Genomic DNA, 144,179 nt, shown 5'->3' with positions numbered 1-144,179 from the left:
TTTTATAGATGTGTCGAATATCGACGAGATTTCACTTAATGCGCTCATCTTCTTCACTCTATCCTTAAGGTCTCGGTTATGCACGTTCCGTATTTCGGGGTAGCTCTCCATGGCTTCAATAAAATGTTCTGTATCCTGCTTCATCCATTCCCGTTTCTCCAGCATTTCTGAAATTTGTTTGCATATAATACGTAAGATGGTTGCATAAAATTAAGTTACCACATTAAGTAAAATGTTAAATATGGGTGTTATGCAGATGACATACTTACTATAACTTGCGCTACCTACTTGCAGGAAATAGAATTAAATCCTAAAAGCTGCAAGTTACTTGCAGAAATTTCTTGTGTGGTGTTCACACTGGAAGCGGAAAACGTGCAGCAAGTCACTTCATCAATATATTGCTACTGTCGCAAGTCGACTTGGCGATATGTTTACACTCGCAAATCGCGCGGCAAATTCCTCCGCGCAAGTAAATTGCTGCAATAACTTGCTAGTTTAAACCGAGCATTAGTATGGAGATCACTGATCAGAGGCATATATCGATAGTTGACAACTTGACAATATGACGTGACGTTCAAGAAAAGCGAAAGCATTTATTACTAGCTGTTATTTATGCTATAAGCTGTGAATGTCGTCACAAGTGCCACGCTAGTATTTATTTTCTAGATTCCGTAGTAAGTTTGGCATAATTTAAAGTGTGAACTGTTCTTGCGATTGGTCGTATCTGTTGTGTACCAGGATATAAATCCAATTACGGCAAAACATACGATACCTCAACATTTAAGTTTCCCAAAGAAACACCATTGAGGAACAAGTGAAGTGAATGATAAAACTGGTATGCGTTAAGCATTTTGAGCCTAAGTTTGTGGTTAAGGAAGACATTTTTCCTGTGGAAAATAGTGAACCAATACGAGTGCCACGAAAAATACCAAAACTAACAAATGATGCAGTTCCACCTATCTTTCCGAACCAACTTTCTTATCACACAGTACCAGTTCCTAAGGAAAGGAAGACTCCTGAAGATCGTGGTGAACAGCTGCTGGAACATGATGAATGTGGTTTCAGTAAGTGGTGCGAAAATGACAATATACCTGACTTTCAGCATTTTAAAAGCGAAGTGCAGAAAAGGAATGTTTGTCCATTTATAATTTTAGTAACGGATGATTACGTATCTTTCATTAAATTAAAGGGTAATGTCCAAGAATGATTGCCTATTGAAGTTGGAGCGCTCCAAACGATACATATCGAAGTTGCGATAGTAAATCGATTATGGAGGTCACTGTTGTTGTTCTGGTCTTCAGTCCCGAGACTGGTTTGATGCAGCTCTCCATGCTACTCTATCCTGTGCAAGCTTCTTCATCTCCCAGTACCTACTGCAACCTACATCCTTCTGAATCTGCTTAGTGTATTCATCTCTTGGTCTCCCTCTACGATTTTTACCAAACGATACATATTGGAGTTGCGATAGTAAATCGATTATGGAGGTCCCTGTTGTTGTTCTGGTCTTCAGTCCCGAGACTGGTTTGATGCAGCTCTCCATGCTACTCTATCCTGTGCAAGCTTCTTCATCTCCCAGTACCTACTGCAACCTACATCCTTCTGAATGTGCTTAGTGTATTCATCTCTTGGTCTCCCTCTACGATTTTTACCCTCCACACTGCCCTCCAATACTAAATTGGTGATCCCTTGATGCCTCAGAACATGCCCTACCAACCGATCCCTTCTTCTAGTTAAGTTGTGTCTCAAACTCCTCTTCTCCCCAATTCTGTTCAGTACCTCCTCATTAGTTATGTGATCCACCCATCTAATCTTCAGCATTCTTCTGTAGCACCACAATTCTAAAACTTCTATTCTCTTCTTCTCCAAACTATTTATCGTCCACGTTTCACTTCCATAAATGGCTACACTCCATACACTGACACTTAAATCTATATTTGATGTTAACAAATTCCTCTTTTTCAGAAACGCTTTCCTTGCCATTGCCAGTCTACATTTTCTATCCTCTCTACTTCGACCATCATCAGTTATTTTGCTACCCAAATAGCAAAACACCTTTACTACTTTAAGTGTCTCATATCCTAATCTAATTCCATCAGCATCACCTGACATAATTCGACTACATTCCATTATCCTCGTTTTGCTTTTGTTCATGTTCATCTTATTTCCTCATTTCAAGACACTGTCCATTCCATTCAACTGCTCTTCCAAGTTCTTTGCTGTCTCTGACAGAATTACAATGTCATCGGCGAACCTCAAAATTTTTATATCTTCTCCATGGATTTTAATACCTACTCCATATTTTTCCTTTGTTTCCTTTACTGCTTGCTCAGTATACAGACTGAATAACATTGGGGCGAGGCTACAACCCTGTCTCACTCCCTTCCCAACCACTGCTTCTCTTTCATGCCCCTCGACTCTTATAACTGCCATCTGGTTTCCGTACAAATTGCAAATAGCCTCTCGCTCCCTGTATTTTACCCCTGCCACCTTTAGAATTTGAAAGAGAGTATTCCAGTCAACATTGTCAAAAGCTTTCTCTAAGTCTACAAATGCTAGAAATGTTGGTTTGCCTTTCCTTAATCTATTTTCTACGGTAAGTCGTAGGACTCGAACACTTGTCAAACAAAAAATAGGAACTCATGAAGACATTGCAGCAAAAATAACAAAACACGAAGTGGCCAAACTGAGCAGCAAATAAATCCAACAGCTACTCAATATCAAACCACTTCTAGCATATTATGTAATGACAGTGACTAGAATTAACTGCATTTTGTTTAATACAATTTTGAGCTTTAGTTAAACGCTTCATTTATTATTGTTATGTAGCTTCTATTTTGCAAATTATTATTAGTGTCCAAATATGCCATTTAAGTGTGTTGTGTAGTAGTTGCTTGGATTTGATTTTGAATTGCATCTCCCGATTTTACTTCGTCATAGTACTTATTACGTAATTTGTGGCTTTAGTGACAACTTTTTATTTAAGTTTGAATATAGAAAAATACATAACAATACGACATTTCTTAAGCAGTTTTAGAATCTACTTTCCATTTATGAAGTTTGTAAATAATTCGTATTAGGGTACTGCTGAAATACTTGGACTAAGACTGCCGCCATCTTGGTTTCTGTGTTGTGGTCTGATGTATTGTATGTGGTCTTGGCTCAATACCAGCTCTCTGATTAAAACCATAGACACATAGTCAACACCTAGAGTATAAAAGTCTGTGGAGTGAGCATTTGGATACGCAGTACGAGAATGCTGTAAGCAACATCTGCAGCAGCTGAAGTTAATGTGATTTTGGATCTGCGGATTATACCCTGAATAATGGTCAGTGTATTTTGAATGTTGTTACTTCGCTGTTAGAGACAGATCAGCCTCAGAAGTACCGTAAGACTTTGCATATGAGTTTTACGGCCATCTTAAAAGATGTTGACCAGTTGTACAATCCCGGTTAGCAGCCGGATAAGCTCTATACTCTGAATAGCGCAAGAAACGCATTGTACGAACCCGGAATAACTCCTAACCAGAGAATAAAGTCGAGATAACTTAACCAGTGATTTCTGGCCAGTTAGCGAGCTTAAACGGGGAATAATGTTTCCAGATGGCAGGGATAGTGACAGATGCAGCCAGCAATAACGAGATTTTGGCTGAATTGTTCATAAGACTGAGGAAGGAAAAGAAAGAGTGACGACGCCATTCCGAATTTATATGCAGATTTTGCTTATAAAAGGACGTTGTACTTCGTCCTATAAGTCTTGCACATGAGAAACTGGAGCACATGACGGACAGGTGAGATTATTTCTCTGTTTTCATAAATAATAGTGCTTATTTGTAACAATATGTATTCGATTTCAGTACCTCGTGAATTCCATCATGTATTTCCGTAAATCAGGCACATTAAAATGACAGTTGGTACAAAAATAGTCTTGTTTATCTGGTGTGTGTTCAACTGCTGTAGTGGCAAAAATGCCTATTTCGTTCTGTTTAACAGACAGAGCCGTAACAGGCTTAACCAAATCGAAAAAACGCACACCAGTTATGCGACAATTTGCATTAACAGCTTTTTCTGTTTTAGACAAAACATCGATTTTTCCTGTTGAAGAACGTGTTGACAAAACAATAGTGTCCCAATATCATCAATGGCAGAAAATATTGTTTCACTCTCTTTTCTATCGGGAATGCTTCTTTTTTAAAACACCACAGCAGTGTCAAAACAACTTTCCACCCTTTATTGAAAACATTAGGATTAGGCCTACAGGACCTTTAATACTTCACAGCAAGAAGAATGTTTCCACCTATCATTATTCACTGAAGCCAGTGAACTATTTGTTCTTACTTAGGGTAAGTTTAACACAGAAAGATTAAGAGGAAAGTAAGATTTTTTTAAAGTGATGCTTCCCCAGCTGCAGAACGTAGCTGCTATTTCTCTGTTATTAGTATTATCCACATAAGCTGACATGTATTTATCATAAAATAATAGCTGTATTTGTGTGCTATAGAAACAGAACACAAATCTAGTTATCTCATAGTTGCAGCATGTGGAAGAAGTGCCTGGAATGCTATGTTTTTAAATTTTCTTGAATATCTAGCTATTTTCAGTGTTCTCCGTTATTTCAAACTGTAACTAGTTGAATGTAACTTACATTGAAATATCTTATATTGTACTTGTGTGAAGTACCATTTTTCTGAAATTGATGGCCTGTTGTAGTTGTTTAATGTAACATAAAGTTTGATAGCGCACTAATGCCCCTTTCTTGTGTGTATTCAATATACGTTTAACGCAGTAAAATTAATAAGAAAGTAGTTTTTTTAAAGAAATCTGTAGCAGCTAGCTATTGTATTTCTCATGGTATTATCTACAAAACCACATACGTATTTATTATAAAGTAATTATCTCTGTGTGACAAGAACATAGGTACTTTTCATTCAGTTAACAGGAAGTGTTAGTTATTGGATCTACATAACCTTAGCGGTGGAAGGAGTGGCTACAAATTATGTTTTTAAATTTCTCTTCAGTTGTCTCATATCATTCTTTTCTTTCTTTCAGAAATGACTGCGTTCTACCAATGAACGAGCTACTACAGATGCTCAGATATTTTGCCCCTGGTGATTTTTTTCTGTCCATTGGAGAATTTACTGGTGTTGACAAAGGGACAGCCAGCATGATTACTCAAATGATGTGTATGGCACTTGACAACATGCACAAGAGACAGTTTTTTAATTATTTCAGTTCTCAGATGTAATTAAAAGAAAAGAAATAAATATGCATTGATAAATATATTTTTATTCTGAAATCATGTGTATTAATTCTTAATTTCTGATCCTGAGGTTGAGCTTTATGATCCTTTTTTAACCAATACGATTCTTTTCCCTTCTCTGGTTGTTGTCAAGGTACTTGCCAAGGTACCTGTCAGGTATTGTGCAGGCATTCAGCCAAAAGGCCACCTCACACCAGACTTTTTGGGGATGAGGTGTAACGGTGAAGGCCAGGGGCAGTCAGACGGTCGCATGATGCCCTCTATGATCACGTTATCAAACTCAGCCTCAGCTGCCTTCAAATGGTCCAGCACCAGTGGCCATGGTCGGCAGGAGATTGGTGGCCCCTCGGTTGCCTTGATATAGTGCACAGTGTTGTCCTGACATCCTTCAGTACACCCAGTGGCTTTGTTAACGCTGGAAAGTCCTTAAGTATCATGGCGTACTCATCGTCAGTGGCGGTAATCAGAGAGGCAGATTGGGTGGATGACTCTGGAAACCCGCAGCCGTCAGCCCAGTGGTCTGGTCTACAAGGCAGGCGTTGATAATATCTGGCAAAAGGTTATAGTACGCCATGAAATCCGGTTCTATTATTGGCTCTGTCACATCCACCACCATAAAATTCCAAAGGAACACGGAGCAGAGGCCAAAATTCAGCTCTGTTCTGTGCAAGCTGTATGTTACAATAGGTGAGTTATTCGCGACCACCAGGCAGAACAATGTACGTGGTCGGCGCTGGTGTAGTGTCGTACATAGGAAAATACATAAGTTGCAACCAGTATCAATCAAGTACTTAGAGCAGGCGTGTCGATCGCTAATGAATAGGAGCTGTGATGCAGGCCAGAAATCGGACGAAGCGCCTACCTTCAATTGCCGCTGACATTTGGAAATGCACACGGTTTGGTGCAGTGCTGCGTACATTCGCCAAAATGCTGGTGGTACCAGCACACATCCTACGGTGCGTCAGATGACGGCGCAGGTGAGCAGGACACGGCTCTGCTGCAGGAGCGTCTCATGTATCTTGGCCAGCCGTAGTCTCCACCAACGCTACAGCGCACTACCAGCTGGCTAGTCTGTTGCATCAGTTGATCGACCTTCGCCGCTAATGCATCATACTCAGCTCGCGCTACTGTGGTGGCTGTACTCATGCACTGTGTGGCTGATACTGTGATAGACTTGGGTGAGACGGCGTCCAGCACCTTGTCGGTTAATTCTGCCATGCCGTCTAAAGAACTCCCTGACTGCGTCACGATAATCATCTTGATAGATGGAATAAGTGACTGCTCCAGACTGTACGCAGCAGATGATCTGGTATGGTACCAGCGTCAATTTTACTTCTAAGATGCCGCAGATACTGTGATGGTCTTTGGTCTCCAACATCTTCTTGAGTTACTACCTAACTGATGCACTCTTCTTGTGACACAGATACATAACAGATCAGTTCCGTCTTCAACCTTTCATATGCATTCCTTTCAGGTGGCGTGACAGTGATATCTTGTACTTCTGCCGTATATTGCTGCTCCAGTTGGCTTACCACCAATGCAAATTTAGATGTGTTTGCGGTAAGGCCTTTTAATTTATCGGCTTTTAAGGTCTGGTTTGTGAATACAGCCAACAGACATAATAGATAATGATAATAGTATGTGATCAGAGTATAAATTTCTAGTGGTGCTTAATACACACTTTGGGCGCTTGACAATGGCTTTTTCTGTAAGGTCCATTCACTGTAAGTTTGACCATGAGTGACTCTTCTGAAAGTATTTATTTATGGGACTTTGTACGTTGAATAATTCCAAAGGATTGGCTCATGCTGGACCATTCATAAGATTTGTTACGCAGATCCTTTAGCCATGCCAAGACGCCATTTAATTGGAATAATAGCTTGCAAGATAAATGAAATGAATGATTAAATAATAACACTGTATTAACAAAATATTACAGTATATTTAATTACATAGAGACTTAAAATAATTCTGTTGCTGTGTGAACTATGAGTACAGTCAGTCAGATTGCGACTCAATAAAATATTAATAATTGCGGTGTGCCAAATAATTACAGGCAGCGCTGGCAGATATGCATCCATTCTGGAACGAAACAAGAAAAAAAAGGTGCCGTCTTCTGAGATAGACAACTTAGCTTTGTAATTATTCTAATGTTTCAGCGGTTTCACGCCACAATCGATACAACTGCTTATACTAGTTAGTATCTTAAGTAATTCTTTATTTATATTCTTAACTTATATCTACGTTTTTGGAATATATCAATGCCCATCCTGCAAATGTGCCTTTAAATTGCCCCCTGTACTGCGAGGCGAAAGGGCGCACCTGCAGGCGAGCAATTCACCATAAAGCACATTCAGTACATTATTTACATACATATTCAAATACACTTCATGGCATACAATATTTGAATGAGGCGCGTGAATGTTGGTATTGCAGCTGCTATGCATGTGCAGTCGTGTATATTTCAGTATGAGAGTAAACTCTTAGAGTGCTAGTTGAACTTGTGACACAGTCATCACAGTTTATATACAGTACGTATGTGCATGTGCGCAAGACGTCACTGTGACACGACACTCCACGAAGTCTTTACAAAAAATATACACTCTAAAACAGGTATAATAACCTCAAAACTACTACATATGTTGAAGCAAAATACATTTTATTTTTGGTCATTGTCTCTCATGAACAGTATTGCATTTAAAATGTCTTTTTTTGTTTCAGATTAGCTTTCTTTGCATTATGTGTCGTCGTTTGCAGTTCATATTCATAACACATACAAAATAACGCAAAGGTAAGCATTGTTTTGGTAGTTTGCATAATGTAAATGTTATTGCATATCAGCGTCACTGTTCACGGATTTGGCAGCCGATATGTGGGAATCAGTGATGGTGGGAACATTCACTCTTGTATTGTTTATTTTCACTGATAACACTGTTTTTCCTAAGTCATGCATCACGTGATAGAAGACCAGTGGATTTCCATTCCACAACGTATGTTCCATGAAGACATGGATGCAAGACTTCGGATGGCAAAAAGCTGGCATCGATCCTCAATTTGTCCAGTGAGAGGGTCCATCGTATTCCGAGAACATTACATTCCCTGAAGACCCATCTAAAATTCCTCCACCCGTGGAATTGTCTTCAATGCTTTTGTGCATTGGGACAGTAGGTCCAGTGGTTTACCAGTGAGTAGGCACCAATACTTGCATGCCTACCTTGAATTCGCGCTTTCCCTACTAGAGTAGTATCTGTTTCTTGCATTAGCATGCTGTGTCAGTGTTGTTAGTTCTTCTCTTACTTTGCAACAGCTGCTGAGATAAAAGCTTTGGCAATGGACGGCTCCATTCATTTGATTCTTTGTTGTCAAACATAAGCTCGTTAGGTGTATAGGTTGTGTCATATACAATAAGGTTGTTGTGAACTTTTTCAAATAGTGACAAGTAACTCACCCAATTAGAATGCTGTATATATGTACTCGCGAAACTGTTCAGTTCTCTGAAACTTCATTTAGTAGGATTAGATTGTGACCCAAACTTCGAGATAAAGATGCTCTTAATGATATTGTCCTTTAAGAATTACCGTCATTTGTGGCCTGAGTTGTATGTGGCGTTGTCAGATAAAATTGCCTTGGGTTTTCCCACACGAGGCATGTAGTCACGTGAGAATCGTCTGATGATTGCGTTAGCAGTTGCCGGTTTTATGGCATACAGTGTAACTTGTTTACAAAATATGTCATAAAATACTAAAATGTATTTCACACCAACACTACTTGTTGGATGTTGATCACCTATGTCCATACTTACAGTTTCCAGAGGTTTGCTGGGTAATATGGAATGTAGACCTGCCTTGAAAGATTTAGATTTCTGACAAGTTACACATGTTTTAAGTGCATTGTGAAACTTTCATCTCATATTAGCGAAATAACAATACGTGCTAAGTTTTGCATGGCACTCCTTTGTTCCATAATGTCCCCAAACTAAGTGTGTTTTCCAGATTAAGTTGTGTTCAGAGTCCTTGGGAATACATACACATCAGTTAGAGCCATGAGGATGACGACAATAAAATAACATATCATTACAAATCAGACAACAGCTAGACAGTGGATGGTCATGTAGATCTATGACTATAGTGCTTACCATGTTCCAGTGCGGATCAGATTTTTGTAAAGCCGCCATATTTCTACATAAATAAATGTAATATTGATAATATTGTTTATCGTGGATTAGGAGTATTCTGTTATCGTTCACATTATCAAGATCAGTGTTAAAATCATTCATTCCTTGTGGATGATGAGACAAAGCATCAGTAATGATGTTGTCTTTACCTTTAATGTATACAATCTCAAATGAAAAATGCTTCAGAGATAAAGCCCAGGGTGATAACGTAGGATGAACTAACTTACTTGTTAATGAAAGTGTCTTCCACTGCAACATCTGTTTAAGTTCTTGCCACACTGCATATCATTGAGATAGTGGTACATTATAGATTTTGTGATAGAAAATTTGGTGAGGCTTGACTTCAGTTTTATAAACATATGCCTTAATGACACCTGGTCGTGTAGTAAAGACCTGTATATACTTAGGTGGTATTTGATAAAGCTCATTACGTTCATTATCAGTTATAGCAGTGGTTTCACTTAACTTATGACTAATCAGTATTTTCAGATCATCATATTCTGCATCAGGGGCGAGTGTCTGTGTGTTTGTTTCGTCGTGCTCTTGCAAAAATTGAATTTTGTTCCCGGTACAATACTTGTCATGTTTGAGAGTCCTGGTATCCAAGTCAATCTTGATTTCACTGCCCTTACGTCTAAGGAAACATTTACGTTTCGAAAAGTCAATAATACTGTCCTTCTCACATAACATATCTAAACCTATAATACAATTAGTAACTAGATTCTGGACCACGAGGAATGACCATTGTACTGTCCTGTTACCTATTTTAAGGGTCACAGAAACCTGTTTCGTAGCTCTACTGGACTGATTACGTTCTGTAGCCAAAATCTTACACTTTTGAACAGGACACACTGGTACAAGTTCAAATTCAATCACTTTATTATAGAAATTATGCGACAGAACCGTCACAGCCGCTCCTGTGTCCAAAACAACACTGGTTAGAATACCTTCTATTATACCAGTAGTTGTAGCTAAAACTGTTTCATCGCTAGATGAATGACATTGTGTATTTTCCAGAAATAGTTCATCAGATAAGCTCTTATTATGATTGTAGGGTATAAATAACAGTGGATGCTGCTTAAAACTATTTGCTACATAATCATTGTTTCGTTCATCAGTGGGCATTTTAAACAGTGATTTGATACTGAAGTCGCTCTCCAAACCTTCTTCAGCCATGACCTGGGTCACAGGTCGTCGTCGTCGTCGTAATTGATGCAGGTGTTGATACAGATGAAGGTGGAGTGAGAGGTGGAGATGGAGTTTCACTTGACACTTCTATTAAGTCTACATTAGGGTATTGTGTATTCCACTCTCCAGTCTGTTGTGGCTTTTGTGGTTGAGCACCTTGACTTACCTGCTGATTGGTGGGTAAAGTCCAATTTTGATTTTGTACAGGATGTGGTGATATTTGCCATGGACTTGTGTTGATGCTGTATTAGGTGGTGGATCAGTATTTTGGTACGTATTGCTGTAGTTATTGTTCCAGTTTAGCTGTTGGTTTTGTACAGGCTGATAGTGGCTGTGGTGGCGTGGGAATAGGGGAAGTAAGTGAGACTCATCAGTGGTTTTGTAGGATTTGTGGTAGAGATAGGGAGATACAAGAACAGGAGGGGAAATTGCCGCCCTTCAGGCTGAGTTAGACAAGGTGAGGGGAGATCTTGACAGGTTAAGGAGAGAGAAGGGTAAAGAGAGGTGGGAAGTGGCAACAGGAGGAACATGACTAGAACTTTGTCTGACAGCTTCGTGGTGAATGTGGAAAATAGATTTGACCTGTTGCTTCAGTTAGAAACTGGTGAGCCTCAAGCAGTTGGAGGTGTAGACAGGGCACAACAAACTTTTAGCAGCAAATTGAAAAGTAAGAAAGTAGGTAAATCAGTAAACAGAAAGAAAGTGTTGTTGTTAGGTAGTTCTCATGGAAGAGGTGTTGGCCAGCTTTTGCAGGATGAACTAGGATCAAAATACCAGGTCACCAATTTTTTTAAACTTTGTGCTGGTCTGGAGCAGGTGACAGAGGATTTAGGATCACTTTGCAAAGATTTCACTAAGGAAGACACCTTGGTTATAGTGGGTTGGGCAGGTAATAGTATTGACAGAGATCCTGGGTAGAGTATAGAGTGTGGCCTGGCAAAGATTGCATCAGCATCGATGCATACTAGTGTTGAGTTTGTATCTGTTCTTGGGCGGCATAGCAGACCCCATTTGAATTCTTCTGTCAAGAGAGTTAATTTGGAGTTGCAACGGTTGCTTATGTTGGGTGCAGGGTCACACATTGGTGTGGTTCCTGTTGATTCTCTCAATAGGTGGGATTATACTAGACATGGCCTTCACCTCAACAGGAAGGGGAAGGGTAAACTGGCTGGGAAAATAACAGGAAAGTTAAAGGGGGGAGGCACTGTAATGAGTGATAAAATACCAGTGGTTATACTGAGAAATAAAATTAATGAATTAATTATCTGCATAGATGAATTAGAGTCTTCAAACCCAGCTGACATAATCTGCCTCTCTGAACATCATGTGACCACTGGTATAGAACTTCCAAGTGTTACAGGGTTTAGGTTAGCATCTCACTTTTGTAGATCAGAAATGGAGAAAGGAGGAGTTGCCACATTCATCAGGAACTGTCATAAATTTAAGAACATAGACATTCATAAATTTTGCCTAGAACAGCATATGGAAGCATGTGCAACAGAAGTAGAATTTCACAAAAAATCCTTCATAACCACCTTGAAGCTGTACTGGCCCATTTAACAACCAAAAACAAAGAAATAGTGATTGCTGGTGATTTCGATGTAGATTTCCTTAAAGACTCTCCCAATAAGAACTTATTTGAGTTAGTAACACTATCATTCAGCTTAATTCCCACAGTAAAGTTCCCCGCTAGGGTAGCCAATTGCTCACAAACAGCCATTGATAATATCTTTATAGAAAAGTCCAATGAACAAAATTATATTACAAAACCGATAGTCAATGGCCTCTCAGATCATGATATGCAGTTCCTGCTGTTAAATCTTAACACTGAACAGGATATAAAACCTATTAAATCTGAGCTCAAGGGGGTAATAAATAAGCCAAAAATTGATTATTTTAGGACACTCCTCAGAGACATTCACTGGACTGATGTTTGCAGTGATCATGGCATGAATGAAAAATATAACACTTTTGCTAATAAAGTGCTTACCTTATTCAAACACTGTTTTCCCCAAAAACATACCAAGGTTAGAGCAAAGTCTACAAAGAAGCCATGGATTACTCAAGGAATGGGGGTATCTTGTAAAACAAAAAGGAAACTGTATCTGTCAATAAATGAAACAGTTCTGATGCTGATACTATAGCACATTACAAGAAATACTGCAAAATATTAAAGACTGTAATACTGACATCAGAGCAAATATATTACATGGAAAAGATAGCCATATCAGATAACAAAATAAAGACAATATTGGATATAGTGAAGGAGGAGACCGGTAGAACCAGACATGAAGAGGGACAAATAGCATTAATAGTAATGATACATTGGTTACAGATGTGTATAGTGTTGCAGAGCTTCTTAACAAACATTTCATAACTGTTACTGAAAAGATGAAGTTGTCAGGTTCGGTAGATGCTGCTATGGAATACCTCAGACCAGACATTTCAAGTAACTTCCATAATATGAATTTGACCCTCACCACCCCAGCAGAAATAATATCCATCATAAAATCTTTAAAATCAAAAACATCTAGTGGGTATGATGAAATATCAACAAAGCTAATTGAAGAATGTGATTATATGAGTTAAGTAACATATTATGCTATCTGTGTAACCAGTCGTTTATCAGCCGAATATTTCCTGAATGGTTAAAATATGCTGAAGTTAAGCCACTGTTTAAGAAGGGAGATAAAGAAATAGCATGAAATTTCCATCCAATTTCACTTTTGCCAGCATTCTCAAAAATTTTAAAAAAGTAATGTGCAATTGGGTTTATAACCATCTTATCTCAAATAATATACTGTCAAAATCACAATTCGGATTTCTAAAGGGTTTTGATATTGAGAAGGCTATCTACACTTACAGTGAAAATGTGCTTAATTCATTAGATAAAAAATTGCAGGCAACTGGTATATTTTGTGATCTGTCAAAGGCATTTGACTGTGTAAATCACAATATTCTTTTAAGTAAATTAGAATAGTATGGTGTAACAGGAAATACTGCAAAATTGTTCAAATCTTATATCTCTGGTGGGAAACAAAGGGTGCCATTTTGTATCAAGCTATCAGGGATCATCCAACTGGGAACTAATTACATGTGGGTTCCCACAAGGTTCCATTTAAGGACCCTTACTTTTTCTTGTGTATATCAATGACCTTTCATCAGTAACATTACCAGATGCCAAGTTCGTTTTGTTTGCCGATGATACAAACATTGCAATAAATAGTAAATCAAGTGTAGTCTTAGAAAGATCAGCTAATAAAATATTTGTGGACATTAATAACTGGTTCCTAGCCAATTCCTTGTCACTAAACTTTGAAAGAAAAAAAACACATGACATGCAGTTCAGAACTTGTAAGGGGTGTCCCACGAGTATATGCCTAACATATGATGACAAGAAGATAGAAGAAGTCGACAGTGTGAAATTCTTGAGATTACAGCTTGATAATAAATTCAACTGGGAAAAGCACACCACAGAACTGCTGAAGGGTCTTAACAAATCTCTATTTGCAATGCGAATTGTGTCAGACATAGGGGATATAAAAATGAAAAATCTGGCATACTATGCTTACTTCTATTCCATAATGTCATATGTGATTATTTTTTGGGGTAATTCATCAAGCCAAGCTAAAGTTTTCTGGGCACAAAAACGTACAGTAAGCATTATATGTGGTGTGAACTCAAGAACAACCTGCAAAAGCCTCGTTAGGGTACTAGGGATACTAACTACTGCTTCCCAATATATTTATTCTTGAATGAAATTTGTCATTAAAAATATATCACTTTTTCAAACCAATAGCTCAATTCGTGGAATCGGTACTAGAAATAAAAATAATCTTCACAAGGATTTCAAGTCACTTAGTCTTGTACAAAAAGGTGTGCATTATTCAGGAACACACATTTTCAATAACTTGCCAGCAGCTATAAAAAGCTTAACAACCAATGAAATTCAATCTAAGAGAAGCCTAAAGGATTACTTGGTGGCCAACTCTGTCTACTCCAATGATGAATTTCTCAGTAGAACCAACTGATTTGTGTGTGTATATATATAAGTAATAAGTACAATATAACTTCTCTACAATTTCAGTGCAGTAATGTGTTCATTGTAAATAAGTATTATAGTAGTTGTATTACATGTTTATTCAGTGCTTAAGTATTTGTAAAATGATTGTTTCATATAGTGTTCATTAAAAAATGACGATCATTCCACTTGGGACCTGTGGAGTGGTACATTAGCTTATTTGTTTGAGTTGCAAATATTTGTCATGTATTGTTGTTCTTCTGACATGTTCTACATCCTGGAGGACCTCCTCACTACGGATCAATTGGAATGAAAGTAAATCTAATCTAATAATTGTGTCTGTTTTTGTTCCAGTTCTTGTTGTTTCCGTTTCTGCTATTTCAAATATCGGTGCTGCAGCGGCTCTTGTGTTGGTTGCCACCTGTTTTGTATGATATGTTTTGATTATTTTTTCAAATTGCTGGGGTGTGTCTGCTGATTTTGGAATGTGTGTTGGTTTGCAGTAGGAATCTGTTGATTCTGCCACACTAAGTAACCAACAGCGGCCGGAGCTCCAGGATTAAGTTGGCTAGCCTTCTTGCTGGTGTTACATACGTACAGGCAGGCCAGATCATGCCGGGGTCACCCACTAAAATACAGACCTCACGATTCTAGTGAAGTGCAAAGATCTAGTCGAGGTCAGTGAGCTCCTTGTTGCTAGTGTAACTAAACACATACGAAAGGAACACACGCTAGAGAAATAGAGATAAAAAAGCATAGAATAATTAACAAACAAGATAACAAAAACAATGAATAAATAATCCGCGCTTCACGCGAATAAACCCAGCGCCTCTAGCGGCGGGCACGGAATTACTGATGTATGTGCGAAAATTTGACACTTGCACACTAAAACATACACATACGTGCGCTCGCGCGCTAGCGGTAGGCGGCTCCAGGTCGCTACACATTTATATAAGCAGAAGAGACAGTCTAGAAACTTTGGCTTATAACCCATACACATTTTAGTACACCATATGTTACAGAAAATTTTTGATGAATGACAAAGGTGTCAGGGAGAATGTTCTGTAGAAAGTTTACATTAATTTCAGTTGTACTGACTATTCAAGTTCGAAACAAAATCTGTGTTGCTTGGGGGAGAAAACATCACCCCACACTGCGTTTGCTCATATGTTTATATTTAACGATCAGCCTTGTCTTTCTCAATATCATCTTGCACTGTTTATATATAGAACCAAATTTTGAAAAAAGTCTGTTAAAGTAACATAGAAGACCATCCCTAGTCACATTTTTCTTAGATTGTTTCCCATATTCTAAATAAAATGCATCGTTAAATGGGGCAAAATGTGGTTAAACATGGGCATATGTAAACATGAGGCTACACTACAGGACAGTCTGTCACCAAAAAATGTTATTTATTTTTGTTGTCTTCATCAGTTCAACAAATTATTACCTTCCCACCTAATATAGACCTTTGGTTATTGTGATATAACTGAATGTCTACGTTAGACTGAAATGCGATAATGTGTTGAACAGGTGAAGCCAACAATCAGTCTGTCACTGAAACCAAGAGGGGGTGCAGTATCATACTTTAGCCACTTAGCCATATGATTAATTGTCTGAATGTGGATGGAAAGATTCAGTGGCAGATTAATTTTACACTTCCCACATTTTACTGTATTTACAAAAATTATCTGAAGTTATGAATTAAAATATGTAACTACCTGCTGTAGGAAATTACATATCTGTAATCCATATTTTTTAACACAAATTCATACTTCATTTGAATATTTAGCAGAAATCTGACAGAAAATAAAGTAGGACCAAACCTCTGTTTTCAATAACACTTTTTTCTGAAACTAAAAAAATCATTAAAAGTGATTCTGCAACTGTAAACGTACACGCAATGGCTATGGCAACCTATCTATTTTAGAATGCAACCTCCTATTAACAACATAGTTTTCAATCACAACAAAATGACACAACATGACCTTGTGGGTCAGAAACTTTGGGAATGTTGCAAACTATAGTGCTCTCCTCTGTCATGACCAAGTTCACAAAATTCTGTATCATATGGGATAAGATATATGACAAGAAAAATATATATTGAATGGAAGAATGTATACAAAACAAGTAAACATCTGGTTGTACACAAAAAAGGACTACATATAATTTTTGTCCACAAACCACTTTTTAAGAATTACTGTCATTGTCCTTTAAACAGGAAAAGTGTCAAAAAAGTTTGTCTTATTTGTTTTCCTCTCTCCTCTGCAGATTTAGCTTTACAAAAGTAATGGATACTGTAAATGAAATATAAATTCAGTATTTCTTTTACCAATAACACATAATTCACTTCTGTTGCAGTGAAAATGTAGTCATTACCACAAAATAGTACAACCGCTAAAATAACAACACTACCACTTGTAACTTAAGTAATATGTTTTTATTTTTCATTTTGCAATAAATTTAAGATGTTTCAGAAAACTTTTTCGGCTATTTTACACGTCACAACAGCCCTGGAAGGTTGGAATAAGCCACCTTTGTCTTCCATTTTAATTACTCTACTCTTTTCTGAATTTGAATATAATGAGGATAAACATTCTACACAATTTACTTTTTAAATATCTGCCTCACCATACTTTCTGCAGTGTATTCAACAACATTTTCACTATAGAATGATAGTGTGCTATAACCTCCATGACAGTTATCAACTGTGTATCGACTTTGTTATCTAATCCTGATACATGGACCTCACTAACATCCAATACAGTGATGTAGATGCCTCCCAGTTTCCATTCACACATTTGCGATAGGCATAGCTTTAAACTGAATTGCATTTGGATTGTTTCTGTTACACCCCTGCTTTAAATGAAAGTAGAAAACAATTTTAAGCGGCCTGGCTTAACCTGTGTGTCAAAAGGTATCAGAGAGGCATCTTGTGTCAAAACATATGTTTCACTGAGTCCTTTAAGACCCTTTAAATCAGTTGTAAGTCCAGAAATTGCCACAATCGATGAACTCTGCAATAATGTATCATTTGAAAACATGAGGTTTTGCGAGTATCCAATGCACTCCTCTATCATATTCACTGTTTCTGTCCTATTACTCCTAGTAATTGGAGCCTTCCTTCATTTTCCTAGGAGGTGACAGGAACTGAGCAAATCAAAACATAAGTCAATATGTTTTATAAATTTTGCTGTGCTTTCGCAATCCTCAAAACCCTTAACACCAATATCTTTGCAACATGACATCTTATTTGCTACTTTCATTTTTTTTGTTGAATCTGCAGGATGTAGTATATTTATTAGCAGTGTGTAAATCTTCCTCCTCTTAAAGCTCTACTAACCATTTTAGGAAATTCCATTCTATACTATTAACCCCCCTCCAGAAGTGAAACTACCATTAACAAGAACTTGTTTTTCAGTTATTAAATTTCTCGTTAATTTATCAATCACGAGAGCAACATTAATAGCATAATAAATTTTTGTATTTTCATCTGATGGGTAAATAAACCAACACTGTTGATTTGGGCCATTAAATGAAACACCCAACATCTATAGCATACTTCTGTTGCTTGCGTCCCACCAGATACCACAGCTGCAATATTGATACCAGTTTCCTGTAGATTTCTTAAGTACTGTTGTACCAAGTTTACTTTAACAACTGCAGAAATTCCATTAATTTAACAATACCCGATTTAGTGCAATAACCATGAAAACAAGCGGCTCCATTCCTAAATCAAAGTTGTCACTGTCTATATACCCATGACCTAAATCAACATAGCCATACATGTCAGTGCTATCCCATATTAAATCATTTTTTGTGCACATTTCATCTTAACTAGTTCACTAAGTATTGGCTCTGAATTGTTCATCTCATATCCTAGTTCATTAAAACTTTCACTTGTAACCCCCAAATCCCCACCCACTGTTCTTGTCCAATATCGAAGTGTCCTTGGATGAGGAAGCTTAAAAAACGTTTGTAGGTAAGGATGTGCTGAATAACAATGTACATCAATGCAGACTTCCTGACAGAGGATATTGACTGGCATGGCTCTTTGCAGAAGATGTCGCAGTTCTTTCACAACCCCTGTAAAAGAGCTTAGTATTGCAGAGTGTCCAGATTCAGAGAGCCTCTTCTCAAGTCGTTCCATTACAGACTGATATTTGGATGCTCTTTTGCCTTTCAGCTGCATGGCTGGAACTGTTGTACTTCGTTTTCACATACTTCAGTTTCTCCATGACATCATATTTGCGTTTCATTTTGCGAGGACTGGGCAGACAGTCAGTATGGTCAAGTGTACTTTATTCAGCATTGCCTACAAAGGAAGGAAATAGAAAATAATTACATTTTAAATGAAAATGTGGTAGCAAAAACTAGTAAAGAAACATGCAAGTAAATTTTCATTTCATGATAATAATTATGATCAACAAATACTACAAACTTTAGGCCCTCATTTATGATTTATTTTTTACCAAATTTTAAAGTGTCTTGTAAAAACCTATCATAAATGTCTCACAATTAAGCAAGTGACCAAAGAAGGATGCTTTTCCATCAAACCATGTTTCACTACATATCCACAGCGCAAAAAACAGAGTTGATGGTTTCTATAATTTACGGTACTCTAACCAACAGTGGATTAATACTTCAGAACAAGGCATGTACAATCACTCAAAACCAAGCAATTTCAAGCACACTACCACAAAACAAAAATGATTACGAATGAGATAAACACTGACACACAATTTTCAAATAGAAGTAATAGAGCAATATTTAAATTGACGAAACGAGTGAAAGTCTGGTGTTAACACTTTGATCCATACCAATATGTGGTCAATACATTCCACCACAAAAATGTGGCAAAAATTTGTAAACACTTACAAATACAAAGATACTTACTTACAAGATACAAGTGATGCTGACAATGCTTTCGATGTATTCACACTGGTGTGAGTTACCTGAAAACACATTTCGTTTGACAATTTTTCTGTTGGTGGCCCTCTCTGTTCTTTACATTTTTGAAAATGATTAGGAAAATCGAAAACACAAGGCAAACCGTTATTATACAGTCGCCTTTTGCCATTCACTTCATACATTAATTTGGCTTAAAAGAGTGACAAACAAATGCCAGTGTCTGCTGTCTCTCTTCTCATTGCAATAACCCATTTCTTCATCAGCAGCTTGTTTTTCAGTGGAAATCTAAGGTTAAAATAAATTCACATAAAGTTTAACATATAAAAGTTATTTCTGTGCTGATGTAGTGTTATAATGTACAAAACCATTAACATAATATTTTTAAGAAGTACTCACTTGAAGTAAGTAACATTCATAATTTTATTGTTTCTGTGCATGCAGTTATACGCTTCAGAAACGATAGGCATGATTTCGAAAAGAAATTCTGTAATTGCTTATCTTACAAGTTCGCACATTTACTACTATGCTTTAATGGCGGCTAATAGTACAGCATAGCACCACAGTCTAACATGTTAGAGAGTGCTAAATAACGTGCCACATATTCCCTCTTTGACTATACATATCTACGAAAAGTAAGTGGCCCCTCCCTTTCACTTACTTCTTTTTCATTCGTAGCAATGGCAATACTGCACCATAGATGTTACTAAAACCCAACCGTGCAGAAACGCATATGAAACAAGACAAATACATGTAATATTCAACATTCACTATTACCACAAATTGTAGACAGGCAGCGTCCTCCCACAAAGTCACTTGGCTAGACCAGTTTGATGTTAAGAATATCATGCATAGTGAGCTACATTCACTTCATAGATACACGTACTATATGATCAACACTTGCTAACGAATTTAAACCCCATTTCCACAGGCAACAAAAAGTTGCATATGCATTCCTCCACCATGTGTGTCACCCATATATATATATATATATATATATTGTAAAAACCTATCATAAATGTCTCACAATTAAGCAAGTGACCAAATATATATATATATATATATATATATATATATATATATATATATATTGATATTGTAGTGGGTGGGTGCCAGGAGGTGCCGTACTAAAACTCGGTGGGAGCATTCCCAAATGATTTATTTCTTTCAACTACAGTGCCCTGTTCACCTCGGTCCATGCCACAGGCGCAATGCTGGCTCAGTGGCCTTCTTTCCTGTTGAATCAGCGCTTCTCCACTGGGAGCCGCCGAGCGGCCTGCTGCTTCCTTTCTCGCTGGTGTAGCTGAGATTGCAGTGACCACAAGCGCCCACGATATTTCGTCCGAATCTGCAGCCCTCGCCTCGGGATGCCTACGGTGTGCGTTGGAAGCCAGGACAACTGCCCGAGGTAGCAAGCCGTGGAATAGCCCTTAGCTAACTGGATGGCTACGGACCCCGCATTGGCCTCAAGGGCTCGAACCAACGACCCGCTGTGGACTGGAATGCTGGCACCCCATCTGCTTCTGTAAGTAGCTGGTGGTGTGACACGCCCCTCCGTCCAGGAGAGCTGCCACACTTGACTGAATCCCCTTAGAAAACAGCACCTATCTATACTCGGCTGTGCACCCCTATTTTGCTAACGCACTGCTTCGCGTCACGTACGCATAACACTTAGGTTGGCCAGCGGCCCCCACCTGCCTGTGACTTGCATCATGAAAACTGCTGTGTATGCCCTCTCCAGCTGGTATGCATAACTCACTACCATCCGGCCCGCACCTGGCTGTAACTTGTGCTCAGAATATCGCACAAAACTAACTTTCCCTACCCTAAACGGCGGTGCCGCCACGATATATGTACTGTGACAACAGAGGAATATTTCAGTCCCTTCAACAAACCTGGACCAGAGCCATTCGTAAAAGACACATACAATCATATATATATATATATATATATATATATATATATATATATATATATATATATATATATATAATTTCCTAATTATATTGATACATACATTATAGGGTTTCAAATGAAAAATGAGCTATATATACCAAATTTTAAAGTTACGGTCATGTATACCATCACGCCCTATTTTTTTCTGTTACATAAACTAGTATTATTTCGAAAAGAACTGTGAACTTTCTGTTTCCAGCGATTATACGTCTGATACATTGTATATGTTGGTGACAGTGCAGGTTTGTAGTGTCTGTAAATGATTATCTTTGCTAGTATTTACTTTTGTTTCGCTGAAGCAGTTTCTTCACGTGTTACTGAATGTTTGTTGCCAAAGTGCTGCATATATTAGTGGACATACATATCCTTTAGTGTGCAATAAATACGAACTATGACACACATCAAGAAATTAAAAAAAAAAATTCTGTGATAAGCAGTTCACAAACAAAGCAAGCCACACTGTTGAAAGAAGCCTATGTGTCAGTTCTTCAGGGAAAAAAATCTCCTATATGGCACACCTCCTGGAGAATCAAATTTTTGTGTTAACAATGGTGGTGTTTGTAGTGGATTTATTGTTGTTGATGTGGGCACCTTATCTTATTTGGTAAAAGAAGTGGCGAAATGTAAACAATGCGATTGTGTAGGCTGTCTGGAAATAACTGAACAACGAAATAGCAGGTACGGTTTAGCGTCAAAATTAGTTGTTCTGTGTAGATCTTCCAATAAATCTAGTTCGAAAATTACTTCGAACTTTCGGCATAATTCATATGATGTGAATATGAATTTAGTGTATACAGTGCGTGCAATAGGAAAAGGAACAAGGCTGCTCAAACATTTTGTGGTTTGATGGACGTTCCTCCTTCCCCCAGCAGGTTAAGCAAGTACATAAAAATACTTTTAGGTGCTTTGACGTTTGTGTCTAAAGCATCTATGAAACTTGCAGTAGAAGAAAAGAAACTGTAAATATTAGTGGAACCAGGGACATTGATGTTGCACTTGATGGGACATGGAAATGTCGAGGACATCGTTTCTTGAATGATGTTGTAAGTGCTACTTCTCTGGAGAATGGAAAAGTTGTTAACCCATTAAGTCCCAAATTAATTTTTTTTAAATTGAATTTTTTATTCCTTAATTATAATGTAGATAGTGTATGAACCACAATAAGTACAAAAATAGCCAAAGAATATTTATACATGCTGAGATAATGGCTGTACTCAAAATAGGACACTGGGATCTAACAATATCGTATAGCATACTAAACTGTATTCTAGACTCAACTATTTATTTCTTTTGAAATGGTACAATCCATTTCACACACAGTGTTACACGTCATTTAACACAATATGTTTCTGGTTTCCCATTGCATTTAGCTCTTACACATCTTCTTTGCATGCTTCTTTTGTCAATCATATGACCAACTCCATCAAACCTGATGTCTGGTATCACTCTCAACTGACTTGATGGGTATTCCATTGGACGTCCAATATTCGGTCTTCCAGTGTCTAATTTTAGGTATGTAACTGTAGCAGCACGTCTGAAATCCAGTAAATCCTGTGCATTTTTTCCATGTACTAGTCTGTAGAAGAGTCAGGCATTTACGAGCGCCATTTCCAGCAAACATGCAATAGGACCCTGTACCATTTCTTCCCTCTAATTACCGTCGCATATTTTCCAACTAACCAGTCACGGTGGTCAGCACCTCCCATGTACGCGTTATAGAACTTCAAAACGGCAGGTTGTTGCACTTGTGTCTTCTTACTTGCTTGTCTACTGTACCGCGTAGCTGCTCCCAAAGGTTCAACTTGGTCAAAATTTGTATGAATTGTAACGCATCTGTTGTCGTGCCATCGAACAAATAACACTTCACCATTCCTGTTGAACTGGTAGTCATATTTTCCTCGAACTGTCTTTTTCAGTTCGTTGCTGCTCAGTAGTGGACAGTCACCAACTCGATCCTCTCTGACAGTCCCAAATTTGTCAGATGAATCAGAAGATCTCTACTAGTGAATAAATTGTCAAAGTACACACAATGATTCTCGGGTTTTTCAATGCAGTCCAACATGTTTAGGACTACTCTTGATCCCAATAGTAGATAATCCCTTGCAGTATCTTCTGAATCCTTTCCACGGTATAAATCAAATTTGAAACAGTAGCCCCTTGCTCCACAAAGAGACCACAACTTATAGCCAAACCTAATAGACTTGCCTCAGATAAACTGTCCATCTGTAACTGCATTATTTACTAATGGGTAACATATTCATAAATATACTTACATAATACACTGTAAGTTTCAAAGTAAATTTCATATCCTGTAATTTATATATATAAGAGGGGTCGTTACTTACCTCAGCAACAAAATCTGGTAAAATTACATTCTAAAAAGAAAATACATCAGCAGTAGCAGAGTTTCATATTGGAATGTGCAGCAACACAAATAAATGAAATGATAACACCAAGTCCCAGTGTCCTATTTCGAGTACTCCAAATTTTATAACAATGGATATAACTCTAGTTGAGCTAACAATGCAAGTAGTTTAAAGACACATTGTTGACTATAAATAATCGCAAAACGATCTTTGCCACATATTTCAAATATTACTGAATTGTCGATAAAGTAAATACCTGTAATAACGAAAAGTGTGCCTTAGTATTCAATAATCAATTAATGGTAGGATTTATTGCTTTTAATTTCCTCTTAGCATACATTTGTTATAAAAAGCGTCAAAAAATGACGTAGAACAGTAATAGATGCAAATTAATAATTTATTGTGTATTTATAAATAAATATGTGCTCTGTCCTCAAAATAGGACACTGGTACTTAATGGGTTAATGTTGAGTGATTATCTAAGTACTGCCACACCTGCCATGGTAACACTGATGGACATATTGAACATTAGTGTTCTAAGAATTATGATGGTTACATTGGAGCTATGGAGCTCTAAAAATATTTCAGAGATTGGTGTCCATTTATAACGTTAGATATACAAAGTACCTAGTCAGTGGGGACTCTAAATCTTTCAGTAAAATTAATGAGTTCAATGTTTATGACGATACCTTGGTAATGTAGCGGCACTACCATTTGGGATAGGAAAAGTCAAAAAAATGCCTCTGAGCACTATGAGACTTAACTTCTGAGGTCATCAGTCCCCTAGAACATAGAACTACTTAAACCTAACTAACCTAAGGACATCACACACATCCATGCCCCAGGCAGGAGTCGAACCTGCGACCGTAGCGGTCGCGCGGTTCCTGACTGTAGTGACTAGAACCGCTCGGCCATTCCGGCCGGCTAGGAAAAGTCAGTTTTGGTGCAATATTTCTGAGCGTTCAAGTTATAGCCAGGCGTGGGACTGTTTACAATGAGGTACACTCACCAGCATTTTCGAAATAAAACAGAGGCCACAAGGGTGTAGAACTGCTGGAAAAAGTACACACAGCGGTTTGCATGGCGCAAGTCACAGGGAGAAGGGACCCACTGGCCAACCTAAGTGTTATGAATACGTGACGTGGAGTGGCGCGTTTAGCAAAACAGAGGCACAGAGCTGAATATAAATAGTTTCCGGTTCACTAACGAAGCATTCAAGTGTGGCAGCTCTCCCGGACGGCAGGGTGTGTCACACCACCGGCTACACACAGCAGCAGCAGATGGGGCACCAGCATTGCAGTCCATGGCGGGTCGCTGGTTCGACCCTCTGGGGCCGACACAGGGTCTGTAGCCTGCTCGCGGCGGGCCACTCCATGGCTCGCTACCACGGGCAGTCGTCTTGGCTCCCAACACACGCCGGAGGCATCACGAGGCGAGGGGCGCAGATTCGAACGTCGCCCGCGATCTGAACCACGACGGCGAAGAAGCGTGCAGTGGGCCGCCTGCGGCTGCTGGCGAGTGGCGCTGAGGCGGCAGGGGCGAAGACCGCTGAGTCGACTATTGGCGCATCCTGACGTCGCGGCCGTACAAGGCCGACACACAGCAGTGCATGCACGGGTTACTGAGGCAGCCATACCGCGTCAAGCCATTTCGTGGACAGTGAAGTGGTGTCCTCAACATTGTGGGACCCGGTGACGCACACTGAGGGCAACGCGTAGCTGGAAACAATAAATCACTTGGAAATTTTGGACGAGTCTTAATATGGTGCCTTCTACCCGCTGCATTTGGCGTTGCTGTTACATTTGGTGTCAGAAGTTATATCTACATTTGGAGTCAGAATAGCGGGCGTCGTCTGTACAGTACGACGTTTGAGCTCCTTCACTGCCTGCATTACAGTCACAAGATGTGGTGAGTTTTGACTAGTTTTCTTTTGAGTGATCGACGTTTTCTTTCTTTTTTGTGTTTTTGTGTATGGCTTATGGCAGGCCATTGCGCATGTTTTGTGTGGGCATAGTATTTTTTGTTGTCAGAGCAAGTGTTAGTGTATTTGTGGCAGTAAGTCTTTTTTTTCGTGGCATTTAGTTACTTTTATATTGGTTTGAGCATGATGTTACTGAGTATGATGATAATGAGTCGGGTTATTTTTGTACTTAACTGTTTTCTTTCGGGATTAACGAGAACGAAAGCAACAGAATGGCAGAAAAAATGGTTCAAATGGCTCTGAGCACTATGGGACTTAACAGCTGTGGTCATCAGTCCCCTAGAACTTAGAACTACTTAAACCTAACTAACCTAAGGACATCACACACATCCATACCCGAGGCAGGATTCGAACCTGCGACCGTAGCAGTCGGGCGGTTCCGGACTGCGCACCTAGAACCGCGAGACCACCGCGGCCGGCCAGAATGGCAGAGTCAGGAATGCGAGGTGTGTAGGAACCAGAAGTGGTATGGATTTTGTTGGAAAAGGTAGCACAATTGATAGCAGACAATACGCAGTTGAGAAGTGAATTAACATCTAGAAGTGAGTGGGAAACCGCATCAGATCAGTCGTTTTTGCCTAGGGTGCTGCAGCAGCAGATTGATCCAGCTGCTGCAAGTTTGATTATTCCGTTTTCTGGCAAAGCATCTGAAGATGTGCGTTCGTTTGTGGAGGACTTGGAAACTTCAGCTGTGAGGAATGGTAGGTCGGATGAACTGTTGTTACATGTAGCCAAGATTAGATTAACGGGTGAAGCAAAGACATATGTAAGGTGTTCTGAGGCCTTTAGGAAGGCAGGACAGTTTAAGCAGTTGAAGGAGGGGCTTTTACAAAGCTACTAGAAACAGAATAGCGCTTGACACTCTACGGAGAGGTTGAGTACAACGACGAAAAGACAGGCTGAGATGGTAGAGAAATTTGCGGACAGAATAAGAGAAATTAACGAGTACACTTACGAGTTGGGCTAGAGCGATGAAGCGAATGGTGTTCTGCTGCAGGAAGCCGAGCAAAGGGCACTTGATGTATTATTGAGGGGGTTACCGGCGCATAAATCGCGGAAAGTGCGTGAAGGGACTCCGAAAGATTTGTATTCAGCCATTCAGCTGCCAATCCAACGTGAGGAAATAGACGTGGTAACGGGGGTACGTGATAAAAAAAAGTGTTTACAGCAGGTGTAAATGTTATAAGTGTGGTCGTATGGGACACGTGCAGGGGCAATGTACCGAGGAGTAGATGGTGTGGAAATCTGCAGCCTGGAGGATGGAGAAGTGGAGTTAGTAGAGGTGGATAATCGTTAAAAGGCAGAGGGAGTCCAAGACCCACCTAAGGGAGCTCCCGTCTAATTTTAATGCTGCAAATATGTATGTAGAGGTGAAATGTTCAGAGGTAGGATCCATAGGATCTAAAAAGTTTAAGATTTTGTTGGACACAGGGGCGCAAGTGTCAGTAGCTACTAAGAGTTTAATGGGACGAAGGAAGTTAGACCCACCACGTTATAGGTTGCTTGGACTGGGATAAGGAGGACACACCTATGGTGTCAGTGACAGTTCACTTTCACATAGGGAAACCCCGATTTGATGCATGCATGGAGGTAGTACCATGGGTAAGAGAGGGCTACGACGTGATCCTAGGAGTAGATTTCTTGCATCAACATCATGCCAAAATTGACCTTGGACAACGAACTGTAGAACTTGGTGGAATTTTATTTCAGCTAGGGGAAACTGTTGTCGATGCAAAGCTGTCGCGAAGGGCGTTCAACGTAATGAACAAACCAGTTGAACCGCGCACATTAGCATTAATGCTTAATTCAGATGAGTGTGTGTCTAGTGGCACCGGGAAGACGCTTTGGGTAAGTGAGGAGTCGAATCTGCCTCTGGGTACAGTATGTGTTATTGAGACATTGGAGGATAATGAATTTTTGGATCAATTAGGTTGTTTTGTGAAACTTAGTATTGTACGCCTACAGGAGGGAAACGACGGGCGAGTAGTTCCCGTGAACGTGGATAATTTTAGCGCTGCAAAAGCGAATTTGAGAAAAGGAGTTTTAGTACCAAATTTGGATGTGCCAGATAACGAAGGCTGGTGTTCGCGGGGTAGGCAAAGCGATCAACCACTAACTGCCGATAGAACTGCATTCCATGGCAAAATTAAGCATTTGAAAGGAGGAGAAAGAGAGCATATAGAAGAATTATTGTGGGAACTTAAGGATTTGGTTTTTCCGCAAGGACCGTTGCCAGCAACTCCATTAGTTCAACATAGGATACCAACAGGAATGAAGCACCTGTTTACCGTAAACCATACAGAATGCCGAGGTATTTTCAGCCGATTGTGGAGGATTTCATTGATCAGCAGCTTGCGGACGGTATTTTAGACCATAGTAATAGTTGCTGGGGAGCGGGCATTGTCGTTGTGCCTAAAAAATCTATGGATGGAACTAAGAAATACAGGTTCTGTTGTGACTACCGATACCGTAATAATAAGACAGTAATGGACGCATACCCCATTCCAAACATATCGGAGACTTTGGATCACTTAGGACAGTACCAGTACTTTTCTACGGTGGGTTTGACAAGTGGTTATCATCAGTTAGAGATGGCGCCAGAGGATCGTCCAAAAACTGCTTTCTCTACCTTGGGAGGCCATTACCAATACATCAGAATGCCATTCGGTTTGAAAAACGATCCGGCAACGTTTCAGAGGTTGCCAGGCAGTGTGTTGAGGGGTTTGAAACCACGGCAGTGTCTTGTCTATTTGGATGACATTATAATGTTTTCAAGTAGTATTGAGCAGCATAGACAGCGGTTAAGGGAAGTCTTTATGAAGTTAAGAGCAGCTCGTTTAACGTTGAGCCTGGGGAAGTGTCATTTTGCATTGGAAGAAGTGAAATATTTAGGTCATATCATCAGTAAGGGCGGAGTGCGAACAGAGCTGAGGTTGGTACAGGCTGTAAGGGATTTTCGGGAGCCGAAAACAGTTAAGGAAGTGAAATAATTCGTTGGAATTTGCAATTTGTATCGAAAGTTCGTGAAGAGTTTTGCAGATTTAGCACAGCCACTGACGCGATTGTTACAGAAGGGTGTGAAATTTGAGTGGGCGGGAGAGTGTCAGAAAGCATTTGACAAACTGAAAGAAATGTTAACATCACGTCCGGTTCTTGTGTTTCCAGATTTTGAAAAGGAGTTTATACTAACATGCAATGCATCGAATCAAGCATTAGGATGTGTTCTTAGTCAGGAAACTGATGGGAGAGAACATCCTGTAGCATATGCATCTAGGCAGTTGAATGCAGCAGAGAGGAATTACTCAACAACAGAGAAGGTGCTTAGCGTAATCTATGGAATCACATATTTTACACGTTATTTATATGGGAGAAGATTTCGGGTAGTGACAGATCATGCTGCGTTGAAGTATTGTTGGGGTTGAAGGATCCGTCCACTAGGCTCGCTAGATGGGCTGTGAGGATCAGTGAATTCGACTACGAGGTGGTGCACAGCCACAATTTAATATGTACGACAATCTTCTGTGCAGGGAAATGAAGTTAAGACCAAGGGTAATAGTGCCAGCGAAGTTGAGGGATGAGGTTCTAAAGGAAGTTCATGATCACGTGTTATCTGGTCATGGAGGGTGTTGAGCGACGAATAGGAGAGTGATGGATAGGTATTGGTGGAGAGGTAGGAAAGTGGATGTGGATCAGTATGTCAAGAATTGTATACCATGTGCGCAGAGAGCAGATTTGAGTCGGGAGCAGATAACAGCTACAACGATTGCCAGAAGTGACATGTCCATTTTCTTTGTTGGGGATTGATGTCTTAGGACATTTCAGGCGAACACCGTAGGGGAACAGGTTCATTCTGGCAATAATAGACCATTTTTCGAGGTATGTGGAGATGGTGGCTATGCCAAATCAACAGGCAGCAATGGTCGCGCAAGCGTTTGTAAACAATTAGATTTTGAATTTCGTAGACTTTCCCAGCGTAATAACTTCTGATATTCTTCACGTATTTGCAGCCGGATCATATCGTCGTCCTGACACAATATTTCGGCGGACCAGCTGGCCGCCATCTTCAGGTGAGTTAATGCAGTGCACTAGCATTAACTCACCTGAAGATGGCGGCTGGTCCGCCGAAATATTGTGTCAGGACGACGACATGATCTGGCTGCAAACCCATGAAGAATATAAACTAGATTTTGAAGTTTGTTGTACCAGAGGCAATAATTACTGATCAAAGGACCAAGTTCATGTCGGATTTAATGAAGGAACTGTGTAAATTCTTGAGTGTAAAGAAGTTGAGGACAAGCACGTTGCATCCACAGGCCAACAGAAGGACAGAACGGGTACACAGAACAGTCGGGAAGTTGCTGAGTTTTTATATGGATTCTCATCACCATCAGTGGGACGAGTATTTGAAGCATATTGTATGCACATATAATGCAAAAATCCATACAAATACCGGTTTGTCTCCATATGAGGTAGTGTACGGGCGAAAACTGCCGTAAACATTTGATTTAGTGAAGCTACAAAAAAGGAAGCACCGGTGAATATGTACGTCAGTTCGCGAGAACAGTTCGGGATGTTTGGAAACGGGTACAAAATGCGAATACAAAGGCTTTGCAAAGGCAGGAAGACGCAGTGAATCAGAAAGGAAGTTTACCACAGAATAGAGTGGGGCAATGGGTAGTGCTGTCCAGCCCCTATACGCAAAAAAGGTAAACGAACAAGTCCCTCACGAGGTATCAAGGGCCATACCAAGCTTCAGCTGCCAACTAGAACAACGATAGTACACATTGGGTGGTTGCGGCCATTTAAGGGTTGTCCGGATGTGATTCCAGGCATGTTACAGGAAGGGAAGAGGAAGAAAGAGAGAGTGGAGAGACGTGTTAAGCGCAGGGAAAACCAGGCAGATAGAGTACAGCATGATGTATCATATGCCTTGCGATCCAGAGAGTAGTAGAGTATTTGTAGTTTTTTGTGTGTTTTCTTGTTATGCGTCATTGGGTTTGCGTAGATTAACTAAGCATTGTGTTTTCGTATATGTATTTTCGAGTATAGCCTGCTGCGGACAGAAGTCGTTTGGAAGAGGGAGGAAGGATGATGGTGATCACTGTCCTCAGGACACTGAAAAGGGGAGGGTTGAGCAAGTTGGTAGAAGTAAGAAACTGAGGAGGTATTGCTGATCTCGGCAGTTAACAGCCGGTACGCCGAGATGACAAGGGAGGAATTACAGAGCTGCCATAGAGGAAATGTAATGGTTATGTCCAGCCAGGATGCTAAGAACCAATCCCGACACGTGCATGGTGCAGTTATTTTTAGCAAGGGGGAAAAGAATAGACTGTCCAAGGGACATCGTGGAGCCAAAATTGAGCTTGCAACAGGTCGGGATGCATTGACTCTTCTCCAACTACGAGAATTTGGTATTAGTAGCAAGAACACGTGCACGGTGAAGTTATTTTTAGCTAGGGGGAAAGGACTAGACTGTCCAAGGGACATCAAGGAGCTAAAATTGAGCTTGCAACGGGTCGGTATGCATTGGATCTTCTCCAACTATGAGAATTTGGTAGTAATAGCAAGTTGTTTCGAGCGGGCAGTATTTGCAGAAGCGAAACGTATAGAGCTTGAGGAGAGCGGAATTTTAATCAATGGAATGCGTGTAACATAATAGGACCAACCTTCCACCTGCCAGCGTCAATTTCAGGAGTCACGCAATTGAATGTTACGCAGCCACAGCTGTACTGGCCAGAAGCCACTGTAGAGTTTTTGCCAAGGCAGTATCTGACCTTGTTAAATCAAACTCTGGAGTCAGGTCTGTTGAGATCCATAAACCAGTTCATTTTAGAGCAAGAGGGGTGCACATCAGCCAAACAGCTTGTGCAACATGTCGATTAGTATAGGGAAAGGCAGCGGCAAATAATAATCATTTTGAGCACCTCTGTGCTAAGTGTCTTCATAGCCTTAACTTTATTACATGTTGTTTTCATTCTGATCAGGTGGAGAGCCAATTCCAAGAGGGAACCAATGGTAGTCCAATTCCCAATGGATCGGATACCAAGGGTGTGAGACGAATAGGTATGGAGTTGATCGAGCAGTGGTCGTCCAGTAAGGAATTTTTACGTTTTGTTTCATGTCATGTGTTTTAAGGGGCACTAGACCACGTTTAAGTTTTCTAAAAGTAAGGAAATATATCGTAGGTGCCGACCCAAACAAGTTAAGAGTTAGTTAAAGGTCGACCCTAGGACCGGTTCTTTCCAAAGGGGAGAGTAATATAGTGGCACTACTGTTTGGGATAGGAAAAGTCAGTTTTGGTGCAATATTTCTGAGCACGCAAGTTACAGTGAGTTACGCTCACCAGCAGTTGCGAAGTAAAATAGAGGCCACAGGGGCGTAGAACCGCCGTAAAAAGTACACACAGTGGTTTGCATGGCACAAGTCACAGGCAGGAGGGGCCCACTGGCCAACCCAAGTGTTATGAGTATGTGACGCGCAGCTGTGCGTTTAGCAGAACAGAGGTGCACAGCCACGTATAAATAGGTTCTGGTTCACTAACAAAGCATTCAAGTGTGGCAGCTCCCCCAGACAGCAGGGTGTGTCACACCACCGGCTACACACAGCAACAAATGGGATGCCAGCATTCACTGGTCACTGGTTCGACCGTCTGAGGCCGATGGAGGGTCTATAGCCTGCCAATGGCGGGCCACTCCACGGCTCGCTACCACAGGCAGTCGTTTTGGCTCCCAACACACGCTGGAGGCGTAGATGTAGATGTAGATGTAGATGTAGATGAGGCGGCAGGGGCGAAGATCGCTGAGTCGATTGTCGGCGCATCCTGATGTCGCGGCCATACAAGGCTGACACACAGCAGTGTGTGCACGGGTCGCTGAGGCAGCCATTCCGCACCAAGCCGTTTCGTGGACAGCGAATTGGTGTCCTCAACATTACGGGACCTGGTGATGCAGGCCGAGGCGATCACGGCACTGTAGTTGGAAACAATAAATCACTTGGAAAGCTTGGACGAGCCTTAATACGGTGCCTTCTACCTCTTCCCACTGCATTTGGTGTTGCTGTTAAATTCGGTGTCAGAAGTTGAATCTGCAGTAACAAAACTGGAGTATTGTGGACATGTGCAAAAGAGAATGGGTGCTAGATTGAGGAAGTTATGAAGAGAAATGAAAGGGAAGTTGCTATCTGATGGAAAATCTCTGTCCGGCCGAGGCAGATTGACAGAAACTGAAATATACCTTCCTGGGAGTTATTATGGACTAGCCATTAGACGAACTGCACCTCTGAATGATGTTACAGCAATGAGAAAAGCTGTATGGGCCACCTACTTTCATAAGTTGTCCACAGATGACCACCCTGTTCACAGACTTTGCCCTAAAGGAGCAGATTCTTGGTGTGGTTGCGAAAAAGCAACAGGAAGTGGTCAAATATAACATCATAAGCATTCTCTTCCTGAGCCTGTTATGAATGAAATAAAATCAATTTTTAGAGACCTGAGTTACCCTGATTTGCTGAGTAAATGTCTTCATGGGGGCACTCAGAATACAAATGAAAGTTTTAACCATTGCATATGGGAAAGATTACCCAAGAATGTTTTTGTAGGACTTAATACATTAGAAGTTGGTGTACTAGATGCAGTGATATGTTTCAATGATAGGAAGGTTGGAAGTGCTGAGAAATTTAGGCATAAAATGTGGCTCTAATACTGAAGGTCAATTGCTTCTGTGTGACAGACGAGTTCATGAAGCTGAAAGAATCACTCTTCAAGTTGCCAAAGAAGCAAGAAGTGCTAAAAGGAATGGCAAGAGGAAGCTCGAAGGTGAAGAAATGCTGCATGTTGAGGGATATGCTTCAGGAATGTTCTGAGGCACAGAGTAATTGGACTTGTATCTTCATTTGCAATTTCCCACAAGTTGTACTTTACAGAATTCTGGCACAAATATTTCCTAAAGTTTGTAAAGCATAGCTTTAATTTTTTTCTGTAACTTGCAATAGTCCATCCTTATGTAGTAGACGTAAGCTTTATTGCAGAATCAACTACGTTATAGAGGAAATAACATTTTTACTAGAAAAAAAATTATAAAAATGTAAGATGTGATATTTTTATCCTTGGAATACACACAATAGGTGGAATTAAATAGGTCTAGCACCTCAGCCACCATGTCATGCATATCTGGTAAAAATTTGATCTACTTCAAATGTATAACATTGGATTCAATGGCACTTCAATTTGAGGAACCATTTTGGAAAAATGCATAAATTTCTTTGCAATTTTTAATAACCCTAAACAGGTTCAAAAATATTCAAAATATTTCTAATTTGTTCAGAACGTGTGCTGCATTACCTGATATCATGAAAAAATCTATAAAACATATACCTTATAAACAGTGCCTGAAAGAAATAGGTGTTGATTTTTACATAATATTGAGCCGATAAAGTTCCCTGTATCCTTAAGCTGGATTCACACACGCAGTTAAAGTGTCTCACAACTAGTGGCATACCGCAGTTGCAACACAGCTGCATGTTTGAACTCCTGGTTTTCAGTGACGCAACTTTGGACACACAAGTTTTCTCATGCCACTAAAGGTTCAACTAGGTTGTAGTTTGTTACGCCACTTTTGTTCAACCAGTGTTCGCTTGTGGATGTATTTCGAAACATGGGCATTCTGCTGCAGTTGTCTGGGGGTAATTGCTTCTGTGCTCCATTTGATTACAGCATGTTTTCATTTTATTACTGAATAAAGTGAAGACAGTGGTGGGCAGGTACACTTTCGCAGCTTCTGGAAGTACAAGAACAACGACCTGTAGCAGTGTGTGTGTGTGTGTGTGTGTGTGTGTGTGTGTGTGTGTGTGTGTGGGTGGGTGGGTGGGTGGATGGACCTGGATGAAATACGAGTATTTGAAAACCAATGGTGTAGGCCTAGCCCATAATCCTTAAAGATTTTTGGAAGAAAAAAATAAACTTAATATGTAACCAAAAATGCGAATCATGATTTATGACATCAAGTACTATATTAATTGTAGATTATATTATATGTGGAAAATAGCCCCGAAGTGTGATGTTAAACTACAAATTAGTTATTAGGAATGCACATAGTAGAAAAACAGTAAGACTCTTAGAAGAGTGGTGCATCTGCAGATGATGTTTACATGCCAGCAGCTGGTTAGTTTGCCATAGCAGACAGCATTTTCGTCTTTGAGTGTTGTTTATTTTATAGATATGTTTGTGGTCCCTGATTTATCTCTGCATGAAATATATTTTCAGGTATAAGATGTAGGCTTTGTCTTCCTTGTATTGAACTCTTGTCACAGCTCTAATGCCATAACCTGTACTGTAATGAAAAAAAAACCACCCATATGTTTTTAGTTGACGCCATGTTGAAAGCTGTGAAACTACTATAATTTGTGGCATTCTATGTGAACGGTAGTTCATGGTACCACTAGAGAGAGCTACATTCTGTGGCGTCACATTAGTTATGTCATATGAACCCGTCTGTACCAAAGGCAATAGAAACAATTAGGTAGGTTGTTCTGGGAGGTAGCGCTGCTATTGACTAATGTGTATGATGTCAGCAGGAATACTGCTCTACTGCACTCCACGAGAGTTTAAAGGCCTCCTGTAACTGACAAACATTTTGTCAAACCTAACTATGCTTGCCAAATATTTGAATGTGTGTGGTGCTGTTTGACATACTTGTCAAGTATCGAGCATGTTTGTGAGAAATTTTGATTGACGGAAAGTTTGACAGAATGGTGGATGTTGTTTGTGTCAATGATTCATTGCATATGTTTTGTGAAGAACTGTTTTGTTTTACAGTTTGTCTCACTGTATCCTGAGTTCCCACAACAGTGAAAGCAACATTCAAGGATAAAGCAGTAGAGGTAGGTATCACATCTTTACCAGCCATATATTTCGGAGGAAGAGGTTATGAACAAAACCACTCTTTTAACATACACTCCTGGAAATGGAAAAAAGAACACATTGACACCGGTGTGTCAGACCCACCATACTTGCTCCGGACACTGCGAGAGGGCTGTACAAGCAATGATCACACGCACGGCACAGCGGACACACCAGGAACCGCGGTGTTGGCCGTCGAATGGCGCTAGCTGCGCAGCATTTGTGCACCGCCGCCGTCAGTGTCAGCCAGTTTGCCGTGGCATACGGAGCTCCATCGCAGTCTTTAACACTGGTAGCATGCCGCGACAGTGTGGACGTGAACCGTATGTGCAGTTGACGGACTTTGAGCGAGGGCGTATAGTGGGCATGCGGGAGGCCGGGTGGACGTACCGCCGAATTGCTCAACACGTGGAGCGTGAGGTCTCCACAGTACATCGATGTTGTCGCCAGTGGTCGGTGGAAGGTGCACGTGCCCGTCGACCTGAGACCGGACCGCAGCGACGCACGGATGCACGCCAAGACCGTAGGATCCTACGCAGTGCCGTAGGGGACCGCACCGCCACTTCCCAGCAAATTAGGGACACTGTTGCTCCTGGGGTATCGGCGAGGACCATTCGCAACCATCTCCATGAAGCTGGGCTACGGTCCCGCACACCGTTAGGCCGTCTTCCGCTCACGCCCCAACATCGTGCAGCCCGCCTCCAGTGGTGTCGCGACAGGCGTGAATAGAGGGACAAATGGAGACGTGTCGTCTTCAGCGATGAGAGTCGCTTCTGCCTTGGTGCCAATGATGGTCGTATGCGTGTTTGGCACCGTGCAGGTGAGCGCCACAATCAGGACTGCATACAACCGAGGCACACAGGGCCAACACCCGGCATCATGGTGTGGGGAGCGATCTCCTACACTGGCCGTACACCACTGATGATCGTCGAGGGGACACTGAATAGTGCACGGTACATCCAAACCGTCATCGAACCCATCGTTCTACCATTCCTAGACCGGCAAGGGAACTTGCTGTTCCAACAGGACAATGCACGTCCGCATGTATCCCGTGCCACCCAACGTGCTCTAGAAGGTGTAAGTCAACTACCCTGGCCAGCAAGATCTCCGGATCTGTCCCCCATTGAGCATGTTTGGGACTGGATGAAGCGTCGTCTCACGCGGTCTGCACGTCCAGCACGAACGGTGGTCCAACTGTGGCGCCAGGTGGAAATGGCATGGCAAGCCGTTCCACAGGACTACATCCAGCATCTCTACGATCGTCTCCATGGGAGAATAGCAGCCTGCATTGCTGCGAAAGGTGGATATACACTGTACTAGTGGCGACATTGTGCATGCTCTGTTGCCTGTGCCTATGTGCCTGTGGTTCTGTCAGTGTGATCATGTGATGTATCTGACCCCAGGAATGTGTCAATAAAGTTTCCCCTTCCTGGGACAATGAATTCACGGTGTTCTTATTTCAATTTCCAGGAGTGTACATACAAATGAGAGTGCAATGGACTAAAATAAAACGTAATTTAGATTCTTCCATGGACGATGTGGGCTATATGTTACTACGTTGTGGTATTTTAATGAACTGTCATTAGAAGAGCAAATAGAAGAGAATAACTTTTTGCATACATGTGTCTTCCTGTCCAATTTGAGGGCGACGTAAATTTAAACATGTTGTTGAATGTTTCACTGAGCATCAGCAGTAACTTCATGTAATCATCTTATTCTGAGTGTAACATTTCCATTAACAGGTTGTCATGTGCATATTTATCTCTCATTTTAAACCATTCCCTGGACCACAGTCTTGTTTTCTTCTTCTTTAAACAGAGTGCCAGAGGCATTATTAGAAACGCTTTATCAGTTGTGTCTAGGGACAGCAAATCTTGGTGCCGATTGGGTGAGCCAATCAATTGCACTCAGCTGGCCTTGTGTTGCAGGTCATAGCACTGCCCGGTGGCAGACAGCAAAGGCTTACATTGACCTTTAGGATAAGGAACTGATTCATTCTGCGTGAAATTTAGAGTTTTTGATTAGTATAGTTTTTTATCTTGGGTAAGTTGAAACTTCCTGATCGGTTAAATCCAAGTGCTGGACTGAGATTCAAACTCAAGGCCTTTGTCTTAAGTCGGCAAGTGCTCTACTGACTGAACTACCAAGTGTTACTCATGACACATCCTCAAATTTTTACTTCCGCCAGCATCACGTTTAAGGAGGGATCATGAGTCACGCTTGGGTATCTCAGTTGGCAGGGCACTTGCCAGAGAAAGGCAAAGCTCCCAAGTTTGAGTCTCGGTTCAGAATACAGTTTTAATTCACCAGGAAGTTTCATATCAACGCATTCACCGTTGTAGAGTGAAAATTTCGTTCTGGAAATATCCTACAGACTTCAGTTAAGCCATGTCTGCTCATCGTTTCTTCCAGGAGTGCTAGTCTTGCAAGTTTCACAGGAGAGCGCCTATGAAGTTTGTAGTGTAGAATACGAGTAATTGGCGGAAGTATAGCTCGGAGAATGGGCTGTGAGTCATGTTTGAGTCGCTCAGTCAGTAGAGAACTTGCTCATGAAAGTCTAAGGTCCCAAGTTCGAGTCTCAGTCCACTACACAGTTTCATATCATCGCACACTCCACTGGAGAAAGAAAATTTCATTTGTGTAAATTGTCACAGTGTGCAGAAGTGCCTAAGCTGCTTATACAGTTTTTACAACCTATAGTTTAATGTACCAAAAACCCTCGAAAATATATCCCACATCTAAAAACATACTTAAGTTTATATTCTTCCCAAACTACAAATAATTTTTCACGAGAAAAGTATTTCAGTTCTCATTATCTTAATTGACTAACTTTATATGTTTCTGACTATAGAGTACTGCACAGATAGACTGATCTGAAACCCAAGTTTATCGCTGATGTCTGCAAAAACATTATAGACACTGGTTTCTTTTATTAACCTGGAGCTAAATAATGGAGCTTTACATACTTCTCTCAAGCAGTTCATATCCCGTTACAGCAGTTTATGAGCAGATATATATTTTTATCCAACATCCCTTTCAGTGTATTGAATTTGCCAATAACGCAAAGAGTATTGTAATTATATCTCATAATTCTGAAGATGTAGAAGTATCTATTAATGTACTGGACTGGAACAGAGATTCAGTAGCAGCTGTCAGGTTTTTTTATATAAGCTAGTTAATAAATGTATTATGAGAGCAAGCACTACACAGTACCAATGTTTATGTACTTTTTACAAGTGTCTGAAAGATTTTTAAAATCGGACAAAGTGTTCCTATAGTCCGATTGCCAGTGACAATGAGTGAGAAAAGAAAAGCAAATTGTCAAAGCAATTTTTTTACATTTATAAGGAACAGTAGTGGACCTAAGATTGAATCTTGGGGAACACCATATGTGATTTCTCCCAAGTCAAAATTATGCCCCTGGACTATATTGTTTGAATTACTAAGTACACTTTCTGCATTCTTTTGGTTAGGTATGAAATTATCCACTGGTTGGCTATACTAGCAACTCCATAAAACATCAATTTATTGTAATATTCACTTACATAAATTGACATATGGCTTCCCCAAGGTTCAATATTAGATCTACTATTGTTCATCATATATGTAAGTGATCTTCCATCTAGTATACAACAAGCAGAATTAGTTTAATCAATCGATCCATACGTACAGAAACAGAAGAAATGGTAAACCAAGTTCTAAAAAGTATCATTGACTGGTTTTCTGTGAATGGTCTCACCCACAATTTTAAAAAGATACAACATATTGAATTCTGCACATGTAGAGGTAATATGCTAATGATAAGTGTAACATGAGGTGATGAAATAATAAGTAGGATGGAAACTTTAGAATTCTTAGCAGTCATATTGATGAGATTTTAAATGGGTAAAAATACGTTTTGGAACTCCTAAAACAACTTGGTTCAGCCACATTTGTGCATACAATCATTGCAAATCTTGGGGATGGACAAATCAGTAAGTTGACCTATTTTGCATTCTGTAACGCCATAAGTAGGATTCGTTATGACTAGGAAGGTAGAGCAGAGAATGTGTTACTGTGAAGAGTTTGCGATAGGGTTACTCTTATCAGAATCGAGAGCAAACCAACACCAACAACGATAGCTCAGGTATTTATGCCGACATCGCAAGCTGAAGATAAAGAGATAGAGAAGGTGTATAAGGATATTGAAAGGGTAATACAGTATATAAAGGGATATGAAAATCTAATGGTCATGGGAGACTGGAATGCAGTTGTAAGGGAAGGAGTTGAAGAAAAGGTTACAGGAGAATATGGGCTTGGGACAAGGAACGAGAGAAGAAGAAGACTAATTGAATTCTGTAACAAGTTTCAGCTAGTAATAGCGAAAACTCTGTTCAAGAATCACAAGAGTAGGAGGTATACTTGGGAAAGATTTGAGTTAGATTATATCATGGTCAGACAGAGATTCTGAAATCAGATACCGGATTGTAAAGCATACCCAAGGAGCATACGAAGACTCAGATCACAATACAGTAGTGATGAAGAGTAGGTTGAAGTTTAAGACATTAGTCAGGAAGAATTAATACACAAAGAAGTGGTATACGGAAGTACTAAGGAATGATGAGATACGGTTAAAGTTCTCTAAGGCTATAGATACAGCAATAAGGAATAGCTCAGTAGGCAGTACAGTTGAAGATGAATGGACATCTCTAAAAAGGACCATCACAGAAGTTGGGAAGGAAAACATAGGTACAAAGAAGGTAACTGCAAAGAAACCATGGGTAACATAATAAACACTTCAACTGATCAATGAAAGGAGGAAGTACAAAAATGTTCCTGGAAACTCAATAATGGAGAAATACAAGTCGCTGTGCAGCATTTGATATGACCAGAAAAATCTGTGCTCATACGCAAGGTGTGTTTTATTGGTATTTTTATGTATGACCCGACAGGTATGCACTGCGTAACCCTGTAATGTTCTTCAAATTTGTATATACTTTCGGTTGATTTTATATATCACCAGACTGATGTGCTGTGTATAAACCTGCAGATCCCATGAAATATCTATGTATGATCATATTGCCGGCCGCAGTGGCCGAGTGGTTCTAGGCGCTACAGTCTGGAACCGCGCGACCGCTACGGTCGCAGGTTCGAATCCTGCCTCGGGCATGGATGTGTGTGACGTCCTTAGGTTAGTTAGGTTTAAGTAGTTCTAAGTTCTAGGGGACTGATGACCTCAGAAGTGAAGCCCCATAGTGCTCAGAGCCATTTTTTATGATCATATCTTATTAAGTATAGGACCACACAGATGTAGATTTTTGTAATTCTGCAGTTCTCATGAAATTCGCATTTGCTTTTCGATATGTCCTATATGTGACCACGCAGATGTGCAATTGTGTAGGTCTGCATTTTTCATAAGTTTTGTATATGTTTACGTGATACAGTGATCTCTAGAGTTATGTACAAGCCTTAATGACGTAATGTTACCACACACACAGAGCCTGTTATGACGTGAGCTGTGACATTCATTGGCGCCTCTTCTGCTATCGCCATCTCACGATGCAGCCTGTAGTGTAAGAACAGAGCCAGAGTTGCGATAGTACCTAGCTTGCGTTTGTATGTGATGGAGACACTTAAAATTTGTAATGTCATCTCTCTTGGACGTCTATGTGCTACTTATGACAATTTTGTAAGGCCTGCAAGTTACAGGCAACGATTAATATCATTATTGTTTGCGTTGATGTTGTAACCTGTATGTGTCCTAAGGTATGTAACTAAATTTACATGTATGCATATTATATAAGTGGAATCCAAGCCCACTTTTATAGTGTTTTCTGCCCTCCCTAGATCTGATGATGGCGACTTTATTTTCGCCGAAACCGGTAATCATGGAATAAAAAGAATTCCTGCGATCTTGGCTATCAGTTTATTGTTTTACAAGCATCTATATCACTCCCACTTGAGCACAATGTGCTCCCTACAAAACATATGCATTTGTCATTTCTTGCAATGTAGAAAGACCATTTTCTGTGTTAAACAATTTCCCAGCAGATAAACACATGAGCCTAAATAAAGAGAATTTGGATTATTATGAATTTATCATATAGCTTTTAGTGTGGGAGTCTCCAGAGAGATGCTGGCTCATGTTTGATGCGGAGCTCTTTCCATATAAGCAGAAAGGCTGCATCTCTAAGGGAATTGAATCCTGTGAGGAAAGAAGGAGGAGGAGATTAGTGTTTAATGTCGTGTCGGCAGTGGCGTCACTAGAGACGGAGCACAAGCTCGGAGTAGGGAAGGATGGGGAAGGAAACAGCCATGCCCTTTCAAAGGAACCATCCCAGCATTTTGCCTGAAATTATTCAGGGAAATCATGGAAAACCTAAATCAGGATGGCCGGATGCGGGTTTTTACCATTGTCCTCCCGAATGTGAGTCCCATGTGCTAACCACTGCGCCACCTTGCTTGGTTGTCAGGAAAGAAAGGAATGAAGGAATGGGCTGTGGTCGATAATAAAAACTATTCCCGGCATTTGCCTACACTGAAATAGGAAAGAGCCCAGTGAAAATCATTTTCAAGGTTGTCGGTGGTCGGATTCCAAACATCTCACCTCCTGAATACACGGATTCGTCTCATCTCAGCTCAGCATCCCAATGCGCACGGCTACCCTGTACAGGGGAGAATTTAGAAGAACTGGTTGTTGTACAATGTTCTAAAACAAAGTAAAATACATCACTACCAAAGTCGGAAATCTGATATTCCATGTTTTTCCTTTAATGGTGCACGTTTGGTCATTTGATTGTGTACGACTGCATGCACGTTTTACATTTTACTTGTGCATGGAATTCCTGGCTTAGTTATTGTAATATTATGAGGGCATAACTAAATTTTAGACGAAAGTGTGGGGGTTGGGGGGAGGCTACTGCCTTTTGTGTTCTGCGCCAAGTCATTTTGTCACTGTTGTGACAAAATTTGAGCTGTTGGCCTTGTTAATCGATTTGCCCGAACGAGAGTTGGTGTCTGTTGTTATTAGGGGAATGCGCGGCGGGTAAGTCGAACTTTGTCTTCCGTAATCAGCCTTCAACTTGGGAATAGCTCTGTACCGCGGTTGTAGCGAAATCGGCGTTGCCGCTTGGGAACGATGTATGTCATCAAGTTAAGGGGCAGGCCACTGGTGCTGGCAAGGGAAATTCTGAAGTGTCGATATCTGCTGGATCCGTAAAAACGAAACCTTGCCGTTGTTTCGGATGCGCTAGCACGACTCAATTGGTGCGCTCTTGCGTTCGCCCTTGCGCACCCAGAGCCGATAAATGACGCAGGGCTGGGCAGCGACCTCGGGATCAAGCCTTTAGACCCTGGCGTACCCATGTTGTCGCTCCCTCATCACCGCCCTTGCCTTATGTTTGGTCTCGAGTAGGTGACGAACCGATTTGTGCTCTTTTGGATTCTGGTAGCTCCTTTTCATTATTGAACTTCGAGTGGTTTTTGGAATTTGGTCATCTTACGAAAGTTCGGTCGGCCCCTTCTCTGGTGCAGAGATGTTTGGTGGCCAATGGCCAGGTGTTGCCTCTGCATGGTTGGGTCCGAGGGATTTTTCCTAGTCCTTGTTGTTAGCCTTGGTCAAGGAGCTGCCCGTAGATCTAATTTTAGGGTGTGATTTCATCAACAAGACGGGCTTAATCTTGGATTATTCTCGCTCCTGTGGAGAAGTTTGGTTTCTGTGAGTGCGCTAAACGTATCGTGCATCAAAAAACAGACGCATTGGCTGTTGCAGCTATGGCTAATGAGTTTGATCTTACCCATCTCTCACCACATCAGGCTTCTCAATTACAGGGTTTGTTACAGAGTTTTCCTGAGCTTCTTAGTGAGAACTTGGGCGTTACTAATGTTCTTAATTACCAAATCCGTCTATCCGACGATATTCCTGTCAGGCAGTCCCCATATCGCCTCTCACCCCCTAAGGTGAAGATACTGAAGGCGAAAATATCACAAATGCTGCAATAAGGAGTTACTTGGCCTCCTACATCTGCTCATTCTTCCCCAATATTCCTTCTTCCTAAGGATCAGGGGCGCGATTTCAGACCTATGGTTGACTACCGGCGCTTGAACGCTACGGTTGGCCTGGAATCTGTGCCTCTGCCTGATCTCAATAACTCTTTTACCTGGTTTGCCGGTGCTAATTGGTTTACTGTTCTTGATTTGAATCAAGCCTATTATCAGATTCCAGTAGCTGAAGAATGTAAACATGTTACCACAATTTGTACTGATTGGAATTTGTTTGAGTTTAACAGAGTTCCCTTTGGTTTGACAACCGGTGCAGCTGTTCTTACTCGTTTAATGGATAATATCCTTGGGACTTGAAATTAGTGTGTGTGTGTGTGTATAATTATATGGACGACTTAGTCATCTATAGCCTATCGTTTCAGGACCATTTGGATCATATCCAGCAAGTTCTTTTGAGGTTACAGGCAGCTGGGCTCACTGTTAAACCTAGTAAGATCACATTAGCCAGGCAGCAGGTGTCCTTATCAGGTCACCTAGTGTCAGGTCAGAGTATTCGCACTGAGCAAGAGTGAACTAAGACCTTACAGGCTTTGCCTCTGCCTACTGATAACTGTGGAATTGCTAGGTTCATAGGCATGGCGAACTACACTCCTGGAAATGGAAAAAAGAACACATTGACACCGGTGCGTCAGACCCACAATACTTGCTCCGGACACTGCGAGAAGGCTGTACAAGCAATGATCACACGCACGGCACAGCGGACACACCAGGAACCGCGGTGTTGGCCGTCGAATGGCGCTAGCTGCGCAGTATTTGTGCACCGCCGCCGTCAGTGTCAGCCAGTTTGCCGTGGCATACGGAGCTCCATCTCAGTCTTTAACACTAGTAGCATGCCGCGACAGCGTGGACGTGAACCGTATGTGCAGTTGACGGACTTTGAGCGAGGGCGTATAGTGGGCATGCGGGAGGCCGGGTGGACGTACCGCCGAATTGCTCAACACGTGGGGCGTGAGGTCTCCACAGTACATCGATGTTGTCGCCAGTGGTCGGTGGAAGGTGCACGTGCCCGTCGACCTGGGACCGGACCGCAGCGATGCACGGATGCACGCCAAGACCATAGGATCCTACGCAGTGCCGTAGGGGACCGCACCGCCATTTCCCAGCAAATTAGGGACGCTGTTGCTCCTGGGGTATCGGCGAGGACCATTCGCAACCGTCTCCATGAAGCTGGGCTACGGTCCCGCACACCGTTAGGCCGTCTTCCGTTCACGCCCCAACATCGTGCAGCCCGCCTCCAGTGGTGTCGCGACAGGCGTGAATGGAGGGACGAATGGAGACGTGTCGTCTTCAGCGATGAGAGTCGCTTCTGCCTTGGTGCCAATGATGGTCGTATGCGTGTTTGGCGCCGTGCAGGTGAGCGCCACAATCAGGACTGCATACGACCGAGGCACACAGGGCCAACACCCGGAATCATGGTGTGGGGAGCGATCTCCTACACTGGCCGTACACCACTGGTGATCGTCGAGGGGACACTGAATAGTGCACGGTACATCCAAACCGTCATCGAACCCATCGTTCTACCATTCCTAGACCGGCAAGGGAACTTGCTGTTCCAACAGGACAATGCACGTCCGCATGTATCCCGTGCCACCCAACGTGCTCTAGAAGGTGTAAGTCAACTACCCTGGCCAGCAAGATCTCCGGATCTGTCCCCCATTGAGCATGTTTGGGACTGGATGAAGCGTCGTCTCACGCGGTCTGCACGTCCAGCACGAACGCTGGTCCAACTGAGGCGCCAGGTGGAAATGGCATGGCAAGCCGTTCCACAGGACTACATCCAGCATCTCTACGATCGTCTCCATGGGAGAATAGCAGCCTGCATTGCTGCGAAAGGTGGATATACACTGTACTAGTGCCGACATTGTGCATGCTCTGTTGACTGTGTCTATGTGCCTGTGGTTCTGTCAGTGTGATCATGTGATGTATCTGACCCCAGGAATGTGTCAATAAAGTTTCCCCTTCCTGGGACAATGATTCACGGTGTTCTTATTTCAATTTCCAGGAGTGTATTTTAGGCGTTTTGTCCCCAATTTTTCTCAGTTCGCGGCGCCCTTGAACGAATTGCGCAGGAAGGGAGTGCGTTTCGAAGGGGACCTGCCCAGGCCACGTTTGAGCGTATTAAGGCAGCTATTACCAATCCTCCCGTTCTCGGAGTACCAGTCTTTAATAAAAGGTTTATTGTCCAAACTGGCGCATCTAACGCTGGTATTTCAGCTGTCCTCCTCCAGGAGTTCGAAGGTCAGAGGCAGCCATTAGCTTACGCATCTCACTGGTTAACTGGTGTCGAACTTCAGAACTCCATCTATGAAAGCGAGGCGTTGGCCGTTTTGTTGGCATTAGAGAAGTACCGCTTCTACCTTGAACATCGGGTATTTCAGTCAGAAACCGACAATCAGGCTTTGAGCTGGGTGTTGACTAGGCCACGTAAAACTACCCGTATTGCCAAATGGGCGGTACGCATTTCCGCATTTCAATTTGAAATTAAACACGTGAAAGGCACTGAAAATGTCCTTGCGGATGTCCTCAGCTGGATGTTCGCCGAATTTACACCTAGTGAGGGTACCGGGGAGACAGATGGAGGCAGTCTAGGGTGTATCGTGTTGGGTGAAATTCCTCTTTTGTTTGATGATGTTGCGCAGCATCAGGATCAGGACCCTAAGTGGGGTCCGATTAAGCAAGACCTTTTGGCTGGGGAACTGTCGGTGAGTGTATTATTAAGAGTGGCATTCTGTGTAAAAGGGTGGGGCATGCGAAGCAGCTCAAGATCTGTTTACCAGTAACTCTGGTGCACCCGGTTTTTCGTTACTTTCACGATTCGTTGGCGGTGGCCTCTTAGGAACTTATAAGACTCTGCAAAAAATCAAGGAGCATTTGACTTGGCCCTCCATGAACCGAGATGTCAGAGAGATAGTAGCCCAATGTCGGTTGTGTAATGTAGTCAAACGCGAGAATGAGATTTTCACTCTGCAGCGGAGTGTGCGCTGATATGAAACTTCCTGGCATAAAACTGTGAGCTGGACCGAGACTCAAACTCGGGACCTTTGCCTTTTGCAGGCAAGTGCTTGGGTAGCTCAGTTGGTAGAGCACTTGCCCACGAAAGGCTAACGTCCCAAGTTCAAGTCCCGGTCCAGCACACAGTTTTAATCTGCTAGGAAGTTTCAACCCAAGAATGCTCTTAAACAGGGTTTGTTGAGCTCCAAGTGTGAGTCCTGTCCTATTCACAAACTCTATATCTATTACCTAGGACCCTTACCTGGCATTAAGAAAGGTCACCGATACATGTTAGTTAGTATTGATGCATTCTCCAGATTCACTCGGCTCCTTCTGAGTCGTAACGTCACTGCCACTACCACTATTTCTCATTTAACTAATGTTTTCGGTGTTTTTCCCACCTAAGCAAGTTGTTAGTGATATTGCACCGGCCATTCTATCGGCTCCCTTTAAGGCATTCTGTTTTCAGAACTGTGTCAAGCATATCACAACTACGCCATATTATCTGCAGGGATCCTTTGCGAGAAGGTTAACCGAAATCTTGAATCTGCTTTGATTGTTTATCATCAGAAAATGCCTAGTAAGTCGGACTCTAGTCTTCCTTGGCTTGGTTTTGCCTTTAATACCGCCAATCATGAAGGCTTCAGAGCTACTCCCGCCTCTTTGATCTTTTCCTATCCTGTTAATTACCTTTTTTCGAACTTGTGGGGGATTCAAGATTTAATTTCGGTAGTTATTACTCCTCAAGTCATCAAGGAAAACTGGAACCGTGCCAGACATGATATACTCCTGGCTCATAATAAACAAGCTAAGCGTTACAATCGTAATCGATGAACCTTAACAGGAAGGCCAGGAGATCAGGTCTATGTCCATAATTTCCCCAGTAGGCAGGTGTGTGTCAGAAATCTGAGTAAATTTACTCCTCATTTTCTCAAGCCATGCAACATTGTACGAATTTTAGGCCCAGTAAATCTGATGGTTAAGGATAACCAGCTCTGCTAAGCAATACCGGGTTCACCTTAGCCAGGTTAAATTCAGTTGGTCTGACGATTGAGTCACCCCTCCCTGGCATCGTGTTTGAGGGGGGGAGTCCTGTCATATCTTATTTCTTCTTCGGTTACCACCATAACCTTTCTGTCTTCTCCCCGTGAGTGGCAGCAGCAGTGTGTATCAATACTACTACTGTTGTATTATCTTTGAAGTGGCGAACATATATTTTGGGTGTGCGGTGTGTGGCAACCAGTCGGTTGGCGCAGAGTAGCAAGGAGGTCCCCATCGCGCAGAGTCGTGTAGGAGTCACTGTTGCTGAGCACATGCTGGTGGGGTTGTGAGGCACTTCTTGCGAGGGTTACAAAGTTTGTCATCCACCAATCTTGGACTCTGAAGTTGAGTACTAACTTAATCTACTATCAAGCCTCAACTGCTATCACTTCTCTTCATTTGCTCCTGGTTGTTGCTTTCTGCAAGATTCCCGCAAGCAACAATGTGTGTGCATCGAAGTCGGTTATAATGCAGCCGTTTTCTTGGATGAGGTTTGACTTAAGTCACTCCTTCATTAATGAAGTGCACCAGTGGTATCTTCTGCCTTGTGGCCATTAATGTTATGGTTACCTGCCCTGAGTCTTGACATAGTTTTTGGCAGTGTGTTTTCGTCGCCGTGTCGTTGCTGTCCAGCAAGGCGTGTAGTTCGACAGCTACTAGTTTCGGGCATTTATTCTGACTTGGCTGGATTGGGCACCAGTATCCAGAACATTGCGCTATTGACATCTTGTTGTCGTTTTGCACATTGGGTGGAGCAGAACTGATTTTGTTGGTCTGTTTGTCAGCTGTACTTTGGCTGGGTTGCCTTCCGATTAAGAGGTTGTCAGTCTGGCTGCCTGTCTCACCTAAATGTGCATTACTGTTACTTCGCAGGCCAACCCTTGGAACCTTCTGAGTGCCACTCATTGTGTTTTACATAGTGATTCCCTTGTAGTCTTAAGTACTCTGTGTGGCCTTCGGCTGAGTATTAGGTTATTAAAATTGTTAATTTCCTTCCTCTTTAGGCCTTAACCTGTGAAATTGTTTTCTCCATGGTGTGTGGCCTTCAGCCAAGTTTTAATCTCTCTCAAATTAAATTTAAAATATTTGTCTTGCCCTTAGGTCATAAGATTGGTATTCTTTAGTATGTGGCCTTCAGCTGAGTTTGCATGAAATGTTTTAAGCTAAGGCCCTCAGCCTGTTAAATTGAAAGCCCTTCTTCCTAGGCTTTAAGCTGTTAAATTGTTTGGTTGATATGCAGCCCTCAGCCTATTTAGAATTAACATTAAAAAATCTTTGTTTTGGCCTTAAGCCATAACACTGTTCTTGCTTAATGTGTGGCCTTCAGTCTATTTTTATTGCAGTAAAAAAATGTTTTTTGAAAGAAGTGAAACTTCCAGAGCAACTCCTGTACCTCAGTTCGTTTAGGCCTTGGATTTTCGTATGTGGCTTTCAGCAGATTTAAATCAAATCTAAGGAGCTCTTTCATTAAAACCTTGAGAGATTTTAATTCTTGCTTATGGTATTGTGTGTTTTAACTAATAAAATTTATAAATTGAGCATAACTGACAGCAATTTATTTTGGCCCCTTTCCACAAATATAACCTCACTCGCTCTGTCCTGCTAGTCCAGGGATTTCAACACTATTCTCACATCAGCCTTCACTGGACATAATTACACCACCAGCCTAGTTCAAAAGCAGATTTCCCAGGCCACCACATCCAATCCTGGTACTGCTGATCATTCCAAATAAAATCAGGAGTACACCACTTGCTACCCAGTATTATACTAGTCTTGAATGCTACTTCCTAAAATCATGCCCAGAAATGAGGTTCATTCTGTCAAACATTTTGCCCACCGCACCTAGAATAGTATTTCATCGCCCTTGCAATCTCTGCCAACTCCTCGTCAGTTCCTATGCCACTTCTGCACCCAACTTCCTACACTATGGCTCCTACCCCTTTGACTGTTCGCAATGTAAGACTTGCCCTATGCACCCTCCTACCACTGTATACAGTTCTGTTACTGATAACACACATACTATCCAACAGAGAGCTACCTGTGGATTGACACATCGTGTACCAGCTGTTATGTAAACACTGTTCAGTCTTTTATGTTGGCATGACTACCACAAAGTAGTAGTAGTAGTAGTAGTAGTAGTAGTAGTAGCAGCAGCAGCAGCAGCAGCAGCAGCAATCTTCAGTCCAGAGACTGGTTTGATGCAGCTCTCCATGCTACTCTGTCCTGTGTAAGCTTCTTCTTCTCCCAGTACCTACTGCAATCTACATCCTTCTGAATCTGCTTCGTGTATCCATCTCTTTGTCTCTCTCTGCAATTTTTACCCTCCAATACTAAATTGGTGATCCTTTGATGCCTCAGAACATGTCCTACCAACCGATCCCTTCTAGTCAAGCTGTGCCACAAATTTCTCCTCTCCCCAATTATATTCAATACCTCCTCATTAGTTATGTGATCTACTCATCTAATCTTCAGCATTGTTCTGTAGCACCACATTTTGAAAGCTTCAAGTTTCTCTTCTTCAGAAACACTTTCCTTACCATTGCCAGTCTACATTTTACATCCTATCTACTTCGACCATCATCAGTTATTTTGCTCCCCGAATAGCCAAACTCATCTACTACTTTAAGTGTCATTTCCTAATCTAATTCCCTTGGCATCACTTGGTTTAATTCTACTACATTCCAGTATCCTCATTCTACTCTTGTTGATGTTCATCTTATATCCTCCTCTCAAGACACTGTCCATTACATTCAACTGCTCCAAGTCCTTTGCTATGTCATCAGTGAACCTCAAAGTTTTTATTTCTTCTCCATGGATTTTAATACCTACTCCGAATTTTTCTATTGATTCCTTTACTGCTTGCTCAATATACAGATTGAATAACATCGGGGAGAGGCTACAACCTTGTCTCACTCCCTTCCCAACCACTGCTTCCCTTTCATGTCCCTCGACTCTTGTAACTGCCATCTGGATTCTGTACAAATTGTAAATAGCCTTTTGCTCCCTGTATTTTACCCCTGCCACCTTTAGAATTTGAAAGAGTATTCCCGTCAACATTGTCAAAAGCTTTCTCTAAGTCTACAAATGCTAGAAATGTTTGTTTGCCTTTCCTTAATCTATTTTCTAAGATAAGTCGTAGGGTCAGTATTGCCAAAAGTGTTCCAACACTTCTGCGGAATCCAAACTGATCTTCCCCGAGGTCGGCTTCTACCAGTTTCTCCATTCATCTGTATACAATTCGTGTTAGTTTTGCACCAGTGACTTATTAAACTTATAGTTCAGTAATTGTAACATCTGTCAACACCTGCTTTCTTTGGGATTGGAATAACTATAGTCTTCTTGAAGTCTGAGGGTATTTCGCCTGTCTCGTACATCTTGCTCACCAGATGGTTGAGTTTTTTCAGGGCTGGGTCTCCCAAGGTCTTCAGTAGTTCTAATGGAATGTTGTATACTCCTGGAGCCTTGTTTCGACTTAGGCCTTCCAGTGCTCTGTCAAACTCTTCACGCAGTATCATATCTCCCAATTCATCTTCATCTACATCCTCTTCCACTTCCATAATATTTTCCACAAGTACATCGCCCTTGTATAGATCCTCTATATACTCCTTTCACATTTCTGCTTTCCCTTCTTTGCTTGGAACTGGGTTTCCATCTGAGCTCTTGATATTCATACATGTGGATCTCTTATCTCCAAAGGTCTCTTTAATTTTCCTGTAGGCAGTATCTATCTTACCCCTAGTGAGATAAGCCTCTACATCCTTACATTTGTCCTCTAGCCATCCCTGCTTAGCCATTTTGCACTTCCTGTCGATCTCATTTTTGAGACGTTTGTATTCCTTTTTGCCTGCTTCATTTTTGTTATTTTCTCCTGTCATCAATTAAATTCAATATCTCTTCTGTTACCCAAGGATTTCTACTAACCCTCTTCTTTTTACCTACTTCATCGTCTGCTGCCTTCACTACTACATCCCTCAGAGCTACCCATTCTTCTTCTACTGTATTTCTTTCCCCCATTCCTGTCAATCATTCCCTAATACTCTCCCTGAAATTCTCTATCACCTCTGGGTCTGTCGGTTTATCCAGGTCCCAGCTCCTTAAATTCCCACCTTTTTGCAGTTACTTCAATTTTAATCTACAGTTCATAACCAATAGATTGTTGTCAGAGTCCACATCTGCCCCTGGAAATGTCTTACAATTTAAAACCTGGTTCCTAAATCTCTGTCTTACCATTATATAATCTATATGAAACCTGTCAGTATCTCCAGGCTTCTTCCATGTATACAACCTTCTATCATGATTCTTGAACCAAGTGTTAGCTATGATTAAGTTATGCTCTGTGCAGAATTCTATCGGGCAGTTTCCTCTGATTCCTTACCCCTATTCCATATTCACCTGTGTTTCCTTCTCTTCCTTTTCCTACTATCAAATTCCAGTCACCCGTTACTATTAAATTTTCGTCTCCCTTCCCTATCTGAATAATATCTTTTATCTCCATCATACATTTCATCAATATCATCGGCGGAGCTAGTTGGCATATGAACTTTTACAACTGTGCAAGGTGTGGGCTTTTTATCTATCTTGGCCACAATAATGCTTTCACTGTGCTGTTCGTAGTAGCTTACCTGCACTCCTGTTTTTTTATTCATTATTAAACCTACTCCTGCATTACCTATATCTGATTTTGTATTTATAACCCTTTATCCACCTGACCAGAAGTTTTTCCTACTGCCACCGAACTTCCCTAATTCCCACCATAACTTTAACCTATCCATTTCCCGTTTGAAATTTTCTTACCTACCTGCCTGATTAAGGGATCTGACATTCCACACACTGATCTGTAGGACGTCAGTTTTTCTCCACAAAGCTATCAGTTACAATGAACGTGCATAGGCAGAGGGTGTAAATTGGCAATGCACAATATCCTGTCACAGAGCATTCTTTACAAAATGACAGTCGTGACCTTGATGCCTGTTTCATCACACCTGCCAACTGAATACACCCCCCAGGACACCTCTTTCTCTGAACTCCATAGGTGGGAACTGGCACTACAATGTGTCCTTGGCTCTCGTCACTCATCTGGCCTTAATTTACATTACTTTCTAGTCTGCGTTTCTTCACAGTAACTATTACTGCCTTTCAGTTTTCTACATTTTTTTTTCTGATCTGTATTTCTTGCTACCACCCTCCCACCTCTATCACATTCTATGCACTTAGTATTTGGTCCTATTAACTCATGCATTATCTGGCAGTAATGTGTCTCACATATTAAGCCTATCTTCCACCTTCAACCTCTCATGTTTTCCAATCCATCCAGTGCAGTCTCCAAAAGTGTTTCCTTCCTGTCATGTGCAGTGTCTCCCCTGACCCTGAGATCCTGGGCAATTTCCTGAAATTCACCAGTCTTTTTCCTTCGCCTTCAGTCCTGCCAGAAGGAACCACTGACTCCGAAAGTTTGCAAGCTTTAGTACCTTCTTTGCGTGTATTCTTCTGCCCCTACTTTCTTTTCTGTCCAGTTACATTACAGAACCACATTTCTGCAGCTTCAAAGTGAGCTTTCTCCTGCTTTGGTGATGTCAGTGTCACATCCATGTATCAGGACACTACTCATAGTTATAAAATCTTTTCTTCCTGTGGAAGCTGATGGGTTTGTTCAACATGTTCTTACTTTGTGTGACAGTGCCAGTGCTACTGTTCACTTAATTTCCTTGAAATATCCATTGCTTTCCTCCATATGCTACTTGGATAGTGAAATATACTCCTGGAAATTGAAATAAGAACACCGTGAATTCATTGTCCCAGGAAGGGGAAACTCTATTGACACATTCCTGGGGTCAGATACATCACATGATCACACTGGCAGAACCACAGGCAACAGAGCATGCACAATGTCGGCACTAGTACAGTGTATATCCACCTTTCGCAGCAATGCAGGCTGCTATTCTCCCATGGAGACGATCGTAGAGATGCTGGATGTAGTCTTGTGGAACGGCTTGCCACGCCATTTCCACCTGGCGCCTCAGTTGGACCAGCGTTCGTGCTGGACGTGCAGACCGCGCGAGACGACGCTTCATCCAGTCCCAAACATGCTCAATGGGGGACAGATCCGGAGATCTTGCTGGCCAGGGTAGTTGACTTACACCTTCTAGAGCACGTTGGGTGGCACAGGATACATGCGGATGTGCATTGTCCTGTTGGAACAGCAAGTTCCCTTGCCGGTCTAGGAATGGTAGAACGATGGGTTCGATGACGGTTTGGATGTACCGTGCACTATTCAGTGTCCCCCCGGCGATCACCAGTGGTGTACGGCCAGTGTAGGAGATCGCTCCCCACACCATGATGCCGGGTGTTGGCCCTGTGTGCCTCGGTCGTATGCAGTCCTGATTGTGGCGCTCACCTGCACGGCGCCAAACACGCATACGACCATCATTGGCACCAAGGCAGAAGTGACTCATCGCTGAAGACGACACGTCTCCATTTGTCCCTCTATTCACGCCTGTCGCGACACCACTGGAGGCGGGCTGCACGATGTTGGGGCGTGAGCGGAAGACGGCCTAACGGTGTGCGGGACCGTAGCCCAGCTTGATGGGAGACGGTTGCGAATGGTCCTCGCCGATACCCCAGGAGCAACAGTGTCCGTAATTTGCTGGGAAGTGGCAGTGCGGTCCCCTACGGCACTGCGTAGGATCCTACGGTCTTGGCGTGCATCCGTGCATCGCTGCGGTCCGGTCCCAGGTCGACGGGCACGTGCACCTTCCGCCGACCACTGGCGACAACATCGATGTACTGTGGAGACCTCACGCCCCACGTGTTGAGCAATTCGGCGGTACGTCCACCCGGCCTCCCGCATGCCCACTATACGCCCTCGCTCAAAGTCCGTCAACTGCACATACGGTTCATGTCCACGCTGTCGCGGCACGCTACCAGTGTTAAAGACTGCGATGGAGCTCCGTATGCCACGGCAAACTGGCTGACACTGACGGCGGCGGTGCACAAATGCTGCGCAGCTAGCGCCATTCGACGGCCAACACCGCGGTTCCTGGTGTGTCTGCTGTGCCGTGCGTGTGATCATTGCTTGTACAGCCCTCTCGCAGTGTCCGGAGCAAGAATGGTGGGTCTGACACACCGGTGTCAATGTGTTCCTTTTTCCATTTCCAGGAGTGTAGTTACTTTGAGCTCCTCATTGCCTGTTTAATGTCAGTCTTACATCCACCTCATTTGTCTACTTTGCAACTTCTGTCATATTGGTATTTAGTTACCTCTACGTGATTTTTCTCTTCATCTGACCTACCATTGTCCTCAGCAAATCTGATGTGAACATTAATTTTGATTCCAGTGTTTTTCATTATTATTGGCAGATCTGAAAATAATAAGTAAGGTGACGGATGGGAGCCATCGCACCCCTTATTTTTTTGTTCCTTGCTACCATTAATATCCAATACGTAATGAAAATTAGCTGCCCATCCTTCCAGTCAGGTCCTATTCTGCACATTGCTTTGAATAATAACTAACCATATCAAATGAATTTTCTAGGTCACTGAATGCTATTTATGATTTTCTGTTTACTTATCCTCCCAAAATTTGACCTGTGAATATTTATTCTGGTTCCTTTCCCTGATCGGAAGCCCCAAACCTTTCATTGGCCAATTTCCTTTTCTTTTTAGTTTTCCTAATCTCTCACCAGAGATCATTTTTGTTCATGTGACAAAAGTAAGATTTCCTTTTTTAGTAACATAAGTATTTTCCATCTCAATGTTATCTTCCAGGCCTGAACATTGGATTTATCTGTTTTTGCATTACTGATGGATTGTTGCAATTACTACTTAAACACACACATGCACACGTATCAGTTACAAAGAAATGCACACTCATACAAATTGTGGGAGTTGGTAGATAATAAAAACTGCCAGGTTAGTGAAGGTATGTATATATTTTTTGTTTTTCTTATTTCAATTCACCTTCTGAGAAAACTGATTTTGAAATTTTTCATGATTTGACAAATAAAACAAACATTTTGAGAGAAATATCAGATTTGACAAAGAAAGTCATTTGTAACAAACAGAATAAATAAAATTTTAATTAAGATGCTATTTAATATGACAATTTTTCAGATTTCTTTCCACTAAAAATGCAGCCAATTGAATACCTTCACATTTTATGTATTTTAAAGTTTCTTTATGCCAATGTGCCAAAATGTAAAATTTTAAATTCCTGGCCAAAAAAGTAAATTTTGTTAATTTTTTTAAATGCCCTTTATTTGTGAAACCCATTTTTTCCCCATGGCCATTTAACTGAAGAAGGAAAGCAATGTAATGCACATATACTGTAACCTCTGCAAAGTGATTTCTGATTTTTCTGAGGAGTTTTATGTAATTTTTTCTTTTCATACAAACCAAACCAATGACATGCAAAGGAAAGCTGTGGTGATAAAATCTGAAGAGGTAATTTTGGTATGTAGGCATTTGACACACAGTGTCTGAAGTATTAATCTTCAATTTTTTGTGTGCAGCTTATTGACAGAAATCCACTCCCCGGTCAGTAACTGGATTTCTAAGGCTTGCTGCACTGAAGCCTTGTTTGCTTTGGATCTCTACAGGTACTCATTACTCACACTTCAAGCTTCAGTATAGAACCTCCTATTTGCTTGGAGGCTCCAAGTTTCCCTGAATTCTTGAACAGCATTTTTCTTCACATACACAAATACTCACAGCACAATCACACATTCCAAACAATGCAGTATCTGTGCCATTTCTGACACTGAAGAACTTAACCGCTTTATAATAAACTAAATGAAAGAAACTCCTTCCAGCGACATTTTCACACACATTTGCATCTCCGTAATTTCAGACTATTACTTATTTACATGTCTCACACTACACGTTTCACAACAAGAAAATACAGTAGTCCTTCAAAATTAAAGATCTTCAGAAAGTGAAAGATCTTTGTTCTACAATAAAGACAATATTGCTTGCACTATGATTTGAGTTCTGATTTTTAACGGACAGATTATCCAGTCATTTCAAAATTTGCACTCAATATCTGGCTATGGAAAATTCTTCAAGTGTGCTTTCATTCAGAATGACTTTGCTGCACAGATGTTATGCATCGAGATCCAAAAGGTGTTATCGGGGTAAGATGTTAGGTTACATGCATAGCAAAAAGCAGCTGTCATCTGGTGTGCTTCATTCTCCTGAAAGACTTTCCATAGCCAATCGACAATGTATATATAAAAATAAATTTACAAAACTATTCACTCTTTGTAGTTCTGGCAGTGGATCGAATTGGAAATTCCAGAATATATTTAGTTAAAATAAAAATTATGACTCATTATTCGTTAGAACGTTCAGCAATACAACTGATCCACTGTGAGAACAAAGCAAATAACAATCTAGAAATTTCTTCGGTCACTCCACGAGTGTAGATAGCGTCATACACTATATAAATCGTATAAAAAGTCTAAACAAAAATTCACACCGTCTATTCACATTCCACAAAAAGTGGAAAATATTCAAATGAAACTGTTTCCTCCACCAGGACGCAAGTTCATTTCGGCCTGCACTATGAGGAAGTAATGATTCTGTAGTATGTACAATGGGAAAAGACGAAACGAAACAAAAACTTCACTTTGTATCTAAGTGTCCAGCACTGTTACCACACTACTGGCACTGAAAATGAAATCAAAACTGAGTCTATTTGCTCACATTTGACTCATCAATTCCCTGAGTGTCTTCAATTTTCGTTGCAACATACAGCGAGGGATCAATCACCTGCAACAATAAGTTTTTTAAAATATTTTAAATGAATACTCACTCTGTGACTAAATTTATTTAAAATAGTGTACTCTTGTCACTAAGCTGTGATCACTGTTTTCTCACCTTGGGTATAGGTTTGATCTCTGTACCTAGTTCCTGTTCAATACGATGTAGTGCAAATCTATCTTCGTAAGTAATAAGATTTATTGCTATACCGAGATGGCCAAATCTTCCTGACCTACCGATTCGGTGCAAGTAAGTTTCGGCCATCTTTGGGAAATCAAAGTTTATTACTACATTCACAGCCTGAACATCTATACCTCTTGTGAACAGATCTGTAAAAAAGTAGAAAATACTTAGTTTATTCCATACATCTAACACTGACAAAGCCTGTCAATTTATAGAATGATTACCTGAACACACAAGATTTCTGCACAAGCCTGCTCTGAAATCGTGGAAAACACGATTGCGATGTGCTTGCGCCATTTTAGCATGAATGTAATAACAACAATAGCCCAATTCAGTTATTTTCTTGGCAAGCAACTCTACACGTTGTGTAGAATTGCAGAAAATTATGCTCTGGTTTATCTGCAACTAAATACAACAAAAAATTATGTATCAACAAGAAGTTCAAAAGCGAAAAATCTCTTAATTCTGAAAAGAGCTCTTTCACACAAGTTTTAAGTCTAATTTTTGTCAAGTACAACTTTCTATAAAAATCTGAAAAGCTGGTATCCGAATTATGAATTTATGCAAAAGAAATAATGAATAAATGAAATTTAGAGTTACTGGAAGTTCCAAAATTAAACTGTTACTAGAAATTTGGAACTACCACTTTTCTCAGTAACACTACCATTTATAGATGCTGAAGTAATAAACTTCTAAAAACAATATCTTAATTACCAAGTATCAGTCCATCAGTAAATGGAACTTTTACCATCAGTTAACTGGTTGCCAGATTAACAACTCTGCAATATGCTGCCTTTTTATTTCATGGGAAACTTTATGAAAATAATGCCACATCTGTATAAACATCTATAAAACTTCAATGAAGAAGTGAATAAAAGTATCTTCAATCAGTGGATAAAAGGCTCTTTAATGCCCATTTTAGTCACATAGAAACAAGCAGTAGCTATGAATCAGTCATGACAACAATTGGAAGGTGGTATGGCTAGGACACAATGTCAAACTTAACCGGAAATGGATTGTGACCTTTTTGCACTTTGTTTTTGGGCAATTTTTGACTGCAGGGCTATCCAATTGTTCAGATGCATTCAAGATTGCATGTAGTTGACCTTCAACAAAATCAGTATTACTCGTTTCGTTTTAGATCTGGTAAACAATCTTCTTCTGATGGTTTATGTGGCATATGTTTCCAATTTTTATTTTGAAACCTGGTAAGATGAATTCTGAATGTTGGAAAGGCAGTATTACCGACTTGGGAAAATTATTACAGATCTTTTAAAAAGACAGGAAAGGAGGACCAAGTGAAGGGACCTAAATAGGTCATATATATAATCTTTTTTATAAAATAGGATATCCACTTAGTCCCATTGCACAATATTTTGAAGAACTGATTTTGTCCTCAGGCCATTTTCAAATTCTATTGTTTGCATACTAAATTATGTGATCCCTCCCTAAGTCGTCGTCTGAAGCCGAACTGTAACATTTCAGTTCACCACGAGGATAAAAGCAGTGATGCAAAATTATAAACAACAATGTGGAGCAAACTTTCAAAAAATGGCTCTGAGCACTATGTGACTCAACTGCTGTGGTCATAAGTCCCCTAGAACTTAGAACTACTTAAACCTAACTAACCTAAGGACAGCACACAACACCCAGCCATCACGAGGCAGAGAAAATCCCTGACCCCGCCGGGAATCGAACCCGGGAACCCGGGCGTGGGAAGCGAGAACGCTACCGCACGGCCACGAGATGCGGGCTGGAGCAAACTTTCTTCACATATTCACACTTACTGTTTTGATGTACTCTTTTTTTTTTCGTCAGTCTACTGACTGGTTTGATGCGGGCCGCCACGAATTCCTTTCCTGTGCTAACCTCTTCATCTCAAGAGTAGCACTTGCAACCTACGTCCTCAATTATTTGCTTGACGTCTTCCAATCTCTGTCTTCCTCTAGAGTTTTTGCCCTCTACAGCTCCCTCTAATACCATGGAAGTCATTCCCTCATGTCTAAGCAGATGTCCTATCATCCTGTCCCTTCTCCTTATCAGTGTTTTCCACATATTCCTTTCCTCTCTGATTCTACGTAGAACCTCCTCATTCCTTACCTTATCAGTCTTTCTAATTTTCAACATTTGTCTATACCACCACATCTCAAATGCTTCGATTCTCTTCTGTTCCATTTTTCCCACAGTCCATGTTTCACTACCATACAATGCTGTACTCCAGACGTACATCCTCAGAAATTTCTTCCTCAAATTAAGGCTCGTATTTGATATTAGTAGACTTCTCTTGGCCAGAAATGCCTGTTTTGCCACAGCGAGTCTGCTTTTTATGTCCTTGCTCCGTCCGTCATTGGTTATTTTACTGCCTAGGTAGCAGAATTCCTTAACTTCATTGACTTCGTGACCACCAATCCTGATGTTAATTTTCTCGCTGTTCTCATTTCTACTACTTCTCATTACCTTTGTCTTTCTCTGATTTACTCTCAAACCATACTGTGTTCTCATTAGACTGTTCATTCTGTTCAGCAGATCATTTAATTCTTCTTCACTTTCACTCAGGATAGTAATGTCATCAGCGAATCGTATCATTGATATCCTTTCACCTTTTATTTTAATTCCACTCTTGAACCTTTCTTTCATTTCCACCATTGCTTCCTCGATGTAGAGATTGAAGAGTAGGGGCGAAAGGCTACAGTTAAGCTGATTGTGCGATAATTCTCGCACTTGTCAGCTCTTGCCGTCTTCGGAATTCTATGGATGATGCTTTTCTGAAAGTCAGATGGTATATCGCCAGACTCATTCTACACACCAACGTGAATAGTCTTTTTGTTGCCACTTCCCCCAATGATTTTAGAAATTCTGATGGAATGTTATCTATCCCTTCTGCCTTATTTGACCGTAAGTCCTCCAAAGCTCTTTTAAATTCTGATTCTAATACTGGATCCGCTATCTCTTCTAAATCGACTCCTGTTTCTTCTTCTATCACATCAGACCAATCTTCACCCTCATAGAGGCTTTCATTGTATTCTTTCCACCTATCTGCTCTCTCCTCTGCATTTAACAGTGGAATTCCCGTTGCACTCTTAATGTTACCACCGTTGCTTTTAATGTCAACGAAGGTTGTTTTGACTTTCCTGTATGCTGAGTCTGTCCTTCCAACAATCATATCTTTTTCGATGTCTTTACATTTTTCCTGCAGCCATTTCGTCTTAGCTTCCCTGCACTTCCTATTTATTTCATTCCTCAGCGACTTGTATTTCTGTATTCCTCATTTTCCTGGAACATGTTTGTACTTCCTCGTTTCATCAATCAACTGAAGTATTTCTTGTGTTACCCATGGTTTCTTCGCAGCTACCTTCTTTGTACCTATGTTTTCCTTCCCAACTTCTGTGATGGCCCTTTTTAGAGATGTCCATTCCTCTTCAACTGTACTGCCTACTGCGCTATTCCTTATTGCTGTATCTATAGCATTAGAGAACTTCAAACTTATCTCGTCATTACTTAGTACTTCCGTATCCCACTTCTTTGCGTATTGATTCTTCCTGACTAATGTCTTTAACTTCAGCCTACTCTTCATCACTACTATATTGCGATCTGAGTCTACATCTGCTCCTGGGTACGCCTTACAATCCAGTATCTGATTTCGGAATTTGACTGACCATGATGTAATCTAATTGAAATCTTCCCTTATCTCCCGGCCTTTTTCAAGTATACCTCCACCTCTTGTGATTCTTGAACAGGGTATTCGCTATTACTAGCTGAAACTTGTTACAGTACTCAATTAGTCTTTCTCCTCTTTTATTCCTTGTCCCAAGCCCATATTCTCCTGTAACCTTTTCTTCTACTCCTTCCCCTACAACTGCATTCCAGTCGCCCATGACTATTAGATTTTCGTCCCCTTTACATACTTCATTACCATTTCAATATCCTCATACAGTTTCTCTATCTGTTCATCTTCAGCTTGCGACGTCGCCATGTATACCTGAACTATCATTGTCGGTGTTGGTCTGCTGTCGATTCTGATTAGAACAACCCGGTCACTGAACTGTTCACAGTCACACACCCTCTGCCCTACCTTCCTATTCATAACGAATCCTACACCTGTTACACTATTTTCTGCTGCTGTTGATATTACCCGATACTCATCTGACCAGAAATCCTTGTCTTCCTTCCACTTCACTTCACTTCACTTCACTGACCCCTACTATATCTAGATTGAGCCTTTGCGTTTCCCTTTTCAGATTTTCTAGTTTCCCTGCCACGTTCAAGCTTCTGACATTCTACGCCCCGACTCTTAGAACGTTATCCTTTCGTTGATTATTCAATCTTTTTCTCATGGTAACCTCCCCCTTGCCAGTCCCCTCCCGGAGATCCGAATGGGGGACTATTCCGGAATCTTTCGCCAATGGAGAGATCATCATGACACTTCTTCAATTACATGCCACATGTCCTGTGGATACACGTTACGTGTCTTTAATGCAGTGGTTTCCATTGCCTTCTGCATCATGTCGTTGATCATTGCTGATTCTTCCGCCTTTAGGGGAAATTTCCCACCCTTAGGACAAGAGTGTGCCCCGAACCTCTATCCACTCCTCCACCCTCCTTGAGAAGGCCGTTGGCAGAATGAGGCTAACTTCTTATGCCGGAAGTCTTCGGCCGTCAATGCTTATCATTTATCAAAATTTAGGCAGTGGCGGGGATCGAACCCGGGACCGAAGACATTTTTTGATTATGAATCAAAGACGCTACCCCTAGACCACGGGTACATGTTGGTGATAAGTTTATGAATTAATTGTCTGAAGCAAGAGTGCCATGAAGTGCTCTTTACTTGTAATGGAGTCAGCTGGACGGATGGTTAACAAATTTCACAGAATGTTTAACTATGAGGTGAACATATTGGACAGTTAAGGTTACAAAGCTCATAACTGAATAGATCTGATATCCACAATGAACACTGGGATTGAAAGAAAATGAACATTTGGGTGAAAATGTGTGTGCATTCTGTTGCTGCAACTACTCACAGTAGACCAATAATGGAATAGCAATAATCTGCTAACCTACTAGCTTCAAGTGACAAGTTGGTTCCCTCTCCTTTAAACTAAGGTAGTTACTGAAATTTAAGCTGCAATGTGGACATGTCCTGGCAAAGTAATAACCACTTTTTAAGGATAGTTTATAATTAAACTTTTTCAAAATTTACTTCTATTGAACTTCAAAGACTTGCAGCAAAACCTTATACAAGGCTGCAGATCAGCCACAAATGACTAATTGTGAGACCTAAGATGCAAGTATTTCATGTACAAGAAATGCTGCCTGGTATTTTCAGGAGGCCATACTCTTGTAGGCCTGCTCCAGTCACTGCCCCATCCAGATTGTTACTCCAACACACTGGTGGATGGCACACCAGTTGAATTAGACCAGTTAGAGGCAGCCTTGCAATAAGTCAGACGTGTTGCATCATTAGCACTTATTTGCGTAACATCAGTTTGCAGAAATGAGCACAAACAAGCCTTACAAAGCAATAATAGTAGACCCATTCAGAGCCCATTGCCTGGTACCAGTATTTCAACTGGCTCTAACTGTTTGTAAGATTGAGTGGGTGATGCTGGGAGGCTTTCTGATGGAACATGGGTACATTTTTCAGGGTACATGAACTCTTGGAACACACTACACAATGGAAAAATAGCATTGTGATATGAAATTAGCACAACATGAATATTCAGACACTTTCCACTGACAGGTATGAACATTACACAGCAATTTTTTCACTGCACTATAACTAATGAAATTTGTTATTTCATGCAGGATGGAGAACACACTAGGCTACCAATCCCTGTACGACAGTATGAGTTGTTGATGCTGTGTACTAGTTATAGCTATTTCATAAAACTTATTCTTCAAAAATCTATCACAAGTAAAATGGTTCAAATGGCTCCGAGCACTATGGGACTTAACTGCTGAGGTCATCAGTCCCCTAGAACTTAGAACTACTTGAACCTAACTAACCTAAGGACATCACACACATCCATACCTGCGACCGTAGCGGTCGCGCGGTTCCAGACTGTAGCACCTAGAACTGCTCAGCCACCCTGTCCGGCTATCACAATTAACTTCAAGGTTTAAGCATTAAATTCTAGCACTGTCCGAACACTTTCTTATTAAGAACTATTACACTTATCCTTAACGTAGTCTATGGTAGTGTGACCAAATTACCTTGGAAAACAATGTGTTGAGGCAATGAACCTTCTGTCTCTCTTGTACGAAGGCATAGTACTGTGTGACACCCTTTAAGGTAAGTTCTTCCATTAAGTTAATCTCATATGGTTTCCGTAAGTGTTTTTCCTGGAAAAGAAAGTAAAAATATAAGAGAGAAAGTGAGTGAGTAAGGAATGGTGCTGATTCATTTTACTCAGCTTGTCTAGAATTCAGTACATGATATGCAGTCCATGGTTTAGTAGTTTGTACTCAATCACAAGTTCCTGACATTACTCTTGCCCTGTTGAGATATTTTTGGAAACATACTATGGACCTGTAGTTTTCTTCTAGTCATATCTTTATAAGTAATTTATCTAAACATAGAAGTATTACAAGCATAAAATACAACTATTACAAGCACCGACAGACAAAATTTCATTACTTACACACACATCAAGGAACAGGCAGGCAAAAGACTGATACAATTGTTACATGAAGTAAGAATATCACTTTCACCAGAAAGAATGACAGCAGATGAGCTGTTGTGGCTTTTCCAGCACATTCAAATGAGCATCACAATTGCTGATTACATAGAAAACTTACATTGAATTGCTAACTGAATGTACAGTTACTTTAACAAAGGTTGACACTGTTTTCATGGTTTTGGGTCCAAAGCTAAATTATATTCAGTTTCATTACTGGCTTAAGAACAGTTCTGTTTCTGAAAGATTACACTTGTGAAATAGACAAAGTGTTATTCGTTAAGTTTATAATCAACATATTTTAACTTTATAGCAGTGATTAGTTGGTTTGGTGGTTAGTGACTAAACAGCGACATCATTTGTGCCATTGGATTAGGGAAGGAAGTCGGCCGTGCCCTTTCAAAGGAACCAACCTAGCATTTGTCTGAAGCAATTCAGGGAAATAAGGATGGCCAAACGCAGGTTTGAACAGTTGTCCTCCCTTTATGGCAGTGAGACCAGAACTTTTAATGCTAAATTCATTAACACCCTTTATGTTTGTTCAGTGAGCAATGGGGAGATGCAGATCTGTAATCACCAAGGCAGATAACTGATCACGAAACAAGCTTAAGTTTAAGATACTCTGTTCACTCCAGCACAACACATGGAACATGTACTTAAGATGGATGACTGAATGAATAACACGAACAAAAGACATTCGATGCTGGATCTCAAGAAAAGTAAAGATAATAACTATAATTTAAAGAAAGGTTGGTAGGAATCATGCATGAGGAACAGGGATGCAATCTATTGTAAATTATGCAAGTGGCTATCATGTAACAGCGATTGTCAAATGGCTGTTGATACCACGTCAATATTCTTATCTATTTTAACACAAGCTACCATTTGAAAATCTTAATGGTTCTGACACTAGTAATTAAATATTGCAATGGAATAACTTTTTACACAGGTTTTCTATTTTAAACTTTCTACCCTCAGCCTGTCACCTCATTGCTACATAGAGTTAATACAGTATGGAATAAAGTATCTATATGAAGACTGTGGTGTGGGTTGCATCTCTGCAGTTGGAATCATGGAAGCGAATGGAGGTATGTATCTGTTTCTCTAGCCAAGTAGTCAGCCAGTTCATTCCCTGGGATGGCCCCAAGACTTGAGACCCAGAGAAAGACAACTGAGCATGCAACACAGCCAAGTGTAGAGAGGTCACAGATAGCAGAGACCAAAGGGCAATGAGAGCAGCATCGGTCAACAGCCTGCAGGCTGCTCACTGAATCAATACAAATTAGAACACTGTGGATGGAGGCCTGACACACAAAATGGTGAGCTTTGAATGGCTAGAAGCTATTCTGTGAACAGACTACATGATTCTGGCAATAAATGGTGTTCTAAGCCAGTAGGAGACTTGAAACCTTATCCCACCTTATCTACTGTTTATGTAGAAGACCGTGGCACCCTACAACTCTACGAGAATGGCATGTACACAACGCCAGAAAGCCGTAAGTGCAACAGAGACCTTAGGACCCTGAAAAAGGTTGGTCCTAATCCGTGGTCTAGGCACCATCCAAGGGGGAATGTGGGAGAAATACACAGAAGACATTCCAGTGAGTGGAGAGAGATCCTGATGGGGGAAGTGAGACACATTCCAACTGGCAATCCCACTCATGGGTGGCTATCAGGAGGGAGACATCCCTCCTCTGCAAAGAGGACAGGGTACATGGGATGGCCAGGGAACTGGTAAATGGCGATTGCGTGGGAAACCACGCGTTGGTTCTGTCATACTTGTAGAGGGCAAATCCCCACTTCTGTGAGGAGACTTAACAGGACTAGCATGAAAGGCATCAATAGCCAGACATCCCACAATGGTAGAAGGGTCAAGTATTCGCATAGTGGAAAGAGCTGCTGAGTCGTAAACCCTACAACCATAATCTAGTCTGGAAAAGACCAGAACATGGTAAAGATTGAGAGTAGCAGCATGGTCTGCACCCCAAGATGTATCGGTCAGGAGGCAGATAGCATTAAGCTTCTGTATACGTGTACTCTTTACGTGGCGAATATGGGGTAGCCACAGCAAAGGCTGCCTGACATGGTGGCCATTGCTGGGAAGTTCAGATGCTTGAGGAAGACAAGTAACCACACCTTGGAATACTTGGGGAGGAATAGTTCAGGTATCAGTAGTGTAATCCCTGTGTTGTCAGGGGGCTAAGCCTGATGGGTACATAACAGCCCCACCACACATACTGGCTACACATGCTGGTGACCTAGCAGGGTTAAGGGGGGCTACAGCAGGGAAGGAAGAGGGGAGAGGAATCCACACAATTGATGCTAAGGAAGGAGTTCTTCCCCAAATGGCTCACACTAGAAACAGAAGATTTAGAAGTGGAGGTCACACCTCAAGCAGGGACCTAAATGCTGAAAAGAATTAAAGAACAGGCAGAAGGAACAAAATTAAAAGCAATACAAGAACCAAGTAAGTAGCCAGGTCAATATAAATCAGAACACCGAGGGGAAGGAGTGAGGCTAGAGAGGGAGGGGCAGGGTGAGCAAGGAATGGGCTACAATAGCTCGGGGCCCCATGAAAGAAATGAGCCGCCTGAGGGCCAGGAAGCAAGTTGGGTATCGAGATGATGTGGAGTCAACAGACTGACAAGACTACTGACTGCAGGAATCTTCAAAGAAGAATTCCATAGTGATGACTATGGCTTTACAAATGTTTTATCTGAAGACTTTGTAAATGTTATATAATTAACTAGCTGGAGCATCTGGCTTCACTCTGAGTTTATGTGAGATTGTGTGGCAGTTGGAATAAAAGGGTAAACTTCACAGTGTAACAGGTTAATTTTTTTTATTGAAAATGTTCCAGCTATTTACAATGCTTGTTTATAAACAACAGTTTTCATTTTGTTATCTGGGCTACATAAGAACAAATTTTAGAATTTCCTACTCTAGAGCTATGTATAGCTGACAGTGAGGTAGGAGTCTGATGTTGATAAAATATTTTGAAGTGTGTCATTGTGCCTTGTTAACTGTAGATCTGTAGGCTAATCTGATTGGAAATCATAGTCTTTTCGATTGTAATGGCAGTTCAGTAGGGGTGGAGAAACTTCACAGGCCTTTTACCTTCAAAAGCATGCCCTTCAGGTAAAAATGGGACCCTGCATGGAAGGGGGGAGGGAGGAGGGGTGGGGGGGTGTGTGGAGGGCTACCACATCATTTAACTCCCCTGATCATATCGGGACTTTTCCAAGTTTTAGTGACACACATTGTACACTTATAATATATACTGAGGAATTATTTCACACATCCATTTGATATGGAATGCTGTGAGCTACATACACATTATTAGCATATGGGTATATAAAGATCTATTACCTAGTTATTTATAGATTATAAAAAACACTGATTTAAATCTAAGGATTTAATTGTTTTTCCAACACACTTACTTAGTATCCATGAATACACATACTTCAACTTTACACATCCATGCTATTTCAGTCAGTTTTCTAACACTGTTTACTCTCCTTCCAATGCATTACTCGCTTTATCTGTGATCTGGTAAATTTGGAGTCTAGATAAATAATTACAATGTTAGAAGACATAATGCCACCTTGGTTTTATGCTACAATTTAGAAAATGTTGCAATAATCAGTTACTACAGTCTTGCTATGAACTGGACTACAGCAAAACTGATTGCAAAAACTTCATACATATTAATGTGTGACTCCACAAAAAGGGCTATAAAAGAAGCCTACAAGAATATTCTGTTAGATCCTAGTTTTCTATGAGAAAATCTTAGGACATTGTGATCATATGTAAAATCAATGCAAATGTCCAAACCTTCCATTCTCTCATGGGTAAGTGTTTAAACAGAAGACAAAAGCAAGCAGAATATTTTAAATTCTGCATTTAAAATGTATTATGTATGTCTTCAATTATAGACACTGAAATACCAATGCGTCACTGCTGCACAAACAAAGGTGATACTGATACAAGCAACTCTGGTATTAAGTGAAACCACTGTATGTTAGCAGGGCACCACATTACATTTCATGCATTGCCAAAGTGATCTCTTTCTTAGCTCATACGGATCTAGAATTTCTTGTGCAGTAACAGCCCCCCCCCCCCCTAAGGAGATATGGAGTAAACTTTTCTACCACTTTGCTTGCATTACTGTTTTCCAGCTTATTTACAACTAACATAGATGCATGTTTATATGTGCTGTGCTGTTAATTTACATGTATGTTCACAAACTACCTCAATTTGGCATTTCATGGTCGCTGGCTTGGAAACGGAGGTCCTATTCCATGGCCTGTGAGGTCACCTAACGTGAATCCCTTGATTATTTCTTATGGGGATATCTAAAGTCACTTGTGTATGACACCCCAGTGCATATGGAGATGGAATTAATTGCCAAATTGTAGCTGCTTGTAGTGTGAATCTACACACACTAAGGATATTTGACAGGGCACATCAGAATCTTGTCCGCTGAGGCCATGCTTACACTGAGGTTGCTAGCCAACAGTTTCACCACATTCTGTAAGATACAGTACAAATGGTATGTTCGTTGTGTCAACGATGGCATTTGCAATTAACTGTAACTAATGTTAATAAAAAGTACACAGTCATGTGTTTTTATTCATATTCCCCTTAAGCTGCCTTTTCCGAACCCAGGTTTCCTACCTCAAACTGTTACGTGAAGCATCCTCTCCTCTGAATAATTTTTGAATGCTCTTACAGAAACATCGTGTGCAATTTGCCAATTACACTACAACTATAAAATGCATGTTTTCTGTTTTATTAAAATCCAGAGGCTTTTCTACACAGTGATAATTTTGTCATGTTCATCATGGAGAGGAGGCATGCGTGTCTAAACGTTCTTTTTTCTTGCCCATATTATTTACTTTCCTGTTAAGTAGTGTAATTACAGCAGTGTTCCAATCAGAATTGGATCTCTCCACCACTCATCCTTCAACAAATTTTCATTTAATTTTCTCATATCTTTTCTAAAGCATTTACAAATAGTTTCATTTAGTTAAGCATATAGTAAGCACGTTTCCATCATTGTTTGCATTCTTCTTAACATCTTTTTCAGTTGAGCTTTTCGTTGTTGTTGTAGTCTTCCGTCCTGAGACTTGTTTGATGCAGCTCTCCATGCTACTCTATCCTGTGCAAGCTTCTTCATCTTCCAGTACTTACTACAACCTACATCCTTCTGAATCTGTTTAGTGTATTCATCTCTTTATCTCCTCCTTCGATTTTACCCTCCACGCTGCCCTCCAATACTAAATTGGTGATCCCTTTATGTCTCAAGAATATGTCCTACCAACCGATCCCTTCTTCTAGTCAAGTTATGCCACAAATTTCTCTTCTCCCCAATTCTATTCAATACCTCCTCATTAGTTATGTGATCTACCCATCTAATCTTCAGCATTCTTCTGTAGCAACACATTTCGAAAGCTTCTATTCTCTTCTTGTCTAAACTATTTATCGTCCATGTTTCACTTCCATACATGGCTACACTCCATACAAATACTTTCAGAACCAACTTCCTGACAAATCAATACTCCATGTTAAATGTCTCTTCTTCAGAAACGCTTTCCTTGCCATTGCCAGTCTACATTTTATATCCTTTCTACTTCGACAATCATCAGTTATTTTGCTCCCCAAATAGCAAAACTCTTACTACTTTACGTGTCATTTTCTAATCCAATTCCTTAATTTTACTTATTTTCTTCACACCAGCAACACCTTTGTTGCAGAGTTGCCCTCAGTCTCTATGCCATCATTTTCAAAGATATCTAACTTTTGGTTAGTTTTATCTAGCATACATATTCTTATTTGTAATCTGCACCTTAGAAGTATATGGTCAGCTGAAATTTTGAAATGGTTGATAACTATTTGGTAAAGTATAGTCAACTTCATTTTTGGTTTCATTTAGTTACTTGAGAATGTTTTCTTCTGAAAAAATATATCAAGACAAACTTCTCAAACATACTCCATAATTAATGACCTGTTATTTCTTATATTGCCAGTGTCAATTATGGCTCAATATGGGCTGCCTGATCCTTGAAAAAAGATCAAGTCACAGACTGGAGGTTTACTTGGTCTGGCACAGTTTTAATCTGCTAGAAATTTTCGAGCAATTGCTGCAGCTGTATGTAACGAACTGGGTTAACAAGGAGCACAGTTATTACTGTCTCAAGTATTGATCAGAACTTTCACCCTGAAGTGAACTGTTCTTGAATGTACAAATACTTTAGAGGAAGTCAGTATGCAATTGCTACTATAAACCAGAGTGACAGAATCAAGAGCAGAGCATGTAACACAGAACTTAAAATTCAGACACATTGGAAAGCAGTGCCCCTGGCAGCTGGCAAAGAAGCTGCTTGACAGCTGCAATTCACTTCTTACCGTGAACACTACACTCCCCAACTTGACACATGAGCCTTACTGGTTGGTGTCGACAGTTAACAACAATGGCACACAACTGCGTAGCAAACACTACATCAGCCCCTACAATGGAATTTTAGCTCTGTCACAGAATTGGGCAGGAAATGAATTTGGAGGCTAGGCTGGGTTGTGCACACTTTCATGTCGGCATTCGTCAATTGTTGACCCAGTGGTCAAGATTGTGGTGCTGGTACTAGAGGATGTGAATGTCTCGGTGCAGTGGATGCTAGTTCTTCCTGGAAAGTGTATGCAGCCTTGACAGTTGGTGGCAATAGTTGTGGGCTTTCTGTTACCACGACATCAATTGTCTGTGTGATTCTTCATAGGGTCATGCTATGGGCCAGACTACAGCAATTTCAGTGGTGACTTAACAGTGCCCATTCGGAGCATCATGTGCGAGTAGTTTTAAGTCACAGGGCACATAAGTGATTGGCGTACTGTGTCTTGAGGTTGTGTAAGGTCATTCTAGTGACATGGTCCCTTAATTGCCAAAAGAATTCTGGTTGAACTTGCTTTGCAAGGAGCTGACCTCAACAAATTTCTGTTTCTGTGGTGATATTCTCCACTTGTGTTGCCTCCACCCAGTACATAAAACAATATCATTGTGATCAGATGTCACTGGCTGTTCAATAGAGGAAATGCTCCTGTAATATTTCGGTGCACATTGGCGAAACAAGATATTGCATCTAGAAAAACATACTAGCGTGTGCACATGACAGGACACTTTACACCACTGACATCCTGGAGGCATGTGCGTCCACTCTTGGCAACCTTTCCACCTGTGGCCAGACGAAACTGTGACAAGACTGAAAACTGCCAAAGACTTAGTGCTGACATGAAGTCAGCAGGGGCGGTCATGGCCTGACCTGTGGAAAGTCAATATAATTCAGTCTCTTTTCCAGGAATGTTGACCAAGTGCAGCTTGAATGCCAAAGTGATATTGTCGATCAAAGTCTGTAACTCTGCCTTTCTGCTGTGCCTTGGCCAGTACTGTACAGTCTATTGGTTGTAACACGCTGCTGATGTGTCAAAGGTGTCAACCACCACCCTGTCAATGCTGGAAATGTGCATTATGTCCACGTCAAACTGGCTTATAAATCCCCTTCTGTACTAGTGGGGCGTGCAGCTGATGATATTCCACTTTAATGGCTTGTGAGCCTTTTAGATAGTGAATTTCCTTTCAATGTGTGGCTGGAGTTATTTAACTATCAAACACTGCCAGGAGCTCATGGCCACATGTGCTCCACTTCCATAGCAACAGCAACAATTTGCACATGAAATATGCAAGTGGTTGCCAAACATCATTTAACCGTTGTTGTAGTGATGTGTCAAACTTAGGGTGCACGAGTAGTGCTCCATTTGCTGAACTGTCTTGCAGCCTCAAAAGTGGAATGTGTGTATGCACTGGCACAGTCCAAACCACTGAATACTGTTCAGTCATGCAGTGCATAATTTTAGTAAGGCAACAAAGGTGCAGGATCACCATCAGGTACAGCTCTGGCATTGAGGACACGATCACCGCACAGGCAACAGGCTCTTTCTTCGGGGTGAGCTGCAGTGCAGATGGACTATGGGCTACATGATGGCTGGATTATTTCTTGAAGCATCATGTCAAATTCTGCTTTAGCGATGGCCAAATGACCAGTCCAAATGCCTGGGTCTATAAGATACCAGAGGACCATCTGCAGTTTTAATATAATGCACCATATTTCGTGTCGTACACACATGTGCAGTCAGAGGTCTGCTCAAAGTCAGAAATTGTCACAGAGGCATACTCTGTGTCACCTGTATCATCAAAGCACTGCCCACTGATTTATCATGGTGAAAGCCCACTGCCATGTCTGACAACGCTGTTTACCAGCCAAGCATTTACTACGTCCAATAAGAGACTAATGTGCCAAGAGGTTGGTTGGTTCCTATAACTGGCTCCCCAACATCTGTTACTATGAACTCAAAAGTAAACGGATGGCACAATCCCAAATTCAACTATCCACTGTGTTCCATATGTAGAGATGGAAATGAGTTACTAGCAGTGGATAAATGGAATGCCCTCAGCAGTTTACAGCTGGGCAGTGAAGTTCTTTGTAGGATGCTTAAATCTGAGCCAGTGCCTATCAAATACTTGTGCCCAACTTTTTACTGAAAATGAACAGGCACTGCAACTGGGGCAGTTGCACCTACCACTGGCAGTTCGCTGTCATGTTGCTGTACATTTTCGCACTTCTCTGAACTTATAGTGGCACCAGCACATAGGTTGTTTCTCACTCAACGACACAGCATTGGTTGATGATTGGCTTCTGGATCTCCAGAGGTGGCACTAATCCGCATGCATAATTTCTCCACTTTGCTGATTTCCTCTAATCTGATTCGCGAGCTCTTTTACTATGTCCAACATTTCCATTAACGATGCCACAATCACTGACCTGCGGCAGTACTCTGCTCCTTTGGAGTGTGCTTAGTGTATCATTAGGAACAGTAACTGCATCCACCTTGCTCCACAAATTATGCAGATATTCCAACAGCTTACAATTACCTGTGTTGTCTTGTGTCAACACTTGCCAGATTTGCTCCTTGCCAAACACTGCAACTTTCTGGATTAATTCTGATTTATGTCTTCCATGTGAATTCTCTTCAGGCAGCACAGTAATTACATCTCTTACTCCCACGGCATTGTGCCAGTCAAGTTGACTCACTATGAGGATGAATTTCATGAAGTTGGGTGTAATCCCTGTCTATTATTGGTCATCTTGCATAACAAATCCAGTGGTGCTTTTCAACCTCCATAAGCTCAGATCTTATCAGGGCCACCACTTGTCTACGACAGCTCTATTTGGGCTGCACATCTTTTGCAAACTTAACACACAGGCTGGATGTTAACTGGAACAATCCACGACTGCAGCAACTCTATTTAACAAACATGGTGAACAGAGATCACAGCAATCATTGTCCGTCAAGTATTGACTGAAACTTTAACTCTGAGGTAAATCATTCTTGAATGTACAAATAGTCTAGTGGGAGTCTAAACAACTACTACTATAACACAGAGTGACAATCAAGAATGGAATATGAATCATACATCACACAAAAATTCACTGCAAGGAATAAACAATACACAGACATTCAAGAACTTGTTGAGAACATAGCACACACTGGCAGCTTGCACAGAAGCTGCAGTTAATTTACCGCACACGTGACACCACACCACTAAGCAAAGGAGTACCAGGATGGCATGAAATTTACAATTGGCCACAATGGAAACATTTCACTGCATACAAGAAGCACACCAGTAAATCCTCAACTGATTCTTTGTAAAGAATTAAATTCCCACGTGTATAAAATAGCTTCAAACGTCTGGTTACTTTACAAATGAGGTAACGTGAAACTTCCTGGCAGATTAAAACTGTGCCGGACCAAGACTCGAACTCGGGACCTTTGCCTTTCCGAGTTCGAGTCTCGGTCGGGCACACAGTTTTGATCTGCCAGGAAGTTTCATATCAGCACACACTCCGCTGCAGAGTGAAAATCTCATTCTGAGTTAACGTGTTAAAAGAGCACTCTGTGGCTGATTGTGCAAAGACTAGAAGGCAGTAGGACTGGCCTGCCAGGCACAGCACCAAGAAGCTGTGGGGGAGGGGAAAGGAAGGGGGGTTATGGGAGGAAGGGGGGTGCAGGAATGGAAACGGAGGTGAGCAGAGAGAAGGTACTGGTGGGTATGTTGTCAGAGGGTGACAATACGTGTAAATGGATGTGAATGTGAATTTGGGGTGGGGGGGGGGGGGGGGGGGGGGAGATATGATAAAACAGAGCAGAAAGGTGTGGGGACAGTAGGTATCAACTACTGTGCTCTACACACCTTCCAAACAGTTTCTGCCCCTTTGACCTATCACAGCCTCCCAATTCATATTATCTAACAATGTGTGCATCACTCTCTGCCAACATGCCCACCAATGTATTCTCCTCTCTGCTATCTCATGTCCCCATTTCCTGTCCCTACAGCTTTGACACTACCTGGCAAGCTTGTCCTGTCACTTAATACTCTGCAATCTTTCTCCCCTCTCCCATCCCTTCTCTGCCTCACTCATGATGGCTGCTTTTGTTCTATCTTACAGTCGCAGTCCATAGAACACAGGAAACTAACAGCACTGGATACTGAAGTGTTCAGCCCAACAATATTTAAGAAAAATATTCTACCCCCTATCAGTAATACTCATCTTTAAATCCCAAAACCTACTCATGGGGCAGTAATATAATCACTGGAAAAATAAGTGTCCATTTATACAAAATGTTAATTGCAATGAAGGCATTAATACAGCAAACCTAAGACCATTAACATGTGACATTATTTAAAACAAGCACTTCTGTTTGAAATAAGCAGATTTTAAATTCAGTTACCAATTAACTGGATTAGGTGCTTACGGTCTTACCATGAACTGCTTCACTGAGAGGGGGAAAGTAGCGGAGTACAGCAGTATCTGCCTTTCTGATGGTAACTGTGCAATGACATGATCCAGCATGCCTTTGAAGTCTTGTGAGAGTAGTTTGTCAGCCTAAAAATCAAAGCAAAAAAATTTAATAATTACTACTACTGTTACACACACACACACACACACACACACACACACACACACACACACAATAATATTTCTAATTTAAATTATAATTTGGAAAGCCCTGCAAAATTTTAAAAGAATGTAAGATTTTCTATTTGTGAGGAGATTTCGAGTAATGTAATGTCAATTGTAAATGTGGCAAAAAGATTTAAACCACCCTTCACAGAATATAATGCTTACTAAAATCAATAAAGTTGTTATACTCACTTTGGATAATTTTATAGGTGACTACACGTAACTGCACACTTGCACAAGTGTGCTTCGGTAAGCATGCTCAAGCACGTGAGGATAATTTCACACGAGTGTCGCGATTGTACAAGCAGCCCGATTCTTGACAATTCCGATTATGCATGCTTGTGCAAATATTCAAGCATATGCATGCTTGTGTGTGTATGAAGAATGGGGAGGCTAGTGGAAGCCTTCATCAGTAATTTGATTTGAATTTGGTCCTGATAAATTATATGTTGTACAGAAGTTTTATTGTAATGTAGGCTAAGTCAAAGAATACAATATTATATGGAGAAAAAAAGAAAAAGAGCAATACTGTGAATGTTTCCATAGCGTAACTCCCATGATTAGTTAATCTGGGAATAATATTTTCGTTTCTTTAACCACTATTCCCAGTATCACTTTTTTCCGTAATGGCAAAAAGGTTTTCAAAGCCAGTGCATTATCACCTGGGCTAAACCTTTTCTGATAAACTGATGCTTGTATAAGCATCCTTGAATCATGTGGAGATGTGCAGAACTGGCGTGTGATTGCGCAAGCATGCTTGCCCATGGTTCTTGTCAAACATGCAGTTACGTGTGTCGCCACCATAAGAGATCACATTATATCTCAGGACAACAGAATAAGTAAATGATATACTAGGTTTGTTCAAAAATTTCAGAACATTCGTAATTTTGTGCCAATGGTGTGATGGTGTTGGCATCCCTGCACATGCCTGTGTTTAATGTGTTTTACATCTGTGGGTTATTGTTCAAGGCCGCATTGAGTGGAATCTTGTGTCACACAGTTCACAAATTTCAAGATGCTAGCATTAGAGGAGCAGTGTGTCTGCATTAAATTCTGTGTGAAACTCAAGAATACCATTACAGATACACACGATGCTTGAAGCTTATAGTGATGAGTGCTTAATTTGTACTTCGTGTTACAATTTGTTCACATGGTTTAAAAATGGCCAGACAATGAAAGATGATGCTCTTTCAGCATGTACTTCGACGTCTACTGATGATGCTAATGTCTGGATCATCATCAAAATTAGGCACGCCAATCTAAGACTGACTGACTGACTGAAATATACAGTTGTTGTTGTTGTTGTTGTGGTCTTCAGTCCTGAGACTGGTTTGATGCAGCTCTCCATGCTGCTCTATCCTGTGCAAGCTTCATCTCCCAGTACCTACTGCAACATACATCCTTCTGAATCTGCTTAGTGTATTCATCTCTTGGTCTCCCCCTATGATTTTTACCCTCCACGCTGCCCTCCAATACTAAATTGGTGATCCCTTGATGCCTCAGAACATGTCCTACCAACCGATCCCTTCTTCTGGTCAAGTTGTGCCACAAACTTCTCTTCTCCCCAATCCTATTCAATACTTCCTCATTAGTTATGTGATCTACCCATCTAATCTTCAGGATTCTTCTGTAGCACCACATTTCAAAAGCTTCTATTCTCTTCTTGTCCAAACTATTTACCGTCCATGTTTCACTTCCATACATGGCTACACTCCATACAAATACTTTCAGAAAAAACTTCCTGACACTTAAATCTATACTCGATGTTAACAAATTTCTCTTCTTCAGAAACGATTTCCTTGCCATTGCCAGTCTACATTTTATATCCTCTCTACTTCGTCCATCATCAGTTATTTTACTCCCCAAATAGTAAAACTCCTTTACTACTTTAAGTGTCTCATTTCCTAATCTAATACCCTCAGCATCACCCGACTTAACTCGACTACACTCCATTATCCTCATTTTGCTTTTGTTGATGTTCATCTTATATCCTCCCTTCAAGACACCATCCATTCCGTTCAACTGCTCTTCCAAGTCCTTTGCTGTCTCTGACAGAATTACAATGTCATCGGCGAACCTCAAAGTTTTTATTTCTTCTCCATGGATTTTAATACCTACTCCAAATTTTTCTTTTGTTTCCTTTACTGCTTGCTCAATAAAGAGATTGAATAACATCGGGGAGAGGCTACAACCCTGTCTCACTCCCTTCCCAACCACTGCTTCTCTTTCATGTCCCTCAACTCTTATAACTGCCGTCTGGTTTCTGTACAAGTTGTAAATAGCCTTTCGCTCCCTGTATTTTACCCCTGCCACTTTTAGAATTTGAAAGAGAGTATTCCAGTCAACATTGTCAAAAGCTTTCTCTATGTCTACAAATGCTAGAAACGTAGGTTTGCCTTTCCTTAATCTTTCTTCTAAGATAAGTCGCAAGGTCAGTATTGCCTCACGTGTTCCAGTATTTCTACGGAATCCAAACTGATCTTCCCCAAGGTCGGCTTCTACTAGTTTTTCCATTAGTCTGTAAAGAATTCGTGTTAGTACTTTGCAGCTGTGGCTTATTAAACTGATTGCCGGTAATTTTCACATCTGTCAACACCTGCTTTCTTTGGGATTGGAATTATTATATTCTTCTTGAAGTCTGAGGGTATTTCGCCTGTTTCATACATCTTGCTCACCAGATGGTAGAGTTGTCAGGACTGGCTCTCCCAAGGCCGTCGGTAGTTCCAATGGAATGTTGTCTACTCCGGGGGCCTTGTTTCGACTGAGGTCCTTCAGTGCTCTGTCAAACTCTTCACACAGTATCATATCTCCCATTTCATCTTCATCTACATCCTCTTCCATTTCCATAATATTGTCCTCAAGTGCATTGCCCTTGTATAGACTCTCTATATACTCCTTCCACCTTTCTGCTTTCCCTTCTTTGCTTAGAACTGGGTTTCCATCTGAGCTCTATGTTCATACATGTGGTTCTCTTATCTCCAAAGGTCTCTTTAATTTTCCTGTAGGCAGTATCTATCTTACCCCTAGAGAGATAAGCCTCTACATCCTTACATTTGTCCTCTAGCCATCCCTGCTTAGCCATTTTGCACTTCCTGTCGATCTCATTTTTGAGACGTTTGTATTCCTTTTTGCCTGCTTCATTTACTGCATTTTTATATTTTCTCCTTTCATCAATTAAATTCAATATTTCTTCTGTTACCCAAGGATTTCTACTAACCCTCTTCTTTTTACCTACTTGATCGTCTGCTGCCTTCACTACTTCATCCCTCAGAGCTACCCATTCTTCTTCTACTGTATTTCTTTCCCCCATTCCTTTCAATTGTTCCCTTATGCTCTCCCTGAAACACTGTACAACCTTTGGTTCTTTCAGTTTATCCAGGTCCCATCTCCTTAAATTCCCACCTTTTTGCAGTTTCTTCAGTTTTAATCTACAGCTCATAACCAATAGATTGTTGTCAGAGTCCACATCTGCCCCTGGAAATGTCTTACAATTTAAAACCTGGTTCCTAAATCTCTGTCTTACCATTATATAATCTGATACCTTTTAGTATCTCCAGGGTTCTTCCATGTATACAACCTTCTATCATGATTCTTAAACCAAGTGTTAGCTATGATTAAGTTGTGCTCTGTGCAAAATTCTATCAGGCGGCTTCCTCTTTCATTTCTTAGCCCCAATCCATATTCACCTACTACGTTTCCTTCTCTCCCTTTTCCTACACTCGAATTCCAGTCACCCATGACTATTAAATTTTCGTCTCCCTTCACTATCTGAATAATTTCTTTTATTTCATCATACATTTCTTCAATTTCTTCGTCATCTGCAGAGCTAGTTGGCATATAAACTTGTACTACTGTAGTAGGTGTGGGCTTCGTATCTATCTTGGCCACAATAATGCGTTCACTATGCTGTTTGTAGTAGCTTACCCGCATTCCTATTTTCCTATTCATTATTAAACCTACTCCTGCATTACCCCTATTTGACTGTGTTTATAACCCTGTAGTCACCTGACCAAAAGTCTTGTTCCTCCTGCCACCGAACTTCACTAATTCCCACAATATCTAACTTTAACCTATCCATTTCCCTTTTTAAATTTTCTAACCTACCTGCCCGATTAAGGGATCTGACATTCCACGCTCCGATCCGTAGAACGCCAGTTTTCTTTCTCCTGATAACAACATCCTCTTGAGTAGTCCCCGCCCGGAGATCCGAATGGGGGACTATTTTACCTCCGGAATATTTTACCCAAGAGGACGCCATCATCATTTAATCATACAGTAAAGCTGCATGCCCTCGGGAAAAATTACGGCCGTAGTTTCCCCTTGCTTTCAGCCGTTCGCAGTACCAGCACAGCAAAGCCGTTTTGGATATTGTTACAAGGCCAGATCAGTCAATCATCCAGACTGTTGCCCTTGCAACTACTGAAAAGGCTGCTGCCCCTCTTCAGGAACCACACGTTTGTCTGGCCTCTCAACAGATACCCCTCCGTTGTGGTTGTACCTACGGTACGGCTACCTGTATCGCTGAGGCACGCAAGCCTCCCCACCAACGGCAAGGTCCATAAGGTCCATGGTTCATGTGGGGGGGGGGGGGGGATATACAGAAGAATGTAAAATTTCATTCAGTTCGTGGCATAAAAAAATCCTGACACAGCATCTTGGAATGCATCGTGTTGCCGCCCATGTTGTCCCACGGCTCACGAGTTAATACCAGAAAGACCTTTGCTTCACAATCAGAAGAGCTTCCAGATCACACAAACAACAACTAGATGTTCCTTAAGAGAACCATAACTGGCAATGAGATATGGCTCTGTGATTATGATGTTGAGAACAAGATTCAATCTTCACAATGGGTCAGACTAAAAAAAGCTCATCACGTCAAATGTCAAAGCCATGCTGATAGTTTCCTTTGTCTTTGAAGGATTAATTCATCATGATTTTGTGCCACAGGGACGAACTTAATGGTATTATCGGGATGCATTGTGACACCTGCAAGAAACTGTGAGAAAAACAGCCAGAAACATGAAGAGGCAATTCAAGGCTCTTGCATCATAATGCCCCCACAAATCATTCCCGTTAGTGTGTGACTATCGCACAAGAAACTAAATCACTGTGCTGCCTTCCAAAGTTCTCTCCAGAGCTCACTGCAGTGGGCTTATTTACATAGGATGAAGATTTGCAACGATAGACGAGATAAAAGAAAATTCACAGACAGTGCTTCGCATGATCCAGCAGGAGGCGTACCTAGACTGCTTAAGGGATTGGGAGCGGCGTATCAACAGTGTAGGAGAGTATTTCGAAGTAGACCATGCACAATACATAAGAGGTATGCAAAGAAAAATTGTGGCCTAATTTCTGGAATTTTTTGAACTTACTTCATACTTCAATCCATGGTTGTTACAGCCTGTGCTGCATAAATTCTTTGACCCCAATATTTACTGAATTAATAGAGAAACTCAGTATATTCAATGTGGAAAGTTCCAGAACCACTCATACATTCTGTATAGTTACAGGAGGGTCATACAGGTTGTGCAAAAATGGTTGTCCTGCTTGAATATGAGAAATTCCACAAACCATGCACCTAACAACAGTTAGGTGGGTGTATGCCTCAAAAAGAGAATCCATACCACACACACAACCATGCTGGAAGGATATCTGAAGAGGCAACAATGTTACTGAGAAAGTGCAGCATTCTTGCCAGTGGTTGCAGGAGCAATTAACTGGACAACTGACTGATCTAGCTTCGTAACACTGGCCAATATGGCCTTGCTATCTTCCTACTGTGTATGGATGAAAGCAAGAGGAAATTACAGCCATTATTTTTCAGGGTGCATTCAGATCTACTGTACAGCTCAATTATGGCATCCTCTTATTTGAATCAATCTTGAGGTAAAACAGAAACAATCCTTAGGCAAAACAGGGGGCGGGGCACTATTTGAATCTCAAAATAAGGAAGTTATCAGCAAAAACAAAACTGGGATTCTACATTTTGCAACATAAAATGTTAGCTTCCTTTATAGGTTAGATAATTTAAAAAAATTTATAGGTCCTAGTTGTAGTGGGAATTAGAGATATATGGGGGCAGGAAGACCAACACTCCCCATTAGGTGAATAGAAATTTATCCACACAAATACAATGAGAACCAATAATGAACATTAAGGAAAGTGCTCCATTAAATTCCAAGCTTGAAGCTGAATAAACTACATTTCTAATACATCAGTTTTGGCTATCTTCATATTAATTCAGTCTTCAAGCTCACTCTGAATATGGCCGAATGGTACAAGGCTGAAATATAGATTAAGTGGAATATTTGTAGCTGCACTCTTTAAATTTAATGAACAGACATTGTGCCACAAAAATATGTCATTAAGATACTCTAGCCAACATAATGATGGCTTTATTACAGCCAAGATAGATACAAAGCCAATACTCTTAATTTAGCTACTAGCTCTGCAAATGAAAAAAAGGATGTATGATAGAAATTATACCAATGGTTAAGGGAGATGAAAATTTAACACTACAGGAATTGGACAGTATGAAAGGGAAGAGAATGAACAGCAGGAGAACACTGACATTAGGAAAGGAATTAATGGGGAAGCCTCCTGGTAGAATATTACACATAGCACATGTTTTTTTACTAATATTTAAATTAACAATCATGAGAGAGGGCCAAATACGTGGAATAACCCAGAGACACCAGAGGGTTTTAGATTCTTATCACAGTATGACATTTTGAAACCAGGTTTTAAATGACAAAATTTTTGGAGGCAGCTGCTGACTAATTTACTGATTATAAAAACTGAAGAAATTGCAAAAAAATTAAGAAACTGAGGAATCTAAAGAAACAGGTTGTTTAGTATGTCAGAGGGAGCATTAGGCAGCAATTGGTGGGAACAAAAGAAATACAATCTAAGACTAACATATTTTTGAGAGATTAAACAGTGAAGCAGCAGAGGATCAAAAAGACAAAGCCTAGGCCCTGTTGAAGTCACTGGATAACAGGGAATATTTCATTTCAGTGACTAAATAAGGAAATACAGAAATAGGCATCAACAAAGAGGCAACATGTCAAAATTGAGAGTAAGTGTGAAAATGAACATCATCAGCATAAGCCACATTTCTGAACCTTTCTTCCCTGGGGGCACACTGTGACACCCCTACATATATTTCCCTAGATGCACAAAAGCAGACATGAAAGTACATAGATTTTTATTATTATGGAATTACAAGTACAAATTTCACAAATTTATTATGTACAACTGTTTGATAGAAACATATGAACATAAGACCTAAAAAAGATCCCAGAAACAGAGACATGAGATTTGAAACTAGTGTGACTTGTCCAGCAATTTTTGCAATTCAGATCTATGTGTGAACGAACTCTTGACAGACACTCTTCTCACCGTCCACAACTAGGAGGGGAAACCTGCAGTCATGTTATATTCTTCAATGTAGAAATCCAGACTTGTGTCAGTAGGATGTGGAAAATGGTAGTAAGAGATTTGCTTTATTTGTGTTATCTGGGTATTCAACTTTGAAATCCAAAACACATCAGCACAGCATTTTCTTTAAATTTCAGTCTTGGGACTGTATTTGATGATATTTCTCTAACTTGCTATTTTTTCAGAGCTGTTTAACTCCTCTCTGGACAGCTTATCCTCATCAGGTGCAATCAATCACTATTGGCCAGTAGTCAAGATCAAGGGAACACATTTGGATATTCCTTCTTGTAGCTCTGATAGATGCACTTTTTTGTGTTCCTTCATCTAATTTTTTTCTGTATTCGATTACTTGACGTGATGGCCACAGCTGGTAAAGTGATCATTCTCTCTTGTTGCATAGATCCAAAGATCAAGTTTTTTGATACTGTGTTGATTTTATAACTTTACTATATGATCGTTTCAAGACACTCCCATATACTTGAATTCAAAGCATCAAATTTGTTGAAAGTTTCTAAAAAGTAAGCCAGCTCACCACTTTGAACAGGTTTTTTTTTGAGGACATTCACAGTAATTCAAACTTCTTATTAGTTTCAGAAATGCAAGTAGTTTAAGTTTTATAGCTCTGGTAAGTATTTTTCCTTATGATCTACACATTTCTTTACAGAGTTTCTTAAACAAGAGCAATTTTACGCAAGTTTTTACACAGTTGAACACTGGAACAACCAAATAATTTCCACGTGTAATCTTTATCATTAAAGCATCTATGTAAAAGCAATGTAATCATTACTAATGGGTTTTTGTTCCACTCAAAAGTCAGAAACCCCTTTATATTTCCCATCATTGCAGAAGCACAAACAGTATATACAACAATGCTATCAATCCACTTTAGTCTATTATCTTTAAAGAAACTCAAGAGCAGTAAATACACTGACTGCAGTGCTTGCCATTTCCAGTTCTAAACAAAACAGTTTTTACTCAATTTCTGACCCGCAAACAAATTTCACAAAAGATGATAATGAGCTTTTCTGGAAATGTCTGTGCTTTCATCCAACTGTAGATTAAATAGCTCAATTGTTTAGTTTTGATAAATTACTTTGGATACCATAATGTGTCAAACTATCATTTGACAGAGGTATCTTAAGTAGCAACCATTTATGTGCTGGCCAAATTGGCTCTTTGTCCATGGGCAGGGCTTCGGTTTCTTGGAAATCATTGCAGCAATTCTGAATGATAAAATTGCTTTATCAGAGCATTTGTTTTTTCATTATGAGAGAAGGGCCTGAATGAAAGTATACAAACACAGATTTTTTTTTAAAGAGAAGCTGCAGTAGTTTAGCTCCAAATAACTTTTCAGCCTGTTACGTACCACAGACTCCTTTGTTAACGCTGCACTCCACACCAAATGTTTTGGTCTAAGCTTATCCCGCTCAACTGCTTACACACATCCATAATTTATGTATTCTTCTTCATAGTGGCTGTTATGTTGGATCTTGCCTGATCCTGGTTTTAGACACTTCAGAAATCCCATGTATGGCCTCTAGAATGTACTGTCACCAGAACACCAAGTCATTCTCATCAACTAGCATTCTCAGTAGACCAGACTAGTAACAACATTTTACCTATGCAATTACTCCTTGGTTCATTGGTGTATAATGGCAGTCACATTATGAGGTGAAAGTTACAATGAGACCATCAGATACAAGAATCCTTTCATCAGGATGTGAAGGGGCATTATCAAGCAATTAAACAGCAGTATGTGGCAATCCTTTCCTCTTCTAGAAATGCCGAACACCTTGGACAAAAGTGTGAAACCGTTTTTGAAAATTTCACTATCCACCCATGCTCCTTTTTGGTTGTAATGATACACAGGAAGATCCTTAGCTGCAATCTCCTTGAATGCTCATGTTGTATTTCTCCACCAGTAGTTTCAGAAGCATTAGTGGTGCACAAAATTGTGATGCATTCTTTTGATGACTTGGGCAGTAGCCAGGAGCATGAACTTTGCTCTTAAAATCAAGGTTTCTATTTGGTAGGCATTTCCGATACAGACCACTTTCATCTATACTGTAAATTTGGTCTGGTGTGAAATTCTGTTCTTCCATATACCGGGTGCTTATAATGAAAGTTTCCCTATTTAATACATTATAGCATGGAAACAAACTACCATACAAGTACCAAACTTTGTAGCATTAACGTCCAGAGGATGGAAGTGCACGATTTCTATGCTTATAATGAAAGTTTCCCTATTTAACACATTATAGCATGGAAACAAATTACCATACAAGTACCAAACTTTGTAGCATTAACATCCAGAGGATGGGAGTGCACGATTTCTATGCATCTTAATGCCATCATTCAGTTCCAACCATGGCCACATGGTACTGTGCTCAGTCATCATGATTCATAGTCTCAAATCTGACCAGTTACAGTGCACTTGTTTACGTGTCAACATGAACTTTGACAAAATAAGCAGGGCATTACTGGTAAAGCTCTATTATCAAAACAACAAGAATGCTGTAGCTGCACTTTGAGAATATCACCGGCTGAAAGGATTATGGAAGGCTCCTCTCTCCATCTGCTGTATGGAGCATGAAGAAGTTTGAATCAACTGGATAACTGGGTGTCGCTCCAAGAAGAGGCCATCGACATGTTGCATTACAGGTGGTTGATAAAAACGCTGTTGCTATGGCAGACAATGCTGTACCCAATTCCTGATAGGCAGGCAGTGTACATGCTGTGTCATGACAGTAACACCCTGTGGTCCACTGTACAGAAAGTCTTCGACCCATTCTCAAATGGTACCTGCGCAAGATCCATATCTTAGAGCAGCCTGCACCACAGGACACACAATGACGACTTGACTTCACCCTCCACTTTCTCGCAAGGACTGAAGTTGATTAGGGCTGGCCCTGGATCATCCTCTGGACAGGTGAAGCTCATTTCTCTCTGACAGGTGGGGTGAAAACAACTGCTAAGTGTGGAGATTTTCACCTCTAGTCACTATGGATGAAGTTCCTCTGTATGCTGAACATGTCACAATATGTTATGGCTTTCCAGATACATTCATCTTTGGTCCATTCTTTGATGAATAGGTTGGCACTCAAGGATGAAAGACATGCAGTGAGACAGGCCTGTGTTACTGCAATATGCTTTGCCAGCATGTCATACCCACCCCACAGGAGACATTAAAGGGGCCCCATTCTACATCAGTCATGATGAACTTTACCGGCTTCTCCAAAACACATTTGGGAATGGTCAAATTATCAGCCGATTATTTCCAAATGCTTGGCTGGCACAATCACCTAATCTCGCACCTTGTGATCTGGTTGTGGGGCTACCTGTAAGACAGGGTTTGCAAGGGGAACATTCACACATGTGCTGATATGAAGTGCAGCATATCAAGAGAGGTAGCCAGCATACCTACAGATTTGCTTCTTTGTTCTGTGCAAACCGCAATGTTGCACTTTCAGACTCTTATGGACACTGAAGAGCACTATACTGAGCCCCTTTTGTAGCAGTAACAGTACTGGTGTGTAATGGTATGCTGTACCATCGCAGCACATTAAAAGTGTTTCAATTGAATTGATTCTGCATTATTTCTCTTCCTGATGTTCTTGACATTAATGCTATCAAGTGTGGTTCTCATTCAGTAAGTAGTTTCTGTGGTAAATGGAGAAAGTTTAATTATAACCACCTGGTATTTCTGAAACTCTTACTGGAATTGCTAAATTGCAGCAATATTTGAATTAAGCTGCTCACCTTACACAGTACATCCACAAATCCCATGTCAAGCCATCACTGCCTTTGTTATCCTGCTGGCCATTTCCCATTTCCATTTCGGTTGAAACTAGTCTTTGCCACTGTTGTCTCGTCTGCTCTAAGGACATGTTCATACCAACGTAGGCGGCTTTCTCTCATTTTGTCTACTACTGGTGCAATGCCGTATAGCCTGTGAGCTTCATTATTTGTGACATGGTCATGCAATGTTAATCCCATGTCCACCTAAGCATTTTTTGTCTCCATAACAGCAAGTCTTTGTTCTACTTCTTTTGTTGAAGGCCAGCATTCAACCCCATACAGCACAACTGGGCAGATTACCAATCGGTATGCTTTTGATTTGAGCCTGTTTGGAATCTTCTTGTCGCATAGTACTCCACTAGCTGAACATCATTTGAGCCATGCACTGCTAAGGCGGCGGATGGAGATTTCTGCAGTGAGATTTCCATCGGCAGCAATTGTCGGACCCAGTTACTTTCACGTCCTTGCTGTTGGGAGGTCAACACCATTGATTCTGATAGTTACAGAGTCATTTAAATCTGTGGACAGGTAATATGTTTTCAACACACTGAGCCGTAGTCCTATATCTGAAAGCCAGTCATTCCAGGCTTGGACTAAGTTTTAGATCATTCTTATCTTCACTGGCCAGTAGCACATCATCAACATACAGTAACATTAAGGGTGAGGTTTTCTGCAGGTTTCTTGTGATGGTACCCACGATAGTGATAAACAGGAGCAGTGAGAGAGCAGATCCCTGATGAACTCCCATGGAAATATGGAAGTCGTCATAGTCCGGTAGCTGACTGTATCCGGCTTTTCGGGTTCTGGTAGAGCAGCCTGACCCACCTAATGAGCTCTTCAGGTACTCCATGTTCTCACAGGGCAAGCCAAATTAACTTGTGTGGCACTCTGTCAAAGGCCTTTTTGAGGTCAAGAAAGGCAAAGTGTAGCCATTTTGACTTTTCACAGAGCTTTTCGATAAGCAGGTGAGCTGCATGGATAACATCTGTCGTCCCACAACCCTTCATGAATCCACACTGATTGCTGGAGAGACAATTTCTCAGATCGTTTTATCAATGATGTGCTCAAATACTTTCATGGTGTGCGAAAGAAGGTGTATTGGGTGGTGGTAGTTACATTCAGCTGGACTTCCCTTCTGCTTCCAAATTGGAACTGTTGTGCTACATGTCCAGTCATCTGGAATCCTACCCTCCTCAATGATCTGTAATCAACAAATTCAGCTAAATCCCAGTGTTTCGATTTCCACAAGTCTGCGGAATATGATATGGCCCCGTTGCATTTCCGTTTTTCATTTTCTGTAATGCTTTGACAACCTCATCCTTGGTGACTGATGTAATGGGTCCCTCTAATGGAGTTGACAGAATTGGAGCATGTGGAAACTCCTCATTGCAAACTTCCTCAAAGTATTCCCTCCGTTGCTCTGCTACTTTCTTTCTGATGGTGGCAAGTTTGCCTTCATCACTGATTCCCCAGAATCTTTCAATGTCTGCAGTTTGTTTATGGTACTGCTTCGCCAGTCGAAGTTCTTGTTCTTCATTAGGTTTTTCTAGTTTATTGCAGACTTAGCTCAAGTGGGCTGATTTGGCTGCTGCAACTGCCTTCTTTGCTGCATTTATAGCTTCATGGTAATCCTTCCAGTTTTCATCTCTCAGAGGGGAGGAACCTTTGGTATAGCTGCTTTTTAAAGTGCACAGCCTCCTTCACCTCCTCAGTCCAGAGCCATGTTTGGCTAACGATTTTATGTCTGTCTTTAAGGGCGTCCCATGTTGTTCCTATGTCAGTAACAGGGGGAAGGGTGATGGATGAAATAATGTCTCTCTCTGCTTCTTTGAGTCGCCACCATTTAGTACGTGCTGGGCCATTGCATTCTCTCTTCCTTTGATTTGGAGATTTGATGCACAATTTGAAAATAGCAGGCAGTGTTGTATAGCAACTGTTTCATACGGAATAGATTTTGCATCCAAAACAGTTTAGGTCACGTCGCTGTACAAGAATGAAATCTGGCACATGTTACCACTGTAGTAAGTCCAAAGGTGGGACATCCTCTTATTGAAGGTGTTTGTGATGACTAATTTGGGTGTTTCTGCAAAGTTCAATATTCTCTCCCCCATCTACATTTCTATGTCCAGTCCCATTACTACCAAGGCATCTGTATCCATCTGCATTTGAACCAACATGACCACTGAGATCACCAGATATGACAGTATCTTCAGGTGGCACTTCTAAGATCTTATCAAGCAACATCCAACAGTCATCTTTTGTCTTGTGTGTGCATCCTGTTTGCAGAGAATAACACACAAATCTCTGGATGTTCCTCTCATCTTTAGCCAAGACCACTTTCATCAAACTGTCGTCAAATTGCTCTACTTTTGTTACATAGTGCCAAAATTTCAAGCTAACAATCATACCAACCCCTTTGATTTCTGAGAAACTGGGAAAGCACAACATAACTGAAAAGTCACTGGTTCAGAGGGCAAATCCTAAGGGATCAAAGAATCAACAATTTGGGAATGGAAATTGACTGTGGGAGGCAAGGGAGTGAGAGATGGTCTCAATTTTTACAAAGGCTTAACAACAGTAAATGGTTCAAAATACTGTAGTCTGCGTTAGCCAGAGGATTACATATTGTTCTGCAGAAGAAAACTGGAAAGAGAAGAACTGGCAGACTGCGATTAACACTTGGGTTAACACAAAGCTTGGAGTATGATGACTATACATTGTATGAATGTAGAAGTCTTATGTTCAGGAGACAAAATGGCTGGGAAATTAAGTATACTGTTTCTCGGTATTTCCTTATCTGCTTTTATAAGGAAAATTCCTAATTTATAGCACAACCTAAATCAAATTACCATGAATTCTTGTGCAGTTCAATATATCTTTCACAACTTTTCACATAGCATCATGAAAGAACTATTGATCATTACTATACCACAGAAAGTATCTGTCTAATTCAATCTATGATCTTTTCAATTTTAGAAGAGTGTTTCAGGGGATGCACAGGAAGGTACAAATTGATATGCCTCAACATTATACACTGACTACCACCACTGATATCGTGTGTAGTGTCTTACTTAAATGAACCTACAGATATTTTAGTGATACAACACCATGAAAAATGTCAGTCTTTCAGTTAGGTTGTGTAATCACCTGTATCTACTAATTTGTTGTGACAACTTTCTGTTAAGCGAGGTCGGTCTGTATCAGAAAAGTTGCCAAATTTTGGGAAGTTAGTGTTTTACAGTATACTTTAGACAGCTACCCACAGAGGAAATGTACACTAATCTTCCATTTCAGCACTTTGCATTCCTACTTTGGTTAACAGGTACCTAAACATCATTAGCAGTAAGTAATGTCACTTATCCACCAAATCATATTGGTTTTTGTATTTATTCTACAAAATAATGTGTCACCCTACATTTCGACAGTACTATCTAATCATATAGTTGAACTTTTTCCCTGGAATTTCTTGGACTATAGCTGGGTTTGTCAAGGAATACAAACAACAAAGTTGTACAATAAAGGGAAATATTAACTAACTAAACCTTAGTTAAGGACAAAATGTTTCAGAAACTTTACAACAGCCTCTTTTCTGGGAGCAGGACAGGGTAATGAAAAACATGTTATCTGTATTTCCATTAAAAACAGATGTATTCAAATGTACCCAAAACTTCTAAATCTTCCCATGCTTTGAGATGGATAAATTGTTGAAGAGATCTGCATAATGCTTTTAGATTATACTTTCTAATCAAAGGGAGCAATATACTAAAACCTCATTTATCCATCCCTCATTAACCTGGGTTCCCTGTATCTGGATTCATTTTTGTTCCCTTTTCCTGTAACAGAAAAGTGCATACTGGAGAACATGAAACATGTATACAGAAGACCACTACTGTGTAGTTTCTGTGCTGAAACCAGGTAATAGAAAAAAAGGTTTTTTTTATCGTTGCAGCTTCTTGGGATCAAGTAACAGAACTACTGATTCTGAAGTTGTGGAAAACAGTATGGCCCACCATTTGCAATTCCATCACTAAAGTATTCAACACTTCAATTCTTAGAAATGTTAGAAAATATTCCTGGTTGTTCGGATATAGATGATAGTGATGAAGGTGCCTAGTTGCAGACTGACAGTGATTCTGCCTTATGGTATGATGATTAATTCTTTACTGCAACATGTTGTACTGCAGAGAATGGCAGTGATGGTGAAGTGGGCAATGGAAGTAGCATTTCAAGGGAAGAAATAATGCCTCATGTGGAGGCCACAATACAGATGGAAAAAGTTATGTTTTACTTAGAATGTCACCTGAAAACAACTTCAACTGAACACTTTAGTGAAAAGTCTAATTGACTGTGCTGTTCACCATGCCACACAAGGATCAGAAAAGGGTGTTACACACACTTTCAGTAAATAAATATGAATTCGCTACAGTAACTTAAGAGTTTATGTGCCAAAAAAGTGTTTCTTTTTAGTACCAAAATGGAAGGTTTGTATGCTGTAGTATATATTCTTTGCAATATTTCCATATTATCAGGGGTTTTCTTAATCCGGATTACAGTTGATTCTGAATGAATGAAGTTCTTACGTGTTGGTAAGTATGAACATCAGGTAATACACTGACCTCATCCAATACGAGCATACGGCAGTGTTCCATGTTGGCGACATGTTTATCCATTAGGTCCAATATTCGACCAGGCGTCGCAATTACAACGTGCACTGGAAATTTTACAGGTTGATGTTATTTAGGCTACATCCAGATAACATATATAAGTCTTATTTCAGAATTAAGATTTGTAACTTATTACCTGTCTGGTAAATCCTCATGATATCATCTCTCAGATTTGTACCACCAGTAGTTACCATAATTTTAACTTTCATGTGTTTTGCAAGTTCTATGCATATTTGACTAGTTTGAAGGGCCAACTCTCGGGTTGGCACAATTATAAGTGCTGTGAATAAAGAAAGAATGGATGTCACATGAAATTCATGCAGTTAAACATCAAATTACTAAAATCTTTCAACTGAAGATGAAAGCATTATTTTCAAAAATTTGGATTTTAATAATAATTGTTGAAAGTATACAGACATCTTGTTACACATTTTCTTTATACTGAAAAACTGATTTTATCCCAATACAGAACACCTTCAGACTATAGTTTTAGTGCTGTGTGCAGAATTCATATGTCACTAAATTTATCAACATGAAAGTGTGACACTGTATTAACAGACATTTCACTAATGCAGGTGACCCGAGTTCCTCCACTTGACAGTACGTAAAGTCTTCTCCAAACAACATAATATGATTATCCTTGCACCTTGCCCCAACCTAAGATATGTAGAATTCTTAATTCCCTAAATTCCTTGTCCTGCATACGATGAATGTCAGACAATTGACAAACATAAAAAGCAGGTGTGTCTTGCCTACCTTTACATGATAATTACAAAATGTGTCACTTCGGGAGTAAATATTCAACCCAAAATCTCCACTCACTTCCCCAGCCCAAAAGCATAAACTGATTAATTTAAGACTTTAAACAAAGGCCGTAAGTGCCATAGTAAGGAATTTTATGGTTGCATGTGAAATTTGAGCTACATGCCAAACCCAATAACATAAAAGGCTTTAACTGCCCAAAAATGTAGTGCCAAAAGCTATCAAAATATAGTACGCGATTTAACAGCCACAGCTGTTAACGTAGGAAGGGCTCTATTTTCTGCACGGTTACTCCTCAGTGTTAGATAAAATGGCAGAGGCAGCAGATTTTTGCAACAGTTTAGAGTGGAAGGAAATGAGTAAAGGAGAAGGTACTGAGGCAGCAATGAGGAAAAACCTGAAAATGGAATGAACGAATACTTATGTTCATGCAATAAATGTATTCCTGCAAAAACTCGTCCAGAACAGGATTTAAGTCTTACTACTGATCCCTAACATACACCATAAATGGGCATAGTGTTTATACTTGAGTTACAAAATGTATTGTTCCAGAAAATGGAAAGGACATGGTGCAACAATCTAGATAAAAAGAGCCATTTACTGTCAGTCACATGAATGCATCTCACCTCTTAGATTTCATGAAAGCAGCAGATCGTAATACAAACATAGCACATCTAAACAAATCCAAAATACAGTGGCTATGGTTGCACAAACTTTAGCCTCAAGTAGCAAAGACCAATAGAAGCTCAGATGAAACTGAGGCCTGGGAAGGTATCCCCATTCTGAGAAAATGTGTACAAGTTCAGGATGTCAAAAAATGCAACATCCTACCATGGATGTTAGGAGCCACATTCTTGAAGAAAAGAAGAAATATTTGATTGAAATGGCACAGTACCTGACAAATATGACAGCATACACACTTACAAAATCAGAATGAACTTTTACCATCTTTCTGCTGAGTACTGAACTACAGCACTTAGAACTTTTCATTGCATTTGCACTTCCAGGAAGTTTTTCGAACTAACTTCTTTTGGAAACTAAATCCATACTATGCTTAGCTTTTAAATAGAACATATGAACAGTGCAATTCTGAACATTAATTACCTTGTATACTTAAACTCATTTTCCTCTAATTCATGATTTTCACACTTAAGAGGTTTTTGTATTTCAAGTCTTCAATTTGTGGTGCAAACTAACTTCTTGCAAACAGGTTTTCAGTTAGTTCATTGTGATAATTATTGCTTCACATCCCTCTTAACAAGGAGCCCAGGTGACAAATTAAGAATTAGATATATACAGATAACTACATATGACCCATATTGTTAGACTAGTTTTAGAAAATTTTTAATGGTTACAACTTAGAAACAGTAACTAGATAGCAGTTGGTTTGCTGGTTACTATTTTTTATTTTGTATATTTCCATGAATTTTCATGGATCTACTTCACCATCATCAATCAATAATATAAGAAGGTATAAAATTATTTAAATGAAATTAATATTTGTGAAACAAATAGGTCTTTTCTTCTGTGGTCCCAAACAGTCACAGTAAGGTGCTAGCAAAACTATACTGTGGAGTATGTAATAATGAAATTTAACAACAAAAATAATTATTGATAATATAATGTAAATGGATAGATAGAAAATCTACTCAACCAGTGGCAGCAGGGACACATGGGCACACAGTATCAATGAGCATGCTGTCCGTGTGCAGCAAGGAGGAAGCACATGATCCAAGTCTGACCGAGGACAAATTATGATGATAAAGAGGCTTGGCATGAGCATTTCATTTCATAAACTGCACGACTTCTCAGTTTTTCAAGTTGTTCTGTAGCGAGTGTCTTCGACATGTGGCAAAATCAAGGTGAAACCACTTCAGACATTGTGGGGCAGGGCAGCCACCCCTCACTACAGATATCTGACATCATAGGCTGCGCATATTGGTGAAATGGGACAGATGATGAACTGTGACAGAACTGACATCCGAGTTGCTGAGCAGAGTACATGTGCATCTGAACATAGTGCATCGAACACTTCTAACAATGGGCCTCCGCAACCAATGACCCGCCCATGTGCTAACACAATGACATTGGCAAATATAGCTGACATGAACACACGACCATCAGCACTAGACACTGGCACAGTGGCAGACGTGTTTCTGTTCATACCTATGGCAGGGCATGAATCCGTCTTCCAGGGGACTAGCTCATTGACACCTGTACTATGGGGCATTTGACTACCACATTTCCCAATGGCAGTGGGATTTTGTAACAAGATGATATGCCATGTCACAAGGTTAAGAGTGTGATGGAGTGGTCAGGAACATAGTGGCAAGTCTCAATTGAGGAGCTGCTCCCCTCCCCAACTCACCAGACCTGAACATGACAGTTCATTGCTGCTTCCCAGAAATTACAGGAATTGGATGACTTGTGCATCCAAATGTGGTGCAACTCTCTCCAGCAACTACCAAGACCTCATTGCTTCCACATCCCTGCTGTTATCCGTGCCAGAAGTGGACATACTGGCTATAAGTAGGTGGTCACATCTGGCTGATTAGTGTATTCTACATGCGCTCATGGCAATTTGTATCATCATTGGATTTAATTAAATATTACGAAAAGCTTGTGAATTACAGAGAATAACAAGTGGAAACAACAGACCATGGTAGTCCAGCAGAACTAATTGGTAACTAGAAAAATTATAGGACTCAAAATTTAGAGTAAACAAAAGATTACGGCCAAAGAATGTTAGTATAACAGTTTTTAATACAAATTCAAAAAGATTGCAATGGTGAAATTACTTTCTGGAAGAACTGGAAATTGTTCTTTGACATAGTGGAAAGAATCTGATTTACGTAGTCTATGTTCTGTCTACATCTGCAACTATACTCTGAAAAACACCAAACCACCATGAGGTGCGTGCACGGCAGAGGGTACGTACTGCTGTACCAGTTATTAGGGTTTCCTCCTGTTACGTTCATGTACTGAGTGCAGGAAGAATGACTGACTGAATGCCTCTGTGCATGCAGTGATTATTCTAATCTTATCCTCACTATCCATATGTGAGCAATATGTAAGAGGTTGTAGTATACTCCTAGTGTCATCATTTAAAGCAGGTACTGAAACTTCGTTAATAGACTTTCCCAGAATAGTTTATGCTCTATCTTCAAGAGTCTTCCAGTTTAGTTCCTTCAATATCTGACATTCTCCCACAAATTAAACCTGGGACAATCCATGCTGCCCTGCTCTGTATACTTTCAATATTGCCACTAGTCCCGTTTGGTATGGGTCGCAATATTCTAGGATGGTTTACGTGTTTTTTGTAAGTGGTGATCTTTGTAGACTGATTGCACTTCCACAGTATATTACCAATAAACCGGAGTCTAGCTGGCTGATTCCATAAGTGACTCATTGATACTGACTGATATTATACAATACAACATTTTTCCGTTTTGTGAAATGCACAATTTTACATTTCTGAACATTTAAAGAAGTTGCCAGTCTTTGCACAACTTTGAAATCTTATCAAGATCTGACAATATTTACGAGTCTTTCAGACTGTACATTATAGACAACTGAATTCGGAAAAGTGATTTTACTATTAATATTGCCTGTGGGGTCATTAATATAAAATATGAACAGCAAGGGTCCCATCGTACTTCCCTGGGGCACACCCGAAGTTACTTCTAAATCTGACTACTCTCCATCCACATTAACATGCTGTGTCCTTCCTATCACAAATTCCACTTGATAATCCATATGATCATACTTTTGACAATAAATGTAGGTGTGGTACTGAGTCAAACGCTTTTCTGAAATAAAGAAATACTGTATCTACCTGGCTGCCTTGATCCAAAGCTTTCAGTATGTTAGGTGAGAAGTGAGAGTTGGTTTCACATGATCGACGTAAACCCGTGCTGGTTAGCTAAAAAAATGGCTCTAAACACCATGGGATTTAACATCTGAGGTCATCAGTCCCCTGCTGGTTGCTCACTGAGCTCAAAATGTGTTCTAAGATTCTACAATAAATCTATGTCAAGGATAATGGATGTTACGTTTTGTGGATCACTTCTTCTACCCTTCTTGTAGCTCCGTGTGACCTATGCCTTTTCCAAGAACTGGGTACAGTTTTTTGTTTGAGGGATCTACAATAGATTATAAGAGTCATAAGAGGGGGCCAACAGCTGTAAATTCGGTACACAATCTAAGATTTCATTGGGACCTGGAGCTTTGTTCAATTTTAACGATTTCCGCTGTTTCTAAACACCACTGACGCTAATACTTATTGCATTGATCTTTTCAGTGTTTTAAGGACTGAATTGCGGCAGTTATCCTGAGGTTTCCTTTATGAACATTTGAAAACATGAGTTACCCATTTCAGCTTTTGCTAGGCACTGGACACTAATGTTGGAGCCAATAGCAGCCTTTCTGATCAGAGAAATGGACACAGCAACTTTGAAAGAAACGTTCTACAATCTGATAAATGTACAAATAGTGAAGAAGCTATGGCATGTTTTTGCTGCAGTTCCTAATTTTACATGCGATTTTTCATTACCAGACATGGTATGCAACTGGTAATCTTAGTATCATGTAAAAACGAGCAGCACTAAAATCTAACAATGTGCTTTCAAATGCCCAAAATAAGACAGACAAAAAATAGTACTGAGTTACTGAAGGGAGTTCTACGTGGCTGGCTAATCTATCACCCTCAAAATTTAATTTAATTTAATATTTAAAGAGTTAGTCTAACATTCTCAAAACAAATTTTGCTTATTTCAACCACTCCCTACCTGCCAGGGTTACTTTTTGCCTTAATTTTGTCCTTTGAATTGACTTTTCATCTTATTGATTAAACTGTTACTCTTTATTTATTCACAATACTGGACCCACAATTCAGAAGACACCCATTTATATGCAAACAGATTTCCACTTCTCATAACCATGCACCATAGGTGACAAAATTCCTTAACATTAGAAACCACTCACCATCTTAAATGCTAAAAGTCCACTACTTTTCCTGTGTAGTTTATTTTCCAAGTAAAAAAGTTAAATCACTTTCATCACCTACTGTTACATGGAGTATTATTAACATAAAAACAAATGTCAGGCTACAAAAGACTATAGTCCCTATTACCTGAAACACCTGATTTTTAACAATTCATTTGTTTCTGAGGTTTGATTTTGCAAACCAACTCACCTACCATTGTTTAATAGGCTGAATATTATTAAAGGGCTATTAGTGAGTGAAATGAACTTTTGTCCTGCATCATTGCTGTGAGAGCTGATCACTTATTAACATTTGTCAGTTCATTCTGAGAATAGCAACTCCTGATATTTGAAGCGCGAGTGTGTTATTAACATATAGTACTGTTTATTTGTCCACAGCTCATGGTCTTGCGGTAGTGTTCTCGCTTCCCGCACATGGGGTCCCAGGTTTGACTCCTGGTGGGGTCAGGGATTTTTTTCCCTGCCTTGAGATGACTGGGAGTTGTGTTGTCTTCACCACCACCACCACCACCACCACCACCACCACCATTGGTTTCCTTGTATATTTACAGCTTGTTGTCTCTAGTGAAAGTTTGCTTATTACCGAGATTTTAGATACAATAAGATATAAAAATAATGGATAAAGGTAAACATTTGATAACACGATCATGGACGTAAAAGCACTGACTGGCACATATATGTATTCATATCGTGAGATTTCTCGAAGATTGGGTGTATCAATCATCTGTCAGGCTATAAAGAAGGAAGCTTTTTTTGGTGAGGAATTAGTTCCTCAGAAGAACAGGTGTGGCATGTCAGAGCACTCCTTGCAAAAGATATACCATGATAACTAATTCTGCTTTTACAAAAGAAATTAAAATGAAACTGCAACACAGTGGCACCACTGCATCTGAAAGAACTAAGACAAGCTTTCACAAATGAACTTCAAAGATTGTACACCTCAGCTGAAAGCCAAAATAACTTACTGTGATAAAATGTCCTGCATGAGGAAAGGACACAAGCATCAAAATTTGGACTTCCAGAATTCTGTTAGCTTCATTAGTATTTGCCTTAGTACAGCAGCGACAAATTTTAAGAGTTCAGGGCTAATCCTAGAGCAAATCTCCATGGCTTTTTCATTTAGTTTCTGGCTTGCTATAACGACAAGCCAACATTTGAAATTTTTGTAAACAAATTTCTGTTTGTACAAAGATGCACTGGTGAGAAGTACCATCCTCACTATTTCATTGATTTCAATTTGCTGCACTATTTTGTGCAATAGGTGTGGTCTACCTAGCCATGCCTAACTATATGTCAAAGTTAAGGTCTACATACAAACACCTCACCTAAGTCATGATATAGTCATCGGTGCCATAGGCACTGGAAATGTGTACTCTTGAGGGCAGGAAGATCGGTACAAGGAGCAGTTAAGGAGAAGGTTACTACCTCAAAAGAATGGCTTCCTAAAACAGAACCATTTGTGCAGGCCGGAGTTCCATGCCCCATAGCACACTCAGTAAAACCTTTTTGCAGGAAGAAAATTTCCCTTTGTTGCTCTGGGCAGGAAATTCACCCATAATGAACCTAACTGATATAGTTTGGGAGCTGGTGAAAAGAGAAGCAAAGGAAACAATCACCACAAAATTGTCTCGTTGGAACCATTATACGAGTCTGGTATCACCCAACAATGCAGGACACTGTACAAGCCCGTATTAACAGTACATGCAGGTGAACTGTATCATTAATAGCTGCTAAAAGTGGTATGACAACAGGCTTTGTCCCACTTATTGGACTTTTTGAAAAGCCACAATTAAAACTGTCAAGTTTGGTGAATGTTAATCTGTAATGTTTATGAAATTAGATCACTTCATTTAGACTGATTAAAATAATCTTAGCAGTTTTTTTTATCTCCTAAATTAATTTGTTAAAAACTCAATATGGCCAGGGAGTGTATATGGCATGAATCCCTACAGACTACTATTCAAGTGAATAGGTGTACACTCTGCACATTTGCTCTTCCTAAATTGTATCCACAAATGGCCACAGTCTTGAGAAATCCGTGAAATAACAGGAATGCAAATTCACGGCAATCTTTCAATCACAAGGAAAAACAAATCAGTCATTAATATCCTTCCACTATCACTTTTTAGTTAGTGAAAATGCAAAAGTGAATTCAGTAAACATAATCAACGTGTAACCACAGTACGAGTTCTGTGAATGTTCCACATTAATTCTGAATATGACCAGGGGGACCTACAATTAGTAGTTATAGGATGAATAACACAAAAAATGAATTGCTTGTAAGTGGCCAATAGCCTCCTGTGGAAACAAAAATATTGTTCCAAGACTCAGTCTCTCAGTACAGTCACAGCATCGCCAATACAAAGTTAAGGAAAAACACAGTTCTTGCTCCCACAAAAATAATGGTAATTTTAGTTCCCTGAAAGTACCTCAGGTTTCAGCAAAGCTTCTAATTTGGCTATTATGCCATTTGTGAACACACACTACTCACCTTGAATGCAATCTTTCTTGGGATCAACTTGCTCAAGAACAGGTATTGAATATGCACCAGTTTTTCCTGTTCCATTTTTGGCACGTGCCAAAACATCTTTACCAGACAGTGCAATAGGAATACTGGCTTCTTGTATTGGAGAGGGCTTTTCCCACCCTTTCTCAAATATTCCCATCAGCAATTCTCGTTTAAGACAGAATTCTTCAAATTCATTCCCTCTCGTGTCCGTAACATCCTACAGAAATAAAAATTCATTACATTTTCACATAAAAAAAAAGCTGCAACTGTTTTTAAATCATTAATTCTTACACTTGTCTGAATCCGCCTGTCCTTTGGTGGAATTTTAAGCTTTGACTTCCATCCTTTATCATCTGTCACATCCATGTCCCTGTAACAATTGTTAATTTCAGTCATCACAAATAGTTTAAATTGTGAAATGCTTAAATTTCTTTGTCATTGGAACACAAGTGAAACACATGCTTTCAGCTGTTTCAATTTGTTGCAATATTTCGTGTAATAGGTGTGGACTACCTATCTAAGCGTAACTGTACATCAAAGTCACAACGAAATTGCTATGGACCTATGTACAATTATGTTCCGAAGTAGGTAATCAGCTCTAAATGCAACGAGTTAACTAGCACAACTGCTACATCATCTTAACTCCTAGGAACTTCAAAAATTTTGGAGACAATAGCTTGTAAAAGATTATGAAGGAATCCAATAAATTTCCGAAGCTTGGGTGGTGTTATATGAAACGAAAATAGTGACTACAAGTAGCAGTAGGCATTTAAGACTAAACACATACTTACATTTTTTGATTATTTATGCTGTTTATCGGTGGTAACAGCGAGACATGATTGGAATTCACATGCGTTTCTGTCATCATGATGACTTCTTGTGGCCTCAACGTGTATTTAAAGCCTCTATGGAATACGGATCCTTTGGTCGTGTTGTCAATGATCTAAAACGCTGATCCTATTCTGCAACAAAACGTGAGTATACACGTCATTGAGAATTAATAAATTAAATTACATAGGGTATTCAGGTACAACATTCACAAGGTGGGTTTCAGTGTTATAATGAAGTTGCACTACTTTATTGAAATGGTACCTGTCGTGGCGTTTTCTGGGTTATTTGTGCACAAAACATTACAAGTTTCAACGTTACTACACAGACCTGAAAACTAATCTGACAGACCTACTTAACTACCAATACGAAAAAAAAAGTTATTTTCACATTCCTTATAAGTTACTGAACGTAACACTCTTAGCAATCACACTGCGGGCATATTCTCTGTCGAGAATAACGCCCCCCGAGTGAAACAAACTGAAGAAATCTAACCACATACTTGCCCGCTTTGTATAACCACGTTACACTTTTATTTAATGTAGTGATTAAAACACTGTGAAAGATCTACTAACATTGTGACAGACACACTCACAAATTTAAACGAAAATATGGGACGTAAAAGATGGCCTCTACGTCAAACTTAGGTCTACTCAGTTGCAAATTATCCAAACTATGTTGTAGCCTGTTACCTTAACACGTAGGGCTCAACACACGTTACACTTCCCAATCTTCTCTCATTCAACACCAATACACCAGTAAACATATCTCATTCCCTTATTCAACCGCTAAAGCAGCTTCTGCCAGCAACGAACGTGCTTGCACACATCTAGCGGACAGTATTAGAAACACTCGACCCAAAAGGATATCAATGATGAGCTTTCTCAAAACTTTGAGATCATTTTTAAAATTCCTTCAATTCTCAGTTTTTTAAATTAAATTATAGGCACTTTCATACTGAAATCGTGGAGAAAATATTGGTTTCCTCAACTCTTGTGTCAATGACGCCTGGAAATGTTAACCAAAGAGTGTTGGAATAATACCGGAATAACCTTGATTTAGATGCGTTCGCAAAACAAGATGAAACTGATTGGGGTAAGTTATTTTAAGGGAAGGAAATGTATTAATTTCCTTTACTGTCGCAACAGCAATATTTCTAGAAAGTCTATGCCTCTTTTGGGAATTCTTTACTCACAGCTCAATACTAGCATCTGCGATTACGTTACGATTGGATTAATTATAACATTAAACCTAAGTTGCTTATTGTATAATTGTGAAGATGAGTAGTAGTAACAGTTGTTATTTTATAGTGGTCTAATCATGAGCTATCAATCAAAATCATTTACTGTATACTATCTGTACGTAAAATCTTATGCCAACAAAGTGCTATCTGTACTCTCTACACAGTAAAACTTCAAAAATCTCTGTTTTTCAGTTTTAAACTATTGAGCCGCTGATAACCTGCGACTTCGCCCTTTATATTTTTGCATTTATATGGATATTCAATTGGTTTAGTTTTAACCCTGAAAGTTCCGGGTGCGATCTCTCAGCTCCCTAGCGCTTATTGTTACTCTGTTGCTAATGCTTAAGGGTAGGGTATCTAGTTGTTCTTTCCCGAAGCCATCGTGGTTTTCTTCGTCAGCAGCCACTTGAACGTGACGTGGACTTAAACTATTACTGCGTCTTTCGAGCTAGTGGGCTCCGAGACCGCACATAGGACTTTGCATTATGGATTCAGCAACGAGGTCTTCGTATGCGGATCATGTTACAGATCCTGACTTTGAGTATACTGTTTTAACATGATTTGAGGACAGTTGAAGTGATGTTGGATCAGATAAAGGCAACGAAATTGAAGGTGAACATAATTCAGAATAGGAACAGTGTAAAGGTGAAGACGAATTTGCTTTACCATCTGTAAATTCGTAGAACGAAACAAATGATCAAAGTGATGAAGAAAGAAGTGTAGAGATCGAATCTTTTGTTAAAGGATCTGCTTGAAATAGATCTGGTCGAAACAAATATCACTGGTCGTCGAAGCCTCTTCCAACAATGGGTACTCACATTGTTTCTCAGCATGTTGGGCATAAGTGGGGTTAATTCGTTTGTGCTTCACAATTCCTGCAAAGACAGTACACAGATAAATCTCCTCAATTTTCTGAAGCAGCTTACAACTCGTTGGTGGCACCCGAGACTGAAAGTGAATAAACAACTATCACGTAATTCGTGAGCTTTGTGCATCCATTCACAGTGTTTTGGGTGTAGCAGAACCATGAGTTGAAGTCGTTGTAGACGGTTACTAGATGTAATAAAGAGAAGAAAAAGAAACTGCACTGGGCATATATTAAGAAAGAATGGCGGACTGATATAAAACAGTTTTAAAAGGTTATATAGAAGGGAAAAGGAAGCGAGGAAGGAAGAGATTCCAGATACTGGATGACATGATGGACGGTACACACGATTGGAAAAACGCAAAACGTGCTTAACCAATGACCCAGAAAAGGAGAGGAAGACGCCTTATATTTCCCATTCTTACAAGAAGCCAATCTAACTTGAATTCTGTACAAAAAGTTGTAACTAGTGGAAAGAAAACCTCTAAGAACGAAACTAAAAACCTAAAAAGTACTAGTGTCGTTATCGTTTTCGAATGTTTTATGGAAGTTTTTCGTGTTTTTATTATTACATCTATAATAACAATAAAAATATAGCAGATGTTAAATTTAGAATACAGGATATTTGAGAGCTTATAGCGTTAACATTATCTAGTAGTATTATATTAATTTTGTGCAGTTTTCTGTTTAAATACGGTTTTTCCTAAAAATAAACTTAAAAATGTTTTTGAATATATTTTTTCTGTGCTAATAATGTAACCTTTCGCATAAAAACCAAACTGTTTCATTGAAATTGCGAATTAAATTTTTGTGGGTAGTCAAATACACTGGTATATCAGACCACACTTGGAACAGAGTGTCACAAAAAAATGATTCGGTAAGCCAAAGGTTAACAAGATTTTGTTGTTGTTGTTGTTGTGGTCTTCAGTTCAAAGACTGGTTTGATGCAGCTGGCCATGCCACTCCATTCTGCACAAGCCTCTTCATCTATGAGAAACTACTACAAACCACATCCTTATGAATCTGCTTACTGTGTTCATCTCTTGGTCTCTCTCGACGATTTTTACCCTCTAAGCTTCCCTCCAGTACGAAATTAGTGATCTCTTGATGTCTCAGCATGTGTCTTACCAACGGATCCCTTCTTCTAGTCATGTTGTGCCACAATTTTATTTTCTCCCCAATTTTGTTCTGTACCTCCTCATTAGTTATGTGATCTACCCATCTTCTCTTCAGCATTCTTCTGTAGCACGACATTTCAAGCTTCTATTCTCTTCTTGTCTAAACTGTTGATCATCCATGTTTCACTTGCAGACAAATACAACTTTCAGAAAAGACCTCCTGACACTTCAAAGCGCTCCGATGTTAGCAAATTTCTCTTCTTCAGAAATACTTTTCTTGCCATTGCCAGTCTACATTTCATATCCTCTCTACTTCGACCATCATCAGTTATTTTGCTGCTCAAATAGCAAAACTCGTCTACTTCTTTAAGTGTCTCATTTCCTAATCTAATTCCCTCAGCATCAACTGATTTAATTCGACTACATTCCATTCCCCTCGTTTTACTTTTGTTGATGTTCATTTATATCCTCCTTTCAAGACACTGTCCATTCTGTTCAATTGCTCTTCTAAGTCCTTTACGGTGTCTGACAGAATACCAGTGTCATCAGCAAACATCAAAGTTTTTATTTCTTCTCCATGAACTTTAATTCCCACTCCAAATTTTTTGTTTCTTTTACTGATTGCTCAGTCTACAGATTGAGAGATGGGCTACAGCCCTGTCTCACTCCCTTCTCAACCACTGCTTTCCGTTCATGCCGCTTGCCTTATAACTGTCATCTGGTATCTGCACAAATTCTAAACAGCCTTTCACTCCCTTTATTTTACCTCTGTCACCCTTAGAATTTGAATGAAAGTAGTGCAGTCAACATTCTCAAAAGCTTACTCTAAGCCTACAAATGCTACAAATGTCGGGTTACCTTGCCTTAACCTATCTGTTAGTATTGCCTTGTGTGTTCCTACATTTCTTTGGAATCCGAACTGATCTTCCCTGAGGTCGGCTTCTACCAGTTTTTCCATTTTGCTGTAAAGAATTCATGTTAGTATTTTACAACTGTGACTTATTAAAGTGCTAATTTTCAAATCTGTCAACTCAAGCTTTCTTAGGAATTTTAACTATTATAGATATTTGTCTTGAAGTCTGAGGGTATTTCATCTCTTTCATACATCTAGCTCACCAGATGGCAGGGTTTTGTCATGGCTGGCTCTTCCAAGACCATTAGTAGTTTTAACTGAATGTTTCTACTCCTGAGGCCTTGTCTTGTCTTTCAGTGGTCTGTCAGATTCTTCATACAATATCATATCTCCTATCTCATCTTCATCTATGTCCTCTTCCATCTCCATAATACTGCCATCAGTGTATAGAGCCTCTATATACTCCTTCTACCTTTCTGCTTTCCCTTCTTTGCTTAGGACCGGTTTTTCATCTGGGTTCTTGATATCCATACAGGTGGTTCTCTTTCCTTCAAAAGTCTCTTTATTTTTCCTGTAGGCAGTATCTATCTTTCCACTGGTGATACAAACTTCAAAAGCTTTACATTTTTGTCCTCTAATCATTCTCACTTAGCCATTTTGCACTTCAAGCCAGTCTCAGTTTTTTGACATTTGTGTTTCCTTTTGCCTGCTTCATTTGCTGTAGTTTTATATTTTCTCCTTTCATCAATTAAATTCAATATTTCTTGTGTTACCCAGGTATTTATAACAGCCCTCGTCTTTTTACCAACGTGATCCTCTGCTGCCTTCACTATTTCATATCTAAAAGCTATTCATTCTTCTTCTACTGTATTCCCTTCCCCTGCTCTTGTCAATTGTTCCCTAATGCTACTTCTGAAGCTCTATACAACCTTTGGTTCTTTCAGTTTATCCAGGACCCATCTCCTTAAATTTCTATTTTTTTGCAGTTTCTTCAGTTTTAATCTACAGTTCATAACCAATCAATTGGGCTGGCCGGAGTGGCCATGTGGTTCTCGGCGCTACAGTCTGGAACCGAGCGACCGCTACGGACGCAGGTTCGAATCCTGCCTTGGGCATGGATGTGTGTGATGTCCTTAGGTTACTTAGGTTTAATTAGTTCTAAGTTCTAGGGGACTGATGACCTCAGAAGTTAAGTCGCATAGTGCTCAGAGCCATTTGAACCATTTTGAACCAATAAATTTGGGTCAGAGTCCACATCTGCCCCTGGAAATGTCTTACAATTTAAAACAATATCTATCTGAAACCTTCCAGTGTCTCCAGGCCACTTCCATGAGTACAACCTTCTTTCATGATTCTTAAACCAAGTGTTACCTATGATAAAGTTATGCTCTGTACAAAATTTTGTCTGGCAGCTTCCCCTTTCATTCCTTACCCCCAGTCCGTACTCATCTACTACTTTTCCTTCTCTTCCTTTTCCTACAGTCGCATTCCAGTGCCTTATCGACTATTAAATTTTTGTCTCCCTTAACTATCTGAATAATTTGTTTTATCGCATCATACATTTCATCAATCTGTTCATCATCTGCAGAGTTAGCTGGCATATAAACTTGTGGATATGGGATTGATGCCTCTGTTGGCTACAATAATGCATTCACTATGCTGTTTGTAGTACCTGATCTGTGTTCCTATTCTTTAAATTCTTTATTGAACTTACTCCTCCATTCCCCTATTTGATTTTGTATTTATAACTCTGTATTCACCTGACTAGAAGTCCTGTTCTTCCGGCCACCAAACTTCAATAACTCCCACTATAGAAAATTTTCACTTATCCATTTCCCTTTTTAAATTTTCTAACCACATGCCTGATTAACAGAGCTGACATTCCACACTCCAATGCGCCAAACGCCAGTTCTGTTTCTCCTGATAATGACATCCTCCTGAGTTGTCCTAGCCCCAAGATCCAAATGGGGGACTATTTTATCTCCATAATATTTTACCCAAGAGGATGCCATCATCATTTAACCATATACTAGAGCTGCATGCTTTCAGAATAAATTATAGCTGTAGTTTCCCCTGCTTTCAGCCATTTTCAGTACCAGTACATCAACGCCATTTTGGTTGATGTTACATGGCCAGATCAGTCAATCACCCAAACTGTTGCCACTGCAACTACTGAAAAGGCTGCTGCCCCTCTTCAGGAACCACATGTTTGAGTGGCCTCTCAGCAGACACCCCTACATCATGGTTGCACCTATGGTATGGCTATACATATCACAATTTTTGCTGCATTAAGTGAGATGGTGCGCTCTTATCTCGTACCTCTTGATGTAACTTTCTGTTAACATATGCTACGAGATGGAGTCTCAGGGACCCCACAAAATCATTCGAAAATTTAAATTTTAGTTGTGTGACAAATTTTGACAATTATTTAAGTGCTGTTTAAATTCCCCTTGTTGATTTTACTGCACTAAATAAAGACTGCAGTATTTTATATTTTTGTTTTATAAAAATCACATACTTTTGTGCAATTATTTAAATAGTATTGTTAGAAAAAACGGTATTTTACATTCTGAAAAAGTGTAACATCTTTGTAGCAAATGGATGTTCACACAAATCTAAATTTCAGTGATTAACTTGCACATAAAAATTGCACTTTATAGGTGCAAGTAGAAAGTCTGTCATTGCTTGGATCTACATTTCTCTTTACCAAAAGTATGAACACATGTGATTTTAAGTAACACTCTAGGTGTTTTATTGCAGAAACAGGACAATGCCAATCACCATTGTTCTGGAATCTTCCTCTGAATGATCCTCTTGTTTGAAAGCAAAACTCTTGTCATTGGTTATTGTAAATCGTCGCCTTTTTCGTCTTCTTCTTCATCTGTATCATTGGCATCTTCCTCCATCCAACAACCACCAATGTTATCAAGCTTAGGATCCTTAAAATCGACACATTCCTGCGAACCTATTTTGTTCTATACTGAAGAAAACTGGTACCCAGTTCACATGGCATGGTCTAGGAAACCACAGTACATGTTAAGGAAGTGCATCAACAAGAAGGTGATAATACAATCAACAATAAAATTTTATTGGTTTGGCGATTTTAGGAAGTTAGGGGCATATACAGTGTGATTTTTTCCACCATGTACAAACTCTAGTTATTGATCGATGAGAATATATGGAACAAAAATGGTCTAATGAACTTATGGCCGAAAATACATGGTTTCCATGCTAAATCATTTATTCAGTCATACATTGTTACAGAGATTGCAGTCTTGTATGCACTGCTGCATGTAGCCACAGTTACAGTATGCATTGTTTCCTCCCAGAAGGTGGTACTGTTCCTCACATATCATGTCCTGGCACCCTCTCCTGCTGTAGTAACTGGTAATGTTGTGTCCAATTCACTTCTCTTGCTGACTCACTTTGTAGTGGATGTGATGCAGCATTGTACACAATGGTTCCATACTAGAATTGAGAGCTTGCTGACTTCATGTTAGTTACGGAAAGGCGAAAGGCAACAGACAGCGGGCAGCAAGGTATACCAGGAGACCTATCCCTGCCATCAACAACCACAGCATTCAATGTTCGCAACAGTGATTCGCCATTTGTCTGAGACAGAGTCGTTTCAGGAAGGAGGAAATCATGAAGGATGTATGCAATATGTTCGGAAACCAGACTTGGAAGGCAACTGCCGTGTCAGTACCAAGCAGTGGAGCCGCCAGCGCAGGGTAATCCAGATGGCCATGTGGAACATTCTCTATGACTGTTGTTACTACCCTTATCACTTACACCAAGTGCAGGGCTTACTAGTGACAGACTTTCTGCATATGGAGCAATTTTGTCACTGGTTTCTTCACCAGGCAACCACAATTCCGTGATTTTTGCCATCCATCCTACTCACAGACGGAGCCACCTTTATGCAGAATGAAATCTTCAACGTTCATAACAGTCATCTATAGGATACTATGCAGAACCACCATGATAAGGTTACAGTGAATCATCAGCATCGGTGCAGCCGGAATGTGTGGGCTGGGATAAATGGTGACTGTGTTTTGGGACCAGTCTTCCTTCCACGTCGCCTAGCAGACTGGAAACTGTCGTTTCTTGTGAGTGACTTTGCCTCCCCTGCTGGAAGAAGTGCCATTGGAGACATGGAGGGTTATGTGGCTGCTGCATGATGGTGCTCCAGCCCACTTTGCCATTAACATCCGCTGCATCTCAGTTGTGTTTTCCCTGGTCAGTGGATCATATGAGAGAGTCGAGTTGCATGGCCTGCTCGTTCAACAGATCTTGCTCCATACAATTTCTGGTTATGGGGCCATCTCAAAAGTACCGTGTATGTAGAGCCCATTCCAGATGTGGGGACACTGGAGCAGTGTATTCATGCTGCCTGTGTCACTGTTCAGATGCAGCCTGGCCGATGTGAACATGACGAACAGAACATGCTATGGCATGTATACACATGTGTTGAGGCACATGGGAACCATTTTGAACACATACTCTAACTGTGGCTGCGTGGTACAGTGCTTATAAAGCTGTAGTCTCTGTAACACTGTACGACTCAATAAATTGTCTCTAGCCCGGAAACTATACATTTCTGGACATAAGTTAATTAGACCTTTTTTCCTCCATATCCTCTGGTGTAAAAAATCAAAATGTAGAAGCATTCCAGTAGAACTGACCTTGGAAAATGATGTCGAAAATTCATACAGTCTGAGAGACCACACCTTGTGAGTGAAGGTTTAATCTAACATATCTTGCAAATATGAAAGTTTACTAACTATTTTGTTTGCAGTGCAGTAAAATAAAATATAGCCTACATTTAATAAAAAAGAAAGATGGACAAAGGTTCTTAATACATTCTAATATGTAACACTTTGCTTGCTATCAGTCACTTAGTGATGGTACACTTAATGTTGAAGAACTAATTACAGAAACCGTTCCAAACTCGAATTATAATTTGTTGTTAATAAAACACTTAATACTAGAAGAAAACTTTGAAATATTTTGTAAGCCACAGTGTAAAGCCCGGTCCACACGCAACGATCTGTCTGCGCAGACATCGGCGCAGATGTCTGTACATGCAAAAGATCGCTGCAAATGTGGTGTGTTCACACGACACAAACTCCAATCTACTACTCGCCCGCCATCTGTTGGTGTAAAAAAGAAATCAGTAGCAAGCGACTACGCTCCCCGTAAACGTCAAAAATTTGATTCAGTTATTTTGAAATACAGAAATGGAGGAAGTTCTGTTGTGGTCAATGTTCGCAACTTATGTTGCAAAAAACATTCAGACCAGCCGCAGGAAACAGAGAAAGCGGTCAAAGTGATGTAGACAGTGGCTGCTAAAGCGGAAGCAGTTTTCTCACGTAAATTTACTGCGAGAGTTGCAGGGCGAACCTAACGACTGGCGAAATTATTTGCGGATGGATGTCGAAACTTATAATTATCTCTTAAAGCTTGTAACCCCTCATATTATGAGAAAAAATACTTGTATAGAGAAGGGCAATTTCTCCTCATGAACGGCTGGCAGTAACATTAAGATTCCTAGCAACAGGAAAGAGCTACAAGGATTAGGAATTTTCAACTGCAATATCGAAACAAGAGTTGAGTGAAATTTTACCCGCAATTTTTCAATTAGAGCATTGTATGCTGCTGTCTTTTTGTCTCAGTCACTATATTCTTTACTTTAATCTTCCACAAACATGAGTGGTTTCTATATATTTCAATGAATTCACTTACAATCTCTCGAGAACACTGACGAGTATCACCCATTTTAATGCCCTGTGCGAACAAATACAAATACTAGACTGAGCAAACAGCTGTTTCGCGCCAGATTTGCGGCGATCTCCTGTCCACACGCTCCAACTTGTCTGCGCAGATGTGGTTTGAACCCACAGATTTGAGAGGTTTCGCTCAAACCTCCAACTCCAACTTCAAGGTTTGCACACACCTCAGGTTGGTGCAAATCTTCTGTCCACACGCAACGATCTGTCTGCGCAGATGTGATGTGCGCAGACATTTGCGCAGACAGATCGTTGTGTGTGGACGGGCCTTAAGAGGTCCGAGCAGATGTAACTTCGATGTATTGTTCATGCGCTGTCTGCGATATGCAAGGTATAAGAGAATCTCTGACCAGAGAGCAGTGTTGACTGCAGTAGGAATTGTGTAGCTGTAGCAGTAAGTTGTTGCTAGTCTGCAGTGTGCTCTGGTCTGGTCTGGTGTATCGTGTTGGCTGAGCCGGTCGCGGTGCAGCGATGCCGGACCCTGAGTATTATTGTATAAGGTAAAAAGCAGCCTCGCGCATATGTAGTAATGTTAACTCCCATGTAAATGTTTTAAAAATCTGGTAATAATAATCTTTCTCATATAAAGTAATTTTTAACAACCATTCATTTCAATTTAAAGAATTTACTAATTTCTCCAATCCATGATTATCCCGATTATTGCAAAAGAAAAATCAGTTGTTTCCCTTTCATAAATGACAAATCTATCGGCCAGCATTGCACAGGGCTGTGCCAGAAAAATTTCTTGTAAGAGCAGATATATATGCGTTATCCGGCGACTTCATTGAGGTAAGAATTTTTCTCTTTTTTATTCAGAATGATCTTTCAGGGCCATGACACAGCACTGCTGATGTCCAGAATTTACCAGGTTAAGTTCACAGTCAATTATTGAAAAGTTATAAGTGAGCGACAATTTAATTGAGAGGTTAGTTACATTGTATTATTACCAGGTTACGGAAATTATTTTGTTGGGACGTTACACTGAATGTGAACGACATAATTATAATTTTTTACTGTTGAGAAGTTTAGGAATTTTTCTGTTCTGAGGATACACTAAACGTGAATATTATTAATGTTAATATTTTCTGTTGGGAGGTTACACTAGATGTGAAAGAATTTTGTGGGGAGGTTACACTTGGCGACAACCAGCCAGGATCGTATTTTCTTTGTGAATTTCTGAGAAGTAGTCATATATCCGCTCTTATTTACTTAAATGTAGTTTGCATCTGGCGCAATGCATTTACTAATTTGTCACTCTTTCTTTCACAGATCATCGGCAATTTATTGCTCTTTGTTGTAATTGTGTTTGTTCCATTTTTTTGCTTCGTCTTTGTTTCATTTTGTGCTTAATTTTGATTTGTGAAAAATGCCGCGAAAAACTGTTAACAGTACATTGCGATGTGCACTGAGTGAAATAGCCGACTCGAATAATTTGACTGATAATACTTGCGACACTCAGTGCAATAGTGATAATCGTGTAATTACAGATAATCAGTGCCTTCCGATCACTAGTATTGAGTTAAATCCTAATGATGGGCAAAAAAATTTAATTATATCCACCGTAAATGTAACAATTGATGACGCGGCACGTTCCGTTACAATGAATGCTGCCCAGTTTGACACACCTGACTTGCAAAATTTACGCAGTGAGCAGATAAATGTTTCTAACGAAGAAGAACAATATACACAAAACACGTCAAGTTTATTTGATTCCAATTTAGTGACCAATAGTGTACATCCAATTGGCAAACCTTTTCAAGAATCAGAGAATGACCAAATGGTTACACAAAACGTGACAAATGCAGATACACCATCACACAGCACAGAAACTAGGGTCGCTAATTTTGGCTGGGATCAAGTTATGGCATTATTACTTCAACTCAATGAAAAACTAGACAACCATTTCAAACAACTTAATGAAAGTTTCAAACAGCGGAATGAAATACTAGATAACCATTTCAAACAACTTAATGGGAGTTTCAAACAGTCGAATGAAAAACACGACAACCTTAACGAACAGAACAAACAACTTAGTGAACAGATTACAGCCATTACCGTGCAACGTCATGATACTAAAGAATAAATACGTGAGGATACTAAGACCTGTGCTAGGAACAGTAGTGAAGAAATCAGATCTGTTGCACAAGAATTAAGTAGCACACGTGTAGCCACAACGAAATTACTTAGAGATGAAATTAGTGCAGTCACTGAACAATGTTCAGAAAACGCAACACAGATACGCGATGAGTTTAAATTAATGTCAGCGGAAGTTTCACGCACTCTGGATACGGAAGTAGATACGAAATTTGAACAACAGATCAGCCAAATTGACGAACGTTTTAAAGTGACAGAGATGAAAAATGTTTCACTCTCTAACACATCACAGCATACGCCAAATTCTGAACATTTCTCACACTCACACAGCCAGTGTAACTTATGTAATTTAGAGAGAGTACATGACTTGGAAGATTCCGAACAGACACAGACAAATAGAGTCTCATGCAATCCTGAACCTGTTCATACATACAGAGACGATAATTTTGATTACAAGCACTTTCTATCCGTTAGAAAATTTAAGGTATTTAAAAATGACAGAACTCCGTTTCACCCTTTGGACTGGATACGACAATTTGCTTTCGTATTTTCACCAGCTTGGCCTGTAATGCAGAAACTAGAATTGGACTGGATACAACAATTTACTTTTGATTTTTCACCGCCATTGCCTGTAATGCAGAAACTAAAATTTATTAGCAGCGCGTAAGTGACCTCAGGGGATTCATTACACTTCGATGAATATGTGCCGTAGTGTGCACAGGGCCCCGAGCCGTAGTAGTGCTATTTCATCTTTAGTTTTCTGCACTGCTGCCTTCTCTTTTACTATCCTTTATATCTATCAAAACAGCTCTTCAACTATCGATCTATCTAGGATTAGAAATGAGTGAAGAAAACCTGATACGACAAGTTTTACCGATAGTGACAGTTTTCACTAGACACTCCCGGAATGAAAAGAAATAACAGCATAATTTTAATATCAGACAAAATTTTAATCATCAGTATCGTCAAAATTATCAGCAACAGGAAACACATTTTTGTAACAATAGAGGCTTTTCCCCACAACATCAACAAAACCAGCCGGTTAGCATACCTAACCAACAATGTAGTCTGCAGGGTCAACCAAGCTTTAATGTTTCGCCGCCTACACGTATAGCGTCGGCTCCGCCAAATAGTAACGTACAGCAACAAGGAAATCAGTACGTACAGAAAACACATCATTTCAACTCCTATCGCAATGCGCCGTATAGCAATGATTATTATGACAGACGTAAAAGTAATGAGCACAATTTTCAACGTAACAGTCGGTCTTACCAGCAACAGAATCATCCGCAACAACAGATTATCATGAATGAACCAGACAGTCGGTATCATCCCGAACGTAATACGTCAGGAAGAAATAACAGAACAGTACAAATAGTTGAAATGCCACAGCATCCTCCCGCGAATAACAGCACGTCAGAAAGAATTTGACTAGTTACAGTACAGGTTGCACTTTCCAGCAACGCAAGCAATACTTTGGACACAGAGAATCTTGTTCACGAAAATGTTATTACTTTTGACGACAACCGAGACACTCTTTTGCTGGAAAAACCAGTTATTCAAAAAACCATTTCCCACCCTGTCATTGAAATAAAGATTGGATCATCCAAATTTTCAGGAGTAATTGATTCTGGATCGCCTGTGTCAGTTATAAATGAGGAAACTTTCAACGAATGTAACAAAGAGAATACCTATCCTACGTTACCATTAGGCAAAAGTAGAGTAAAAGGAGCAGTATCTGATAAAGGACTAGATGTAAAGTTACAAACACACTTATCATTTTGTATTGCAGGTCATACGTTCCACTCAAATTTTTGGATTGTTCCCTTATTGACAACAGACGTTATTTTAGGTACGAGTTTTTTGGTACAACACGATGCAGTTATTGACTTTCAAAATTCCTATTTAATGTTAAAGGATGAAAATGTACAACTGGCATTAGAATTTCAGCACTCTTTATGTGCAGAAGAACAAACAATTAATCGGACAGAGGTCATTTCTACATCACGTAACATAGACTGTCATTCCACATTGTTCACAGATACATACGTACACAACTATTATACTCCAGACGAAGCCGACTATGACGTTATGCAAATGATTTCTGATAAAGTTAAACAGAGTAGTGCAAATACAGACGACGAACGCACGGAACTACGCAAAATTCTTTTACAGCAAGCTCCAGTTTTTGACAACATCCCTGGTACTATGTCCGGATTTATGTATGAATTTCAAGTTAAACAGCATGACACGTTTAAAGCCAAACATTATCCCATTCCGTATATTCACAGAGAACAAGTTAAGAAAGAATTGCAAGCTATGCTTGACCAAGGAATTATTGAACCGGCAGTTAGTCCGCACATAAACCCGCTCCATATTGTTAAGAAAAAGGATGGTTCACTTCGCCTCGTACTTGATTCGCGTCACATCAGTGACATTATTATTAATGAAACAGATCGCCCACAGACACTAGAAGAACTTCTACAGAAATTTCATGGTACTGCCATGTATTCCACGTTAGATTTGAAATCGGGATTTTGGCAAATTCAGCTCCATCCGAACTGCAGAAAGTACACAGCTTTTCTGTGTTTTGGTGACTGTTATCAATTTTGTAAATTACCGTTTGGTTTAACTATTTCTTCAGCAGCATTTATTCGCGGTTTGAATACTATACTTCCGACAGAACTAAAAGACAGAATCACAACGTATGTAGACGACATTCTTATCGCAGAAGCTAACTGGTCTGAACACAATCTCATTCTTGAACAACTGTTGCAAACTTTTCGTTCACAAGGACTCACAGTTAATCTTAGCAAATCGCACTTTGGCAAAACTTCCATAAAATTTCTTGGACATGTAATTTCAGCGGAAGGCATTGCGTCTGACCCGGAAAAACTTCAAGCTTTACGTGACATTACTGTTCCTACGACAAAGAAACAACTACGCAGCTTTTTGGGTTTAATTAACTTTTTCCGTAAATTTATTCATTACGCTGCTTTAGACACCCCTAGATTATGTCAATTGACAGGTAAAAACACTATTTGGTCCTGGGATAGCCAAGCGCAGCCTGAATTTGTCAATCTGAAACAAGCTTTGTTGAATGCACCACTTTTATCACATCCAGATCTTACTAGAAATTTTTCCATTGCCACCGGCAGTTGTAACACCGCTTTAGGCGTACACATTTTTCAGGAAATTGAAGAAGATGGTTCTACAGTAATTAAAAACATAGCCTTTGTGAGTCGCATTCTGTCACCTGCTGAACGCAATTATTCTGTTACAGAACTTGAAACATTATGTGTTGTATGGGCATTTACGAGATTTCGGCATTTTCTTTATGGAAGACATACGACCGTTTACACAGATCATAGAGCTATCCAGTTTTTACTTTCAGCAAAATTTACACACGACAGATTAAGCAGATGGAAATTTTATTTACAGGAATTTAATTTTACAATTGTTCACATTCCCGGTACACAAAATGTTGTAGCAGACGCACTATCCCGTTCTCTCAGCAACAATCAGCAAGACATCGCAACCAACTTCTGCGAAGCAAATTTTAGCGTCATGTATATTCAACAAGACTGGTCTGTGAATTTTACTGCCTACTCATTGAATCAGAAGAGATACTCTAAAAAGTTGTTTACCCTCCATTCAGACACTATAAATTTCTTCAGGTGCCATTTAGACAGCGAAATGGTGCCTGGACTTCTCGTCACTTCATGTGTGATATAACTGGAATGTTACTCTTCTACTGTATCTATGTCGATGACCTATTTGTAGATCGTTCACAGAGGCACAGCTTCTAACCCACCTACAGCAGCTATTCACTAGACTGTGAGAAAGTAAGTTAGTGGTTAAACAGTCAGAACGTGCTTTTGGGGTCGCAGAAGTAAAATTCGTAAGTTAAAGAGAATGCTATCAACTTAAGTTAAAGTGAAAGCTGTTTCTCAGTATCCACACTGCACAACAACAAATGAATTACGCCGTTTGTTAGGACTGACTAATTTTTATCAACATTTTGTGCACAACCATTCATTGTTGGCAGCTCCTCTTAACTAATTCTAAAAAAGTATTGGCCAAATCATGAGAAGTATTGCAGTGAACTTAAGGTGTGGTTCAAGGATCCTGTTCTGGTAGGAGGGGGGTCATAGGTTGTTACTGCTGGCTTCCGTCCCCCCCCCCACCCCTTCCTCCACTCCTACCTTGCTGTCACACTCACAGGTGCCTCCGATTTTAATAATGATAATTTTAATAATAATAATAACAGTTGAATAGATAAACAATGATAACATTTTTTTAAAATCAGTGCTTAGTACGTTGCTTTAACATAATTCCCAAAAAATTGCAGTTCAGAAAAGTGTATAGTTTGAAAAGAATTCACCTGATCATCTGGAAGGGGTAAAACAAAGCGTAGGGCTATAGATAGAGAGATGCTGAATGAAACGCATTTGGCTGTCAACAGAGCAATGCATGAAGCCATCAATGACTACTGTAGAAGAATACTGTCAAATGATCTTTCACAAAACACAAAGAAATTCTGGTCATATGTAAAGGCTGTTAGTGGCACCAAAGTTAGTGTCCTATCCCTAGTGAATGAGACAGGAACCGACATTGAGGGTAGCAAGGCAAAAGCTGACATGCTTAATTCCACTTTCCAATGTTCCTTTACAACGGAAAACCCAGGGGAACTGCCCCAATTTAATCCTCCTGCCTCTGAAAAGATGAGTGAAATCAGTATCAGTGTCAGTGGGTTGCGAAACAGCTGAAATAATTAGAACTGAACAGAGTTCTGGGGCCTTATTGAATTCCTGTCACATTCTACAACGAATTTGCGGCCGATTTAGCCCCTCTTCTACTTATGATATGTGTTAGATCCCTCAAACAAAAAAACCATGTCCAATTCTTGGTAAAAAGCGTACGTCACACTTGTCTACAAGAAGGTTAGTGGAAGTGATCCACAAAATTACTGTCCAATATCCTTGACATCGATTCGTTGTAGGACCTTAGAACATATTCTGTACTCAAATAAAATGTGGTATCCCAAACAGAATGACCTCCTCCATGCTAACCAGTAAGGATTCCGAAAACATCGATCATGTGAAACCCAACAAGCGTTTGGCTCAGTACCACATCTGCGCCTATTGTCGAAAGAACCATGACATGTGAACTCAGGGTGGAATTTCTGTCTGGATTGAGGATTTTTTGGTAGGTAGGACATAGCACATTATCTTGGATGGCGAGTCATTGTCAGATGTAGAAGTATCTTTGGGAGTGCTGCAGGGATGTGTGTTGGGAGTCATTGTCAGATGTAGAAGTATCTTTGGGAGTGCTGCAGGGATGTGTGTTGGGACCCTTGCTGTTTGTGTTGTCTAGTAATGACCTGCAGACAACATTAATAGTAAGCTCAGACTTTTTGCTGATGATGCATTTATCTTCTGAAAGAAGCTGCATAAATATTCCGTCAGATCTTGATAAGGTTTTGAAGCGGTGCAAAGACTGGTAATTTGCTTGAAATTTTCGAAAACCTAAAATTGTGCACTTCACAAAACGAAAAAAGTAGTATCCTCTGGTTATAATATCAGTGAGTCACTGCTGGAATCGGCCAACTCATACGAATACCTGGGAGTAAAACTGTGTAAGGATATGAATGGAATGATGACATACACTCAGCCCTGGGTAAAGCAAGTGACAGACTTTGATTTATTGGTAGAATACTGGGGAAGTGCAATCAATCTACAAAGGAGATCACTTACAAATCACTCATGCAACCAGTTCCAGAATATTGTTGTAGTAAGTGGGACCCATATCAGATAGGACTACATCTACATCTACGTCTACGTGATTACTCTGCTATTCACAATAAAGTGCCTGGCAGAGGGTTCAATGAACCACCTTTGCATGATCAGATCGGAAGGAGTGAAGACTGTCTCTTAAAAAGGAGTGAAGAGCATTTTTATCAGCTTTTTTTAAATAGATGTACTTTGCGTTTCTTTTTGATGGTTGTAGGTTGTTGTAGGTTGTAGGTGTTACTACCTTGCACCAAAGTTAGTGTCCTATCCCTAGTGAATGAGACAGGAACCGACATTGAGGGTAGCAAGGCAAAAGCTGACATGCTTAATTCCACTTTCCAATGTTCCTTTACAACGGAAAACCCACAACTGCCTTGTGGTCGCTAATCCCTGTATTCATAGCAACACTCACTATTTGTCCAGGATTATTTGTTGCTAAAAGGTCAAGTATGCTTTCGCAACCATGTATGCTTGGAGTGGGCTCATGAACTAATTATTCAAAATAATTTTCTGAGAAAGCATTCAGTACAATTTTGGATGATGTTTTATGCCTGCCGCCGGCTTTAAATGTATAATTTTTCCAGCATATCGAGGGTAGATTGAAGTCACCAACGACTATAGTTGTATGAGCGGGGTACCTATTTGAAATGTGACTCAAGTTTTCTTTGAACTGTTCAGCAACTACGTCTTCTGAGTTAGGGGGAGGGGGGGGGGGGGGTCGGTAAAACGATCCAATTAATAGTTTAGTCCGATTTTCAGGTATTCAGGTATAACCTCTACCCATACTATTTCACTTGAACTATCTACTTCAATTTCGCTACAAGGCAAACTACCTCTGACAGCAATAAAAACTCCATAACCAACTGTATTTAATCTATCCTTTCTGAACACTGTTGGATCATTTGAAAAAATTTCGGCTGAACTTATTTCTGGCTTTAGCCAGCTCTCTGTACCTACAACTATTTAAGCTTCAGTGCTTTCTATTAGGACTTGGAGCTCTGGTTCTTTCCCAACACAGCTATGACAATTTACAACTACAATACCAATCGTTTCTACAACTACTTTACTGTGTTTTACCTACCCAATTTTAGACAGACGCCCCTTCTGTGGTTCCCTGAGACCCTCTAACCTAAAAAACCGCCCATTCCCTTCCACATAGCCCCCACTACCCGTGTAACCGCCTCCTGTGAGTAGTGGATTCCTGACTTATTAAGTGGAACCCGGAAACCCACCACCCGATGACGCAAGTCAAGGAATCTGCTGCCTACACGGTCACAGAACCGCCTGAGCCTCTGATTCAGACCCTTCACTCGGCTCTGCACCAAAGGACCACAGTCGGTTCTATCGACGATGCTGCAGGTGGTGAGCTCCGCCTTAATCTCGGAAGCAAGACTGGTAGTCCTTACCATTTCCGCAAGCTTCCCGAAACCAGACAGAATCTGCTCCCATCCAAAGCGACACACGTCATTGGCACCGACATGAGCCACCACCTGCAGTTGGCTGCACCCTGTGCTCTTCATGGCATCCGGAAGAACCCTTTCCACATCCAGAATGACTTCCCCCCGGAATGCACATGGAGTGCACACTGGCTTCCTTCCCACCTTGGCAGCCATGTTCCTAAGGGCTCCATTACGCGCCTAACGTTGGAGCTCCCAACTACCAGCAAAACCACCCTTTGTGAATGCCCAGACCTTGCGGGCCGAGAAGCTTCCTCTGGAATCTGGCTCAGAGACTAACAGGGGATGTTGAACATGCATGGAGAAGGACAGCACAAATGGTCACTGGTTTGTTCGATCCATGGGAGAGTGTCACGCAGATACTGAAGAAATTGAACTGGCAGACTCCTGAAGATAGATGTAAGCTATCCTGAGAAAAATAACATATTTTCAAGAGCTGGCTGTTAATGATGACTGTAGGAATATACTATAATTGCCTACGAATCGCTCACCTAGAGATTGTGAGAATAAGATTAGAATAATTACAGCACACACAGAGATATTCAAACGATCACTTTTCTTGCGCTCCATACATGAATGGAACAGGGAGAATCCCTAGTAACTGTTACAGTAAGATGTACTTTCTGTCATCTACTTCACAGTGGTTTGCGGAATTGTAGATGTAGAATTTGCGTGTGTCAAACAACTGATTTAAGAATTACATTGACAACAATGTCTCACAACTTTCACGTCATCATAATTTACAGAATCTAAAATCGACGTATACCATCACCTTTACAGGACACAAATGACGGAAATGGTGTTTCTTTGAGTCATTTCTGTCAATATTTGCGAAAGTCAGTTCTTGCATTTTTTTTCTGTTGGAAGTTATTTTCCTTTCTGTCTTACCTAATTCGGCTCCCTGTGGTTTGTTAGATCAGCTTGTGGACTCCAGAAGCATGTTGGGTTTCTTATCAACCTGTAATGTGTATCTTTACCTGGCTGTTCTCTGCAGGCAGTCAGGCTGCAAGCCCATCCACATGAGGGGGCCCACAGGGAAGCAACTGGAAAGTAGCTAGTAATTTTCTAGAATCATTGCCATTCTGAGACTCTTAGTTTCATGCTATTTTATTCTCAGAAAGGTGGGTGATAAATGTGGAACTCATAGTAAAGTGACCTTGATGACAGCCTAACCCCATTGGATTCGCACATGGTGGACTGATGAGAAGAAAGCGCCCTTCACCAGAGCAATAGCTGTTGTGACTCCTCTTCCGGACATTCTCAAAAGAGTTACTATAAATCCACAGAGTTCTGTGGATCTAACTGGTAGTGTTAGCAGCTTACTTAGGAATGAGATCAGAAGAGAGCTTTAGTAATGTGATAAAAGATGCACAAATTCTTGCTGAAAATTTGGGATCTTATTAAGACTTTGAAAGAGAAAAGAAAACTCGTCTCAGGAGAATGAAGAAGTAATTTGCTTATGTGTCCAGCGACGAACCTGTTGCTGAAAGTGAGGCAGACTGCTTCTTTAATGTAATTTTTTCTACCTTATTATTGATACAACTCATGATGACGATCACTTTAGTGTCACAATTTACTATGAAGTTTTATTGGTGAAGTGACTATTTGACACTGTGCGATGTGTAAGCGTGTCAAAGACGCTGTGGTCTCGAAGAGAGATGTGAACAAATCCATCGTCTCTGATTTATATATGGTTTTGGTTGTTATTTGGAATAGTAGTTCTTCCGACTATTGGTATTCGGACTATTGTACTCGTTATGATTATGATGAAACTACTACAGCTGTGTAGACACATTATATTGTACCAGAAGAAATTAAAGAGTTCATCTTAACTGATTAATAGTTGAGACACGAAATTAATTATTCTTCTATAATCATATTCTCATAAATAGCTAGAGAGTTCCAGATATCTACGTTGACGTGCATTTGGAGAGACGCTAGAGACTTGGCAAGCGAACCTGCAATCGCACAGCGATTCTTTACAGACTCAAGAACTCGCAATTAAGTGCGTTAACAGCGCTTTACCGAGATTTCATCACCCAACATACACTCCTGGAAATGGAAAAAAGAACACATTGACACCGGTGTGTCAGACCCACCATACTTGCTCCGGACACTGCGAGAGGGCTGTACAAGCAATGATCACACGCACGGCACAGCGGACACACCAGGAACCGCGGTGTTGGCCGTCGAATGGCGCTAGCTGCGCAGCATTTGTGCACCGCCGCCGTCAGTGTCAGCCAGTTTGCCGTGGCATACGGAGCTCCATCGCAGTCTTTAACACTGGTAGCATGCCGCGACAGCGTGGACGTGAACCGTATGTGCAGTTGACGGACTTTGGGCGAGGGCGTATAGTGGGCATGCGGGAGGCCGGGTGGACGTACCGCCGAATTGCTCAACACGTGGGGCGTGAGGTCTCCACAGTACATCGATGTTGTCGCCAGTGGTCGGCGGAAGGTGCACGTGCCCGTCGACCTGGGACCGGACCGCAGCGACGCACGGATGCACGCCAAGACCGTGGGATCCCACGCAGTGCCGTAGGGGACCGCACCGCCACTTCCCAGCAAATTAGGGACACTGTTGCTCCTGGGGTATCGGCGAGGACCATTCGCAACCGTCTCCATGAAGCTGGGCTACGGTCCCGCACACCGTTAGGCCGTCTTCCGCTCACGCCCCAACATCGCGCAGCCCGCCTCCAGTGGTGTCGCGACAGGCGTGAATGGAGGGACGAATGGAGACGTGTCGTCTTCAGCGATGAGAGTCGCTTCTGCCTTGGTGCCAATGATGGTCGTATGCGTGTTTGGTGCCGTGCAGGTGAGCGCCACAATCAGGACTGCATACGACCGAGGCACACAGGGCCAACACCCGGCATCATGGTGTGGGGAGCGATCTCCTACACTGGCCGTACACCACTGGTGATCGTCGAGGGGACACTGAATAGTGCACGGTACATCCAAACCGTCATCGAACCCATCGTTCTACCATTCCTAGACCGGCAAGGGAACTTGCTGTTCCAACAGGACAATGCACGTCCGCATGTATCCCGTGCCACCCAACGTGCTCTAGAAGGTGTAAGTCAACTACCCTGGCCAGCAAGATCTCCGGATCTGTCCCCCATTGAGCATGTTTGGGACTGGATGAAGCGTCGTCTCACGCGGTCTGCACGTCCAGCACGAACGGTGGTCCAACTGAGGCGCCAGGTGGAAATGGCATGGCAAGCCGTTCCACAGGACTACATCCAGCATCTCTACGATCGTCTCCATGGGAAAATAGCAGCCTGCATTGCTGCGAAAGGTGGATATACACTGTACTAGTGCCGACATTGTGCATGCTCTGTTGCCTGTGTCTATGTGCCTGTGGTTCTGTCAGTGTGATCATTTGATGTATCTGACCCCAGGAATGTGTCAATAAAGTTTCCCCTTCCTGGGACAATGAATTCACGGTGTTCTTATTTCAATTTCCAGGAGTGTATTACGCAAACGACGAGTTTAGTTAACAGTACATCACTTGAAAGCCAAGAGTACAAACCAAGATCAGTATTCCAACACGACGTAAAACAATATAAAACACCGCAACCAATAAAATGATATAACATTATCATCATCAGTTTTCTGCTACGTTAGAAGTTCCTTTGCATCTCTATTTTCTGCTAGCCATTGCGTCCTCTTTAATGTTGCTGGATGTGCAACTGTCTAGCACATCATCCAGGATCTGTAATCTCTTCTTTCCTTGCATTCTCTTCCCTTACACATAACCTTCTAAGATTTTTTTTACAAGCCACTGCTTCTTTATCAGTACAACGATGTTTAAAGAAAGTGCCACATATCCCTGTAGGAGGAATATGTCCAGAGACCAACACCTGTCGAGATATGGAGCAATCTGTCTTGTCATTCCCATCTGCCCTTTGTCTGTTATACAGAATGCTGAATGTGATTACCACACAAACCGATGCATCTGTCAGTCCTTCTCTACCGGAATCACGCACTCTCTCAAATACACTTGGCTCCATTCAAACTGCGTCATATTTTTGGGCACATGCTCCTGTAGTGTCTGTAGTTTTGTCGTTGGATTGAGCATACACCAGTGCCTTTAAATGTCCAGGTAGCTATAAATCCAACGGATCAAGGTCAGATTAATGGGGAGGCTGTGCTACTGGACCTCTCTGACGAATCCATCACCCACAAAACGTTGCAGTGGGGTACTGTTGCACGATTCGTGAGAAATGAAATAATACCCCGACGTGCATAAGCTGCAGTCATCATCTTTGCCCAAGGACAACGTTCTCCAATTGCGCTGGTAATTCATCGATGATACACAACACCTGTTAATCTGTTTGATAAAGCATGTGGACCTGTGAGTCTGCCGTCGACAATTCTTGCCCATATGTCGATACTGAAGCGATCCTGATGCTTGTCCTCCTTGACTGCTCGAAGATTTGCATTTGTCCACACTTGTGTATTGTGTGCTGTCTCTTATGAATCCTGCCTACACCACTGAATTATACAAATTACTAGTCACAAGTAAAATGCGTCATATGTCAACAAATATTGGTTTTGGGACACACAATTATGCGGACTATTCTTCTCGCTTTGATCAATACTCTCTTCTATAGAGATATGTGACACAACTTGTAAGCAGCCTGTATGTCCAGTCCAGTTTGTTTTCCTTCTTTTTATTGTATTCTGTAATTAGCTTTGCAGGGCCAGTTCAAGAACATGTTTCCACACAAGCTACTTATAATTTGGCGACCCCTGCCCCATTTTCCGTTGTACATTTTCCCCTATATTTCCGCCACTAATTACAATTTATCTTGTACACAAACCTCGTATATGGGGGCTCTGGAGCCCTCTGGGCCTGTCGTCCCAAGTGGCCGCTACCAGCTGTGTTTTATGTCCTCTATAGAAAACTTAACCCTTGCGACTTGTCTGGCGCCCCTCTCAGCTTTACTTTCCAAGTGGCGGGTTGTGTCACTTGGTTCTAAACTGGCCCTGTCTGCATCTCCAGCCTTGTTCTGTTTTTCTTAATAATTATCCATCTTTCAACACAATACAGAAGAACGCTGCATACGAGACATTTTATTAGCCTTTTTCTCAAATCTGTGTCCATCTTGCTACAGTAAACTCCCCTTCTCTTACAAAACGCCTCTTTAGCCATTGATATCGTGGTTTTAATGTCTGCACTGATCTTCCACTGGTTTTCTACCCTGCTTCCTAGGCATTTAAAGCTTTGCACTTGTCGTAATACTTCTCTGTTCAGCATTCTCTTCACACTTTTATTTCCTCAGAATTTCTTTACATTTCTTTTCTTTGTATTGATTTTTAACCCACAAATCTTTCTTTTAGCTTCAGTGGTGTCCACCACATCCTGTAATTTTTTTTTCATCTGTTGCTGCAAGAATCAGGTCATCTCTAAACCTTGAACACAACATTCTTCTTCCTCCAATTTTTGCCTCCTTGTCATCTTGTGGAGAGTGGTCAGTCACATTTTCCAAATATAAATTGAAGAGGGTTGGAGACACAGCAGACTTTTCTTGTTCCTTTTCCTGGTTGTTTCCAGTTAGTACTTCCTCCTCTCACTTTCACCGACACTTTTTTTAAAAGTGTAATGAGTCAATAAGTTGTCTAGTTTTCCAGTCCACTCTCTTTCCTTCGTTCTAGTTGCAAGCTTACCCCAAGCCAAATTATCAAATGCCTATTCTGGGTCTATAAAACACATATCTAGGTCTCTTGTACCTCTTGTGCTTGTATTCTGCCTAAAACCAGATTATCCTAATTCAAATTCTCCTCCATTATCTTTCCTAGTCTTTTATTAATGGTTATTAACATAAATTTGGCTGTATGTACAATGAGGCTTGCTGTTCGCTGCTGACTTATTTCTTGGTTCCCTATTTCTTTGGTACTGAAATCATTACTGTTGTCAGTAGTCAACACTGTGATATATGTTGCTATGTGACCTCAATATTTCTCCTACTTCTTCTTAGTTCAAGCATTTCAATATTTCTCCTGTTATCATATTTATAACTTCTGCTATCACGTTTTTCATTGAGCTATTGTGCTCTTTACTTGTTCCATTTTAATTGGTGCTCCTCTCTCATCATAATGCACACTTTTCATTGATTCAAGTACCAGTGTTGCATTTTGTGATCTCTGTCATATAGCTCTTTTCAGTAATTTCCTCCTCTCTGGAGGACATCCTCTCCATCTATGTGCACTAAAATTTTGTCTTTACCAAGGATTTCGACAGCAGCATTTCTGGGTCTGTTTTTATGTCGTATTGCATTCTTTACTCTGTTGCACAATAGATCATATGCTCCCTTTCTATCTACTTCTTCAGTTGCACTGCAGTCCTCTTTTAGTCAGTTTTTCCTAGATTGCCCTGTTTCTCTATCCAGCTTGTTATTCAACCTCTGGTACATTTTTCTTGCACTTTACGCATTGGAGCTGTTTTCTTCCAATCAGAGCGCTCAACATCATGCCAAACCGTTCGCCATTTCCAGACTGCCACAACAACCTGTCACTTCACTTTCAGCTCCTTACCCATCATTCTTTCTTGACATGTTTGGACTGTGGATAATAGGTCTGGTACTTTTATTTCTGATTTTACCATAAATGATAACCACACAAAAACAAAAAAAAACACAAAAACGATGCTAATAAAATACACACGTTTCACACACAGCACTAACCAAACACTACCGGATACTTATCCACAAGAAGCGATTTGGCGTCACATTTAGTTATCACAATCATAGAGGTTGGCTTTCACTATATAAGCTTTGCACAACATTGTTTGAAGCTGAATTTTTTAAGGCTGCAATTCATCATTGCGACTGGGTGATCACTGTCATAAATACACCTATTTAAGTCAGTGATGTGGCCCAGCATGGTGGTTAGTATATAAACGTGATGTGCACAAAGTTGTACGTTCGAATGTAGCTAATTTTTTATTTATTGATCTATTCAAAAGAGTTTGATTATTATTTCTATTCAATTATTTGGTTTAAATGTAATTTTTTATTTCAAATTCTTTGCCACAACATTTTTCATCATTATACTGACTTTTTATTTGCCCTTATTTTTCCTCCTATAATTCTTTTTTCGTCTGGAATGTGCCTGCATTGCCTATAATCTGCAACGAGGAGCCAACAAGGATTGCTCATTGGTTGGTAACACGGCAGCTTGTGTAGCCAGCGTGAGCGTAACTTCAGGTAACCAATGATAGTGAGGAATTACAATTTGATTTTAACATGGAAACTGAATTTTTTCTGATTGAGTTTGCTTATCGAGGTTAGCTTCAATCAAAAGCGATCGTGATTTTAGATCTGTCACAGACTGTTCAGATACATTCCACATCATGGGTTTGTGGTTATCTTAGGGCGTGAGTTTAAATTCAGGACTACAAAATGTATTGTCTACCACAGTTCCGTCACTGGTCACTTAAAAATCAGCTATTGGCAGAGAATCTCACATTTCTGACATGCTTCACAGTGGCCACATCCCATATTGCTCTGCATTACGTATTAACAGCATCTGTGAAGTGATCAACTTTGTTTATGAGTCACCTACAACTGAATTGAAGCCAGCAGCCAATGTGGCAACACTGTAGCAGCAAGTGATAGACATTATCAATCAAGTAATTTTAATCGGACAATAGCTGTCTTTCTCAGCAGAAATCAATAAGCCATTCCTCTCTGTCACTCTGCCTTCCAAGAACATGGTTGCCTACTGTGGTTCACTCCTTCCATTCTTTCACACTGGCATTCCAATCGCCTATTACTATTTTGCAGCAGCCTTGGTTATCCTCTGTTATTTTCCTTTACGAACTGGTCATCAGTTTCTGAAGGTGGTTTATGGACATGGATAATCAATACATCTTTTTGTACTCCTTTCAGCTTTATGCCTCGTCACTTGTGTAGTCTACATTTTCCACATGCTTAGCCATTTTTTATTTATCATTCCTGAATAGCACATTATGTATTCATCTACTGTATTCCTTTACATGCATCCCATCTTACCTCAGCGACTCCTACCAGCTTTATGTTATTCTTTTTCATATAACTTTTGAGTTTTTTTAGTTTTCTTGCTTGTAGCAGTGTTCTGACATTCCAGGTACCGATTCGTGCTTCCCCCAAGTGAGAGACTATATATACTGGTGTACAAAAGTCTAGGATGAGAGTAGCATTTGCTTGCTGTGTCACTGCCAAGTAACACAGTTCGATGAAACTTGGACCACACATAAAAAAGAACTGCTGCAATATAGCATAGAAGATAACTGAAATAAATATGCAATAAGACGAACAGGAGTAACTCTTTTATTCAAAGGCAATAATGACACTGAAATCACCGCAATTCATTGTGGTCTTCTGGACATTACAAACGATGGGACTGGTACATAACAGGGCGTATGATCACCATGGATGGCAATGAGTGCTCTGCGATATGCTCCCACGCTGGTCACAAGGTTGGTGAGGAGTTATTGTGGTAGGAAGTTCCATTTTTCCATCAGTGTGCTTGACAACTGCTGGATGGACGTTGGTGCATATGGATATGCTGCAATATGCTTCCACAATGCATCTCAAACAAGCTCAGTGGGATTTAAGTCGAGGGAATGGGCAGGCCAAAGCATTTACTGGAAATCCTCTCATACCAAGAGCTCCTCCACATGTGCTATTTGATGATGTCATGCTGTGTCGTCCATAAAAATGGCCCGCAGCTCGTGGTCGTGCGGTAGCGTTCTCACTTCCTGCGCCCGGGTTCCCGGGTTCGATTCCCGGTGGGGTCAGGGATTTTCTCTGCCTCGTGATGGCTGGGTGTTGTGTGATGTCCTTAGGTTAGTTAGGTTCAAGTAGTTCTAAGTTCTAGGGGACTGATGACCATAGATGTTAAGTCCCATAGTGCTCAGAGCCATTTGAACCATAAAAATGAATTTAGGGTCGAAAGTACCTCTAAAAGACAAACTTGTGGGAAGGAGTTGACTGTCACATAACCTTGATTGGTGAGTGTACCCTGCTGAAAGATTTGGAGGTCAGTAGAGCCACGCAACGTTCTATCTCTTGGAACAAAAGGATATTTGGCTAATGTCCCGGTCTGCCCATTCCCAGGGGTCAAATCCCATCGAGCAGGTTGGGGAGACATACTGCAGACGTCCACATGCATGAAGAACTATATAGCAACTGGTGGAGGAATGGAACGTCATACAACAATAACTCTTTACCAGCCATGTGGCCAGCATAGGCACATGGGCACATGTTTTAGAGCAAGGACTGCCATCTGTGGTGAACACACAATCTATTAAGAATGATGTTCCGCCTTTTGCAACGTCCAGAGGACCACCATGAGTCATGGCGACTTCAGTGTAATTATTGTCTTTGTATAAAAGTATCATTTTTGTTCATCTCATTTGGTATTTTTTTCAGTTCTATTCTGAGCTATAATGTAGCATTTCTTTCTATGTGTGGCCAAGTTTCATCGAGCTATGTTAATTGACAGTGACATATTTTGCGAAAGCTACTTTAGTCCTTAAGTTTTATGCACCACTGTAGTTTCTGTCTACCTTAAAGCATCTGCCACTTTAGTATTATTCGACATCTCTGACATGTTTTCACATTGGTCAAACAAACCCATGACTTCTTCAACTTGGCATTGAAACAAGCATTTAACTCATAGTGCTGCGGAATGTGGGGAAAAACCGCAAATTGGCATTGATAAGAAGAAAAACAAGACCGAAAATGCAACAGGAGCGTAATATGTGAGAAATTGTCCACGCAATCTGCCACTGATGATGCCTTGCAGAAAATAAAGGCGATACGTCTATGGCACTAAAACTGTGTTTTATTCAGTTGCTGTAAGACGGTCCATAAGTAAAAATTATCAATATACCGTAAAACCCATTACTGTTTGTGCCACACAACTTTACTTACATTTAATATCCTCTGCGTGACATTACCTATTGGTTTTCTGCTGAGTAGTTGGTCTCTGAACAGCATCCCACAGAACAAAACCAGTTGCATCCTTACCTGGTGTTGCTAACACCTTAGCTAATTGGCCTATGATTGGCTCTTTTAAGAGGAATAGCTTGATGCAGAAATATGGTTAAGCCATGCACATCTGCATTCATGCCCAACAGCTAACTCGTTGCATATAATAATCTGTAGCTGTGATCCTGCAGTCAAGTAGTGTATGAATTGACTAGAAATTTGAATTAATAAAACACAAAGGAATATTAAATGAAAGAAAAATGAATATTTTATTGAAAACTGTTTTATTCTAAACTTTGTAATGCATATAGACCACAGAGAATTATGTTCAATAATGTTTGTTCATGGAAGTATTTCTCAACTGAAGGGGAAGTGGTTCTATGATACCCAGTTAAAACACAGACCGAAAATAGCATTATCAAATGCATTGAAGTTGCGCTGAGAGTGTTATGAGAATGGTCACAAAATCCTCAAGCTAAATAATTATCCATGACATGTGAAAACTAAGTTGATTTCATGATTACAGTACATCAGATATTCAACATGATGATTTACAAATGAACACATGTGAGACAATGAGCAGAAACACATTCTCTGTCTATTCTCAATTTCGTAATGCAATAGGAAAAAGTTACAGCATGGTAAAGGCCATTCATTGCCCATGATTAATCACCCACATGACTGAATAACACACTGTATTATGGCCAGTTTAAAATTTCACTTAAGGAGAAGGCAAACATGCAGTGGAAACGAGTTGTCTAATGGTTTAAATGCCCTGATATGTAAGATATGGTTAAGTGTGAGAAAGAAAACGGAACTACACATTTCCACAACACAGCATTTTTTCCTCACAGTTGGTTTTGACAAAAACTTTGTACATTGATGTTCAAAAAAGTATACGTCTGTCTCAATGTTAGTAGACCATTGTGGAACAATTTGAAGTGAAAAAGTCAAGAGATTCTTGAGATTTTTGTTAAAAACATTGAACCTTTATGTATTATATACATATTTATTTACATATATATTTAAAACATATGTAGCCTATGTCTGTCCAAATGTTTACTAGAGTATCATGCAAATATAGGAAAAAATGGTCAAAAACTTTTCGAGATTTTTACTAATCATTGTTCTTATTTATGTATTACAAACATATATATGTACCATATATGATAATATATGTAGCCTATGTCTGTCTACATGTTTATTAAAGTACCAACTGAAAGTTTGAAGTAAATTGGTCAAGAACTTCTTAAGATTTTTGATAACAATGTTTCCACTTTATGAATTATATACATCAATGCACATATTCAAGAAATATTTAGTCTTTGTTCATCCAAAAGTATATTCAAGTGTAATGTAAAAATGTGAACTAAACAGGAAAAAAATTTTCGATAATTTTGCTAGCACTGTATCCTCTTCAAGTATTATATATTTATTGATGGGAAATATATATTGAAAATGTAGGCTATTAGCACGAGAGGATTTATTAGAGTATCACCTAAAATTCGATATGAATAGACAAGAAACATATCGAGTTTTACCTAACTAATTTCTTCTTTATGTAGTATATTTTGTATACGGTATATATTAAAGATATGTACCTTGTGTCTGATTGAAAGTGTGTTAGAGTATTCCATAAAAATTTGAAGTAAATATGCCATTTTGCTAATAATGTTTCTCTCTTACATATATCAGTAGCAAATCTCCATCTGTATGTTTATTAGAGTATCATGTAAAATTCTAAGTAATTTCTTCAAAATTTTTCGAAGTTTTTGGTCTGAACGTTTATAACAGTATTTTATAAAAATTTTAAGTAAAACTTTAACCTTGAGATTTCTACTAATCTTTCCTTTTTACATAGTATATATATATATATATATATATATATATATATATGTATATATATATATATATATATATATACCATATAAATTTAAAAAATGTGCAGCTTATGTGTGTCTGAACATTTATTAGTGTGTTGTGTAAAAATCTGAAGTAAACAAGCAAGGATTTTACGAGATTTTTGGTAACAATGTTAAATTAAAATGTCTATATATATATATATATATATATATATATATATACACTAGGTGGTCCATTGATCGTTACCGGGCCAAATATCTCACGAAATAAGCGTCAAACGAGAAAACTACAACGAATGAAACTTATCTAGCTTGAAGGGGGAACCAGATGGCGCTATGGTTGGCACGCTAGATGCCGCTGTCATAGGTCAAACGGTTTGAATTGCGTTTTTTTAAACAGGAAAAGCCATTTTTTATTACATATTCGTGTAGTACGTAAAGAAATATGAATTTTTTAGTTGGACAACTTTTTTTGCTTTGTGGTAGATGGCGCTGTAATAGTCACAAACTTATGGCTCACAATTTTAGACGAACATTTGGTAACAGGTAGGTTTTTTTTTAAATTAAAATACAGAACACAGGTACGTTTGAACATTTTATTTCGGTTGTTCCAATGTGATACATGTACCTTTGTGAACTCATCATTTCTGAGAATGCATGCTGTTTCACCGTGATTACCTGTAAATACCACATTATTGCAATAAATGTTCAAAATGATGTCCGTCAACCTCAATGCATTTGGCAATACGTGTAAAGACATTCCTCTCAACAGCGAGTAGTTCGCCTTCCGTAATGTTCGCACATGCATTGACAATATGCTGATGCATGTTGTCAGGCGTTGTCGGTAGATCACAGTAGAAAATATCCTTCAACTTTCCCAACATAAAGAAATCCGGGGACGTCAGATCAGGTGAACGTGCGGGCCATGGTACGGTGCTTCGACAACCAATCCACCTGTCATGAAATATGCTATTCAGTACCGCTTCAACCGCACACGAGCTATGTGCCGGACATCCACCATGTTGGAAGTACATCGCCATTCTGTCATGCCATGAAACATCTTGTAGTAACATCGGTAGAACATTACGTAGGAAATCAGCATACATTGCACCATTTAGATTGCCATCGTTAAAATAGGGGCCAAGTATCCTTTCTCCCATAATGCCACACCATATATTAACCTGCCAAGGTCGCTGACGTTCCACTTGTCGCAGCCATCGTGGATTTTCCGTTGTCCAATAGTGCATATTTTGCCAGTTTGCGTTACCACTGTTGGTGAATGACACTTCGTCGCTAAATAGAACGCGTGCAAAAAGATCTGTCATCCTCCCGTAATTTCTCTTGTGCCCAGTGGCAGAACTGTACGCGACAAGTCAAAGTCGTCGCCGTGCAATTCCTGCTGCATAGAAATATGGTACGGGTGCAATCGATGTTTTTGAGAATCCCGATTCTCGCGCAATTTGTCTGCTACTGATGTGCGGATTAGCGGCGACAGCAACTAAAACACCTACTTGGCTATCATCATTTGTTGTAGGTTGTGGTTGACGTTCCACATGTGGCTGAGGACTTCCTGTTTCCTTAAATAACGTAACTATCCGGCGGACGGTCGTCCAGGATACCGAGCAGCATACATAGCACACGCCCATTGGGCATTTTGATCACAATAGCCACACATCAACACGATATTGAGCTTTTCCGCAATTGGTAAACGGTCCATTTTAACACGGGTAATGTATCACGAAGCAAATACCGTCCGCACTGGCGGAATGTTACGTGATACCATGTACTTATACGTTTGTGACTATTAAAGCGCCATCTATCGCAAAGCGAAAAAAGTGGTCCAACTAAAACATTCATATTTTTGTACATAGTACACGAATATATAATAAAAATGGGGGTTACTACTTAAAAAAACGCAGTTGATATCCGTTTGACTTACGGCAGCGCCATCTAGTGGGCCAACCATAGCACCATCTGGTTTCCCCCTTCAAGCTAGACGAGTTTCGTTCTTTGTAGCTTTTTGGTTTGATGCTTATTTCGTGAGATATTTGGCCCAGTCACTATCAATGGACCACCATATATAATAAATTAAAAGCACTGTATCACAGGTAGGTCTGCCCTCCTCCAGAAGTGTCGTCTTCAAGATGAAAATGAACTGTGCCCAGATTCACTCCCTTGAGTGCACCATTCGAGAAACGTCTGTTTCCACTTGACTTGAGCAGTGTTCTACCGCTGTCTGCTTCTCCATTGGCTGAAGGCAGTCCCCATCGTCCTGAAGTTCTACAGAAATGATTTGACTCAACTTGACCAGTTACCAGGCAAAGCTAATACATTAAACACTGTATAAATAAAGAAATGTAAACATTGTCACACTTGGACCATGCACAAGAAATGTGATAAAGGTTAGTTCATAAATAAATAAGCCAGCATTCTTGCACAAGTGTGCTCATGTTAAATGACAACAGATTGCTTATTGACATTAAATCTTGTTTGAAGAAATATTTATATCTTTTGTCTCTCTTTACACTAGTGGTGTCAGCTAACACATGCAAATGACTACTTCTTAAATTCCCTGTGTGCACCTCTATAGCATCAACTGCACACCGGCCAGCGCAGTGCTGCGAAATGCCATCAAGTGGGCGCTGACCCCTGCATCAATGGAAAGAATGGGCAGCGCCACACCTCCAGGAAGACAGAGTTCAGCGCCCCTGTTAGTGCTGATTTAACCACCAACCCATCGCTGGTTGGTCCCACTTCAGTCTCACTTTGAGAGCATCAGTACTGAGTAATAGGATGACAATACTTAGACTGCATTCTGCCAGTATTAATAGAGAAAAACTACTTTTATGTAGAAGGCACAGGAAGCGTACGAACCATGTAAAGTTATATTTATATTTATTTTAGAAGTAAATTGTTATATTGATCAGCATGTGACATGTACAGATCATTTTGAATTTCGTCAACCGGACCATGCAACTTCCCTCCTTCCTTGGATGCATTGGTGTTGACTTTCACAGTAGCTGACACATCATCATGATTTTATTGGATCATTAATTAAATATCAGACTAAATTCGTATCATACTCTTTAAGGAAACACACAAGTATGACAATATATGAGGTATTCATGCCACATTCAGTTGCTGTGTAATTGTGGAGAATATGACATTTGAAACGTCCCCTTAGAAAAATTATAAATGACTGTGCTTAAACTGACACACAATATTTTTTAGCGCAACACAATCTGACTTTCAATAATCCCTACAAAAAAATGGCCCTGACTAACATTAAACTATACCTTTCACAAATCACTTACCTCACAAAAATCTTCATTACTCGAACTACTGCAACACAGCGAGCGTCACTACTGCCAGCAAAATAAGAGATTCAAACTACTGAAAGCACTAACTACTGATAGGCATAGTTAGCAAATGAAAGATTTTGATAGAGAACAAACAATGTATTTACCTTAACAGTGTTCAAAAGCCATAATATATAGCAGTTCATGAGATCCAGTCTTACAAATTTACTGTCTCTGAAGGACACACATCCAGATCATCCGCACTCAAAACCCCGCCATTTCTCTTCCCACATCCGCCACTGCTGGCGGCTCACCTCCAACTGCGCAACGCTATGCGCTGTTAACAGCCAACTGCCCAACACTACAATGGCGAATATTCCAACAACAATGACAACCAGCCACAGACTGCACACAGCACAGCCAGTGATTTTCATACAGAGCGCTACATGGCGTTACCAATATAAAAACCTAAACAGCCTACTTACACATTCTGACAGATATTTGCATAATGAAAAGCTATAAAGACATAATAAATCAATAATTAAATTAGACAGAGATATACAGGGTGGGTCACCTAACGTTACCGCTGGATATATTTCGTAAACCACATCAAATACTGACGAATCGATTCCACAGACCGAACGTGAGGAGAGGGGCTAGTGTAATTGTTTAATACAAACCATACAAAAATGCACGGAAGTATGTTTTTTAACACAAACCTACGTTTTTTTAAATATAACCACGTTAATTTTGTTAGCACATCTGAACATACAAAGAAATGCGTAATCAGTGCCGTTTGTTGCATATTAAAATGTTAATTACATCCGGAGATATTGTAACCCAAAGTTGACGCTTGAAACCTCCGACGTTCAGTTGCGTGTTGTAACAAACATGGGCCACGGTCGGCGAGCAGCATCTGCAGGGACATGTTTACGATGACGACCGTGTTTACGAGTGTGGCTGTAGTGCACTGTTGTGGTTTGTTCTAGCTGTCGCAGTGTCCGCATGTAGCGCTTGCTGCTATTGTTATTCTGCATTCGTCTCCGCACGCAGACCAACTGTAGTACACCGTGTTACCAGACGTCTGTGATAGTGTAGTGTTGTAGGAACTGTGACCATGGTGTATTCGAACTCTGAAAAGGTGGAGATAATACTCATCTACGGCGAGTGTCGACGAAATGCAGCTGAAGCCTGCAGGATGTATGCAGAACGGTACTCGGACAGAGAGCATCCAACGTGCCGCACATTGCAAAACATCTACCGCCAACTGTAAGCAACAGGTATGGTCGTAGCACGCAAACGGGTCCGTAACAGGCCCGTCACAGGAGAAGCGGGTGCAGTTGGTGTGTTAGCTGCTGTTGCCATGAACCCACACATGAGTACACGGGACATTGCGAGAGCCGGTGGACTGAGTCAAAGTAGTGTCATGCGCATACCGCATCGTCACCGCTTTCACCCGTTTCATGTGTCGCTACATCAGCAATTACATGGTGATGACTTTAATAATCGAGTGCAATTCTGTCAATGGGCATTAACAGGGAATGCGTTGCAGTTCTACCTGTTTACCGATGAAGCGGGTTTCACAAACCACGGGGCAGTGAATCTACGGAACATGCATTACTGGTCCGTGGACAATCCTCGCTGGCTCAGACAGGTAGAGCGACAGCGACTGTGGATTGTAAATGTATGGTGCGGAATCATTGGCGACCACCTCACTGGTCCTCACTTCATTGCAGGGGCCCAAACAGCTGCAACATACATCGCGTTTCTACAGAATGATCTGCCAACGTTGCTCTAAAATGTCCCACTGGAAACGCGTCGACGTATGTGGTATCAGCATGATGGTGCACCTACACATTCCGCAATTAACACTAGGCTGACCCTTGACAGGATGTTCGACGGGCGTTTCATAGGACGTGGAGGACGCATAAATTGGCCAGCCCGTTCTCCTGATCTTACGCCTCTGAACTTCTTTCTGTGGGGTACGTTAAAGAAGAATGTGAACCGTGATGTGCCTACAACCCCAGAGGATATGAAACAACGTATTGTGGCAGCCTGCGGCGACATTACACCAGATGTACTGCGGCGTGTACGACATTCATTACGCCAGAGATTGCAATTGTGTGCAGCAAATGATGGCCACCAAATTGAACGTCTATTGGCCTGACATGTCGGGACACACTCTATTCCACTCCGTAATGGAAAACGGAAACCACGTGTGTACGTGTACCTCACCCCTCATGGTAATGTACATGTGCGTCAGTGAAAAAGACCAATAAAAAGATGTTAGCATCCACATGCTGTTACAGTCTCTTCTGTACCTAAGGTCCATCACCGTTCCCTTTGGATCCCTACGTAATTCGGTGCTCTCCGATACACACGATGGAACAGCGGAGGAGTGGTACTCAAGCGTCAACTTTAGGTTACAATATCTCCGGATGTAATTAACATTTTACAATGCAACAAACGGCACTGATTATGTATTTGTTTATATGTTCAGATGTGCTAACAAAACTAACGGGGTTCCATTTTTAAAAAAAACGTAGGTTTGTGTTAAAAAACATACTTCCGTGCATTTTTTTATGGTTTGTATTAACCAATTACACTAGCCCCTCTCCTCACGTTCGGTCTGTGGAATCGATTCGTCAGTATTTGATGTGGTTCACGAAATATATCCAGCGGTAATGTTAGGTGACTCACCCTGTATAGCATTCAAGAATGACAGCTGTAGTGCAACATTATCATTTGAGATAATGTTTCTTCAAAATTACATGAAGCAATTAAAAATTGTTAATTCAGAGGTTCATTTTGAAATTGTTTAATCACTATAAAATATTACTTACATAGTTTTAAAGATATTGAAAATAATAGTGTGTCATTGGGTGCACCCCAGTTTTCTGAGATCGTAGATGTATTGAGATTTTCTCTAATATTTGACTCTGAATTATTACAGATTTTCTAAGGATTGTAACTTAGCCATCTTTCAGACTGTATCATTGTTTGCCTTTGCTGATGCACCCCACATTCTGCCAAGCAAGTGGCCACTGTCCAGCTCCCCTCTTCCAGGATTTTCCCCGTTTTTGGACACTCTGCTTATATTCATACCAGGCTGGCCAATATCAGTTGCTTAGCTGGATCAGCCAGAGCGCACACTCGGCCCTGGGGCCTCCAGCTAGCGCTTAGCTGTACAAGCAAATTACACTCACCTCTTATGAATTCTAGGTGGCCAAACAGTTCCACTTAATGGAGTACATTAACCCACTAACTTGGGGCATTAATTCACACCAAATCTGACATACTCACGTGGTAAAAAGAGTACCCTACTTGCATTTCAGAACAATAGTGTAATGATCTTTCTGGTTGTATATGAAATAGCATGTACCTCGTAGGATGTGCCATAACACCTATTATCAGAATAAATTTTCTTAATCTAACACAAATTATAAAAATTATGGCACATTAATTAAACGTCCAAATAAATATATAAATTTAAAGGAACTTAAGAGTCAACTCAGTTTTTATAAAAGTTTTAGCGGTGTTGCTCTCTTTTAATAGCACCTCATGCCTTGACCACATCAAAGCACTTCACTATCACAAAAATAGCACAGGATCGTTTAAGTTTAGATCGTCCACTGTCTAGTCACCTCTGCAGAAATCCATGACCCCCTAGGTCATGAATCACGCCAAAACATGTGTCAATCTACAGCCACCATCAGTGTAGGAGAATGGTAACTGTCGAAATGCGACTGTGGTGTAGTTACCAATAATCACATGACTTCCCAAATTCCCACAGATCGGGCACTGAACGTCCTCCCCAGCGTAATTGATATGTTCACAAACAGGATAGCAAAGTAAAAAAAAAGTGATTTATAGCACTGGCAAAATACATAGCACTCAGCTGATTCGTCAAACATTCTGTCCATGTTCTCAATAGTAAACATGTCTTTTGTGCTAGCAGATTCTTTCAACACCATAATCCAGCTAAAGTTTTATCATTCTTTTGTTACCATACTAATCAGATTCTCTAAAGGAAACTGAAACTTCTCTGGGCAGAATTCTATCAATTAGCGTTCATTTTAAGCCAGTGAATAGCTGGATCATAAATTCAGCAAATGTTCACGCATATTTGCACTAAGATAACATTTTCCGTAGAATTTTACTCTCACAAACTTATTATGACATTTACTTACGCAAATGTACTCAAAACCCACCCAAAATCATATTTAATGGCTAACCCAGTAATGCTTTGCCATTGCTTAATATGTATGGAAATTCAATATATGTCCTGATCTCTTTCTCCTTCCTCTCTCTGTCCATCTCCACTTCCCCTCTCATTGTCTATCTGTCACCTAGAATAAGTGGGACAAATGTTGTATTGGACAACAGGACCCTAATATGACGTTGGTTTTTTGTTGCTTGATGGGGTCGCATCAGATATATGAAGGGCAACTTTGTTTTCTTAAATGAGATGCTGTAGATTGGTACTAATTTTCTGATAGCGGCTACCGAGATGACTCCAACGATGTGTAACAGTAAGGTCTTTGAAGATCAACAAAGGTCAAAAAGGTAGCATGAACGTCCATTTACAGAAGGTGTTCGAAATGATGAGCATTGGTATCAAGGCAGTGCTGCAATATTCTTATCATGGATTGAGTGGTATTCCTTATCACTTTGGCACTTTTCGAAGCACATGCTCTGACAATACTCTCTCGTATATCGTGGAAATAGTAAACATTCGCCGAATACGGCGTATCCATCTAAGGTGCCATTGATATGTAAACACCATTCGATGGTTTCGCAGTACAATACTAATAGGAACGGTAAGACTAGTATCGTTCAATAAAGCGAATGTGAATGATGTATTCCTGCAAAGAACAAGTCGATATGCTTCTCATTTACAGAGAATGCCAAAAAAATTGAGGGAGAGCTAGAGACTTATGTCCTCAATGTACTCACCCTAAACGCCGTACGTTTAAATATGAGAATTATAAACTGAGGACAACTGGATCTTTAACGCATCAGAAACATATCCGGCAAAGGAAAGTTATTAACGAGGAAACGGAAATTGTTACTCTTGCCACTGTGGTTCGAGATCCTTGTGTTAGTTCATGTCAAATCGCAAGGGAATCTGGCATGAGCCAGAGTAGTGTTGTTCATGTTCTCCATCGCCATAAATATAGTCCTTACCATATCAGTCTCCACCAAGAATTAACTGGTACATATTTTATGCGTCACACTGAATTTTGCCGATGGGCTCAACTTCAGATTCTGAGGGATGACACATTTATTAATTTGATTTTATTTACTGACAAGGCTACATTCACGAACCATGGAAATGTTAATTTGAATAACATGCATTATTAGGCGATTGAAAATTCATGTTGGCTGCAGCAAATTGCACACCAATAACTGAGGTCAGTGAATGTATGGTGTGGGATTCTGAAGGACAGAATTATAGGCCCCTATTTGATCGAAGGAAATATTAATGGTAGAAATTACAACACATTCCTGCAAGAAACATTAGGTCTGTTATTGGAAGAAATTCCTTCACGAACAAGGAACAGAATGTGGTATCAACACGATGGTTGTCCAGCACATTTTTCGCTGATGGCTAGAAGTGGTTGATTGGACATGGAGGAGATGTGTTGTGGCTGGGTCGTTCGCCAGACTTGATGCCTCTGGATTTTTACTTGTGGGATATTTGTAAAAGGCATTGTTTATAAAGACATTCCAACTACATTGGACGCAGAGGAGATGCGTCGTGCTGGGCTCGTTTGCCAGCCTTGATGCCTCTGGAATTTTTCTTGTGGGGATTCGTAAAAAACATTGTTTATAAAGACGTTACAACTACACCTGGAGATATGTGAGAGACAACTTTCAGAGCATGAGCTTCGATAAGTGCCGATGTGATCAGGAATACCACTCAATCCATGATAAGAAAATTGCAGCACTGCATTGATACACCAATGGTCATCACTTCGAACACCTTCTGTAAATGGACGTTCATGCCACCTAATATGTACATGTGCATGTTTATTAGAGTAACATGTAAAAATACTCAGTAATTTCTTCAAGGATTTTTCGAGATGTTTTTGACAACTTTCTCCATTTATACAGTATACAGGGTGTCCCAGCTATCTTGTCCACCCAAAATATCTCTGGAACAATAACAGCTATTGGAAAACGACTTTCACCGGTATCAATGTAGGGCTGGGGCCCATGAATGTACATATTTGGAAACATTCTAAAACGAAAGCATATGTGTTTTTTAACACAAACTTTTGTTTTTTAAATGAACCTCCTATATTTTTCTTTAGCAATCCATCGCGATATTCCCATTACATCCCGAGATATTGAGACGCGAAGTTGACGCTTGAAACACCCGACATGCGCTGCTAGCGCACGTCCTGAGACTCAGGCGTGAACCCCATGCTGCCCGTAATCGCGATGTGATTGACATGCGTAATCACACTTCCATACTTATCAAGAGGTCCGAAACGAATAATACGGTCTGCTGCCATCAACTCTCATAAGCACATAATGGTTTCGCTCTTGCACGTTTTACGTATCTACGTACACAATATGAACCAGTACCGATCGGTGTACACCCGTCAGATTGTCTTATTTATCCCGCACACCCAAAATAAGGTTTATCTAATGCGTTATATGACCCATTGTGCCTGTCGCGCAGGGCCTGGCTCTACCTAGTCAAGGGTCCAACGTAGTTCCCACTACTGCCACAGTTACCACTTCGCCTTGTTTATGATTTGCGACCCATGCAAACTCCTGTACTCCACCACCCTCCGAGCATCCCATTTGTTGTTGCTTTGGCGTGCAGTACACCGCTTGCCAGTGTAGTCGTGCATCAGAGTAATCTAGTGACGGCACGGAGGTAGTACACATTGTGAATAAACGTTGTGTTGTGGAGCTTATACTGTACAGTATAATGTACACACATGAAGATATGGTAGAAATGCTGCTGATCATCGGAGAATGTACGTTGACGGGAAATACGTTATGAGATTGCTTGTTTGTTGATAGTACTGTTAGCGAACATTATGATTATTAAGTTAATATGTCTGTTTTCTACCCTACTCTACATACCTGTACTGTGCCCTGTTGTAGGTGGACGAAATGCTGTTCAGGCAGAACGGCTGTGCAGAATACGATTCCCTGAAGCCATCGCCTTCGCGCCGGATGTTTGGTCGTCTCACATCTCGCCTACGTGAAACGGGAAGCTTAAATCCAAGACCTCGACATCGTCCTAGAACACGCACAGATGAACGTGCTGAAGTTGCTGTGCTCGCTACCATAGCTGTGAATCCTCAAATCAGCACACGTCAAATTGAACGTGAAGTTGGTGTGTCGAAATCAAGTGCACAGCGTATTCTTACACGTCATAAATTTCATCCTTACCATGTTCATTTACACCAGGATCTTCATGAAAATGACTTCCGCAATAGGGTAACATATTGTTGGTGGGCTCAGCAAAAACTTCTGACTAATCCAAATTTTTTTGCAGATGTTCTCTTTACCGAGGAGGCATCATTCCCCAACAAAGGAATTGTCAATATGAGGAATATGCATTATTGGTCCGCAGACAATCCAAAATGGCTCCGTCAGGTAGAGCACCAACGTCCGTGGAAAGTTAATGTTTGGTGTGGGATTATTGGAGATACCATTATCGGACCTATCTTTATAAATGGCATCCAAAATGGCAGACAATACTCCAGATTTATACGACACAATCTTCCTGTTCTCTTGGACGCCGTACCTCTGAACTGGAGAATGGTAATGTGGTATCAGCATGACGGATGCCCTGCACATAACGCCTTACGGGCACGACGACTTCTGAACCGTAAGTTCCCTGGTAGGTGGATTGGACGAGGTGGCCCAGTTAGGTGGCCTGCCCGATCTCCGGACCTTACACCGCTGGATTATTTTCTTTGGGGAGCAGTGAAGGATGCTGTTTACCAACATGAACCAACAACACCAGAGTACATGAAGCAACGCATTATTGATGCTTGTACACCCATCAAAGAGGAAACAGTAGCACGAAGTAGGGCATCCTTTATCCGCAGAGTGACCCTACGTATGCAAGCCAATGGACATCACTTTGAGCATGAGATGTGAACGCTATGTTTAGTATGTAGTGCTGGTATCACAGTGGAAGTTTCTACAAAGGGCATTTTACCCAGTGATGTTAAGAAACATTTGTTTGCAACAATTTGTCATTTAACGCATGAGATAAACATAACATTGATAATTATGTGATAATAAAACTAATTGGTTAAACATGTTTACATTCATCCTCTATGTCCTACCTGAACTTCCCAAATCAAAACATTTTTACCTAAACAACGGTAAAACTTTTAGTCCACTTGCTCTTTTCACTAAAACCATCAACATGAATTTTACTATTACGAGTGAATGATTAACTGTCACTTGCGCTAGATCTACAGTCAACTAAAGTTTTAATGTTGAACGGCATTACCTTTTTAGTAACGGATTAACGATAAGCGAAGTTAACTTTGTGACTAACGTTGCGGTACACAGATATGTTACAGAACCGCATCACCCCTGGCCTATGGGATAAATACCTGCTGGAATGTACGACGTTAATGCAGGATGGCAGGAGACCGTATTATTCGTTTCGGACCTCTTGATAAGTATGGAAGCGTGATTACGCATGTCAATCACATCGCGATTACGGGCAGCATGGGGTTCACGCCTGAGCCTCAGGACGTGCGCTAGCAGCGCATGTCGGGTGTTTCAAGCGTCAACTTCGCGTCTCAATATCTCGGGATGTAATGGGAATATTGCGATGCAATCAACGTCATTGTGTATGTGCTTTGTCATGCTATGGATTGCTGAAGAAAAATATAGGAGATCCACTTAAAAAACAAAAGTTTGTGTTAAAAACACATACGCTTTCGTTTTAGAATGTTTCCAAATATGTACATTCATGGGCCCCATCCCTACATTGATACCGGTGAAAGTCCTTTTCCAATAGCTGTTATTGTTCCAGAGATATTTTGGGTGGACAAGATAGCTGGGACACCCTGTATATGTATTTACATATCATTTATATTTAAAAATATGTAACATAAAGCTGTCTAGAAGCTTATCACAGTATCATGTAAAAATTTGAAATAAATCGTCGAAGAACTTGGTGACAACTTAAAGCTACTCGTATAATTTGTCTTCATCCAACCGGGTGGGTAAATCTGGCCGCCCCCTATTTGTGAGAAACGACATAGTGGAGCGATTTCGCATTAGTCGTACCATATGGAGCATTTGAAATAGCACAGCTTTGCCGCATTTG

General features: G+C 40.4%; 1 protein-coding gene across 2 annotated transcripts; it reads right to left on the bottom strand.

Annotated features, from left to right (window-relative positions):
- Positions 1-55,725: 55,725 nt before the first annotated feature.
- On the bottom strand, positions 55,726-101,533 carry LOC124619596 (ATP-dependent RNA helicase me31b). Of its 2 annotated transcripts, none has more exons than XM_047146099.1 (11): positions 101,199-101,533; positions 100,470-100,640; positions 99,970-100,048; positions 99,661-99,895; positions 91,540-91,683; positions 91,356-91,450; positions 75,301-75,423; positions 63,966-64,094; positions 57,980-58,160; positions 57,690-57,901; positions 55,726-57,581 (listed from the first exon to the last, which is right to left on the bottom strand). In XM_047146099.1, exons 2-11 carry the CDS (start codon positions 100,544-100,546, stop codon positions 57,504-57,506), a joined length of 1,353 nt encoding a protein of 450 aa, XP_047002055.1. In that variant the 5' UTR covers positions 100,547-100,640; positions 101,199-101,533; the 3' UTR covers positions 55,726-57,503. The 2 variants fall into 2 exon arrangements, with proteins under 2 accessions (XP_047002055.1, XP_047002056.1); XM_047146100.1 differs by having other exon boundaries at positions 100,470-100,635.
- Positions 101,534-144,179: the final 42,646 nt, after the last annotated feature.

This window comes from Schistocerca americana, chromosome 6, assembly GCF_021461395.2.
Source record: "Schistocerca americana isolate TAMUIC-IGC-003095 chromosome 6, iqSchAmer2.1, whole genome shotgun sequence".
NCBI classification, from domain to species: domain Eukaryota; kingdom Metazoa; phylum Arthropoda; class Insecta; order Orthoptera; family Acrididae; genus Schistocerca; species Schistocerca americana.
The sequence above is the reverse complement of the archived record's forward strand: the minus strand, read 5'-3'. Positions and strand labels throughout refer to the sequence as shown.

Coding starts and splice junctions, on each gene's coding strand:
- LOC124619596 (XM_047146099.1), bottom strand. CDS start 100,546: ATGATGACAGAAACGCATGTGAATTCCAATCATGTCTCGCTGTTACCA. Junction 64,095..75,300: donor TCTCAGTGAAGCAGTTCATG/GTAAGACCGTAA, acceptor TTTCTTTTCCAG/GAAAAACACTTACGGAAACC. Junction 57,582..57,689: donor AGATCAAACCTATACCCAAG/GTGAGAAAACAG, acceptor TTATTGTTGCAG/GTGATTGATCCCTCGCTGTA.